Here is a 141859-nt window from a genome sequence, read left to right as displayed (position 1 = left end):
GGGGAGACGCTACAACCCTGTCTCACTCCTTTCCCAACCACTGCTTCCCTTTCATGCCCCTCGACTCTTATAACTGCCACCTGGTTTCTGTACAAATTGTAAATAGCCTTTCGCTCCCTGTATTTTACCCCTGCCACCTTCAGAATTTGAAAGAGAGTATTCTAGTCAACATTGTCAAAAGCTTTCTCTAAGTCTACAAATGCTAGAAACGTAGGTTTGTCTTTTCTTAATCTTTCTTCTAAGATAAGTCGTAGGGTCAGTATTGCCTCACATGTTCCCACATATCTACGGAATCCAAACTGATCGTCCCCGAGGTCAGCTTCTACCAGTTTTTCCATTCGTCTGTAAAGAATTCGCGTTAGTATTTTGCAGCTGTGACTTATTCAAATGATAGTTCGGTAATTTTCCCATCTTTCAACATCTGCTTTCTTTGGGATTGGAATAATTATATTCTTCTTGAAGTCTGAGGGTATTTCGCCTGTCTCGTACATCTTGCTCACCAGATGGTAGAGTTTTGTCAGGGCTGGCTCTCCCAAGGCCATCAGTAGTTCTAATGGAATGTTGTCTACTCCCGGGGCCTTGTTTCGACTCAGGTCTTTCAGTGCTCTGTCAAACTCTTCACACAGTATCGTATCTCCCATTTCATCTTCATCTACATCCTCTTCCATTTCCATAATATTGTCCTCAAGTACATCGCCCTTGTATAGACCCTCTATATACTCCTTCCACCTTTCTGCTTTCCCTTCTTTGCTTAGAACTGAGTTGCCATCTGAGCTCTTGATATTCATACAAGTGGTTCTCTTTTCTCCAAAGGTCTCTTTAATTTTCCTGTAGGCAGTATCTATCTTACCCCTAGTGAGATAAGTCTCTACATCCTTACATTTGTCCTCTAGCCATCCCTGCCTAGCCATTTTGCACTTCCTGTTGATCTCATTATTGAGACGTTTGTATTCCTTTTTGCCTACTTCATTTACTGCATTTTTATATTTTCTCCTTTCATCAATTAAATTTAATATTTCTTCTGTTACCCAAGGGTTTCTACTAGCCCTCGTCTTTTTATCTATTTGATCCTCTGCTGCCTTCACTATTTCATTCCTCAAAGCTACCCATTCTTCTTCTACTGTATTTCTCTCCCCCATGCCTGTCAATTGTTCCCTTATGGTCTCCCTGAAACTCTGTACAACCTCTGGTTCTTTCAGTTTATCCAGGTCCCATCTCCTTAATTTCCCACCTTTTTGCAGTTTCTTCAGTTTTAGTCTACAGTTCATAACGAATAGATTGTGGTCAGAGTGCACATCCGCCCCTGGAAATGTCCTACAATTTAAAACCTGGTTCCTAAATCTCTGTCTTACCATTATATAATCTATCTGATACCTTTCAGTATCTCCAGGGTTCTTCCATGTATACAACCTTCTTTCATGATTCTTGAACCAAGTGTTAGCTATGATTAAGTTATGCTCTGCGTAGAATTCTACCAGGCGGCTTCCTCTTTCATTTCTCTCCCCCAATCCATAATCACCCACTATGTTTCCTTCTCTCCCTTTTCCTACTCTTGAATTCCAGTCACCCATGACTATTAAATAGGCGTGGGCTTCGTGCCTATCTTGGCCACAATAATGCGTTCACTATGCTGTTTGTAGTAGCTTACCCGCACTCCTATTTTTTTTTATTCATTATTAAACCTGCTCCTGCATTACCCTTGTTTGATTTTGTATTTATATCCCTGTATTCACCTGACCAAAAGTCTTGTTCCTCCTGCCACCGAACTTCACCAATTCCCACTATATCTAACTTTAACCTATCCATTTCCCTTTTTAAATTTTCTAATATACCTGCCCGATTAAGGGATCTGACATTCCAGGCTCCGATCCATAGAACGCCAATTTTCTTTCTCCTGATAACAACGTCCTCTTGAGTAGTCCCTGCCCGGAGATCCGAATGGGGGACTATTTTACCTCCGGAATATTTTACCCAAGAGGACGCCATCATCATTTAATCATACAGTAAAGCTGCATGCCCTCGGGAAAAATTACGGCTGTAGTTTCCCCTTGCTTTCAGCCGTTCGCAGTACCAGAACAGCAAGGCCATTTTGGTTAATGTAACAAGGCCAGAGCAGTCACTCATCCAGACTGTTGCCCCTGCAACTACTGAAAAGGCTGCTGCCCCGCTTCAGGAACCACACGTTTGTCTGGCCTCTCAACAGATATCCCTCCATTGTGGTTGCACCTACGGTACGGCTATCTGTATCGTTGAGGCACGCAAGCCTCCCCACCAACGGCAAGGTCCATGGTTCGTAGGGGGAGTTTTATTTTACAGAACTGTTTCTCCATTAAAGCCTTGCGTTGAATGTATCCTCTTAGCATTAAGTCATTACTTCTGAATATGTCCATTGAAACAATATAACTCCTCATCAGACAGTTGACAACTTAAGTTTTTAATACCACTTCTCACTTGATGAGCATACATCGTGGCAAAACAGTGAACATATTATCGCTGTTTTAAGTGAGGTCAAATGGCAGCACTGCAATACAAACATGTTTGTAAGACTCATCCAAATATGGTGGAGTTAGGCTTCACTTTTTCAGCTTAAGTGTATCTTCTTGTGTTCTAACATCCTTGCTTCTTCCAACATCCAACAGAGACAAAGCAAAAACAGTCAGTAACAAGTATGTTTGTCCCAGATAATATTCTTTGTCTGTAATGTGAAAGCAGTTACGGGTGTTCATCGCAAATACTAGCAACATTTACTCTTCTCTGTATATCTCCCAAAATAATTATTAATAAACGTCATATGCGTTATGTAGCATTACAATAATCACTATGTGGCACAATCTTGTTTCTCTGGTCCGTTAGCTTACGTTCAAATGACTCAAAACTTTACTATCCAACATGCTGAACAGTACATATACACTAAATTGGTGCACAACATACGGATCATAAGCAGTTTACAATTTCTATTACCACTGCTAGACATAATACAGGCCATTCACATGAAACTCCCTTGATCTCCATAAACAATTAAAAAAAACTGAAACTGAGACGTAGATATTTGCATTTTGTGGCATATGTGAAATAACTCAAATATTTTTCTGCAAAAAAATTAATACACAATAGAGTGTTGATTATCCAAACACCAGTCAACCAAAAGACCACTTAACTGAACTGTTATTCGCTTGCATCTGCTGCCCCCCCCCCCTTCCCACCAGCGAATCGATTCAGAATTGCCAACAATAGTAACCGTTGGTGCTGTGTTAGGATCACTTGTGTTAACTTTGCTACATAAAATAAACTTGCTATATAAAGAAAAAATGCCTAAACATTAACATGTTGCACTTCCTGTTAGAGATAAATATGAAATTAATTAAAGGTTAAAGGAAGATGCATCTGCTACCAGGTTACCTAATGAGTACAGGGCTAGTAATTCGATATTTATGAGTATAAGAATACAAGAGATGAGCATAACATATTTTATGTCTAAGCTTGATTCTATATATGGGTCGAAAGGTCATAAAACTACGAAGCTTGCCAAGATTATGAATCTAGATGATACTATTTACACATGATTTACACAGTGGCACACTGACTGAATTCAGCTACAAACTCACGAAGTAGGAAGTAGATTACAGCTGAGTGCAGATGTTATGCCTTGCAAAGTATAACACAGCCATCGTGCATTGTGTAATGAGCCAGCGAGGTGAGGTGATTAAACAGTTGACACAATAGCACCTAAGAGTAATAGCGCAATGGAGGTATCAGAGCATTGTGTTTGTGCAGGTTGTATACATTCAGGAGCAAGCATGCATTTAGGGGCAAATCTGATTGATATATGCCCCTCTCCCCCTCCCCTTAAACTATTGTTATGCTAATTGATTTATGACCCCCTGCAGATAATCTGTCCTGTGCTTCTTCAAAAGCATGAACGTCCAGTAAAAAATGGGAACCTTCTTCATAGGTGGGAGATAGAGGGATACCATACCATGTAACTCCCTTGGTTGTAGCAGGACTCGCTGCCGAGTGTTAGTGGCATGCACACTGTACGCTTACTTTTATAATATATCTAAATTTTTGAGATATGTGGAAATGGTCACAATACCAAACCAACAGGCAACGACAGTGGTGCAAGCACTAGGGACCAATTGGAACTGAAGTCCAGGGTATCTGAAATTATAATAACTGATAAGGGAACCAACTTCATGTCAGATTTGTTCAAGGAATTGTGTAAGCTGTTATTTGTGAAGAAATTGAGGATGAGTCCTCTACATCCTCAAGCTAATGGGAGAGCCAAAAGGGTGCATGTAACTCTAGGGAAGATGCTAGGACACTATGTAGGCGCACACTGTACCAATCGGAATGTGTATTTAAGGTATATTTAATCTCCCTGTACAGCTCAGAGCAGCACAGAAATACAGGACTGTCGCCATATGGGGTGTATATGGTCGTAAAATGCCATCACCCTTCGACATGTTAAAAACCAAGAAAGAGAAGACAACAGAACCATTTAAGGTGTTTGCAGGGGTGGAAAGACAAATCTGGATCAGGGTGCACAGGATGGATACATGGGTGCCAGAAATATAAAAAGAAGCAGTGAGCCGTACAGCAAGAATGTCACAAAACATGGTTGGTCAATGGATGATGCTACTGAATTCATACACTCCAAAATGGAATATAAAGAAATTTTTTACGAAGTATAAAGCGCTGTATCAAGTTGTGGAAAGCACATCACAAGCTAATGTCAAGCATCAGTTGCCAAAGAGAACGACAATTGTGTATATGAGACATTTGAAACATTTTTGAGGGAGTCCAGAGGCTATTCCAGGAATTGTAGGGGTGGACCGGAAAAAGAAAATGGTGAAAGAAGGTCCAGAGGAGAAAATGAGAGATTGTGGATGACGCAGTGATAGGAAGACTGTATGGGTTAAGACCTTGGAGATAAGAATAAGTGAACGTTTTTTTCTAGTTAAATATACACTGAAGAGGCAAAGAAACTGCTACACCTGCCTAATATCATGTAGGGTCCCATAACATGCCACGACATGGCATGAACTCGACTAATGTCTGAACTAGTGCTGGAGGGAACTGACACCATGAATCCTGCAGAGCTGTCCATAAATCCGTAAGCGTAAGAGGGGGTGGAGATCTCTAGATCTCTTCTGAACAGCAGGTTGCAAGGCATCCCAGATATGCTCAAAATGTTCATATCTGGTGGCCAGCGGAAGTGTTTAAACTCAGAAGAGTGTACTGGAGCCTCTCTGTAGCAATTCTGGACGTGTGGGGTGTCGCATTGTTCTGCTGGAATTTCTCAAGTCCGTCGGAATGTACAATGGATGTGAATGGATGCAGGTGATCAGACAGGATGCTTACATACGTGTCACGTGTTAAAGTCGTATCTAGATGTATCAGAGATCCCAGATCACTCCAATTGCACATACTCCACACCATTACAAAGCCTTCACCAGCTTGAACAGCACCTGCTGACATGCAGGATCCATGGATTCATGAGATTGTCTTCATACCTGTACATTTCCATCCACTCGATACAATTTGAAACGAGACTCAGCCGACCAGGCAACGTGTTTCGTCATCAGCAGTCCAATGTCAGTGTTAACGGACCCAGGCGAGGTGTAATGCTTCGTGTCGTGCAGTTATCAAGGGTACATCCCATATCGATAATGTTTCGTTGAATGAAACACACACTGACACTTGTTGATAGCCCATCATTCAAATCTGCATCAATTTGAGAGGGGTTGTACTTCAGTCATATTGAACAATTCTCTTCAGGTGTCATTGGTCCCATTCTTGCAGGATCTTTTCCTGGCCACAACAGTGTTGGAGATTTGATGTTTTACCTGATTCCTGATATTCATGATATACTCATAAGATGATCCTACGGGAAAATCCCCACTTCATTTCCACCTCAGAAATGCTGTGTCCCATCGCTTATATGCCGACAATAACACCACGTGCAATAAAAAATGGTTCAAATGGCTCTGAGCACTATGGGACGTAACGTCTGAGGTCATCAATCCCCTAGAACTTAGAACTACTTAAACCTAACTAACCTAAGGACATCACACACTTCCATGCCCAAAGCAGGATTCGAACCAGCGACCGTAGCAGTCGCGCGGCTCCAGACTGAAGCGCCTAGAACCGCTCAGCCACACCTGCCAGCTAGGACACGTGCAATACTCTCTTAAATCTTGATAACTTGCCATTGTAGCAGCAGTAAGCAATCTAACAACTGCACCAGACAGTTAGTCTCATATAGGCATTGCTGACCATAGTGTCCTATTCTGCCCATTTACAAATCTCTGTAATTGAACACGCATGCCTATGCCAGTTTCTTTGCTGCTTCAGTGTAAGTGTAGCATAATGTTTAGTATAAGCAATATGAGCTTCTATGGGCAGCAATGGACTTTTTGGGGAGGAAAGAGTAATAGGTTTCTCTGTCACCAGGTGAGAAATGCTATGAGACAAGGTAATGTTGGTCATAACTGGTCTACTGGTCGTCATTGCGGAGGAAGCGTTGAGGAACCAGCACATGGAAGAGGGAGTGCTGTTCACGAAGCAAGATATGATGATCACTGGTCACCACTGGGTGGTAAAGTTGGTATTTAATGCACGGGAGATTCAAAACGAGGTGAGACAACCACAAGAAGCATTCGATAACTTTCGACAGGAGGCAGAGGATCACGGAATGTTTAAAAGAGTTGCCAAAATTTGTAGGAGTGTACATGGGACTTACAAGAAGCTCGGGGATGAGGCGACACAGGTTCTGTGGATTATACGATATACAAGGTGGAGGAGAGGTTAGGTTAGTGTGAGAGGCTGACTTAAGAAAACTGTGTTTGGGATGGCTGCGGAGGAGGACATTAGGAGATAAATGACGCAGAAGAAATAATAAAACAGGGTGTGAAAGGAAGCGAGACAGAAAGTGAGGGGCACACCACGGAAATCGCGGATTCGGATAAAACTGTGTTGAACAATTCTTGGTTGCTATGCCAACTGACTGGCGCCTAAACCTATGTAGGTAAATCCTAGTTATAAATTCCAGCCGCTCCATGATTCATATGTAAATTATTTTTGCAGTTGTAAGCACTGAAACGTAATACCATTTCTATATTGTGTAATTGCTCTCTAAAACTACTGCAGTGTATAGCAGAAATTGGAATCGGCAACTAGAACTGGCCTTCTATATAAGTCAATTCTAGTTACCAATTCCAATATTAGTAACTTTTTTGGAGTAGTTTAAAGAGCAATTACAAATGGAGAAATCCTATTGTCCTACATTTTAGTGTACGCAAGTGCTGAAAAAACGATCTAATTAATTAATCATCCAATGGCTGGAATCCGTAGCTAGAATTGACCTATATAGGAGGTCAATTCTAGTTGCGGATTCCAACTTTTCGATGGTTCATAATCGAGAACACGACGAAGAGAAAACCAGCTTCTGCATTATTTCAGAAGGTAATCACGACATTACTTACAACATTTCTCGTGATGGTGCACCCCAGCAACGAAAAATTAACCTTAATTTTTGATTAAGATTTCTCAAATATAATACTTCGCAAGGTTACAAAAATATTTCAGTTTCCAGGCATGCACTTCACTGTTAGAGTATGACGCCTACCCATTATGAATAAATAAAAAATACTGTCAACTAAATTTCGTATTTCGAATTAAAAATACAGAACATTAAGATGATGTAAACTGAAGTAAAAATATTGGACAAGGAAACGGTGGAAGCAAAAGTGTTAGAGTCCTTGGAGGAAGCACAAGGGAAGCCCTAAGAGATGTAGCAGAGTTACGGGAAGCTACACAGCAAGCTGTGCGAGGTCAGCTAGGAAAGAACTCGTTGTCACCAGAACGGTACCTGGAGAGGCTAAGCAAAGTGCAAAAAGAGCTACCACCATAGCTAGTGTTGGTCTTCGAATCTAATCATAGAAATTTACCCTTTCTATTTTTAGCTATCCACAGTAGAAGAAAGGACTGATGGGGCAAACTTGTACATTCAGTTTCCAGTAGCAGGGAAGCAGGCATGACACCAGTGCTGTGTAGTCCATGAGTATCCTGTTAGGTGGAGGATGCTGAAGAATTTTGTCAGGGTAAAGGTACAACAGTTGTTATTGGTTGTGGAAGACGAGAGTAAACACTTAAGTGGAAGACGTGGAGTTACAGAAGTGTTACAGGGGAGTGATTATGGTTTGTCCAAACAGTGTATCAGAAAGCAGAGAAGGAAAGCAGGAAGTAGCTGATTTGGCCTGAGTTGTCATTCCATCAGATTGTAACACATTTGTTGTTTTCAACATTTGAAGTACGAGTAGTAGTAGTAGCCAATTGTTTCGGGTAGGAGAACCTCATGACAGCAAAAAGGCTAGAATTATTTTGGAGTGGGTTATTAATAAATGGGACATCATGTGAAATATTAGGGCCTACTTTCCATCTACCTGCCGTAATTTCGGGTGTAACCGACCAAAGCATTTCACAGCCTCGATTATACTGGCCAGAGAAACCCGTGGAAGTGCTATCAGCAACGCATCTGATTATGTTAAAACCAGAATTTGAGACCTGAGCTAATGAAGCCCATAGACAAACTCATTAGCGAGCAGGAGGGCTGAATCTCCATGGAGACATTGACGAAGCATGTGAGTACCTGGAGAGTCAGTACCAGAGGAAAACAATTTTGAGCATTGTCATGCCAACTACCACAGCAAACTTACTCTGCCAAATGTAGTCCTTGTTTACATGTATGAAAATTAAACACAACATAAAGTCTGGACCCAGTCATTGTCCAAAATCCGGTGGATTGAATTCTCATAGCCTATGAGGCAGCAAAGGGGGAACTATAGCAATAAACTGAATTGAGCAGGAAACTCAGGGACCTAGAATAAGTAGTGTTCAAGGGAACGTATTGGTAAAAGTAAACTAGCAAGAGCAGAACAGAGGCAGTTGGGCCAGCAACCAAGATCTGTGAGCCTAGTGACCTGAAGGATCGGATCTTGTCAAGATGGAGGGCAATGTAGTACGCTGACCATATTGGGTCAGAAACGTGCAAACTAGGAAGTAGACTACAGCCAAGACAGCTGCAGACAAGCGCAGGTGCCATGCCTCTCAAAACACAACACAGCAATAGTGTGTGGAGAGGTGAGCCAGCCAGGTGAGGTGTGAAATAGTTGAGACCGTGGCACCTAAGCAGAAGAAGACAGAAGCCTTTCCACACCAGCAACTGCGGAAGTGTTTAGTACATGTGCTGCAAGGCATAGTAAAGCTCAAGCAAACACAGCCTGTGACCACATACATACCTCTGTATGTCCATCTTTTTAGAGATGGTTGCGGGACTCGGCTGTTCGATTCAGGATGTCAAATTAAACACCTTGCAGCCATCTAGTTTCCAACCTTATTTTATTTGGCAACTGGTGTCATCATTTTACTACGCGCCATCGTCAGACCCCTGACCGACGTGTAGAAAGATTCTACTTCAGTTGTAATCAAAACAAAGGCCAGCAATATTGGTATTGGTAGACTTTTGCTATATCGATCACTTCAACCATCAGCTGCCAACTAATCTTCCTAATCCTATATAAATATCCAGCCACTTTTGCACTTAAATATTCTTGTGTTACTATTAGAGCACCACCACTGCAGGGCTGCGACACTTGGGGCACCATCCGGAATGCTGTACGGGGTCCGCAGCTCGACTTATCAGGGCAGCCTGCCCTATGACACAAGACACAGAACCACCTCCGTCTCAGGGGTCGCCGAGCCCTGGGGCATAGGACACTGGCCACAGCACTCCTACAGTGGCTCACAGTCTTGTAACATTCAAGATGTCAACCGTGCCTCGAGCATTGCTGCCTTAGCTGCCGAGCTAGAAGGATCTCGTCATTGGAAGCGATGGGGTTATGCTACAGCTCGGCCACACCATGCTGTGTCAGCATTATGTGACGTCTCACACACACACACACACACACACACACATGAGGGAGGCAGCTGGATCTCTCAGCCACACTGCTGCTATTTGAAATTATCCCAGCGGAGAGCCACAATAATGAAATCAGAAAGCACAAAATTAGTCTACTGACTCCAGTCCTATTTCAACACAAAAAGGTCAGAAGAAAATCCGACCTCTTGTCCCACTCTGTGTGTAAAGGAAATTCTATTTAATAAGAATCTCGGACAGCCAACCAATTTTAAGGCAGGCACGAGCTGAATACAGGGCTTTAAGTCAAGATAGGGCATTCGTGAGCTTCAAATACAAGGAGAAAAACTGTCTGCTGTTTCTTTAGCAGCTGAGTATTTCAAAATCAAATTAAGGGACGTACTGATGGAAGAAGACTGTGCTCTCGAAAATGTTTATAATGTTGGAAAGTTTTACCAAGAGAAACCCTTACTTTATATCATAAATTACCAGCACCTAGTTCTAAATTAAGAAAGAATCATATTAGTGCTTTCGCTTGTGCTAACGCTATTAGTAGCCACCAGTTGTCCATGCTTGTCACTGGTAAAAATTGTTTCAAACATGTTAATATGTCTGCAGTGTCTATTGTTCACACCTCACAGAAGAGTGCCTGGATGGATAAACGATATACACAGCATATTTTATGGAAGTTTTTGTACCCTCAGTTGAAGCTCATCAGTTAAAAGATGACAAAAGGTAGAAAACATAACTGCTTCTTGACAATGAGTCAGTTCATCTACATGAAAACGGAAAAGGACGAGTTCATAAACCTGACGTTTCTTCCACCTAACTTAACCTCCTTATTACAGTCCATTGAGACTTTCAAACAGTATTCCAGAAAAGAACTGAAGGGTATGGAGGAAAAACAATAGAGTCCAAAAATTTAAAAGTGAGATACTGATGGGACTGCTTGCTTCTCAGTCAGCTGTTGTATCACATTACATAGTAGAAAGGAAAGCATAATGCTGTCCAAGTTACAGACGATTAAAGAATTTGTATACAATGGAAAAAGCAACAGAGTCTTCCTGCAACACATTAATAAACAACACAGTCTTTTAAGGTAGAATCGGTTAATGTGCACTGTGTGGTTTGATTCATGATCTGTTGCAACCGTGTTTGAGATTATGGCTTCGGATTCATTTCATTGTATGTATGTGTTCCTTTGTTAATATATTTTCTTACATTATTGCTTCAATTTTTGTTGTGTTATTCTTGGATGATGAACTTCAACTGATCTACATGAACAAAGGGATTGATTGTTTATACATCCGTACGACAATACAAATTGTATGGATGTCGTCAATTGTGTCTTATGAACTAAAATGTACATGGGTTCTTACGATGTTTACAATTCAATTCTTACAATTTTTACAGATCAGTTCTTACAATATGTATAATTATGTCATATACTGTCGTTTTTATAGGCCTATGTGGCATCTGTGTCTACTAAATAGCTATCTACAATTCTTCTAAATACTCATTTACCTTGTAACAACTTTTACTTAATAAATTTGTTTTTAGCTTTTGACTAAAGATATGAAGTTTGTTTATACCCTTTTTTCCTGTGGCAGGCTGTTGTACAGTTTTAGGCCATTATGTAGCATACCATTCTGTGTTTTGGACTTGTTTTGTTGTATAGATATAAGTTGTATAGATATAAGTTGTATAGATATAAGTAATGGCTGGATCTAGTTTCATGGTCATGTATTGAGCAGTTTGTAGCATACAGATGTATATTTTTCCTTACATACATTACAGTCTGGAAGATGTATTCACATGGGACAGTCAGAATTTCTAATTTTTTAAATAAATCAGTTCAATGGGTCCTATTGCTGCTATTTGTTACCTTCCATATAGCTATTTTATGTACTACATATAAGGGGTTTGGGAATCATTTATTTGCCCCTGACAAACAGGCTGCCATGCAAGGCAGGGCAATAAAGCAAGCCAATACTGTTTCCACACAACCCATCTATCGTGCAGGGCAAAATATACGCCAGAGGCAGGAAAAAGACGCGATTTTGCTCATATATCCTCTCCTATAGGAACTATAAGAAAAAGCCAACATGTTTGCGGTGTGTGGAGAGTGTAGGAAAAATGCAATTAATTCTTGCATAATGTGTGCAGCAAGATATCCCAATAGACATCAACTATCTTGGCAGTTATTTAGCAACCTATTTAACAAGTTACATGAAAGAGGTAGTGTATCACTTGAACAACATAATGAAAGGAAACAAGTGATAACAGAAAAGGGAGAAATTAATCTCCTTGCTCCTGTTGCAGATGATCTGCACATTAGCCCCCGCACAACTGCATGATGAAGTGACATGAGTCAGGCAAGTATACCATGCGTTGTCCATCAATATAGGTTCCACCTCTATAGCATTTCTCTCTATCAAGAGCTGCATAAAAACGATTGTGATAATTGTGTTAACTTCTGTAGCTGGGCGTTAAGACAGGATACTCCAGATGCATTATGTAGCTAGTTTAGATACGAAGCCACATTTACCAATCATGGCCAGGTATACCAACAAAACATACACTGTTAATCTGTTGACAATCCCCGTTGGATTCGTCGGGTGAAACGTCAGTGTCCATGGAGTGTAAACGGGTGGTGTGGGGTAATGAGCTGGCCACTCATAGGTCCGTTTTTCATAGATGGAACACTGAATGTGCACAAGTATCATAGCCTTCTAACAACGATCTTTCACAGATGTTAGAAGACGTTCCTCTGCGGACTGGGAGGAACCTGTGCTACCAACACGATGGCTTCCACCCCACAGTGCACGAAGTACTACAGTATGTCTTCACAAATTGTTTCCAGATCACTGGACTGGGTTCTGAGGACCTGTACCTTGGCAAGCCCATTCCCCAGATTTGATGTCTGCGGGCTTTTTTCTGTGGGGAAAGTTCAAAGGTTCTGTCTATGAGGTTATAACAACTGCAGCTGATGATATGCAACGATATATTACTTAGCCTGCTTGTACATCTCTATTCAAATTCTAGCACATCTGCAGTAGTCATTCCATAGCAGACTGGAAGTGTGTATTGTCACTGCCAGTGGCTATTTTGAACACAACCTGTAATGATCAATTGTATCATTACTGGTCAGTATTCAGGTAACTAGTGTATGCATTTGTGTTGTTCTTTAGTGTGTGATACCAGAAGTGTTTTACGTGCCAGTGTGGAAACTTTTCAAAATATGGTATCTCGTAAACGACTCACACTAGAAACCTGCAGCAAACACCACCGACTTTCTAACTTTCCCTACCTTCATTTTGTTAATTCAATAGGCATCATTCCATTTAAAAAAGTATATGTTTGCACAAAAAAACACTTTCTAAGTATTATTACCATCTATTGATTGGCTAACTATATGAGCCCCTAGCTACCAATACATTCTGTGAAAACCACACATCAATAGCAGTTTCCATTTCTTCAATATTTGTGGTGCAAGTTTTTGGTGATCCACCGTGTATATACAGGGTGTAAATTTTAAGTTGACAAACCAGAATAACTCGAAAAGTAAGCTTCACACAAAAAAATGTGTTGAATCCAAAGATGATTATTTTCGAGGGAGGCATCTGCTGGCGATAAAATTAGCCCACTACCCCAGCCCTCTGGGGGTGGGGTAGGGCGGGAGACAAGTTTAAAATTTCAAATGGGAACCCCCATTTTTTATTGCAGAATCAGATTCTACATAAAAAACTACGTCTATTTTGCCTTAAACATTTCTTTTGATTCTCGGTAACTGGCGTTATAATTCAAGAAAATCCATGTTCTCATTTCTGTGTGGTAGATGGTTACGGACAAATAAAAAATACTTATTTACTTCGTAAATTTTGATTCGTTGAAACTAAAAAACTCCCTCTCTCCCTATAGGGTGGAGTTTTAGAGACAGGAATTAGAGTTTTACAAATGTTGACTTATCTGACTCTGCGGAAAACATTAATATTTGGGTCAGCATTTGTAAAACTCTAATTCCTCTCTCTCAAACTCCACCCTATGGGGAGAGAGGGAGAGTTTTAGTTTTAGTGAATCACAATTTATGAAGTAATTAAGTATTTTTTATTTATCCATAACCATTTTCCATGCAAAAATGGGAACATGGATATTCTTTAATTACAGCACCAACTACCAAGAGGCAAAACAAATGTTTAAGACAAAATGTATGTAGTTTGTTATTTAGAATCTGATTCTGCAATAAAAAATGGAGGTTCCATTTGAAATAATAAATTGCTTCCCGCCCCACCTACAGAGGGATGGGGTAGCGGGCTAATTTTAGCACCAGCAGATGCCTCCCTCGAAAATAATCTACTTCGGATTCTACACATTTTTTCGTCTGAAGCTTATTTTTCGCGTTATTCTGGTTTGTCAACTTAAAATTTACACCCTGTATAACAGATGAAGTAGCGCTACACTGAAGTGCCACGAACTAATAGACTTGGGAATGGAGTGGAAATTTAGAAGTCTGTGCAAGCAAAACAGGTCAATACATAACTTTAGGATGATATGCACACAAGGAAGGACCGCTGATGTTAACTGTAATGTGGCCACAAGAAGGAGGTAACTACATACCATAAGATTTGGGTGTCCAAAACGCCAGTATAGCGGAATGATATCAAAGACAATGGAGGAGTCCTTCACTGTGTTGTCCACATGAACTGAAGAAACGATCCATAAGTTGGACGTAAAACGATTATTCAAAGTTCCATCACTGCAGTATACGTCCACCACTGTTTCTGAAAGGTGAAGATAAGACATCTTTCAGTTACAGACGAAGTGTCCATAAAAGCTGACTAGTCAAGAAAAGTAGGCCGGGAGAAGTCACTGTTGTCTCACAATAGTGATGCATGCAAGATTGTTCCCATATAAATATTACTCCTGTCCAATGGCTCAGTTCGCAGCCAAGCAACCTGGGGCCTGTGTCGGTCTATCATCGTTCTATGGAGACTGTCTTGAAACTCTGATTAGCGATTCCTGCCAAAAGGACTTTGTCACTGCAAGCCGCAGTGCAGCTGTTTGAGTCGAGACTGATGGGAAGCTGTGGATGACAGTCACCTGACTTGGGGCTCTCAGAGCCCTAAATAGTGGTGCTAGAGAGGAGTCAAAAATCGTCATCGTGGTGGGGGGGGGGGGGAGGGGCGTGCCTTCCGTTCCTGTAGAGGTGCTACGGCACTAATATTCAGTCAGACACAGATAAAATGTAGAATTGCTTTAAATAGTCAAAGATGTAAAATAGTTTACTAAACACAGAAAAGTAGTATATTGCGTCGAATGTATTAGATCTTTTAAGGAAAAAGAAAGATTCTGTATGGAATAAATATGCCAATTAGAGGCAAAGAATTAATTTATATACATGTAACAGGTGCAAGGGATAATATCTCAGATAATTTTTATTTCTAAAACAAAAGACAAAAACTTTCAATTATTATTATTCTGATTTGTCTGCTAGAGTTTTGAGAGGAACGTCTTAGGGACAAATTCGGATAAATTCTAGTGTCAGATTCCTCTCGTTGGCCTTGAGCAATGACGTCATACCGAAGGCAAAGCCGCTACTATAGGCAATCTATGAAAGCAACGGATCATACTCGCAAACAAAGAGTACGTAGCATACTATAAAATTACGATCACACTCACGCAGTTATTTATTTAGTCATGAATTATATCTAAACGAACTGAAGATAACTGAAATAATTAAGAACAAGAATTAAAAAATTTTCATGTCTGGTAAGAAGCATTCTCGTAATTTATGCGACTAGAAAAGCATACAGAACGTTTAAATTGCATTACAGTAGAGCACATGGTGAAGTCATACTGTTATAAAATGTGTTAATTTTATATTAGTTATTGAATGTAACGGGAGAAGCGCTGGAAAGTGGGAGTTTTGGGCTGTCAGAAACTAAAATATATCAGAAAAATGGGAAAATTAAATGAATGACAACAAATACGAAACAGCAGCATAAAATGTGGAGAAATCAACACACTAAATACTAAAAGAAAAGCCAGTGCATGACAACTGGATATCTACAAAATATAAAGAATATTGGAATCGATATCTAGAATTAACCTATGTAGGTAAATCCTAGTTACAAATTTCAGCCGCTCCATGATTCATATGTAAATTATTTTTGCAGTTGTAAGCACTGAAACGTAATAACATTTCTACATTGTGTAATTGCTCTCTAAAACTACTGCAGTGTATAGCAAAAATTGGAATCGGTAACTAGAACTGATCTTCTATATAAGTCAATTCTAGTTACCAATTCCAATATTAGTAACTTTTTTGGAGTAGTTTAAAGAGCAATTACAAATGCAGAAATCCTATTGGCCTACATTTTAGTGTACACACGTGCTGAAAAACCGATCTAATTAATGAATCATCCAATGGCTGGAATCCAAAGCTAGAATTGACTTGTATAGGAGGTCAATTCTAGTTACGGATTCCAACTTTTCGCTGGTTCATAATTTTCGACATTTTTGCAGTAAATCTGTGGACTACGTTTTCGTAGAATTTCTAGATTTCTTATTGATCTCAGAACTACCATGAAAAGTTAGTGAATATTGTAGGTACAACTTCCAAATTTTTTCTCTTTTTCGTGGTCATGAGGACAATAATACGATATGTAGAAATCCTGTGACACTTCAGTTCACACACTTGTTAAAACGATCTAAATAACGAACCGTGGAATCGTTGGAATAGATGATTAGGATTAACCTATTTAGGTCAGTTCCAGTTACCGATTAAAGTATTTGTTAGATCCTATTTTTGTCAATTTTCGTTACTTGTGCACTCGTCCCGTTAGATTCAATAATTAGTATCAAAAGTTAAGACTGATTCATAATGTTATGACTTCACCATGCGCTATACTGTACTGCACATGGTACTGCATTTAAAGGTTCCCTGTGCTTTTCTTACTCCAATAAATTAAGATAATAATTTATTTCGGACATGTATACTTCTCTTTTCCTGTTCTTATTTATTTTCGTTACCTTTAATTCTTGTCGGTGTAATTTCTGAATATGATCAGTTGCTTTCCAATATTGCCTCTACGTAGCGTCTCTGCATTAGGTATGACGTCATTGCTCAAAGCCGCAGAGTGGAATCGGACACTAGAACTGACCGCTTATCTACAAGACGCTGTACAGTTATTTAATTGATAAACAAAGTCATCAAAAGTATCGGTGTTTTATTTAAAATCAGAGTAGGCCGAACCTAATTGCTTCTGTCATAAACAATTTGTACTTGTGCAGCGATCAGCACAAAGATAATTGACGAAGGATAATGGCCGTTAACTAACATTTCATTAGCGGTCTCGTATTATAATATGTCCTTTCAGACCAGCAACCTGTATCTTTGTATCTTTTAAATATTGAAGTCTGATCTTTCCTTGCCTGGCTGTAGCGTCGCAACTATTACGCGACTGCAGATTTTTGCGGTAAGTTTGTTACGTTATGGCAAGCTGTTTTGGAAGCCTGCAGTATAATAGCGTTCAGTGGCGGCCGGCATGTGGCCCATTTGTCGCTAAAGAATGCTCACTGTGGCACATACTAAAATCGCTTATTCATCTCGCCTAAGAAACTAAATGACTACGTTAAAAATCTGTTTGATTCCAAATTTGGTACATGACCTTTTATTATTCAGACGAACTTTGTGTCAAAATTTGATATCGCTACCTATAATAGTTTTGGAGATATAAAAAACCTATTAAAAAGTACTTAACTGACACTTAAGAAAGTAAATTCAGATAGTAACGATAACAGTTTATATTTCTTTTGTTATTTGAAAACAGTAATAGCCCTCTTACTGTGCCGATTTATTTTATAAAGATTTTCAATTCTAAACTTTCGATAATTTTTCATTCGTAATGGAAAAAAACAGTTTAAAAGTTAATATTTATATTTTGTGTTAGGATGAGAGTAAATGAAAGTGAATGTGAGTGTGTATGTGGGACTTACGTCAAATTTAAATTCTATATTGTATTACATCTTACTTAACTAGCAAGTGTTACGACACCAGGATGTCATGAAAAACTGTACATCCCCCTAACTGGCGGATGACGTATGTCTATGAGAGTTTGCTTTTGTAATAAGGCAGTCAGAAAGGTAGTAAGAGGATAATCAGTTCTAAAGTATATTTCAAGTATAGTTTTCTCTTAGTTTTAGTTTCGTTTGTTTCGGTGAAACAAATGTTGATTGGAGTAAAGCAGTTTGAACGCGAATATGATCATGAAAGATTAATCTGATTGGCTTTTCGTTTTGATCAACCAATGAGAGTAAAGTATTTCCCGCGCAGTGGAATGAATCCGGAAAGCAACTGTATTCAGTCAGTCGTGGACTAGTTGCCGGACGAGAAGGTTATGTTAGATGTGTCTGGAAAAATTGTTTGTAAATTGAAGAAAAGACTGTTATATCGCGTCCCGTTTGTATCGCCGTGCAAACAGATGCAGTTACAGACAGTTCTGTGAAGTTTGGGAGATTCTGGAGTGTTTGTTGTAGAGAAAACCGCGTTGAAACTATTGGCCTTTGTAAACAATTCTGCGTAATCTCGTAATATTTCGGGTTGGAATTGCACATTTCTGGCTGTCTTGTGTCTGACATCCCCTTATGCCCGTTATTACTAGAGATTTGCAGGTTTATTATATTACCTGAGTTAACGCGGATTATTCAATCGTAAGTATGGACGATGGTTTTCTTCAACGCTGCTCTTATCATCGACTGCATAGTACCTACGAATGCAGAGATACGGACGATGAACGAATGCTACACTGAGGTAGGTGGACATTAATTTTGCAGCTTGCTTCACTCAGTGCTAGAGAACAAAAGCCAAGAGTAAACCCGCCCCGCGGCACGGCGACCGTAAGTTACAAAATAACATCTTAATTGTTTTAATTACGAGACCCATTATCCCCTCGAGGCTTTGCAAAAATCACTAAGAAGAAAGTCACCATAAAAGTCAAGCTAAGGTACGTTGATATTGAAAAGAAACTCTATTTGAGAGACCGCAACTCAAACCTGTAATATGAATATTTATTTCATTTCACGAATAAGCCAACCTTTACTAAACAATCAGTCAGTCACAAGCGGAATCCGTCGACTCAAACGAATACCTAAGTGTATCAGTTTGCGGGGTCTACGGAATGGAGCAATCGCATAGACTCAGTCTCAAGTAAAAAGCACATTGCAGGCTTCGTATCATTGGTAGGTTACTGGGAAAATGCAGTCAGGTTAGAACTAAGACTGCTTGCAGAACACAAGTGTGTCCCATCTTAGAACATTTCTGAAGTGTATCGCCTCCACTTCAAACAGGACTAACAGAGGATATTGAACACATTCGAAAAAGGAGAGCACAGTTAACACAGATTTCTTTAACTCGAGCGGGACCCCTACGGAAATGCTGAAAACGTGATTAGGCAGACGCTTAAAGATGAACTCCAACTATCCAACGATAGCCTACTTACAATGTACACGCGAATGGAATCGGTAGATAATCCACTACCCGGTGCAATGATGGGTACCCACTGCCATAAACATCAGTGATTTGCAGAGTATGAATGCAGATTACGAGTCCAAATTTCTGTAAATAGAGACTCCTCACAAGAGTAAACTGATCTGGAGATAACGTTCAGTTAGGCCTACACTGCAGATCCTCACAAAAGGGAGCCAAAATTATCAAAAATAGAGATAAGAAAAGCTTTTAGTTTTAACCAGAGTCGTGAGGTTTATATTCAGCTGCGAAACTTTGTATTTATATTGTAAATATGTATAGTTTTTTATTTGTTTACGAGTAGTCGGGTAATGTTTTCACATTCTTTGAGCTTCTTTAACTTGAGAATCCACACTTAACGATAGTAATCTAGATTATTTTACTACGTGCTCCAGTGGTTTTCTACCAGTAAAACCAGATTCTTCAAAGAATTAAACTCCCATATATAAGGCATTATCAAACATTCGATTACTTGAGAATTGTGATAAACTGTTAAACATTTGATTTTAATCGTGTGAGCGGGAGGAAGTTTAGAAAATAGAGTGCAGTGCCTGTGTTTTCTGATTACTATACTAAGTTCCTTTGGACATGCATGTATGTCGAAAGAAACGGGCACTGCGGCGACTAAAGCCGTTATGGAATACATTAACAGTAAAAAGGACAATAATCAGCTGTAGAATGGAATGACGATGCATGGTTGACAACATGTGGGAGTTCGGGTGTGGCTCTGCGTCGTGCTCGGATAGCCAAATTGTAAGGCAACCACTCGCGGTAAGCGGGAAATCTCGGTTCGTGTACGCGTCTGTCACAAATTTTCATTGTCGTCATTCCGTTTATAGCTGACAGTTGATCTTATTCGCAATTGCGAATGCTGTTAATGTGATTTTAGGAAAGGTTTGAAACTACGCTTGAAGATTGACGTTAATCGCTCAAGTGCTCCTATTACGAAACATTGTGTGGATATAGTCTCAGTAGCTTGCGCTCAATTTTAAGCAAAACCTAGTTGCTCAATCACCTCAATGTTTATGTCACATCTCCTGAACTATATGTCGTACAATTATATAAGGTTGGAAGAAGCATTCAGTGGTGTATGTTTATACTGTCTGCAAAGTGTTCTGCGAATAAACTTTTAATATAAGATTATACCTCTAAATGAGCAGATTGCGTATGACAACATTTTGAATTTTCGAATTTGATCAATAATTATTCGAAATTTTGATTTTTTTTTTCCGCCCCTAGAACTAAGTTATCGATACCTCACGTTGGATATTTTCTGTCGATAGATTCTGTTATCGATAGCTGACAATAGCACAAGTAAACATTCCGCGAATTTGAAATGTTAGTTTATGCTGCAGTTTAATATAAACGGGGGAAAATGAGCTCCAATTGTACAAAGAAAGTTGTGTATATTGACAGTAAGCATCTGAGAAAGGAATGTGATAGAATTCCCCAAGTCAACGGAAGGGTGAGTTTTTTTTCCTAATTCAAAGGTAGATGATATAAAGTGATTGGCGCTAACAGTTATACTTGCGTTTTTACCAACAGAAGCATTATGTTTTTCCAACGTACTTATTCACACGCATTTCAGACTTTTCACTAAATCTACTGCGCCCCGTATTTGTTCCTTCTTTCGTATTTGTAGAGCTGCAGTTCCTTTATTTATAGCATTGTCTGTTTGCAAATTGAGCGTATTGCAATGAGAAGCTCATTTGCAATTAGCGATATAGGTAGCCACGTAATTGCGGAAAAGTGTAGATGATGAGGTACTACTGCTCATTGTATGCAGTACCTTTTGTGTTTTTCTCACAATCAGTCAATCTGTAAGCATAATTCAGAAATCTGTTAAGCTGGTCAACTCAACTTGTTTCTCTCATGTCAAAGAACGGATAAATAATTCATAACTCTCCCTTTATTCAGACTGCTGGTTTTACTGTTGAGAATATTTAAACACATTTGTAAATACAGATTCGTTATTTGTCAAAGAGAATTATCATCCATTTATGAAGTGTGTTTATTTTTTCTTTATTTCATCATATTTTGGCATACAAGGAACAGTACTAATGGAAACGAAATCTTTTCTAGGCAACATTAGTCCATGAACTGATTGTAGCCTGTGGTTTATTAAATCATCTCACCCCAGTTCCAAGCCGGCTGGCAACAGAAGAAGAGATAAGTTCATTTCACTCTAGATTGTATATTGATTTCTTACAACAAGTTAATGAAAGTGATGACCTGGAGGCCCATGAAGATGAGCAGGAAGAATTTGGTCTAGGCAAGTTATATTAAGACACACAATTGCTGTTCTGTATTGTGATATGTACTAGACACAGTTTAAAATAAATTGGATGTGGATTTTTGGTTAATTACACTTACCTTTTCAGGATTTTTTTATTTTGCTGTAATTGTTAGAGGCGATATCAACATCATATTCTGTAATTCCTGCTTGTCTCTTACTATTCCCCATTCTTTCACTCATTCATGTTAATTTCGGCTTTGATAGGAGCAAGCTAAACATCATAAAGGTCCTCAAGCTGTATTTAACAGTGGTTGCTATGGCAGCCTAAAGATATACTTAGGTTAACATACGATAGGTGAGTTTACAACTCTAGAGAACAATCTCTTTATGTAGGTTAGATATGGCCCACACAAGGACCGGTTCGAAAACATTTTTCCGCACAAGTGACTTATCATTTGCCTCCCCCAACAGTCTCCTCCACCCACCCCCTTTCACCTTTCTCTGTGGGCACTTTCACTCATATTAGTTTTTGCTGCTAATTGTAATACACAGTGTATGCAAACCTTCCATATGGGTGCCCCTGACACTCCTGTGTGCTCAGTACCCCAAGTAGCCTCTACTAATTGTGATATGTTCTTTACAGAAATGTTACAGTTGTTGCACTGGTTTCAGCGTCACACCCCAAGCGGTGGCTTGTGCCTCTTGGGCCTTAGCTGGCTCTGACATCGTGAACTGTGAACTGGTGATTAGACTGAAATGACTCACAGTTTTCTGTATGCAAACTATTGAGAGCATGACAGTGGGTGTGGCTCTGTTGTTCATGCTGTCGTAAGGACACTGGCATTGTGGTGGTGTATAATTAAATAGAAAGTACCTGAGGTTCCTAGTAAATTCCCGAACCTTGTTTTTCTCCTGAAACATAATTAGAAGAGGCTTTACCTTTGATTCAGCACCTGTTATACCAAGCACCGTCATTTTGTTTGCTGACTTGTAGGCTCTTGTCTCGTGTAAAATACTGTTAACAGTTTCTGTTGGATCCACTTTGAAACACTAAGTGACTGTGAAATGTGACAAGGTACTGCAGCATAAACTGAAGGCAGTTATGTTTGCCCAGCCTCAACTTGAAGAGTGCAGATATGTCTACCTTGTAGTTCAGCTTGATAGTGGTGAGTGACCACAGCTGACATTCATGTTGATTCTGGTACCGAGCACCACGGGTTTTGAATCCGCACCAGACGGCACGGAACTTGATGACCACTAAAGGTCTCTGCAGCAGTTGTGCTGTAAGCCTTGGCTGTGTGCGCTCCTGGCCCGAGTCGAACATGAGGTTGCGACTGTGGAGCATGTGGTCCCAGAGGCCAATAGCGACATGTCCTGTCGTGTATTTGGGCGGCTGCTTCTCACTCAGTGAGGTAGTCTGGTAGTCACGTTGAGTCGGTTTATATCTCGCTTACAGACATGTTTATGTTGTGTGTGGTTACTTCCCGTTTACAAGTGGACATTGTTTTGAATTTGTGAGGTTATCTCTTGTGACCCCATTGCTTAATACTTTGTTGTTGGTCTTGGTGTCTTGCTCTGTTGTCTGTCGTCGTGCTTGTCCTTCCATTCCCGTTCGTCCGTCTTGTTTGTTTGCAGCCCCTCCCATTCGGTCCTGCCACATTTTCATTTGCGGCAACCCTGCGACCGTTCCTGTCGCTGTTACAACATTAATAATAAATGAAAATCACCTCAGCTGTATTTTTTACACATTTATTGTGTTATGGCCTGATTAATTTCTTTGAACATCTTCAGCTTTCCAAGTTGCACTGAAGTAGAGATGTAGATGGTCTGCTCGTCATATGTAATGTTAAAAACCACATCCAAGAACACTGATCGCAAATGCTCTTAGATGTTGTCTTTAACATTACATATGACAGCTGGACCATCTATGCATTGACTTCATTCATCCACTTGCAACGTTTATCAAAATTTATGTTCTCGTGGGTTCTGCTATCTTGTACTATCTGAGTCACTCTTTTTCAGGTTTACTTCCCATTACTCACCAAGCGCACAATTACAAACTGCAACATGCATAAGACAAGCCACGGACACCATAAGTACGCTTTCACTCATGGGTTGAGCTATATAGGTGAGCTGGAGATTGGGATACAAGATTTTGTAATTGTGGAGGGAGGATGGTGTTATTGATATCCTGGTCTAGGGTTGAGCTATAAAGGTTAACTGGAAATGGGGACAATGTGATCTTATGGTTTTGTCTGCTTTTATTTTATGGCAGTTTGAAATTGTTTCCCTCCGCCCCCTCCCTCCCCCTGTGCTTGTCCGGCTAGTTTCACTGGGTTTAGTCAATGCATTGGTTCACATGGTATTTGTATTTTTGGTCACCATGTTTGACATGCTGGAAATAGGGGTTTTCGGCATGGTGATTTTGTTGGCCAATTAGACAGGTGATATCCCAGTCTCCAGTAATCCCGTCTGGTGTCTGAAATGGTGCACAGTTCTATCTGATGCCCAAGTGGAGAGAGACATTTTTGGAAATGGTCGAATATTTCTTGGTGTTAAGTGCTGATATGAAAATGGCTGTAGTTTAATTCTCCTGTGTTGATTCCAATTAAAAGTGTGATTTCAAATCTGCTTATTTGGCGGTCTGAAATGGGTCATATACTGATAATGAAGATGAGTGCATTAACATTATGTTCACTTCTTCTGTATGTTAAGTTAGTGAACTGAAAATAAACTGCAAAGTGTAAAATGGTTGTGATTCTACAGACCTGTTGCACAGACCTTAAATACTGGTTTCAAACAAATGCTGAATTGCCACTGAGTTTATCTGTGTGGACTTAGGTAAACGCCATAAGGAGATTTCCAGTGCAGAGAATATTAATCTAAGCTAATTGCAAAGTAGCTTGTAGTTGGAACATTTGCACTTTTGTTGTTTGGTAATTAGTTATTGTAAGAGTGATATGATGAAAATAATGCCATTCCCACTTAGGAGGCATGTACAAGTATCTTCTGTCTAAGTCAGTCAGTGGTGGACTAATGTGTGTGAGGTTGTTTTTTAATGTTATTTTCTGCTGAATGTTGAAAGAATCAGGTACTTGGTAACCCCCCCCCCCCCTACGGGTTCGGGGGTTAGAATAGGCCCGCGGTATTCCTGCCTGTCGTAAGAGGCGACTAAAAGGAGTCTCAAACGTTTCGGCCTTAATGTGTTGGTCCCCATTAGGGTTTGACCTCCATTTTTCCAAATTATTCCGAAGAGCGAGCCAATTGGGGAAGGGCGCCTTACATGGTGCACTGTATCCGTCGTGCAATTAGACCTTTAGCCGGCTTTCTCGTCGTTGCAATGGTGTCCCGCTCGTTTTCGATCTCTTGGGCGCGCTGCACTCTGCAGTGTTTCATTTAACTGCGACGACGACCTTGGACAGTTTGGCACCTCAGATCCAGCACGGTAGCCAGCCCGTTGTGGTGGGGCCGCCATGTACCCTCTTGGTTGTAGCCCCCTGACAACACAGGGATCGCTCTACTGATGCCTGCGCCGTTAACTCCCCACGTATGCCAAGGAGTAGATGCCCATCTCCTTGGGGCATCAGGACTCCCGGCAATGGCCGTCCTGCCAGGTGGCTATTGCTGCGGCTGGGTGGCGCCCGTGGGGAGGGCCCTTGGTCGGAGTAGGTGGCATCAGGGCGGATGACCCGCAATGAAGCGTGGTACATCATCTCTCGCTGGTGGGCCTCCACCAGCAGTCTCTAAGCGATCGAGGTCTAACCTCAACGGCAGGAAATACGAACCACGATCATTTCCCTCCCTGGCCACTCCATGGGAGGAACGTATGGCAAAAGAAGGCAGTGGAGACTATTCACCCCGGTTCCTTGTGTGTACGCGAGTTGATGGGGAATCGTTTATGTCAACCAAGCCCCAGTTTTTTGTGGAGCATTTAGAGGACAAGTTCGGGGAGGTGGAGGGCTTGTCCAAGATGCGCTCTGGTTCTGTGCTCATCCAAACGGCATCCTCTGCCCAGTCACGGAGGTTGCTCAATTGTGACAAGTTGGGGGATGTTTCAGTTAGCATCACGCCGCATAAGAGTCTCAACATGGTCCAGGGTATTATATTCCACAGGGATCTTCTTCTGCAGTCCGACGATGAATTACGCGCCAACCTCGAACGACGAGGTGTTCACTTCATCCGGCGCGTCCATCGGGGTCCGAGGGATAATCAGGTAGCCACCGGTGCCTTCATCTTGGCCTTTGAGGGTGATGTATTACCCGAAAAGGTTAAGGTGATGGTTTACCGTTGTGATGTGAAGCCATATATCCCTCCTCCGATGCGGTGTTTTAAATGCTGGAAGTTAGGGCATATGTCATCTCGCTGTACTTCCAGCATCACGTGTCGGGATTGTGGACGTCCTTCGCATCCTGATACTCCATGTGCCCCACCTCCTATCTGTGTTAACTGCGGAGAACACCATTCCCCCTGCTCGCCGGACTGTAGGATCTTCCAGAAAGAAAGGAAGGTAATGGAATATAAGACTCTGGACCGCCTGAGCTACACCGAGGCAAGGCGGAAATATGAGCGGCTACATCCCGTGCCCATGACATCCTCCTATGCCGCTGCTGCAACAGCGATCCGATCCTCTCCCGTGTCGTCACGTACTGTTGCCTCTCAGCTATGTCACAATCAACCGGCCCCCTTGGTTGTGGGGGGCACTTCCCCCTCTGTTGCTCCATCTACTTCAGGAGCAACACCACCCCAACCATCGGGGACATTCGTCCCCCCTTCCCAGCCGGAGAAGCGTGGGGCTTCTTCGGCTACTCTAGCCAGGAAGGGGTCCCTTGGGGCCCTCCCTTCCCAGGCTTCGCCCAGTGTCAAAGCGGAAACCCGCAAAGGTTTGAAACAACAACCGCTCGCTGGTCATAGGGCTTCACGGTCGTCGTCCGTCCCTGAGACTGACCCAGTGGGGCCCTCCCAGCCAGACCCTCCAAAGGCACAGCGTGCGAAGCAGTTGAAGAAAAAGGCTCCCAAGCATCCTGACATTGCGGTGGCACCTGTCCCACCGCAACCTTCAAACTCTGCGTCTGAGGACGAGGTGGAGATCCTGGCGTCTGCTGAGGACCTCGATCTCGCCAGTCCCTCCGACGCCATGGAAAGCACTGGCACAGGTGCTTACTTGGAGGCAGCAGGTGACCCGGCGGCGTAATCTGCCTTCCCCGTCCCGTCACGCCTTTCCCAGCCATGGCCAATACCATCCTCCAGTGGAACTGCAGCGGTTTCTTCCACCATCTAGCTGAGCTCCGCCACCTTCTCAGCCTTCACCCTTTCTTCTGCATTGCTCTCCAGGAAACTTGGTTTCCAGCAATGCGAACCCCCGCCCTCCGGGACTATAGGGGTTATTATAAGAACCGAGCAGCTTATGAAAGGGTGTCTGGTGGCGTCTGCATATATGTCCTTCACACTCTGCACAGCGAGTCTGTCTCTCTCCAGACGCCTTTAGAGGCTGTCGCTGTACACGTGTGGACGCCACAGGCTGTTACCGTCTGCAGTCTTTACATTCCACCGGATGGTGATGTCTCGCAGCATGTCCTGGCTGCACTGGTCGCCCAATTGCCGCCACCTTTCTTGCTATTGGGCGACTTCAACGCCCATAACCCTCTGTGGGGTGGGTCAGTGGCAACAGGTCGAGGCGCCATCGTTGAGCATTTATTGTCGCAGCTCGATCTCTCGCTGTTAAATGATGGTGCCTTCACACACTTCAGTGTGGCGCATGGCACCTACTCCGCCATTGACCTTTCAATCTGTAGCCATAGCCTCTTACCGTCTGTCCAATGGAGTGTGCATGACGACCTGTGTGGTAGTGACCACTTTCCGCTCTTTTTGTCACTACCACAGCGTCACTCTTCTGGGCGCCCTAGCAGATGGGCTATGAATAAGGCTGACTGGGACTTGTTCTCCTCCACTGCTGCTTTTGAGCCTCTCTCTACTGATGACATTGATGCGGTGGTTCAATCAGTCACCACCGGAATCGTTACTGCCGCCGAATCTGCCATTCCCCGTTCTTCTGGGTCCCCTCGGCGGAAGGCTGTGCCTTGGTGGTCGCCTGAGATCGCTGAAGCGATTAAAGATCGCCGGCGGGCGCTCCAGCGTCACAAGCGACATCCCTCCATAGACCACCTTATCGCCTTCAAACGGCTGCGTGCGCGGGCCCGCCTCCTTATCCGCCAAGGCAAGAAGGATTGCTGGGAGCGATATGTGTCCACCATTGGCCTCCATGTCACTCCATCGCAGGTCTGGGCCAAGATTCGACGCGTCTACGGCTATCGGCCGCCTGTCAGCGTCCCTGCGCTCTCACTGAATGGAGCAGTTTGTACTGACTCCAACATCATTGCAAATCGCTTAGCAGAGCATTTTGCTATGAGTTCCGCTTCTGCGAATTACCCCCAGGCCTTCCGCTCCATTAAAGAGCGGATGGAACGTCGGAGCCTTTCGTTTCGCACCAACCACCTAGAATCTTACAATGCTCCATTTAGTGAGTGGGAATTTCGCAGTGCCCTAGCTGCTTGCCCTGATACCGCTCCTGGGCCAGATGGCATCCACTGTCAGATGCTGAAACACCTTGCAGTGGACTGCCAGCGGCGCCTTCTTGATCTTTACAACCGTCTTTGGGTCGAGGGGGAGTTTCCGTCGCAATGGCGGGAAGGCATTGTCATCCCCGTTTTGAAACCTGGAAAGAACCCTCTGGAGGTGGACAGCTACCGTCCCATTGGCCTCACCAACGTTCTTTGCAAGTTGCTTGAACGGATGGTGAGCCGGTGCTTGAATTGGGTACTGGAGTCTCGGGGCCTTCTGGCTCCGTCTCAGGGTGGGTTCCGTAAAGGCCGCTCCGCCACCGACAATCTGGTGAGCCTGGAGTCGGCCATCCGTACTGCCTTTGCCCGCCGTCAGCACCTGGTCGCTGTCTTTTTCGACATGCGGAAGGCGTACGATACGACATGGCATCATCACATCCTTTCTACGCTTCATGGATGGGGTCTTCGGGGTCCTCTGCCGATTTTTATCCGCAATTTTCTGTCGTGTCGTACCTTCCGCGTGCAAGTCGCGGCCTCGTATAGTTCCTCCCACGTCCAGGAGAACGGTGTGCCACAGGGTTCTGTTTTAAGTGTCTGTCTGTTTTTAATAGCCATTAACGGGTTTGCTGCGGCCGTGGGAAATTCTGTCTCCGCTTCCCTGTATGCTGACGACTTCTGCCTTTACTACAGCTCTACTGGCATTGCAGCTGTTGAACGTCAGCTACAGGGCGCTATCCGTAAGGCGCAGTCTTGGGCTGTAGCTCATGGGTTTCAGTTTTCGGCAGCCAAGACCCGCGTTATGCATTTCTGCCGGCGCCGAACAGTCCATCCTGAGCCGCGGCTTTATCTTGCCGACGAACTCCTTGCTGTGGTGGAGACCCACAGGTTTTTGGGGGTGGTTTTCGATGCCTGGTTGACTTGGCTGCCTCATATCCGGCAGCTTAAACAGACGTGTTGGCGGCATCTAAACGCTCTGCGATGCCTGAGCCACACCCGCTGGGGCGCCGACCGCTCTACCCTGTTGCGGCTCTACCAGGCGTTAATCCAGTCCCGTCTGGATTATGGGAGCCTGGCTTATGGCTCAGCATCCCCATGGCTCAGCATCCCCATCTGCGTTACGGGTGTTGGACCCAATCCTCCACAGCGGGATACGCCTTGCCACTGGTGCCTTCCGCACCAGCCCTGTGGACCGCATCCTTGTTGAGGCAGGTGTCCCTCCACTGCGGTTACGACACCAACAATTACTGGCTGCTTATGCTGCCCATGTTTTTAGCTTGCCCGGGCATCCAAATTACCATGTCCTATTCCCGCAGTCAGTCGTCCATCTGCCAGGCCGTCGGCCCCAGTCGGGTTGTCCGATCGCCGTACGCGTCAAGGAGCTTCTCTGCGGGCTTGGGTTTTTCCCTGTTCCACCTCCTTTCCGGGCGCCTCTGCGTACACCCCCGTGGTGTGTTCCTCGCCCTTGCCTTCGGCTCGACTTGGCACAGGGCTCGAAGGACTCGGTCCCTCCAGAGGCCTTCCGCCGCCGCTTTTATTCCATCCTGGCCACGTATCAGGGCTCTGGAATTGTTTACACCGACGGTTCGATGGTTGCTGGTCGTGTTGGGTATGCGCTAACTCTAGGGGACCATTCCGAACAACGTTCCTTGCCGGATGGCTGCAGCGTTTACACTGCTGAGCTGGTCGCCATCTTTCGTGCCCTAGAGTACATCCGCTCCTGCTCAGGTGAGTCCTTCGTTATCTGTAGCGATTCCCTAAGCGGTTTACGAGCTCTCGACCAGTGTTTTCCTCGTTCTCGTCTGGTGATGGCTATCCATGAGTCCCTGCATACTCTTGCGCGTTGCGGCCGCTCTGTGGTCTTCGTGTGGACCCCCAGTCACGTCGGTATCCCGGGCAATGAGAATGTTGACCGCCTGGCCAAACAGGCCACCACTGAACCCACCCTGGACATTGGCCTCCCGGAGACTGATTTGCGGGCAGTCTTCCGCCGCGAAGTTCTCTCGCTTTGGGACACTGAATGGCGCAATCTGCCCACGCCAAACAAACTCCGTTCTCTCAAGGCGACGACGCGTGTGTGGCAGTCATCCATGCGAGCCACTCGCAGAGATTCAGTTGTTCTTTGTCGGCTCCGCATTGGCCACACCCGACTGTCTCACAGTTATTTATTGCGTCGTGAGGACCCGCCTCTCTGTCGCTGTGGGGCGGTTTTGACGGTGGTGCACATTTTATTAACTTGTCCGCTTTTAACTGTGCTCAGGCAGACATTTGCGCTGCCTGATACGCTCCCTGCCCTTTTACTAGATGACTCCGCCATGGTGGACTTAGTTTTGCGTTTTATTCGGGCAGGGGGTTTTTACAGTTTAATCTGAGTGTTTGTTTTTTAGTGTTGATTCTGGCTTTTAGCCTCTGATTTCAAACTGAGTTTTTTAATGTGTTCTTGGTGGTTGGCTTTTCCTCTTTTTTTCTCTATGGTCGGCCAACCACCGTCACACTTTGTGTGTTTTACTTTGTTTTGTCTGCTCTCTGTCGGAGTCTTTCTCGTCCTGTGTCGTCTGACGTCTTTCCTGCTGTTCGTTTTTTTTTAATGCTCTTTGGGCGGTTTTAATTTTTTGGAAAAAGGGACCGATGACCATTGCAGTCTGGTCCCTTTAATCCCACAAACCAACCAACTTGGTAACCATGTGATTTGATGCCAGAGATGCTATCTTTTCTCTTTTCACCTCTGGTCTTCAACAATCACAGTGCCTGAGACTCCTGGTGGGTCGATTTCTACCTCTTGCCAATTTTATGTTGGAGTACACAGTAGAAAACAGAAACACATGCTTCACCTCTAGCTCCCAACTACATCTGATGCAATTTTCATTGTTGTTGCATTCACCAATCCACAGTAATACCAATCTGTGCATTATTTATAAAACCTCCCTCGTATGTTTCCTAAGTACTCTTCCCTTGCATTGTGTCCATCGTGCATTGAGACCTTTGGCCAGCTTTCTCGTCGTCGCATTGTCGTCCCGCTCATTCTCCATCTCTTGGGCGAGGATACATTCCTGGGTGCGATTTCCACCATGCACTGCGCAGTGTTGCTTTTTGCAGAGACTACAAAGATCATGGACTTCCTTGCACCTAATATCTAGCATGGTAGCCAGTCCGTTGTGGTGGGGGTGCCATGTAAGCTGTTGGTTGTAGCCCCTGACAACACAGGGTTCGCTCTGCAGATGCCAAGGAGTAGATGCCTATCTACCTGGGGCATCGGTACTCCCGGCACTGGCCATTCAGCTAGGTGGCCCTTGCTGAGGCTGTGTGGTGCTCGTGGGGAGGGTCCTTGGTCGGAGTGGGTGGCATCAGGACGGATGACCCGCAATGAAGTGTGGTACATCATCTCTTGCTGGTGGCCAGCTGCCAGCAGTCTTTAAGCGTTCTTGGGCTCAATTCAATGCTCAGAAATACAATCCCAATTCGTTCCCCTCCCTGGCCACACTGTGGGAGGAGCGTAAGGGTCAGGATGGCAGTGACACTTAATAGTTTGTACAAGAGCTGATGGGGAGTCTTTCATGTCAACAAAGCCTCAACTCTTCATAGAACTTTTGGAGGACAAGTTTGAGGAGGTGGAGGGCTTGTCCAAAATGCGCTCTGGGTCAGTATTGATAAAAACGGCATCCTCTGCCCAGCCACGAAGGTTACTTTCTTGTGACAAGTTGGGGGATGTTTTAGTTACCATCACACCCCAGAAGAGTTTAAATATGGTCCAGGGTATTATTTTCCATGGGGACCTTCTTTTGCAGTCTGATGATGAGCTGCACTCCAACTTAGAGTGTTGAGGTGTTCATTTCATCAAGCGCATCCATCGGGCATTTCATCCAGCGCGTCCATCGCGGTCCAAAGGATAATCAGATTGCTGCCAGTGCCTTCATCTTGGCCTTCAGGGTGATAAATTACCGGAGAAGGTCAAGGTGATGCTCTACCGATGTGATGTCAAGCCCTATATCCCTCCCCCAATGCGGTGCTTTAAGTGCTGGAAGTTCAGCCATATGTCTTCCCGTTCTACTTCCAGCCTCACGTGTCGAGATTGTGGACGCCAATCACATCCCAATACTCCATGTGCCCCACCTCTCACCTGTGTCAACTGCAGAGAGCTTCATTCATCTTGCTCGCCAGATTACAGAAAGAGCGAAAAATCATGGAATATAAGACCATGGACCGACTGACCTATACTGAGGCTAAGAGGAAATATGAACAACTCCATCCTGTGTGAATGATTCCTCATATGCCGCCGCTACAACCGTGATAGCCCCATCAGTTCAGCGAATTCTGGTCGGTTCACCGAGCCATACAACTCCACACGCCCCCTTGCCCATGGGGGCCACTACCCACCCTGTTCCTCCTGTACCACCTACCTCAGGAGCAACACCCCCCCCCCTCTCCCACTCATCAGGGATGTCTGTCCCCGCTTCTAAGCCAGAGAAGTGTCCAACTTCTTCGGCTCCTCTCGCTCGCAAGGGGTCTGTTGGGTCCCTCCCTTCCCAGGTTTCCACAAGTGGGAAGGATGACGCCCAGCAGTGGCATAAGTGCCCACAAGCAGCTGGTCGTAGGGCTTCGCGGTCCTTCATCTCGGAGACTGAATCAGTGAAGCCCTCCCAGCCAGTAAAACCCAAGGAGCAGGAGAAAAGTCCAGGAAGAAGAACTCTAAGACGAAGGAACGTGCGGTGGCACTCACCCCACCGCAACATACAAGCTCTGTGTGTGAGGGCAAGGTAGAGATTCTGCCATCCGCTGAGGACCTACATCTCGCCGGACTCTCATACACAATGGATGTCGCTCGCACAGGTACTCAGTTGGTGGCAGCAGGTGACCCAGCGGCATAATCTGCCTCCTTGGTCCCTTCACGCCCTTCTCAGCCATGGACAGTCATCCTCCAGTGGAACTGCAGCGGTTTTTTCCACCATCTTGCTGAGCTCCGACAACTTCTCAGCCTTCACCCTTTCCTCTGCATTGCTCTTCAGGAAACTTGGTTTCCGGCGATGTGAACCCCCGCCCTCCGTGGCTATCGGGGTTATTATAGGAACCGGGCAGCGTATGAGAAGGTATCTGGTGGCGTCTACATCTACGTCCTTCACTCCGTTTACAGCTAATCTGGCCCTGTACAAACACCTTTAGACACTGTTGCTGTTCGGGTGTGGATGCCTCAGGCTGTTACCGTCTGCAGTCTCTGTCTTCCACCGGATGGTGATGTCCCGCGGCATGTCCTGGCTGCACTGATAGCCTAATTGCCGCCACCTTTTCTGTTACTGGGCGACTTCAACACCCATAACCCTCTTCGGGCCGAGACAGCATTGTTGGGCAAGTATTGGCACAGCTAGACCTTTCTCTTTTAAATAATGGTGCCTTCACACATTTCAGTGTGGCGCATGGCATGTACTCAGTCATCGAACTTTCGATCTGCATCCCTAGCCCATTACCATCTGTCCAATGGAGTGTACATGACGACTTGCGTGGTAGTGACCACTTTCCGATCTTTCTGTCACTGTCACAGCGTCACTCTTTTGGGCGCCCCTGCGGATGGCCAATGAATAAGGCTGACTGGGACTTGTTCACCTCCATTGCCACTATTGAGCCTCTTCCCAATGACGATACTATTGCGGTGGTTCACTCGGTCACCACCGGCGTCGTTACTGCTGCAGAATCTGCCATTCCCTGTTCTTCTGGGTCCCCTCGGCAGAGGACTGTGCCTTGGTGGTCACCCAAGATTGCTGAGGTGATTAAAGATCACAGGCAGGCACTAATGTCACAAGTGGCTCACCTCATTGGAACACCTCATCGCCTTTAAACGGCTCCATTCGCGAGCCTGCCGCCTCATTCGCCAACACAGGCAGGAGTGCTGGGAAAGGTATGTGTCAATCATTGGCCTCTGTACCTCTCCATCACAGGTTTGGGCGAAGATCAGGCGACCCTCTATGCCTATCAAACCCCCGTCAGTGTACCTGCACTTTCACTGAATGGAGCAGTCTGTACTGACTCCGACACAATTGCAATCCACTTAGTGGAGCATTTTGCTCAGAGTTCCGCTTCTACGAATTACCCACTGGCCTTCCGCTCCCTGAAAGAGCGGTTGGAACGTCAGAGCTTTTCATTCCAGATGCGCCACCCTGAATCGTATGATACTCTTTTCAGTGAGTGGGAATTCCAAAGTGCCCTAATCGCTTGCCCTGATACGGCTCCTGGGCCAGATGGCATCCACTGTCAGATGATCAAACACCTCTCGGTGGACTGCCAGCGATGCCTCCTAGACCTTTTCAACCATATCTGGGTCGAGGGTGAGTTGCCATCGCAATGGCGAGAAAGCGTCGTAATCGCCATGTTGAAACCTGGCAAAAACCCACTGGAGATGCACAGCTACCACCCCATTAGCCTCACCAACGTTCTTTGCAAGTTGCTCGAATGCATGGTGAACCGGAGGTTGAGTTGGCTACTTGAGTCTCAGGACCTTCTGGCTCCATCCCAGGGTGTGTTCCATAAGGGCTGCTCTGCCGCCGATAATCTGGTGTGTCTGGAGTCTGCCATCCGTACGGCCTTTGCCCGCCATCAGCATCTTGTTGCCGTCTTTTTTGACATTTGGCAGGCATACAATGCGACATGGCGGCATCACATCCTCTCTACGCTTCATGGTTGAGGTCTTCGGGGTCCGCTCCCAATTTTCATACAAAATTTTCTGTCGCTTCATTCCTTCTGCGTGCAAGTTGCGGCCTCCCATAGTTCCTCCCGAGTTCAGGAGAATGGGGTACCGCAAGGATCTGTCTTACGTGTCTGCCTCTTTTTGATTGCAATTAATGGGCTCGCTGCGGCAGTGGGAACGTGTCTCATCTTCCTTGTATGCTGACGACTTCTGCCTATACTATAACTCCACTGGCATTGCAGCTGCTGAACGGCAGCTACAGGGTGCTATCTGAAAGGCGCAGTCTTGGGCTGTAGTGCATGGCTTCCAGTTTTCGGCTGCCAAGACCTGCGTTATGCATTTCTGCCAGCGATGCACTGTTCACCCTGAGCCATGGCTTTATCTTGACGGCAAACCTCTTGCTATGGTGGAGACAGATCGGTTTTTGGGATTGGTTTTCGATTGACTTGGCTGTCTCATATTTGGCAGCTTAAACAAACGTGCTGGTGGCATCTTAACGCTTTTTCGTTGCTTGAGTCACACCAGCTGGGGTGCCGATCAGTCTACCCTTCTACGGCTGTACCAGACATTAATTCAGTCCCGTCTAGATTATGGGAGCCTGGCGTATGGTTCAGCATCCCCTTCTGCATTGCTGTTGCTGAACCACCATCCTTCACAGCAGGATCCAACTCGCCACTGGATCTTTCCGAACAAGCCTTGTCAACAGCGTGCTTGTGGAGGCAGGTGTCCCTCCATTACAGATCCGGCACCAATGATTACTGGCAGCTTATGCTACACACGTTTGTAGCTTGCCTGGACATCCCAATTATCGTCTCCTGTTCCCTCAGTTGGTTGTCCATCTTCCGGAATGGCGGCCCCGGTCAGGGTGAACGATCGCGGTTCAGGTCATAGCTCTTCTCTCTGGGCTTGAGGTTTTCCATCTTTTCCGGTCCCCTCTACGTATACCCCCGTGGTATGTGCCCCGCCCATGCCTTCAGCTCGATTTGGCACAGGTCCCAAAGGACTCAGTCCCTCCTGAGGCCCTCTACCGCTACTTTCTTTCAATCCTTGCCACATTTCAAGGCTCTGACATTGTCTGTACTGACAGTTTGATGGTAGCTGGTCATGTCGGTTATGCTCTTACTCTAGGGGATCATTATGAACAACACTCATTGCTGGCTGGCTGCAGTGTTTTCACTGCCGAGCTGGTTGCCATCTCTCGCGCCCTAGAGTATATCCGCTCCTGCTCAGGTGAGTCCTTCGTTATCTGTAGTGACTTCCTGAGCAGTTTACGAGCTATCGACCAGTGTTTCCCTTACTCTCATCTGGTGATGGCTATCCAGGAGTCCCTCCATACTCATGCCCGTTGCGGCCCCCCCCCCCCCCCCCCCCGGGGGTCCACAACTCTTTTGTGGATACGTGCGTGGCGAGCACGGGGCTCCGAGCCATTGCAGCCTCTCTCTCCCGGGCTGCATTTCCTTTCCTTTCCTTTCCCTTCCCCTCCTTTCCCCTCCATGCTCCTTTCCCCTCGCCCTCTCCTCTCCCACTATTGGTGTCCTTGCTTATGTTGGCCCCGCTATCCTCCTGGTTCTGTTGGTTTTACCCTCCGGCTTTGTTGCGTAATCGTCTCCTCCTTTTGGCATTCCAAAATTTCTCCTCCGTAGTGTGAGCCATTTGGGGAAGAGCACCTTACCTAGTGTCTCCGACGTGCGCCCTCCTAGTACATTCCACCTTTTCTTTCACGTCGTTGTTTGATGCTAGGGTGCATAGCCAGCACGGTAGCCAGCCCGTGTAGTGGGGTCGCTATGTACCCTTTTGGTTGAGCCCCCTGAACACACAGGGATCACACTTCTGATACCTGAGCTGTGACCTCCTCATGCATGCCTTGGAGTGGTTGCTCGTCATCCTGGAGCATCGGAACTCCCGGCAATGGCCGCCGTGCCAGACGGCCCTTGCTGTGGCTGGGTGGCGCCCGTGAGGAGAGCCCCTGATCGGAGTGGGTGGTATCAGGGCGGACGCTATGCAGATGAAACGCATACGGGTCCAAAACTCTGGCCGTTCTTCTGCGGCCGTCTCTCTGCGTGGTACTGATTCCTCAAGTGCTGCTTCTCTTGCCCCTTCAGCCTTCCCTTCCATGGCTACCCCCTGGGAAGAGGGTCAGGCCCGTCGTCTAGGGGCAAAACCTTTCCCCCGTTATCTAGTTTGCACCAGGACTGATGGGGATACTTTCACCAGTGTCAAACCTTTATTCTTTGTGGAACACATTGAAGACAAGTTCGGCGAAGTGGACTCCCTGAGCAAGATGCGGTCGGGTTCGTTACTGATAAAAACCGCTTCAGCTGCCCAATCTGCGGCCCTTCGTGCCTGTACCCATCTTGGCACAATTCCTGTGTCCATTACTCCTCACCAGTCTCTAAATATGGTACAAGGTGTGATTTTTCACAGGGACCTCATCCTTCAAACTGATGAGGAACTTCGGGAAAATCTCGGACGGCGGGGTGTTCACTTCGTTCGGCGTGTTCAGAAGGGTCCTAAAGATAATCGTATTGATACTGGTGCCTTTATCCTGGCCTGTGAAGGGGATACCCTTCCTGAGAAAGTTAAGATTATGGTCTATCGCTGTGATGTGAAGCCGTACATCCCACCTCCTATGCGGTGTTTTAAGTGCTTGCGTTTTGGCCACATGTCTTCTCGCTGTTCCCAGGACCCTCTCTGTGGTGACTGTGGACGTCCACTCCATGAGGGGAGTCCCTGTGTTCCCCCTCCTGTATGTGTAAATTGTCATGGTAGTCATTCTCCACGTTCACCAGATCGCCCAGTCTATAAGAAAGAAAAAAAGATACAGGAGTATAAGTCCCTCGATCGTTTAAGCTACACAGAGGCCCGTAAGAAATATGCACGACTGCACCCTGTGTCCATGACATCTAGTTATGCCTTGGTTACATCTTCACCCCTTCCTCCCCCTTCCTTACCCCCATCCTGGACCCCACTCCTCCCCCCCTCCCCTGCAGCTCCCACACCTTCTTCTCTGGGCGCTGCTCCCCCTCCCCAGCCGGAGAAGTGTCCCACTCCTTCGGCGTCTGCCGGTCAAGGGCGCCTCTCCCGGGATGCCCCTTCCCGGCACCTTCCAGGTCAAAGGTCTGCTGCCGCGCGGCGACCACGAGAGCCGCGGTCTGTCGGCCCCCAGGTCGCCCGGTCTCTTTCTGTTCCTGATCTTGCTGCAGCTGGCTCCTTTATGCCACACAGCCCTCCTCGATCTCAGCCTGAAAAGAAGAAGAAACATAAGTCCCGGGACAAAGAGCCTCTGGTGTCACTGGAGGTCCCTTCCCCGACTTCACAACCGGATTCTGACCTGTCATTCATGGATGTCGCCCCCTCCTTGTCGGTGACGGGTGGGGACCCGGCGGTATGACTGGATTTAGCGTGTTCAGCCCTCATTTAAACCATCGTTCTGTGGTTCTCCAATGGAATTGTAATGGCTACTATCGTCACCTTCCGGAATTGAAATCCCTTCTTTCGTCCTACTCTGCAGCTTGTGTGGTTCTCCAGGAATCTCATTTTACTGATGCTCACTCACCGACCCTCCGTGGGTTCCGTGTTTTCTGCCGAAATCGGGTCGGACCCTTGCGGGCTTCTGGTGGCGTTTGTACGTTGGTCCGTACAGACATTGCTAGCACGTGGATTCCTCTCCAAACTACATTGGAAGCGGTTGCTGTTAGGGTCCACTTAGACTCTGCAGTCACGGTTTGCAATCTTTATCTCCCTCCTGACAGGACTCTTACACCTGCTGCCTTAACCACCCTTCTTCAGCAACTTCCTCCTCCCTTCCTCCTCCTTGGGGATTTTAATGCTCATCATCCTTTGTGGGGCAGTGCCTTTCCATCTAGACGAGGTCTTCTTATAGACCAATTTATTGCAGACCACGACCTGTGCCTTCTTAATGATGGCTCCCCTACTCATTTCAGTGCCGGTCATGGTACCTTTTCTGCCATTGATCTTTCTCTTTCTTCTCCCTCTCTCCTCCCTTCATTACACTGGTCGCCACACGACGACCTTTGTGATAGTGACCATTTCCCGTTGATTATCACACTCCCTTCCCGCTCCCCGATGGACAGGTTACCTCGTCGGTCTTTCCACCGGGCCGATTGGCCTCTATACACTGCACAGGTCGAGTTTTCTCCCTCTTTGTCGGGTTGTATTGATGACGTCCTACGTGACGTGTCTGACTCGATTGTTCGCGCTGCTAACCTTGCTGTCCCGCGCTCATCTGGACCATTTCGTCGCCGGCAAGTCCCGTGGTGGAGTACGGCCATTGCCATTGCCATCCGTGAACGCCGTTGAGCTTTGCAACACTTTAAGAGGCACCCATCTGTAGCCAGCCTTACTACCTTTAAACGCCTTCGCGCTAAAGCCCGTTATTTAATCAAACAGAGCAAGCGGATATGTTGGGAACGATTCGTTTCTTCCCTTGGTTCCTCTGTCCCTCTGTCACGGGTATGGGCTACACTTCGCTCTCTCCAAGGTTGCCATCGGCAGTCCACCCTACCAGGCCTTCACCTCCCAGATGGCATTTGTACGGACCCATTAGTTATCGCAGAACATCTTGCGACCCATTTTGCAGTGGCATCAGCGTCAGCTTCCTATCCAGCTGCTTTCCTTCATCAAAAACAGCAGGCTGAAGCTCTCACGTTTCACCACTTGTGAGTCAGAATCTTATAACGAACCTTTTATTGAATGGGAATTTCTTTCTGCTCTATCTTCTTCTCATGATACGGCCCCTGGCCCAGATTCCATTCATAACCAACTGCTTCAACATCTCAGTGCTCCACAACGGCAACATCTTCTTCGGGTGTTTAACCGTATCTGGCTCCAGGGTGACTTCCCTTCTCAGTGGAGGGATAGCATTGTGGTTCCAGTCCTTAAGCCTGGTAAGAACCCCCTATCTGTTGACAGCTATATCGGCCAATTAGTTTGACCAATGTTGTTTGTAAGTTACTTGAACGAATGGTCGCCCGTCGGCTCACTTGGGTCCTTGAATCTCGGGATCTATTGTCCCCTTACCAGTGTGGCTTTCGAGAGGGACGATCTCCAATCGATCATTTACTTCGCTTGGAATCCGCAGTTCGGCAGGCTTTTTCCCAGCGCCGCCATTTGGTTGCAGTGTTTTTTGACCTTCGCAAGGCCTATGACACGGCCTGGCGCCATCACATCTTACTAACCCTTCACCAGTGGGGTCTTCGGGGCCCACTCCCGATTTTTATCCGCCAGTTCCTGATCCATCGGTCATTCAGAGTTCGAGTTGGTACTGCTTTTAGTTCTCCACGGACCCAGGAGACGGGCATCCCACAGGGTTCTGTCTTGAGTGTCCTTCTTTTCCTCATTGCTATCGATGGACTTGTGGCCTCTGTCGGTCCCTTGGTCGCCCCTGCCCTGTATGTGGATGATTTCTGCATTTGGGTTAGTTCCTCCTCAATGGCATCTGCAGAACGGCAGCTCCAGGTGGCTATACGGCGTGCCTCTGCATGGACCCTCTCACACGGGTTTCAATTCTCTCCTTTAAAATCGCGGGTGGTCCACTTCTGTCGCCGTACTACGGTCCACCCTGATCCAAAGCTCTATCTCGCTGCACAACGATTGCCTGTGGTTCCACAGTTTCGTTTCATGGGTCTTCTTTTCGACAACAAGCTCACTTGGCTGCCCCATATCAGACTCCTGAAGGTAGGATGTTTCCGTAAACTTAATGTCCTTCGCTTCCTTGCCCACTCCTCTTGGGGTGCGGACCGTTCCCTCCTCTCCGTCTTTATCGTGCTCTAGTTCTGTCTCGTTTGGACTATGGTTGTCAAGTTTATGGTTCAGCTGCTCCTTCCACACTGCACGTGCTGGATCCAGTCCACCATCGTGGTATCCGTATGGCCACCGGTGCCTTCCCTACTAGCCCTGTTGATAGCCTCCTGGTTGAAGCTGGGATCCCCCCCCCCCCCTTTCTGTTCGGCGGTCCCAGCTTCTTGTGTCTTATGCCCTCACTATCCGTTCTTCTCCCACTCATCCTTCCTATTCTATCCTGTTCCCAGACCATGGCCGTCGCCCACCCGACTCCCGCCCTCGGGCGGGTTTACCGGTTGGGCTGCGCCCCGCGTCTCTTTACCGTGATTTTCAGCTTCCTTCTTTGTCCTGTCTTCCTCGCTCCCTCCCCTCCACCCCTCCTTGGTTAGTTCCTCTGCCTCGAATTCGGATGGATCTCCGCCGCGGTCCGAAAGATTCCATCCCCCCCGGTGGTGTTCCGTTCCTTTTTCCGCCAAATTTTATGGGAGTTTCGGGATGCTGTTGTTTTTTACACTGATGGCTCTAAATCTGCTGATCATGTTGGGTATGCCTTCACGTCCTCTGTTGGAACGGAAAATCATCTGCTGCCACCTACATGTGGGGTGTTTACTGCGGAATTGATGGCAATTTCCCGGGCCCTTACCTTTATTAAACAATCCCAACACAACCGCGTTTTGTTATGTACGGACTCGATGAGTGGCCTTCTTGCTATTGACCGGTGTTTTTCGCGCCATCCCTTGGTCTCTGCCATCCATGACCATCTCGCTGATATTCACCGTGCTGCTTGTTCCATTGACTTCCTATGGGTCCCTGGCCATGTGGGTATCCCGGGAAATGAGCTCGCTGATCGTTTGGCTGGGGGAGCAGTTACTTACCCCCCGTTTCCTGTAACCCCTCCTGCAGCGGATTTACGGCTTCACATCAAATCCCACTTCGCGCAGTCATGGGCCAATTCTTGGGAGGCTACTCCACTGTCTAATAAACTTCGTGCAATTAAGGTGACACCAGGCCCATGGCGTTCTTCCTTTCGCCTCTCCCGAAAGGACTCGACCACACTGTGTCGTCTCCGCATTGGTCATACCAGGCTGACCCATGGTTTTTCTTTTGCGTGATGAGCCACCCCCGCTATGTGGTTGTGGAGCCTTCCAGTCAGTGGCCCACATTTTGGTTGAATGCCCCCTTCTTTTGGCTCTGCGTACTAAGTACAGACTCCCCCACACTTTACCTTTGATGTTGGCTGACGATTCCCGGATGGTCTCTCTGGTTCTCGGTTTCCTCCGGGAGAGTGGTTTTTATTCTCAGTTTTAAGGTTTTTAATCTCTCTGGTGTTGGGGCAGGGCGGTGAGTGTTTGGGTGTCTCCCACTGTAGGCAGTGTTTAGAGATTCCCGATTCACCTCCCTGACCGGAATCCTCTTTTCTTCCCCTTTTACTCTTTTTACCCTTTTTTAAGGCTTGGTTAGTCTTTTTATTCCCATACGTATTTTCTGCATTATAGCAGTTGTACCTTTTAAGTCACAGGTGGTCTTGCCTATGCTGCTTCAGCATAGTGTTGGGTTCGTTCTCTTGCCGACTTCCCTCATTTGTTTTTACCAATGACAACGTGACTGCCCTTTACGTTTTTTCCCTTTTTCCGTTTTATTGTTCTGACTTTTCTGAGATGTCCCGTTAGCAGAATGGAGTATATTTGAAACAAGGGACTGATGACCTCGCTGTTTGGTCCCTTAAACCTCAAACAACCAACCAACCAACACTTTACCTTTGATGTTGGCTGACGATTCCCGGGTGGTCTCTCTGGTTCTCGGTTTCCTCCGGGAAAGTGGTATTTATTCTCAGTTTTAAGGTTTTTAATCTCTCTCTGGTGTTGGGGCAGGGTGGTGAGTTTTGGGTGTCTCCCACTGTAGGCAGTGTTCAGAGATTCCCGATTCAGCTCCCTGACCGGAATCCTCTTTTCTTCCCCTTTTAATCTTTTTTAACCCTTTTTTTTAAGGCTTGGTTAGTCTTTCTATTCCCATACGTACTTTCTGCATTATAGCAGTTGTACCTTTTAAGTCACAAGTGGTCTTGCCTATGCTGCTTCAGCATAGTGTTGGGTTCGTTCTCTTGCCGACTTCCCTCATTTGTTTTTTACCAATGACAATGTGACTGCCCTTTTACGTTTTTCCCTTTTTCCGTTTTATTGTTCTGACTTTTCTGAGATGTCCCGTTAGCAGAATGGAGTATCTTTGAAACAAGGGACTGATGACCTTGCTGTTTGGTCCCTTAAACCTCACACAACCAACCAACCAACCCGTTGCGGCCGCTCTGTGGTCTTTGTGTGGACCCCAGGTCATATCAGCATCCTGGGAAATGAATGTGTTGACAGGCTGGCCAAACAGGCTGTTGGTGCCCCAGCCTTGGAGATAGACCTTTCGGAGAGTGATCTCGGGTCAGTTTTGTGGCAGAAGGTACTTCGCGCCTGGGGTGAAGAATGGCGCACCCTTCCTTCAGCCAACAAACTTCGGGCCATCAATGAGGATACAGGCGTGTGGTGCTCCTCCTTGCGTGTCTCTCGCAAGGACTCTGTTGTCCTCTGCTGGCTATGCATTGGCCACACCTGGATAACACACAGCTATTTATTGCGCTGCAAGGACCCACCTTTATGTCGCTGCGGTTCAGGTTTGACAGTGGTCCACATCTTGTTGGACTGCCCACTTTTAACTCCGCTCAGGCAGATGTTTGCGCTGCCTGATACACTTCCTGCACTTTTATCAGATCACGTTGGGATGGCAGATTTAGTTTTGAGTTTTATTCATTCAGGGGGTTTTTATCGCTTGGTCTAAGTGTTTGCCCCTTTTTTTTGTTGAGTCTGGCCTTTGACCTACGATTTTAGACTGGGGTTTTTAATGCGTTTCTTGGTGGTTGGCTTTTCCTTTTTTGTTTCTATGGTTGGCCAACCACTGTCACACTTGGTGTGATTTTAATTCCTTTTGTCTGGTCTCTGTCTGTGTCTTTCTTGTCCTGTGTTGTCTCTTGTCATCTCTATTGTTTGTTTTTATTCCTTGTGTGGGGGGGGGGGGGGGGTTTCAAGTTCATGGAAACAGGGACCGATGGCCCTAGTAGTCTGGTCCCTTCAATCCCACAAACCAATCGACTGTGAAGGTCAAGGATTCTTGTGTCAAATTGTCACTATTGATGAAATGTGGATTAGATACTTTAAAACAGAGTTGAAATCGCAGTCCGATTGCTGGAGAGCTTCAGATTTACTGCGTCTAAAAAAATTTTGATGCACTCAGTTAAAGCTCAAGCAAATGATGATTAAGGAATCATCATGACAGATGGTCCTATGTGGAGCAAGTGTCACAGCAGTGTATTGTCATAAATCCACAAAATAATAATAATAATAATAATAATAATGTGCAGGAAAATGCACAAAATCAGATCTCAGTTATTTGAGGCTGGGCCAGTAATTCTCCATGACAATACTTGCCCACATATCGGCAATGTTGTGGTCCAAAAACTGCATGAATACGGATGGGAAGTGTTGCCACATCCTCCCTACAGTTCGGACGTGAGACCACCAGACTTCAACTTGCTCCCAGAGTTGAAAAAACTTATGTGCGGACATTATTACCTTTCTCTGGAAGAGCTTTCTACCACTGTTACCCAAACCATTCGGCAGATAAACAGAAGTTGTCTCGTGTAGAATAATAGAGCTTCTGAGTTGTTGGTATTCAGTCATAGAGAAGCAGGGAAACTATATGGAAGGATTGTTAAGAGATATTGGGGAAAAAAATAAATGTGTAAGTAAAAACAATGTTAGCATTATTTATGAAATGACATGTCCCTCATAAATTGAAGCATGTGTTTCACTTTCCATCCGAGGCGAAAGCCTTGGTGGGATCAGTTGATGATGACCTCGGACTCCAAAAACTGGGCGTCTATAGCATCCATTGCCAGTGTGGGAAAATGGATGTAGGCCAGCCTGCCTAAACTTTACAGGAGAGAGGCACTGAGCATGAACGCTGTACAGACAAGGAACAGCCGACAAAGACCACTTTGGCAGAAAACCATCACTCTTGGTTAAATTGTGAATTATCAAGTCACAAATGTGTGGCAACAGTACAATACCTTCTGTGCCTGTAGAATCTGACTACATGGTGGACCTAAAAAATAAAAACAGTGGCTTTCAATTAAGCAAGGCAATGGACTCCAGCCTTGACCGTGATCAAAGCACAACAGCTTTCTATGTGGAAATCCACTCCTGTTATGACGGTTGAAGAGGGTGATGAGGCATTGTCACCACTGTGCATCTGAGGACATTGGGTCAAGCCGTGAAGTCACTCACTCTTCTCCAGTCACCATGCCAGCTCCTCGTCCAGAGCTGGCCAGCTGGAACCAGTGCCATTCAACTGAAGACTAGAGAAATATTAACAAAATTGAACATCATTCTATATTAAATTAAGCAAGACCAGATTGTCCACAATCTTGATCATTTTCCCATTGCTCTCTTTTGTTGCAACCATTTATGAAAATTACAGTACTTAATGACTTGTCACTTGACAGTGCTGAATAATGTGTTAATTTTGATTCGTTTTGACTTCTTATGAACCTCTTCTTTCATTGATTTATTGGCTTTCCTTTGCACTATTTAAAGCTTGCTGAAGGGGGGGAACAAGAATTGCAAGAAGTTGTATGGATAAGAGATTCACTGGGATGCCAATAACATTATTATGTACAGGAAACTGATAACGTTACAGGAACTCAATATTTAAATCAAAGGAGTTTCTTGTTTCGGTGGAAGACCTCAGTAGCTAGGGGGCCTCTTCAACCTCTTCTGCTTGCCTGGAACAGTTACAAAATAATGATTACCAGTTCCTTCATGCCATTGTCTTCCATTATAAAATGTATTGATCTTGTGTAACCTATTAGGTGATGCTATCCATGAACATTTTATAACTTGGAATTTCACTATTGACTCGCTAAGCTACCTCAGGCGATCGGAAACTTTGGCTAGTAAAATTTTCTGACAGAATTCGTCAGCATTTTCCACCGCAAAATTTATGGCACTTCCTGACTAAAAGAAAGGATTGGTTGATATTACACATCTTGAGGCATCAAAGAATCATAGGTTTGGTAATGTAGGGAAGAGAAAGAGAGAGAGAGTGTGAGAGTGAGAGTGGAGGGGGAGGGGGTTGATTAAAACCTGTAGGAGGAGACAAACGCTTGAATACAGTAAGAAGACACAAATTGATTTATAGGGTTCAGTGGTTATGCATAGATGAATAGGCTTGCACTGGATGGTCTGGGGTGGATAGCTGCATCTAACCAGTCTTTGGGCAGAAGGCAACAAAATAATGTAACATAGCTGTGAAGATGCTGCTGTAATTACTGTGAGAAGCATTTACAAATGCCTGTGAATCTACAAAAGTTATTTCACAAGTGATTCCTTGGCCAATGTCCACCAAAATTCTAATTCCTGGAATAGTTGTTAGTTCTTTGATTTTGCTATAAAGCCACAAGTAGTCAGGCACAGAAGAACTGAGAGCTACTGAACAGCTGTGTAACTTCCCATGGATTGTGCTGGTGGTGTATCTTTTACTTGACAAATATCTTGGTGTAAAACAATTAATTGTATTTGGTAGGTACCAACAATGCCATGCATAACGCAACAGTTTTGCAATCTGCATTGTCGTATACATATCGAGGGAAGTGTTGCCCGTGAACTTCCAGATAGAGGGAGAATCGTGATGGCTGATGCGAATAATGTAAAGCTACACAGTAAGTTGAAATCACAATATTTCAAGGAACATCCAAGACAGTTCTTTCTTGTAAATATATAAGGACAATTCTTCGAACATTGAAAGAAAGTATGCTGGTCGTGCGTCTCTTGTAATGCTGTTTAAAAATGGACCAACCTTTTCTCCCATTTGCCAGTGTTCCCACATTTTCTCAGCACAGTGGTATCAGTGAAAGTGCAAGGAACAAGCTCCCTGCAGTCTTCGAGAAATGGTTTGGTGGTGCTCATGATGTTTCAGTGAAAGCCGAGAAATGTGTGTCTTTGACAATAACTGCAGCTGCCCCATCTGAACAATTTGAAGATGAAGATGCTCCTGTTGCTCAAAAGATTATTTCTGCTGCTGCCAGGAAACTAATACAATGTGATAGCTTAATATTTTGAAGAATACTATTGGCTCTTTATTTTGATATGTGGTTATCAGTATGCCACTTCCATGGCTTATAGAAAGCTGTGCTTTCTTAATTTTTATGGCTGGACAAAAGACAACTTCAGTGCTTCATCCAGGGCACATTGACAATCCTTGTCATTTCAGCTCTGATAAGCAATTACTTTAATATACAAAGAAAAACCTATGCAAGTACAAGAAGGAAAGAGTGTCTGTGTCTGTCTCGTATATATATTTCGGGAGTGGGGAAAATTCAATCATGATGGACTTGTCAAAGACCTTCTCCTGGTCCTTACAGTGAAAACTCTTTTTTACCGCCAACCCTATCAATCAGACGCAAGCCAATACCAATATTGAAACCAGCCTAACTCAGTTCACTTTTCTATCAAACTGTGATCCACCCCTCACTGCACACAAATCACCCTCTGTTAACTTTACAGAATTTCCTGATCTTGAACTTTGCATCGCCATAAATCCCAAATCCATTAAAATGCAAACCATCCTAATGTCCACTGAAAGAACCATGATACACCACCTAAAAGCTGATCCTTGCCCTACAAGCTGACCTGCCGATAAAGGCTCCACTACTGTGGTTAAAATCCACAGAGATTAATTGACTGAAGGAATCGGCCAGCTGTAAAATATATCCACCTACAAACTATTCCACAGTGACCCCATTCCAGAAATTGAACAGGATCTCCAATATATCTGGAAATTCTTAGGTTTATTACAGTACCCCCCCCTCTCTCCCCCCCCTCTCTCTCCCCCCTCTCTCTCCCCCTCTCTCTCCCCCTCTCTCTCCCCCTCCCCCTCCCCCCCCTCCCCCTCCCCCTCTCTCTCTCCTCACCCTGACCACTCTCTGCACTTCTAGCTCCTACATGCTTCTTAGTGGCCATAAGCCCAACCACCCAGGCACCCTATTGTGGACGATTACTGTGCACATACAGAGAGAATCTCTGCTCTCATGGACCGACACCTTCAGCCTATTACTAATAACCTACCATCCTACATAAGACACGAACCATCTCTTCCACTGCCTCTCCACAGTTTCTGTTCCTTTACTGCGTGGCACCCTGCTCTTCATTGTTGGTAGAGATGGGGGATCCGCTCTTGAACTAATTCATAGAGTTGAATCTTTCAAAGAAGTGAACAATCAGTGATTCAGAAAAAAAGAACGGTAGCTCCAAACGTTTCCCACGGCAGTGAGAGAGAGAGAGAGAGAGAGAGAGAGAGAGAGAGAGAGAGAGAGAGAGAGAGACGGAGCATATCAGCAGCGCCTCTGCTGGTCAGAGCACAGTGCACGCCACACAACACAGCCAGCGCCGGCCTCTGCCCTGCTTCTACCTTGGCTGCCTGCATTGTGCAGTGCCCCATTGGATTTTGTGTTTCACATATGCCGTGCCGTCTCTGTGCGTCGTCTGCCGTGTGCAGTGTCTGGCGCAGCTTAACTTCGCATCGCACTCTGTCGGCGATCGTTTCAGTCGCACGTCCTGCCCTCTGGGCAGTTGATGCGAGCAACAGGACAGAGAGCCACCTAGCGGATAACATAGGAACTACTTGCAAAAACCTGCTCGCAAGGGAACCGACGATTTGGCTCGGAGCGGGTGAGCTCCCCCCACCCTCGGAACTCGCCCGCTCAACGCTCACCCCACCGTCTCGACTCTAGCCAGAGCGTTGAGCAAAGCGACTCAGGTGTCACTCTGGTCTCTGCGGTCTCAGCTCATGCAGTAATACAGCTCGCGGCTCGACCTGCTCGACTCAGCGCCTCTGCATCGGAGTTCCTCTCTACTGGATATTGTTCTTCGTAGTAATACCGCTATGTATATTACATTATTATGTTATGGATACATCAATCGTTTTTATTTTATTTTTATTTGTTTAAACTGATTAGATTAGGTTCCTGATGACTCCTCTTACCATAGGATTTTTATTATGGATACTCGAATTTACGCCTTAATTACGAGCGAACCGATAAACGTATCGCAAAATGTGATACACCAATATTTTCCTTGTTTTATTCTGCGTAAGGCTATATGCAGCACTTTCGTTTTACAGTCAAATTTATATTTTTTTTTTCTTATTCTGGTACGGATTTTGCGATTTTAGGCGTCTTCGGAAGGAAACGTTCACTTTAAAAATATATGGCTTGCGATGTATTTGTATGAGGTTAATGAAATTTTAATACATTATAGCCAAATATATTGTTAATGTAAATCTCAAGTTACAACATTTTCCGATCACCCAAAAAACCACGATAGTGCAAAATAAATCAATAATCAAAAACTTTGTTATATCGTGGAAATTTCAATAAACAATACAAAATTCTTACTCATTATCTGTGTTACTTCAAAATAGGATCAAATAAGATCAAAATACAGGTATAGTACTGGAATAAACCAAGTTTAAAGGGCAATGTGCCTTCCATTTATTTTCTATTGTGAGTGGTGAGTCATGAAAAAGAGCTAATTCATTTCAGGGAGCGAACAGTTCTGATCCAATCTCTGAAAAGAACAGTTTTGCCCATCTCTAATTGTTGGTGCCACCTCCCTCTACACTAGAATTCATAATGCCAATGAGCTTGCCACTATTGAACACTGCCTTCCCCACCACCCAGCTGACTCCAGACTGACAATTTCCTTTCTGGTCCCCATGAGTAACTACATTCTCGCCTGCAGTTACTTCTCCTTTGAAGGCACCACCTACAATCAAATCCATGGAACAGCAGTGGCCACCCACATCGGGATCATTCTGCACCAAGCTATTCATGGGTTATGTAAAGGAATCCTTCCTAACTACACAGAAACCCAAACTCCTCACATGGTTCAGAGTCATGGACGACATCTTCATGATCTGGGCTGAGGGTGGGAGCAACCTATCCACATTCTTCCAGAGCCTCAACACATTCTCCCCCATTTGCTTCAACTGGTCCTCCTCAACTTAACAGGCACTTTCCTGTGTGATGACCTTATTTCAAGAATGTCTACATCAGTAACCCTTTCCACTTCAGACTTGCCACCTTTTAACAGTACCTTAACTTTGACAGCTGCCACCTGTTCCATACAAAGATTTTCCTCCCATTCATCCTAGCCACTTCTGATTGTCACACCTGCTGTGACGAGCAGTCTCTCCCCCAATTATGCCGAGGATCTTGTTGAGGCCGTCACAGACCATACCGACCCTGTCCAGAAACAGATCTCCCATGCCTTATTTCTCCATTCACCTACTACCTCCCACATACCCACCGGCCAGCCACAAAAGAGCACATCCCTTGTGATGCAGTACCACCCGGGACTGGAGCAACTGAATAACATTCTCTGCCAGAGTTTTGACTTATCTCTCGTCATGCCCTGAAATGAGGAATGTCCTAACCACTATCCTTCCCACACCTCCCAGTGATGTTCCACCACCCACAAAAGCTACACAATATTCTTTTCCATCCCTGCTCCATTCGTGGTCCCAACCCCTTTGCCTCATGGCTCATCCCTATAATTACCCATCAAAGGCAGGGTCACCTGTAAAAGCAGCCATGTGATCTACAAAGTAAGCTGCAACCACTGTGCTGCATTCTACGTGGACATGACACCAACAGTCTGTCTGTCCATATGAATGGCCACTGACAAACTGTTGCCAAGAGACAGCAGGACCACCCAGTTGCTGAAAATGCTGCCAGATGCAATGTGCTTCACTATAATGACTGCTTCATAGCTTGTGGCATCTGGTTTCTTCCTACCAACACAAGCATTTTCTGAACTGCACACATGGGAACTCTCTCGAAACATATCCTTTCTAGTATTTCTGGGTTCACCTTGCAGATGTAGATACCCGTCAGTGGTTTACCCATTATGTAATCAAGCGTTTCTGAGTGCACCTTGTAGATGTAGATGTATGTAAAAAAAGAAAGTAAATTACATATTGAGCAAATGGTACAAAAAGAAACATTGACCTTGGCTATGCTACGTATCTTTTATTTCACATTTGTTGGTTTCGCCAACTCTTAATCAGACTGTCACGTTTCAACCTAACCTAGGCTGTGGATTGTGCTACAGATCAGTCTTATCACTGCAGCAGAGAGATGGGATGGCCATTCTCACCTGAACTGACTCTTGCCTTTGTATCGGACTTCATAACTCCACCCCATCCGCATGAAAATTAGATTTTTGCATTGGCTTGTAATTTTTTAAAGCACTAGGCATGTTAAATTCATTTTTGTTATGAGATACAAATACATTTAAGGAATAAACTAGAAAATGAGTGTAAAAATTAGAAGATATGTGCAAAGTGGCCTCTGCTAGCTGTGTGTAAACCATTATTTTTAAACTAAATTCAGCAATAACATTAAGTATAAAATACTGTTACCGAGACTCTAATATCGCATTGGTGAGATGTGAAAGGCTGATTAATCAAGTTTCTGACATTTATCTTTCAGCAAATCTCGAGTATACATCTGGGTTTGTCGACAGGTTACGATACTCCCCTGCTGTCGAGGATGTACGACCATGTCCGGGTGATCGGAGGTGGGTCGGTGGTGGCAGCTGAGGCGTTAACGAGTTCTGGTGCGGAAGTAGCCATCAACTGGTGTGGAGGGTGGCACCACGCCCAGAGGTGAGCTCGAGTTCAGAATTTTCATTGATAACTTCAGTCAGGGAATGTTCGAATGAGGCTCACCTCCACTGTTGGGTGTGGTGCCCACTACTGTATTGTCACTACAGCTCCTGGAGACAGGTCGAGGCACAGTGTAGGCACCTCACAACACCACCTCAGATTTTCAGAGTAGGGCTAGCCTGACACTTGCAAGTTACCACATAGCGCACCTCGTCACAAGCATTGAATAGTGTTGTGAGTGACAGGATAGAGCATTTTGTGCACCAGATGTTGCTTGTGTCATCCGTTGAGGTCTGTGCCCCTGATCCCACGTAAACATTACTGAGTGGTCAAGTCACGGGAAAGCACTGGAAATGATGTTGGTCGTCATCTACTGCAGTCCATTGTGACGTACCGTCTACTAAATGAGAATGAATGTTTATGCTTTAAATACTTTGTGGCAATATGTGTATGTAAAATATACAGAGATGAGACATTTGGAACTAGGTTGTTTACTAATATATGGCGCTGTAATATTCAGTTGATCTATCCAGTTTGTCCAATTATACACACCCTGCAACAACTCTTGCTTGGAACAGATGTATGAGGTGCGACCAGCAAGCGATGGAACCAAAAAGAAAAAAGTGGGCATGTACACATATACAGTAATGAGAAAAGTTATCACAATAAATTGTACCAAATTATGTTTAATACTAAAGTTAAACTTGGTATCTCTTAAATTCTAAGCTACTGTGTTACGAAAAAACTTTACTAATGAGAATATATAAGTATTACTAATAATTGTTACTTAACTATGAATTGAAAATTGATGACAAAAATGATCTTCTCAAATAGAATGTAATTTTGTGGAAAATAGCCACAATATACTTTTCAGGTTTGTCCTTTATGTAACTACTTGTAGCAGAGTAAGTGTACATTGAATGTCCATGATAGCATTATAATTTAAATTGATCGGATTGTCTTTTTCACAAAGCATTAAGTAATAGTGTTCAAATGAAACAACCATTGTTCCAAATGTAAGATTTGACATTATCGGTTCTCGCATTCCTCATTGTCTGTGTTACTGCATTAAGTGCTAGAAAATTAGGTAGTCAAAGTATCTTAGTTTCATCTCAAGTTTCCAGCATTCTCGGTGAGTTTCATATGTCTGGCAGTCATGAACATCTCAGGCTCCTGGTTGTCCATATTGTGTCTGTCAGATCTTCCGCCATGAGTATTTGCACAGCAATGGTGCGGGCTGCAATCAATCAAAAAACTATGTTGAATTAGGATGATAGATACAGAAAACACTCAATGCCCAGGGGTTACATATATGGTAAGCTAACACTGTTTCACATATATGTACATAAATGTATTAGGGGCATGTACTTTTGTACAATAAATCAAGAAGAATGTAATAGATATATTCTTATCCTAAATATTCATCACAAGGTGTTTACAAAAAGTGTTTATATTCAAAGTATCATGAACAGCAGCAGTGGGGAAAAAATAGAAATTTATGTGTGCAGATTGGCACATCTCTCTTAATCATGTATTATCAGTAAAGAATATGTCAAGCACTCGTGCAAAATAAAGCATACATACAAGCAAGGGCTATGCCATTACAGTACCATCTTTCAACAAGGAGTATTGAAAAGAATAATAAATTCATTCCTTTCTTAATTCTGTTTTGACTTCAAACTGTACTATTTTGGTACATATGTCTTAAATTTGTGTATTTGCAATTTATCATTAGTCTTTCATGTGACTAGCAAGTTCTGTACAATTAAAAATTTCATGTACTCTAGTGCTTATCTTCCTTTACAAATGACCCAAGTAAATATGAACTCAAAATAATACTATATACAATGTGTCTATGTACAGGCAACAAAACTGTAGTGTTAGTTTCTTGCTATTGCATAACTTTTCATTAACTACAAGATGTGATCCATTTTCTGTGGTACATAATGTAAAATAATGTGTCTGTTTCACTTTTTTATGTCCTACAAAATTACCACAGAGTAACTGTTAGATGTCACAATAACACATTATCCTTTGCTTGCAAGGATAATCATTAATGTGTATTACGTAACACATTTACCTTCATAATAGTGGTAAAACTGGTGTAGTATATAGTACTAAGTGTGATTTCTCTGTATTTTCAACTCTTTGTAACTGGTTTTCTGCATGTTACTGGTTTACTTGTAAAGAAAAATTTGAGACAGATAGCAAAGTCCATAGTGTCTCAAATTTAATAACTGAATAGATAAGCCACAGAGAATTCACATCACAAAATATACATATGTAGAAACCAGAATCAGATGTCACACTGTGTGGTATGGTTTTTCTCGTAAATGAAGTCTCTTTGCTTTGTGAACATTATTATGGTCGCAGCACAAAATTTACCACTTTGTTGAAGTCATATAGTTTGGTCTCTCATAAAACTGTATAGTTATTTTATTCTGCAACATACGTGAAACTGATAAGTAGGTTTAAAATTGTCAAATGTTGAATGCTTAACCAAGTATACTCTGCTACTTACTACACCTGGGGAGATTGGTTGGTCATTATAGTAAGAGGTAATTTTGATAGGTGGACAGGATTAGAAGATGCAGCATTTGAAAATGAAAATTGAAGAATAGTGCTACATATCTTGGAAATCTAATGCTCACCACAAACTTACCAATACGGATCTCAAAAATTTCTGTAGTTATCCACTAATACACTTAGATTTTTCATGAGTCTTAACTAATACTAGGTCTTCAGTTTTGAGCTGGCTTGCTTTCGATTTCCTTTCATTTGTTCTCTGATTTTCCCGTGTTCTTCCATCGTTTCTATAGCAATTTCCTCTCTTTCTTGTGGACTCATACTTTAGCACACTGGGAATTCAGTCAGCTCACTTATTAAATTAGATTGTTTCCTATCATACAGCATTTCATATGGGCAAAATCCGGTAGAAGTGTTCTGCAGACTATTAATGATATCTTCAAAATTACCAAAATTATTTCCAGCTTTCATATTCTTTTTGCTGTAGGTTCTTAATAATCTGCCTATCTCCACATATGTCATTTGGCAGGATTGCTCAATGGATGGTATGCTGATATGTTTTCATAATTAACAAAAAAGTTTCAAGATTTGGATGTAAATTGTATACCATTATCAGAAAGAATCGATTTGGGCATTCTTGTTGTTGTTGTGGGCTTCAGTCCTGAGACTGGTTTGATGCAGCCCTCCATGCTACTCTATCCTGTGCAAGCCTCTTCATCTCCCAGTACCTACTGCAACCTACATCCTTCTGAATCTGCTTAGTGTATTCCTCTCTTGGTCTCCCTCTACGATTTTTACCCTCCACGCTGCTCTCCAAAACTAAATTGGTTATCCCTTGATGCCTCAGAACATGTCCTACCAACCAATCCCTTCTTCTAGTCAAGTTGTGTCACAAACATCTCTTCTCCCCAATCCTATTCAGTATTATCAGTATCATTCTTATCTTTGTAAAATAATCTCTCCTAATTTTTGGAGTGATGTTTTTACTGGAAGCCTATTTGAGTGGATATAGTGTCATAAATTTGGAAAACAGCGCAACCATTAAAAATATACAGGGTTTTCAGAAATTCCCGTCGCAATCTTCTAGAGCTTGTAGAAGGGAGTAAGTGTATAATATTTTGAATAGGAACCATGGATTGAAACATATTGTCTCCATTCTACAACAGCTTCAGTGCAGGTGTTTAACTCGTCCATTTCTGCTTGAGGAATTGAATTAGGTGTGACTATACAATTATTAGATAACAATTCAAAAGGAAACATAACTGAACATCCATTTGTCACATACGTACACTTGTTTGTGTTAACACTTTAACATTGTGTGTTTAAATCATTCCAAAACAAAAAAGACCCGAGCGGATTATATGTACAGAATAGTTCTGAAGTATTACAACAGTGGTTCGATGTGGCGAACACCAACTACAGACATTACAAGCATGCTATGGTACACTCTCTCCCAATCCTACCTGGTGTCATTTTCCAGTGTAACATCCAGAACTTGGACCAGCAGATCTTTCTCTGTCTCTACAGGAGTCCCGTAAATCTTGTAGCAAGGCCGACATTAAGTGACATGAGGTGATCGTCTGATATAGTACGTGTCATCCTGTCTACCCTATTGCATACCAGGACAAGCAACTTTGAGACTTTTCTCTTTCCCTCAGCAGTCATGGACGCATTGCACATCTGAATTGAAACCATTGTAGAACAGAAATGATTTGATTTTCTGCTCAAAATGTTATTTACTTACTCCCCTCTAAAAGTCCTAGAAGTTTGTAATGGGAATTTCCAAATGCCCTGTATGACGCCCCCCCCCCCCCCCCCCCCTCCAGTTTGACTTGAGTAGATCTCCATATATATCCACAGCGATGAGTTGTAGCTGTTCTTTTGATCAGATGTTTCGCGTGAATCCCCGCATGTCTGGTTGGTAACTTTTACCCTCTGGTGCCCGTCACAGGTTGCTGGTTGTTCCCTTACTCTCCTTATTGTGTTATAAAAGTAAGCATTTTGTGGATTTTATGAAAGCACTTTTGTGTCCCACAGAGTCTGGAACTTTCATGAATGTACATTATTATATTAATATTTTGATATATAGTCCTCTTGAATAATATTCCATTTTAGTAATATTCCATTTTTTCATACCCCCTTTCTTCCCTCATAACTTTTCACTAACCCAATTTGGCTTGCAGTTTTGGTTCCTTTGAATCTCTTTACAAATTTTTCTGTGAATTTTGTAATTTACGGTGCAAAATAATCTTCTTTATCTGATCCAGTAATCCAGATTTTAAATATTGATTTTCTTCTTAATTACAAATTGGCTTTTGTGGATTACATTTTGACTAATTCCAGACATATTACTTGATATCGCCATTAAGCTGGTTTTATATGAAGGGAACAGATTTTGGCAAAATATGAAAATATTCTGTCAAACAGTGGAAAATCCAGGATGGAACTACATAAGTTTCTATTACTGTGGTTTTACATGGAATAAAATACTAAATTAACACACAATAGTGATTAGCTTGGATTTCATGATTTTCTGCACAAAATATTATTTTATGTAGGATGCAGTAATGCAATACTTATAGTGTCAATTTTCTTCTTAATTACAATTCATATTGTAGCTAATGTTTCCTTAAGTTCCACATATGCACTTAGTATGCCATACGTAGCTGGGACATCTGGGCGTCTTACATAGCTCATCTATAAATGGGACTACGCTTCCTGTGCCTTTTGACTACTCAGTTTACATAGCCTGTAGAATGGCTGGTCCATGTATTTTTATCGTACCATCAACATGTGTCAGTAGGAATGGAGGTACTCTTTTGGGGGTTGAAGGGAAGTAGATATGATGTCATAATGAAAGTTCTCAACGTAGTAGAGGGGGTAGCACTGATATCGGCTAAATTCTGTTCTTGTTAAATCAGTACATGATGCACATTAATGCAGGTCTCAATGCAGCCTGTTGAATAATTTTATTTGTATGACTATTTTTAAAAAATAGTAGTGTTCTGTGTAGTGGAAGACTGCTATACTATACCCTGCATAGTTCATCACTGAGAGAAATTTGTCCAAAAGTTAGTTAGGGTTCAAAAATGTATGTTCCTTCAATATTAAGAAGTGTACATCCAAATTCAAATGTTCTGTGCTTGTTTTTGAGACTTTTTTTCCCAATGCGTTCCAAAACTGCTACCACTTATGAAGACACTGGGAAAATGCGTAATGTGATTCTGGACAAGCAGTAATAACAGGGACGTAATTGATGGAATATGCATGTTAGAAGAGTAGATTTTGCGTGAAAGATCTTTTTACCACATTTTGTAGAATTAGGATGAAAAGGAAATTCAAAGCAATTTCTAAACAATGTTTCGACCAATGTGACAACTTTTCTGTTCTTAGCATTTGTGTGTCAACCAGATACAATCTTTGACCTGTGAATTTGTCACTTCACATCAAATATGAAATTACAGTCAAAGTGGGGAGGGACAAGGAGGGGGGGGGGGGGGAGTTGGTCCTGTCCTTAAAAAGCGGTTTCATCTGCCACGAAGGTTACAGCCAGCTGTTTCTCAGCTGCAAAAGAGATTATTTCAGGAGGGGGGAAGGGGGGGGGGGGTGGGAGAGAGAAACTCTTCTCTTCATTCACCGTGCTGGCACGTACATACTTAAGAGTTTTTCTTAACGGTAACCTGCCTCAACAACGTTGGCTGTAAGGGGTGTACAGATCTCGCACTGCACTATTAATGTCCAGGATCGCCTGATCTCACTGGATGTGGGGCTTATAACACTCCGTGTACCTCCCCCACCAACTGCTTTAGTTTATCTGTGATTCTTCATAGTAACAGCAGTGAATTCACGAACTTCTGACACCATCACAAAAGTAAGGAACAAGTTTGAATATTGTCTGTATGTTTCCTTTGTGACTGACACACACACACACACACACACACACACACACACACACACACAAAGCAAGCAAGCATACCTCACGCACACAAGACTGCTACTGCCAGCAGCTCTGACCGGAATTTGACAGTCTGGAATGATGTAAGGGAAAGGATAACAGGGTATATGGGTGGGGGGAGAGAAGAGCACTGTCTGGCGATGCGTGCAGGGCCTAGAGACTTCTTGGTGCAGCATTAGACGGTGCAGTGAGGGGCCAAGGAAGAGGAAAGAATGGACAGGTTGCTGAAGGCGGCACACAAAGAGAGTGAGGGAATGTGTAAAGGGAGGAGGTGATAGGTTGGCAGGGTGGAAACTGTTGTGTGCTTTATGTGCTGGCCTCTGCCACCTGCCCATCCTTCCCTCTTCCCTGTTCCTCTCCTTTTCTGCCTCCCGCCCCCTCCCGATGCTGCAACTGGCAGTCTCTAACTCCTGCGTAACCCCCCCCCCCCCCCCCCCCCAACAGTGCACTTCTCTCTCCCCACCCATAACCTGCTATCCCCTACCCCTTTCCCCACCACTCCAGATTGCTATTCACATGACAGTCAAATTCTGGTCGGAGCTGCCGGTGATAGCGGTCATATGTACGTGAGGTGTGCTTGCTTGTGTGAATGTGGGTGTTTTCTTTCCTGAAGAAGGCTTTGGCCAAAATCTGTAATGTGTTACATGCTTTTCATTGTGCCTGTCTCCAGCTCAGCTGGTCATCTTTATGGTGGATATCAAATTATCTCTTTCCTAATATATTCCAACCTGGAGTTTGCATTGTTTAAACATTTATGAAGGTAAATAAAAATATTTGATGCTAAGTATAATTGTAAGAAGCACACCAATGTTGGATATGTATGTATGCAAAAGATATACCCTGGTAAGTCAGATCTTTTGAAAATAAAAGCTTTGTAGTCCTACGTCCGCAGCTCGTGGTCGTGCGGTAGCGTTCTCGCTTCCCGCGCCCGGGTTCGATTCCCGGCGGGGTCAGGGATTTTCTCTGCCTCGTGATGACTGGGTGTTGTGTGATGTCCTTAGATTAGTTAGGTTTAAGTAGTTCTAAGTTCTAGGGGACTGATGACCATAGATGTTAAGTCCCATAGTGCTCAGAGCCATTTGAACCTTTTTTTTTTTTTTTTTTTTTTTGTAGTCCTACGTGTAAGCTAAAATTTTCCCCAGTTTTGTTTCTTCATTCTAAAAGCTGTAGCCTTAAATTGGCTGAAACTTTGTGGCCACCTTGAATTTGCTGCAGTGGCAGTTACAGTATGAGCACCTCCTTATTCTAGTTAATTGCCATTGTATCTACTGCTGTAAAATTTAAAGCACGATGTTGGAATACTAGAATAAAAGTTGCCTGAATGTATTAAAGGAATCGTGCATCTGCAGGTATGTATTTAACCTCATCTAAAACTGACACCAATGTGATTGAGTAGTTGTCTTATGGTAGCTTTGTCACAGCTCCAAAAGCCCTGTGTTGCTGAAATTGTGACTGTATATATTTGCACTCAGGAAACTCGTCCACACTCAAGAGTGTGTTCTCGTTGTGCAGACTGATCACTCTCTATATTCAAACTCACCTTTGTGCACATTGCTGTTGACAAGATTTACTGTCAATTGCTGCCATGTTTTCATTTCATTTGATGCAAGTTCTGTGAATAACATATGTGTAACACATCTGCATGAAGGAGGATGTTTTTACAAAGTATGTCTAGTAATTACTGTGACTGAAGATAATCCTGTTCTAGAAGTCTTCAGCATGATTTCAGTATCTGGCAACAGATATAAGTCCTCCTTCGAGTGTTCTTTATTAATGTGTGATGTAAGTTTATTATTGTTGGACCTGGTTGGAAGTGCACAGCGTAGAACAACAACAATTTTGTTTGAAGAGAACCTGTTTACTTTAAAGAAATCAATAAAAATTGAACTAATTTGTATTTAACTTGGACTATTCTACAATATATATATGGAGCTGGGTACAAAAACTGGTGTCAGTAGAGTCTTTGCACCAGACTGAGACCAATTCTGCACTTTAAAAACCTATTGTTGGTTTGTAGGCTGTAAACACCTCCCCTCCCCCCTGCCCCCCAAAAAAGTTAGTCTTCTGACTGGTTTGATGAAACCCACCAAGAATTCCTGTCCTGTACCAAGCTCTTCATCTAATCATAGCACTTACACCCTACATCCTCAGTTATTTGTTGAATGTATTCGAATCTCTGTCTTCCTCTACTGTTTCCTCATGTAGCATGGAAATTATTCCTTTATGTTTCAGCACATGCCATGTCATCCAGTCCCCTTTTCTTGCCAGGGCTTTCCATATGCTCCTCTCCTTGCTGATTCTGTGAAGAATCTTCTTATTTCTTGTTATCAGCTTACCTAATTTTTAACATACTTTTACCACACCACGTCTCAAGGACTTAAGTCTTCTTCTCTTCTGATTTTGACACAGTCCATGGATCACTTCTGTAGAAGAAATACATTCACAGGAATCTCTTCCCTAAGTTAAGACTGCTTTTTGATATAATAGGTTTCTTGCGGCCAGGAATGCCCTCTTCACCTAGGTGCAAGTCTACTTCTTATACCCTCCTTGCTTTGTCAATCACGTATTTGTTTGCTCCCAAGGTAGCAGAGTTCCTTCACGTCATCTGCTACATACCCATGTTTACTGTTAAATTTGCCACTACTCTCATTCCTGCTACTTGTCATTACTTTCATCTTGCATCAGTCCATGTTCTGTGTTTATTAGACTGTTCATTGCACTCTACAAGGGCTGTAATTCGCAGAGGATGGCAATGTTGTCAAATTAATATTGCCACTGTTACCCTTTCAACTTGAATTTTAATTCCAGTTCTGAACTTTCCTTTTATTTCCTTCAGTGCTTCTTACACAGAGACCTTACATTAATTTCCTGGAGCAGTGTGACACACTTCTCGGAACTGCTTGGTGGGGTGGGGGGGATGACTTTAAAAATATTTGGAGCACTTTAGCACATAAAGTTTCCAACTTTTTGAATATTTGACTCTTGCTCGAATAAATATATGTGAGACAAGAAGCAAAAAGGGACCTCGTGTTGAAAATATTGGATTCTGAGCTCTTATAATTTTTAATTATAACTCTATATGAGAGTCGGTTTGTCTTGTTTGGCATTATTGTATTTGCTAAATGTTCTTTTTGCAAAGCTATTCTGAGCTACTTAAAATGCCTAAAAATTTAGGAGATCCTATTTGTTGAGGCAATGCATACGCAGCTGCGAGATTTAGAAAATGGGCCTCTTGTCAGTCCAAAATTATTTCTCAATAACAAGTAGTAGTCCCTTTTCAGAAGACTGAGATTGATTGCTTTTTATGATATTATTGCCTCCCGTTGGATTCAAACAACTTCCAAATTGATATAAGCGTGTACAGACTGAAGTAGCTTACTCTATTATACAAAAAAATGAAAACAGATATTTTAGACATTATTGAATGTTTATACTTCTACAAAATTTTACATCTCCGACAAAAGGTCCCTTTTTGCTTTCTGTCTCAAAATATATTTTTTACTTTTATTTGGATTCTATATTTATTTTCAAATCGAAATGTTAAATAATAACACATAGGAGAACACACACACACACACACACACACACACACACACACACACACAAAGGGGAGTATCCTCTTGATCATTGTGTAGGGACAGTTTATTGTTAGTACAGCATGCAGATTAAGTTTGTATGATGTCTTTGTCTATAGTTAATGAATAGCTTGACTTCCACATCCCTCGTGGTTCTCCTTTGTCACAGAATCTACAGAACTTGGTGAATGATCCAAGAAAGGTGCACATTTATATTACCAGTCTCTCCCTTTAGCTTATATCTGTTTTTTTTTTTTATTGGGTTTTTGAACACCTTGCACCACTTTGTTGTCAGGTGCTTCTTCTACACTGACAAATCCTATGAACATGGCTTGACTTCCCTGAATTCTTGTTTCCACCATCAAAACCAGCATCAGAATTACGCCCATACATCCTGTACCTTCCATAAATGGAAACTGATCATTATCTAACAAATACTCAATTTTTGTTTCCATTCTTTTGTTAGTTATTCTTATTAGCATTTTGTTTGCTGGATCTGAGAGGCAACAGAAGACCTTATGGGAGGTTGTTGGACAACACGAGGAAACATCCAGAGCTATGTGAAAAATTGTACGGCTGGAGGATGTAATCCACAAAGCTGTGGCAGTCAACATGAGTGCTTTATCCACCAAAGGATGTGGAATTGCTGATCGTGATGATAACGATTGTGGTCCCATTGCGTAAATGGTACACTGTGACACATATCTACTTGTTTTATTAGTTGACAGTTGTCCTTGACATACATGCTGTGTTGCAGATTCTCCGTAACAACTCTGCCAATAAGTTGTTCTCCTTTTAGTTTCCTCTCATTTTAATATATGAGATAGAATTGTGTATGTAGATTTATATGTGTCTCTTGATAGTTTTGACATTCTGCTGAAATAAATGTGGCCAGTAATCCTCCCTCATAATTTTTCTAGTTTCATCAAGAAAATTTTCCATTTAGTATGTTATTCTGTGTTTGATATTGTAGTTATATGGGTGCAGGGCACTTGTATGTCTCTAAACAGTTGTTCAATTTTTAAATTGCAGAGATGGAGCAGAAGGGTTCTGTTATGTGAATGACATTGCCATGGCTATCCTGAAGATGTGCAAAAAATTTCAAAGGATCCTATATGTTGACATGGATCTTCATCATGGTAAACCTATAATTTGTATCATCTAAATCTTCTTACTGTGTATACATACATACAATTGTGGTAGCTGGTAATACCTGTTAATTAGTGCCAGTCATGGAGTGATTTACCTGGCAGTAGAACTTTTGCACCGTTTCAGCTGGAACCTCTCGTGTTCTCTCGTCAAACAGTCAGCGAGGATATTTCAAACTGCCATCCAGCACAGTCTGGGCCAGTGTCTTTTGATTCCACATACACTGAGGCGACAAAAGTTATGGGGTACCTGCTAATATCATGTCAGACTTCCTTTTGCCCAGGGTAGTGCAGCAACTCGACGTGGCATGGACTCAACAAGTTGTTGGAAGTCCCCTGCAGAAATGAGCCGTGCTGCCACTGCTTCTGCCGCAGTTGTGAAAGTGTTGCCAGTGCAGAATTTGATGCACGATCTGCCTTCTTGATTATATCCCGTAAATGTTCGATGGGACTCAGGTCAGGTGTTTTGGGTGGCCAAACCGTTCACTAGAAGTGTCCAGAATGTTCTCCAAACCAATTGCGATCAAATGTGGACGGGTGACATGGTGCATTGTCACCCATAAAAATTCCATCATTGTTTGGGCACATGAAGTCCATGAATGGCTACAAGTGGTCTCCAAGTAGCTGGAGATAACACATGACCCAGTCCATTCTACGTAAAAACAGCCCACACCATTATGGTGCCATCATCAAATTGCATAGTGCCTTGTTGACAACTTGGGGTCCATGGCTTCGTGAGGTCTGTGCCACACTTGAACCCTACCATAAGCTCTTACCACCTGAAATGGGGATTCATTTGACCAGGCCATAGTTTTCAAATTTGTCTAGTGTCCAACTGATATGGTCATGAGCCTGGGAAAGATGGTCATGCTCTTGGCAAAGGCAGTTGTGTCGGTCATCTGCTACCATAGTTCATTAACACCAAATTTTGCTGCACTGTTCTAACGGATACATTTGTCGTACATCCCACATTGATTTCTGCAGCTATTTCACACAGTGTTGCTTGTCTGTTAGCATTGAGAACTCTTCACAAATGCTGCTGCTCTCGTTCGTTAAGTGAAGGCTGTAGTGAGAGGTAATTCCTGAAATTTGGTATTCTCAGCACTCTCTTGACACTGTGGATCTTGAAGTATTGAATTCCCGAATAGATTTCCAAAATAGACTGAACCATGTGTCTAGTCTGACTTCCCTTTTCCATTCAAAGTCTGTTAATTCCCATCATGGGATCACAATAGTGTCACAAACATTTTTCATGTCAATCACCTGGGTGCAGATGACAGCTCCACCAAAGCTCTGCCCTTTTATTCCTTGTGTATGTGATGCTACAGTCATCTGTATTTGTGAATTTCGTTAGTCCAGGACTTCTGTCACCTCAGTGTAATGTAAGAGGCTCTGTAAGTACCTCCTAGGTGTCAAGAGATGACTATGCAGAAACTACAATGCAAACAGAAATATGACACATATCAGTAGACAAGTTTCAATTTGTAATATGCACTGTAGTGTAATTGCAGATCACACCACTAGGGGGCAGGCATGTCAGAATGTAGTATGCTATGGAGTGATGCATACATTTTGTGTCCTAGAATTTTCTACATGTGAGGCAATTCTGACAGTTTCATAGAAGTTATCACACAACAGCTCCTGCTGTAACTACCAGTGTTGTGTGTTCACTGCTTCATAGTTTGTGAGTGAAATTTGTACTTGATTTGTACATTAGAGGCCACCTGGCCTTCTAATACAACAGCAGTTGTGTGCACAACTTGCCAGCGCAAGCTGTGCCTCCTGTTGGAACAAACGGTTGTATAGGCTGGACCGCAAGGCTCCGCAGGCCACTTGTGTATTGCTGATTGTATTGTACCTTGTTCTGCACATGTATGTGTACTTTTTGAGCAATAAATTACTGCATTCTTGGCTTAGAACAGCTCCAATAGACAAAACATTCCACGGGTGGTACAACATATTCTGTGAGACTGGCTGCTTATGTGGTGTAAAGAAAAGAGACCAAGTGGGATCAGCAGCAGATAAGGTGCGGTATGTGTGGAAATTGTTCATCAAGAGCTCAAAGAAATCAAAAAGGCACGTACCAGCAGGGAACTGCATGTACTGCAGTCAACTGTCTGGCACATTCAACACAAACTTCTGCATGTAAAACCATTGTTACATGCACTGACTGCTTGGGAAAATGAACTTCGTTCTGTCTTTGGCAATGACTTGCAGTGGCTACTGAAAGAAGACAATTTTTTTTTTACGGAATTTGTTTTTCAATGACAAAACCAAGTTTCATGTTTCTGGACAGCTGAATTGTGACAGTGTTCCTTTTTGAGACAGAACATCCACAGAAGATTGTAGAACACATTTGTAATTCACCTAAAGCTAATATCTTTTGCAGCACACGCTCTTCAAAATTTTACAGACCCTGTGTCTCTGTGGAGCAAACTGTGACTGGTTTCATGTACTTGAATGTGCTGTAGCAATGGCTTGTGCCACAGTTACAGCAAGATGCTGGAGACTCCATTTTGCAACAAGACAGTGCTCCACCACACTTTCTTTCAGACATTTGTGATTAGCTCAGTGCTGAACTGCCTTAGCGTGAAATTGGCTTGCTTCCCAATGTAACAGTCCTGTTCTTCAGTGGCCCCCGTGGTCACCTTGTAAACCACCAAACTGGTTTCATCTAATTTTTGTCACAGCCTTTGTATCACATCCATTTGTTGTGTTGAAGCTGAAAATCTTACTCAGTACTTGATGGTGCTTGTTAAAAAGAAATCTACACACCACCACAATTTTCTGCACATTTTATTAGCCTCACAGTGTTTCTACTTGGACTTTGCCCAGTTTTCCAACTTCATGAAAATATTAGCATGTACAATCATGTTGGCACACTCAAATGAATGAGAGATCAGTGGCAGAACTGCTCATATCAACCACAAAAGTATCAAAACAAATATTAATGAACACTGTCCTGTAATTAATGGTAGTCATTAAATGAAGTACTCAAATGTGGCACAAAATGTCCCAGTTCACATACAGTATTGTCTTGTAGTAATCTTTTAGAATAAGGTACACTACCATAACTCTCTTAGTTCACTCTACCATATTGACGCTTGACTTGTCACAAACAGTGCCTGTACTGAGCAATCATAATGTGAGTTCAGAAATGTGGAGAAATGTAGTATCCAGTAATGTGTGTGTATTTTCTGAGAGTCTCATAGCTTTTGCGCAGTCCTCTTTGTGTAAGATACTTTTTGATATGCTAAAAAGTACAGTAGTAAGAAGGCCGGAGCTACTTGCAGGTCGACCTGCAATCCATCGAGCGGCTCTGCTTCTGAATACGGGAAAGATGTCGCGTACTACTGCTAGGCAGTATATTGCCTGTGGTCTTTACTTAGGCCAGTAGTTTTTAGAATCGAATCTCATAGCCCAGAGTGACTGCGATTGAATACTTACATGCTCAGATAAATTAACCCTGCTTCCAGTTGACATTCTAGTATAGGCTGCTGTAGCTTGAGCATGGGCAAACAGCTGACGCCCAGCCAGCTTGGCAGTAATGTATGCGACTGTACACCCCTGCCCCACTCCCATGAGCAGGATGGCTAAGTGATTCGTGTACAGGAATGACAGGCTACCTGGCGGGTAGCCCGTACATCCACACCTGCCTGCGAGCAGGCTGACGAGTGCTGCCAGCAGCAATGGAACAGACTACTCTAGTGCCAACAGTTTGATATTTAAACTTTTTTTCCGGGGTGGGGGGGCTGAATATGTGCGTAGCAAGAGATCACATCTCGCTGAATAAGAGATTTCGATGGTAAACTGGAGCTAATTATCAAGTTGTTTGCTCTTTTATGTATCAAAATGTACAACTCGCACCAGTTCCATTCTGAAGCATATTTCATTAATACAAATCCTTAAATTTTCACACTGAAAGTAAGTACTGTCCATAGGAATCCAATAGAGCAACATTCACAAAATAAATAACATTCTCATCAACTTTCTGATATGACACCCATTTGACTGCAGCCTCATAACTTTAATTCTTAGGTCATGCTCTGTGCACTATTGGTATAAGTGACAACTCTGTCATTGCCTTAGACATTGTACTCTAGCCACAAATGTTGTTAACAACCTGTGTGCAACCCCCCCCCCCCCTCCTCCCTTTGTGCGCGCACACACTTAAAAAAAGTTAGTCCTGTCTGTAAGATATAAATGTGAAGGTAGCCCCATTGTGCAGTAGTGGTGTAGCTCAGTTTAGGAACTAAATAATTAAACTCAAAGCAATTTATGTAGATCAACATATCTGTATTGTAATTGAATGTGTTCCATGAGTTGAGATGAATTTTGATGGGAACTAAAGTCAGTTGTAACGATAACCAAAGGCATTCAGTTTCTTTAAAGCCCACAGTGAGTATCGGATATTAATCATACATTTCATCTCCCAGTGCCATGGCAAGTACTTATTCTAGCTGTCACTGAAGTACTCAAAAAATCCCGAGTTCTCATGGATCAGGACCAGGAATTTCTGGAGATCATATATTGAAAGTATTTGGCAGATATAGTGTCCAAATGTACGTATTTCTACCTTCACTTCTCTTAAATCAAATATACAACAATAAATTGTACCACCATCTGCAGTATGAATTTTTATACGGGAATAAAATTTTCCTGTTGTATTGCCAGTAATCTCAGTTTGAATCTTGAAGATAGATGGATGGATGGATAGATAGATGATTGATTTTCTCAGAAACAGTGCTGACTTAAACCCTTCCTCTACTATTAGCTGCTATAGAGTCACTCATTTTGTTACACCTAACATTCATCACAGTTTTCCATATCATTTATGTACTGTTCTCCTGTAAACCAGTAACCTTCCAGAATGTTTAGACGTGTGGCCATCTTAATATTTACTGGTGTACCACATGACAAACTAATGCTCACCACTCCCCTTCAACTTCAGCCACTGTTCGTGTATTGATTAATCAAATTTTCATTTTGGCCAGGCAGATCCACAGCTTATTATACATAGATGATAATGTGACTGAGACACACACACACACACACACACACACACACACACACACACAATCTCATCTATGTTGTAGCGACCTGTCTTTGGCAGTGAGACAACAGTGTTTTCTCTGAAATGTGAGCAGTTCATCATCTTTTATTGGTGCTTATTTGCTGCTCAACAACTCCTCTCCTTTTCAAAGTGTATTTGTTTCTGTACAAATTGTTTTGTTTCCCAAAATATTCCCTTTTAAAACTCATATTCGCATTACTTGTGCCAAAACAAATTCCAGAGACTTTTTTCTACTCTGATGTGAGTGTCTCAAGACACAGTTTTGGAAACATTTGGCAGTTTCTTGAAATGATGAAAAATGCTGTCTGTACTTTTTGCTATTTATATGAGGAAGTAAAAAGAAGTTATTAGATGATAAATCACATGGATACAGGCAACAATACATTAATTCCATATTTTTCTCTCACCAAACAATATTTTTTTTTTTTTTTTTTACATACTGAGCAATTCTTGCTTAGCTTTCCCATAGAATAAATGATTTTATGTTTTATATCTAAAAACACAGATGATGTGACTTACCGAACGAAAGTGCTGGCAGGTCGATAGACACACAAACAAACACAAACATACACACGAAATTCAAGCTTTCGCAACAAAGTGTTGCCTCACCAGGAAAGAGGGAAGGAGAGGGAAAGACGAAAGGATGTGGGTTTTATGGGAGAGGTAAAGAGTCATTCCAATCCCGGGAGCGGAAAGACTTACCTTAGGGGGAAAAAAGGACAGGTATACACTCGCGCGCGCGTACACACACACACACACACACACACACACACACACACACACACACACACACACACACACACACACACATCCATCCGCACATACACAGACACAAAGTGCGGATGGATATGTGTGTGTGTGCGCGCGAGTATATACCTGTCCTTTTTTCCCCCTAAGGTAAGTCTTTCCACTCCCGGGATTGGAATGACTCCTTACCCTCTTCCTTAAAACCCACATCCTTTCGTCTTTCCCTCTCCTTCCCTCTTTCCTGATGAGGCAACACTTTGTTGCGAAAGCTTGAATTTCGTGTGTATGTTTGTGTTTGTTTGTGTGTCTATCGACCTGCCAGCACTTTCGTTCGGTAAGTCACATCATCTGTGTTTTTAGATATATTTTTCCCACGTGGAATGTTTCCCTCTATTATATTCATATCATTGATTTTATGTTTTGGTTGTTTCCTGATTTTATGGATGACCTGTACCAAACAAATTGTTGTATACCATTCATCATTAATCATTCTTAGATTTTGTAAAGCAACAGCTGTGACACGATCATTGTAACTGAAAAAACCACTGGTCATTTCTGCAGAAGTGCTTTGCAAATGAACCCTGTTTTCAGTTCTGGTTTATCTCGAAGCACCAAACAGGTTACTGCTTAGTTCCTGGCTTGCAAAAATGAGCCCAAGTTTCATCTCCTGTTTTTAATGTTGTACATAGGATTTGTAATGTCTTTGGTTCAATTTTTTGGCCATTTCCTTATACAAGTTTACACAAGTCTGTTTTTGAAATTCCATTGAGAACAAATATTTCTCACTGCTGAATATTCATGTAAAATGGAATGTTTGGCAGTCTTGTGTAGTCCTAAGTATACCTCTGTCTCACAGCAAGACTCATGCTGTTCAGACTGTTCGTGTTGCACACGGATCAAATGTTTTTGGGAACACCACAAGCCTGCAGGACGAATTACTGCAAACTGATTGTAAATAGGCATTTTTTAAGGTGATTGGTTACCAAATTTGAACAAATCAGTATGAGACATTGTTCACATAGGCCTTTACAAAATTCTTAAAAACAAAAACTAGTGATAATCATATCCATGTGTTCGCAACACTTGTCTAGGAATGCTTATTGTAAACACACTGCTCTGTCATTTTCTGAGCTATTTTTGTTGTAACAATAACAAACGAGAAACTTTTAAGCACTATTAATGTCTCATTTCAATAGTGCCATCTAGCAGTTGTTTGTGAAACTTTGAAAAGTGACCACCTATATCCCCAGATTGTTTTATGTTTCATCCTGAATTTCCCACCTCTGCATATTGGCTATGGGGGAAAAAATCTCCATACATTAATACCAAGAATGATTTACAGCAGTGTTGAGAGTAATGGCACCATTTGTATGGATGTTGGTCTGTGCAGGTGATGGCGTGCAGAATGCGTTTGCCTCTACATCCAGGGTGATGACGCTCTCGCTGCACCACCACGGGCCTGGCATATACCCTTGCAGTGGGGACGTTACTGATGTTGGCATTTCAAATGGCCGCTACTATGCAGTAAATGTTCCTCTGCACGAAGGTGTATCTGACAGCACTTACTGTGATGTTTTTCAGAAGTAAGTGCTTTAATACTTGGTCGAAATACTGTGTTGTCCGTTACTTTTGCAGTCAGTACTTCTTTTTACTTAGTTGCATCACAGGTCTAGATTTTACGGTTTTAAAAAGGAAGGATAACAAAATATACTATCTTTTAGATCAATGACATTAAAATAAATGAAATTGTGTTGGTAGTCAATGAAATGAAAGTAATTTCTATTTCATGTACTGTACAGCATTAGATGGACTCTATGCGGTAAAACAATAAAAGCAGTATTTGGGAAGGTGACACAGATAGTCATTTGAGGGGGGAGGGGAAGGAATGTCAAACAGGCATATGTTTCATTTTGATTGCTTCCATGTACTGTAGGTGCTTTGTTGTTTTTGTTAATGGAAGTTGGAGGGGAGAAGAATTATTTTCTTAACCCCCCTCTTTTTCCAAAAAAATACTTCAGTTAAAGATATGCCGTAGACCACATAGGTTACAATGCAGCTCCAGTATGCTGGAAAACCTCAACATTGTATCACATATGTGAGGCAGCATCTCAGTTGTACTTTCCCTAATTGGTAGATTGTTACCAGTAGTGGCACCACAGTCACCAGCCAGTCGTTACATTTCCCTCTGGAGCTGTGGTTTGGCAAAAGTTCCAAACACACACAAATTTCACTTTGAGGTTGATCACACAGATGTAAAGATCACCAGCAGTGTTCATTTTTGGACACTATGAAAATTTTGTAAGAGCTATCATTGAGCTGGCGAGAAATTTGGATTGAGTCAACACTTCAGATCTTTGCACAGGTCATCGAGGTATGGACTTGTATTTATTTTTGGAGGAAGTTCTCGGCAAATTTCAGCTAACAAGGTACGTAGAGAATGAGCCCCTTCGAAGAAACAATCACAACATTTGCCTTAAGGGTTTTATATAAACCACTGTGGACAGATGGGTGGATGATTTGAAGGCGCCCCCCCTTCCCACTTGCCACTGTGAATCCAATGTTGCCTCTTTGTGCTGCCTTGCCTCATCTTGCCCAGTGGTAGTTAAGTGAGTAAGCTTTTTACGACATATTGAAATTGTACTCTCTGGTGTCCAGCCAAGTCGTCAATTCCATTTTTCTCCATGTTGTCTTCTTCAGATGCAATTGTGTATACTCGCTGTCCAGACTCTGACCAAACTGTGAGGCATTGTTGGTGTCACATTTCTATAGTCCTGATTGATTATTGGCACCCAAGACAGCCTTTGATAGTAATTTGTCTTTCAGAACCCACACTGTTTAGCAGTGAAACACATATGTCTCAGGGTATTAATTTTGGGGAGATTTCAATAACTTGTTGGATCCCTGACCCTGATCAAATTGAACCCCACCTTCCCGAGTTTATTAAGTTTCCGAAATTTACAGCCTGATCATTCTGCCTGAGAAACTTGGCATTTTCAATGCAATAGTCATCTCATCATATTGAGTTTCAAAATTATACTCGAGACTGTGCACAGAGGCAAACAAACATGATTTGCCATGTTGCTTCGTCGGCCGTCGAACATCATACGGACGAGTGGGATGGACAATTCAGCTGAAGGTACACCATTAATCAAGAGCACTTGATTCAAAGTTTTGTGTTCATTCCCCAATTGATTAAAGGATTTTTTTCTGTTAGTAATTGCTTTGTCAGCTCTGGGTCAAGCTGTAGGTCTCCCTATAACTGGCCAGATAAGTGAGTACAGAGGTCAGAGGAAGGCGACGGCAGACCATGTCCAGTAAGGCATTAAGATATTCAAACTGACCTATGCTCCATTAATGATTTAAGTTATTAGCAAAATATTTGGCAGAAAAGTGTAAAATGTAGCAAGTAGGCACTCTTTCTAAGTGCTGCTATTGGAATAATGCAGGACCTCTCTCTAGTATTTATTAATTGTATTTTTATTTACAATGCTCAAAGATGAGGTTTGGATGAAATGTTAGCGCCGGCTGCTTCCCACCTTCTGCAGGGTGACAGAGAAGGTGTTTGACACCTACCGGCCGGATGCGCTGGTCGTCCAGTGTGGTGCAGACGGCCTGCACGGTGACCCTGTGGGCTGTGCCTTCAACCTCACATCTGAGACCTACACTACCTGCGCGAGCCTGCTGCTCTCCCGAGGGCTGCCGACACTCTTCCTCGGTGGAGGTGGGTGCCCTTCGATCTGAGGCGGTGTTGATGGGAGGCCTCACAGAGAGGACTGCCCGCCCTGTTCAATTTTCTCCATGCTTGTAGGATCTGAAGGTCAGTGCCCAGACATCAATTTCCTAAAGCAGTACACTACATTTCTCAAAGTAAAAAACTTGAAAAAATTGGCTTTGAAGAGTAGACGAGTTCCACATGCTGTTAAGTACAAAATTTACATATTGTGCTAACATATCGTCATTAGTTAAGAGCGTAACATTGAACTCTTGTAATTGTGAAGCCGCTGGATCGAATCTCATGAGTTACACCATTTTTATTTTATTTAAACTCCATACTTATTAACAAAAAATTGACATTCCAGGATGGAACAACAACAGGGTGAAAAGGATGGATTGCTACTCACCATGTAGAGGTGCTGAATTGCAGACAGACACAGTGAAAAGACTGATAAACTTTTAACTTTAGGACAGAAAAGTCCTCCTTTAGAAGCAGAAAAAAACACACACACACACACACAGCTCGGGACTGAGCAGGTGTAGGCCTACTAGTCTTTGTCAGTTGTGTCTATCTATGACTCAACGCTTCCTCTGTGCAGTCTGTATCAACCTATCCTTTTCATATCCATATTCATTACCAAGTAGAAATGTTAATTAACAGACATTCAGTCAAATTTGTTAAATAAAAATAGTCTTTATATTTTCAGTATAAAAATAAATTAAAATTAGGTGCAGGTACACAAAACGTCCTTGTTGTTAAATGAGGAACAATATATGTCATATCTGAGAGTTGTTGAATACTTATGCCCCATAGGTTTCTTTCTCAAACCCCCCCCCCCCCCCCCCCCCCCCCCCCACTCACAGCACATTGATTCTTAAGAGTTAAAATTTGCTGGTTATGTCAGCCAACATTTTTTTTTTTACTTTTACAATTTTTTACATAGTTTCCGTGGGTTTACCGATTGGACTCTGCTTTGCTTCTCTCTTCTGCAGTTTCCATCTTGAGTGTGTTTGGAGCTTATGAGCACCCAACCATGAGGTTATCAGGGCCCAATTTCCATCTTCCCTCTTTGTGCTGTTCCCCACATTCTCTCTCTAACCCCCCCCCCCCCCCCCCCCCCCCCCCCCACCCCACCACCACCACCACCACCACCACCACCCTCATCCCCTCTGCTAGTTCCCTGACCCCAGATCGGATGGATCTCATCTGGGGCTCACCACTCCTGTGGTGTTGTGCTGTTACTTCCACCCACTCTTATGGGAGTTTTGAGATTCCGTTGATTTTACAGCAATGGCTCTAAATCTGCTGATCACAAGGGATGTGCCTTCACATCTCTTGTTAGCATGCCACGTGCGGGTTGTTGACAATAGAACTGGTGTTCATTTACCGCATAGAGGAAGCGTTGAGTCATAGACACAATGACAAGACTAGTGGGATGCTCAGTCCCGACCAGTACGCGCGCGCTTGTGTGTGTTTTTCCTGCTTCTGAAGGAGGACTTCTCTGTCCGAAAGTTAAAAGTTTATCAGTCTTTTCGCTGTGTCTATCTGCAATTCAACACCTCCTCTATGTAGTGAGTAGCAATCCATCCTTTTCACCCTGTTCTTGTTTACTGCCATTACAGTCCTCGCTTATTCAAGTTTTATTATGAGTGGCCTTAAGGCTATCGCCACCCTCTGTCTATGCCATCCGCAACCCTCATGCCAATCTTGACTGTGCTGGTTGTTTGGTTTATTTCCATTGGGTTCCTGGCCACATGGGTATCCTGGATAACACGCTTACCAATTGTCTGGCTGGGGGAAGCCACCTACTTCCAGTTCTGTGACCATTCTGGTAGTGGATTTAAAGCTTAAAGTCAAAGACCTTTTCACTCAGTCAGGGGCCGACTCTTGGGTGGCCACTCTCTGTCTAATAAACTTTTAGTGGTCTTTTCTGCCATTTTTTTCCCCTTTTATCGTCCTTCTTCCCCTGGTGCTGTCCCCATTGTGTCATGATAATGATATTATGTGGGGATTGGGATGGATCAGGCACAGTGCCTGTGCCCTGTCACATGTAGTGCATCAATAACATCCCTGTGTTCCTCCCCCCCCCCATCCACCTCCCTCTCCCCCCTCTACCCTCCCTGTTCTATACTGATCCTGCTGCCCCGACACTCCTACCACTGTGTTTGCCAGTGGGACTGATAACATCACTGTGTGGTCCCCTCTGCCCCCACCCCCACCTCCAAATCCAACCAACCAACCATAGTAATAACTAAAATCCAACTGCTAAAAACTGATCCCAATTATATACTCCTACCTGCCGACAAATCTCCAGCACTGTAGTTATGAACCATAGGGATTACCTGGTGAAGGGGCTCCCCAGCTGTGAGATACATCCACCTATAATCTTGCCACAGTGACCTCACCCAGAAATCCAGCAGTATCTTCAGACCTCCTTAAATACTGCTGTCACGGACCAACACCTTCAGCTTATTATCTGTAATCTACTTCCCAGTGTAAAAGCCACCAACCATTCCCTCCAAAAGCTCTCCACAGTTTCTGTTGCTTACCAACCAATGCCCTGCACAGTACTACCAGTTCCACATCCTTGTGCACTAACATTCCTAGTGCATGTGGTCTTGACGCTATTAAACGCTATTTTTCCCAGTACCTGACTGACTCCACACCTACAAACTCCTTGCTGGTCACCATGACTGTTTCCTCACACATAATTGTGTCTCCTTTAAAGGCATCACCTACAAACAAACTTGTGGTAAAGCAATGAGCGCTTGCATCCCACCAACCCGTTGCCAGCCTATTAATGGGCCGCCTTGAGGAATCATTCGTAACCAATCAGAATCCCAAACCCCTCAGTGGGTTGAGATTCATTGATGACATCTTCGTGAACTGGACTGAGGGTGAGGAACACTATTCAAATTCCTCCAGAATCTCAACATATCTCCCCTGTTCACTTCCTCTCCAACCCAACAAGGAAGGCACTTTTCCCAATGATGATCTCTACGTCAAGGATGTCTTTATCAGTATGTTCTGTCCATTTCAGACCTATCACCCACTAACAGTACCTTTATTTTGACATCTGTCACCCATCCCATACTGCCTAGCCACCCATGATCATTGCATCTGTAGTGACTAGCAGTCCCTTTCGAAATATACTGAGGTTCTCACTGAAACCTTCACAGACAAATCACCCTCCCAGCCATGTCCAGAAACAGATCTGCCATGCCTTGCTTCTCCAGTCACTTACCACCTACCACACACCCACTGTCCGGCCATGAAGGAGCTCTTGTGACTCGGTGCCACCTGGAACTGGAGCAGCTGAATCACATTCTCCATCAGGGTTTCAACTACCTCTTCTTGTCCCTGAAAGAGGAATGTCCTACCTAATATGCTGCCCACACTGGTATTCCACCGCACACTGAATTTGCACAATATCCTCGTCCACCTGTACTCCACCCCTGGTCCCAACCCCTTGTCTCATGGCTCATATCCCTGCAGTAGACCTAAATGTAAGACCTGTCCCATGTATCCTCCCATTACCACCTACCATGATCCTACATAACAGGCACCCCCTACCCCAACAAAGGCAGAGCTACCTGTGAAAGCAGAAATGTGATTTACAAACTAGCTGCAATCACTTTGGCACTTTCTATGTGACATGACAATTAACAAGTAATCTCTTTGCATGAATGACCACTGCCAAACTGTGACAGAGAGATGAACCACCCAGGCTGGACATGTTGCCCACTGTGATGGTTTTCACTTTAGTGATTACTGTACAGACCATGCCATTAGGATTCTTTCTACTGACGCCTGCTTTTCTGAACTGCATAGGCAAGAACTTGCACTACAACATACCCTTCATTCTCGTAACACCTTTCCTGTCCCAACCACATCCCTGCACACTTCTTCAGGCAGCACAAACATTGCTGCCAACTCTATTAGAAAATGTTCCATTAGCTGTATGTCATAACACGTGGTTCCTCCACACGATGGCGCTCCACCTCACATTGGTCACAAAGTATGAAGGTTTTTTTAATATGGTGGGGAGGGGGGGGGTGTGGAGTCCGTCTCAGGACAATGTTTTTTGGAAAAATAGACACTGGACAATGTACACGGATTAGATGTGACTTCTGGAAACATTGTGCTCAGTAGATTAGGACAATGCATTAAACAGGATCAAAACACCCACCCAAAACACAGGTTCACTTACGGAAGCAATTGGTTAGTGCTATTTACTGCTGCACATATTGAAATTGTGAGCGTGAGTTGTAAACACGTAGACAACAGCAGCCTGAGTGGCTGCGTCACTGTAATATGCCAGTCGTCGGCAGTCTTTGTGTTACCTGTGCAAATGTTATTGCAACTCAGTAAAACAATAGGATGGAAGCAAAATTTACAATCGCTGAACTGTGTGATATTGATTTAGTTTATGATGAAGCAAAACGGTGTTGCGAGGGCAGCTGTACAAATTTATTGAGAATGCTTACCACAGCAAAGACTACCTGCACGATTGACGTTTGTTGCTATTCACAAAAGGTTTGTATCATCATAATTTTCTACTTTTACTCGACTACAAAAGTACAGTTGCCATTTTTACCTTTTTACTTGTAGTTCTGTATGCGAAACATATTGTCTGTTCTGATATGATTTCATTTTGTTGTTCCTAGTACACATTTAATTTGCATGGACTGAGAGATACTGGCTCTTTACTACCCCACACAGAAGGCAGGGGCTCACAATGCGAAGAATGTACACTGGAAGCTAAGGAGCAAATTCTGGACCACATCCCCAAAAATCCCCGCCTAGTGGGTGTATTGCACAGTCATACATTGCACTTTGCCTCTGTGATCTTACCCCATTCATTACATACAAGAGTTGGAAGAGCAAGATTTCCCTCTGGAATGAGAATTCTCAGAGTGGTTTTTTTTTCTTACAAAATACACAGCATGATTTTGTAAAGAAAATACTCGTCCCAGATGAAGCGTGTTTCACTCACAATAGAATAACTAATTTACATAACATGCACACATGGAGTGTTCACAATTCGCGCCAAGTAGTAGCAACATATTTTTGAGTGACACTTTCCGGTAAATTTATGGGCAGGTATAATCGGAGGTCACGTTATTGAGCCTTACACTTTACCTGCACAATTGACTGATAGCAATTTCTGAACCTTTTTAGAAGAGACATTGCTACCAACTTTATTAGAAAATGGTCACAAAGTATGAAGGTTTTTGAATAGATGATTTCCAGGATGATGGATAGGATGTTTTGGTCATCATTGATGCCCAGCATGCAGTCCTGATTTAAATCCACTGGATTTGTACTGTTGGGGCTATATGAAGGAACTTATTTATGCTCAGCAAGTAAATAATGTGAACAAGTTTACACAGAGGATTTTCAGTGTTGTCGGTACAGTAATGGCAAATGTGCATTTGTGTGAATGACTACAACAAAACTGCATTTTCCATAATGAAGCATATGTTAAATCAAATGATGGTGGGCATTTTGAACACTTATTGTTGTATTGATATAAGAGGAAACAAAATAATGTGGGTTTCATTTTCATTACAGTACTGTTGTAGAAAAGGAAAATTATCGTTATGGTATTGTTGTAAACAGAGGAGAAACAGTTGATTGTAGTTAATGCACAACAAATTATGTGGTAATTGGTTGATTTTGTAGTAAGGGAAAAACATTTTATTTGATGGTAGATTTTCTTTACTACTGTGACCTTCATTGTGATAATGCTGTAAAATAGAAAAGTCTGGTTGAACTTAATTCACTGTTTATGTAAAACAAATTACACATTCTTGACATGCCAAAGACATTAAATTGTTTGTTTCAGTAGTACCTGTGTGCCGCATTGTTGTACACATCCAATGTTTAAATTGCTCTTGTTCATCCATGTGCTGTCAGTTGCCAGTGTAAACAGAAATGCTTCTGCTGCCAAATCTACAAATATCTGTCTTTTAGGGAAGGAATAGTTATGAGAGAAACAATTTGCGTAATGTTTCTATGCCATGCTATTGTTAAAATTGACTGTGGAAAGGAAAACGAAACTGCAAATCTCACAGCACAACATAGCTCATTTTCATTCTTGCAGTTGATTTTAACAGAAGACTTGTACATTGTTATTTAAGAAAATATGCAGTATATGTCTGTCTGAATATTTTTTTGAGTATCGTGTGAAAATTATGATATGTATAAAAGAACATTTAGCCTATGTCTGTCCAAATGTTTATTAGAGTATTGTGTAAAAATCTGAAGTAAATTGGGTAAGGCTGCGTTCACACTGCCGGCCGGGCCGGGCCGGGATGACGCGTACTGGCTCGGCTCGTGCCTAGCCAGCTCAGGCTGACGTGTAGTGCATTCACATTGCGCGCCGCGCCGAGCCGGGACGGCGAAGTGGGAGAAAATCCACTTCTCCGATTTTCAAGTTTTAAAAATTCTTAGCGGTATATAAGACTTTGCCACATAGTTTTATGAACTTATTTTTTCCTTAAAAGCGTTACTTACGTCGTGAAAAAAAGAAAAAGTCTACTTTTAGTTTCGCGTGATTTCTTAGTTTCGTAACGCTTCCCAGCCGATTTTGAAGAAAGTATGTGGCTAAAAAATCTGATTTTTGTACACTTGATAGTGTAACATCTTAGCTTCGTATTGAATCATTTATCTTTCCATATTTCTTAACAGTCATTGTGAAATGATGCTATTTGTCAACGTTGTGCACTTGATTTACAAATCTTGAAATGAAAAAGTTATGTAGCGGGTAGCTTACTGTTAGATCCGTTTTAGACCATACATTGTTAGGAATGAAATGTAGCTAAAAGTACCAAAAAGTTTTTGTAATGATAATGATACTGATATCTGTCTCTGGTCACAAGTAATGCGAGCTATTCAGTGGCGTCAGTGCCACGTCCACAAGCCACGGAGTTCGCGCGTTTACAGCTTGGTTTAGTGTAGTCATATAATGCAGAACAGAAAAAAACTAATTACTAGTGATCAGCGCAGACCTAGTGTCGGTCCCTCGTATTATTTTAATGGTTTCATTGTCTAGATAAATCCAAATGTATAAGAATTTTTCCCTCGGCTACTGGACAATCATATGCTATGCTTTTATAATTGGCCAAAATGTATGTTCTGTATGTGTGCGCGATTGCGCACATGTACAGGTAGAAGTGTCAATGACATAGGTCTGATAAAATTTGGTGTAAACCTAATCACAACAACAAACTGGAGATTTGTGATACATTTACTGCAGAAACTGAAGCGCAATTCTGTAGTCTCGTTGTCGACTTTGACAGTAAAAATAATGGAGAGTTAATGAAACTACTGTAGATCGACACAGATGTGCGTTTCATTCTTCTTCTTCTTCTTCTTCTTCTTTTTTTTTTTTTTTTTTTTCCTTGGCGGGCTGCGCTTCACTGTCAAGGTAATCCCCACTCTTTGGCTAAATGGCTGTTAGCTGCCGGAGGCCAAATAAATAAATTTAAAAAAATCCCCACCCTTCGACAACTGACAAGCAAGTCAGTAGAAAACGCAGCTGCAGTCAACAGTTGCTCACCTTTAGGTAGTCAGTGCTGTCGTGTAGAACAATGTCTTCACTCTTTTATTGGTATTGTTTTGACTCTCCTGTAACTCGTCGAGTTTTGAAGTACAGAAGAACAAGGAGGTTATGGATTCATCCCATAAATAGTGACAGACATTTAGGAGAGTTTTTTTTCTTTACATGAAGAACTTAAAAACTATCCTGAAAATCTTTATTCATATTACAGAATGAATCATAATACATTTCAGTACGTGCTGCAGAACATTCAAGACAAAATTTTGAAACGGAACACAAATTTTCGCAGACGTATAACAGCAGAAGAAAAATTGTGTATAATGATAAGGTAAGATTCGTTAGTACACACTTTTTGGTTTGCTGTAGAACTTTGTACAGCATTCACTACCTCCAATTAATTGTAGTCATGCTTTTGTATTTTAAATTTCACAAACGCTTACCTCTGAGGCAAAGAGAGTTAATAGGACTCCTGAGAATCATTAGGAAGTAATTAGCTTCGTGATTTTGGGTAATGTCTTGCTGTGCCTTCAACAAAGAATCGCAGAAATAGTCCTTCAGAATTTTCCAACATTTTTCTTCTTTTTTCTTCATGATGCAGCATTTGGAAGTGGTGATGGTTCATCATGTGGAGCCACTGATGACCTCACAGAATTCTTTTCATGACCTTGTAAGATAGACAGATTGATAGGCGAAGAGTTTTGAGATGATGCCCTTTGACTCAGTGGTTCTATTTCCACTGATAAGGAACTGTGCATAGCTCTTGGAACTTAGGAAAATCATATGACAGAACAAAGCCCGAGTGGAATTGCATTTTTATATACTATTCCCTGGATCACATGATCTTATTTTGCCAAGTTATTCTCTGTAACTGTCTCTCAGGTCTTTGCATTTCGATTTCATTATTTTAATTGAAAGAATATAAAAGGGTGCAAGAAAATGTCTCTTTAATTATTTATTGTTGTATAACTGTGAAATGACATGGACTAAGTAAATATCTACTGTGCGAACAAAACTGCAAAAACTTCGCCCAACACCACACTTGAGTAGCACATTTTAAGATTTTTTTTTCTCAGGTATTGATGCACTGGCATCTCCTTTCATGCACTAGCATCGTCATTTCGATTAGGAGTGTCCACCGTATCAGTGGTGGTGAAAGACGTTTCTATGGCCATATGGGAGTCACGTGCTCCCATTCATTTACCAACGCCAACTGTTTCTCGATTTAAAGAAATTGCCAGTGAAATGGAGATTTCCAAACTGTGTTGGATGTATAGACGGGATACGTGTCCAATGTCATAAACTTTCTGGCAGCATGTTTTACAATTACAAACAGTATTATTCGATTGTACTCCAAGCAGTTGCAGATGCAGATTACAAATTTATAGCTGTAGATGTTGGTGCCTACGGTAAACAGTCTGATGCAGGCGTGTTTAAAGAAAGTATGTTATATAAGAAACTTACAAATGGGGAGCTGTTATTACCGCCACCAACAAGAGTTGAAGGAATGTGTCAGGAACTACCGTACGTCATTTTGGGAGATGAAGCTTACCCCTTATTAGAGAATTTGATGAGACCTTTTCCTCGCAGAAATTTGGACGAGAAGATTCTATGCAATGATATGCATTCCAGAGCAAGAAAAGTTGTTGAATGTGCATTTGGTATAATGACCAATAAATGGAGACTGCTGAGGAAGGAAATTAAAACGTCAATTGACGTAGCTGATCACATAGTCAAGTGCATTTGTCTACTTCATAATATTGTCATTGACAGAGAAGGATGCAATGTTGAAGCTGAAAAGTTTTGTAACAATGCTGATATGCAGACAGCTGGTGCCACAATCAACAGAAATTCCACATTACGTTCAAAAACTGTCAGGAACACTTTTGTTGAATATTTCGTTAAAAATGCAACTTAAAATAATTAAAAAACCTTCCAAAAATAAATTTTGGGATTGAAAGTACTTAGCTGTTTACTGTATTTTTTTGTATCTCATTTCATTGTAAATAAAACAAATAAAATTATAAAGGAAAATAATTTATATTTGTGCGTACTATCTGAAACACACTCCTTGGTTACTTCGTTCCATAATCTGGAAACTGCATCATTACTGTCATACTAGTTGAATTTCTGATACCAAATTGATGGACACAAGTTAATGTCATGCATATGTTGTTCTGAATTCATTAAAGTAAGAATCTCGCAAAAAGATGTCACAGACAACAGCTTATAGTAACGTGCCACAGCATGACTTTACAATGCATTGTCATCTGGTAGGGACACATTTCCGTCCCTCGGTGACACTCATATCTGTCTCCGTTTACAAGTAAATGCGAACTATTCAGTGGCGGCAATGCCGCGATCGCTTGCAAGCTATTGTTGCAAATGCATGTAAATATGGTAGATTAAATAAATGAAATAAAAGTAATTTTGCATGTATCATTATAATAAACGTAATTTTTGCTCACTGATTGTGAAATGTGAGGTAACATCTTAAAATAAAAGACATGTGCAGTCACACTTGTGATGAAAGCAGAAGGGAGACGTGTGATGCATGTACTGCAGAAGCTGTAGTGCTGCTCCACAGGCTGGCGCCGGCAATATTAAACACTCGGGATGTCGCCGGCTCGGCCCCGGGAGGCTCACGCCGTGTTGGCGCGGCCCGGCCGCCAGTGTGAACACCGCAATTCAAAACCATGTGTTTGATATCAAAGCGGGCGGTGGCCTGGCCAGGCTCGGCTCGGCTCGGCTGGCAGTGTGAACGCAGCCTAAGAACTTATCGATACATCTGCTTACAGCCTTTTCTATACCACACATGTTACAGAAGTGTGTACCCTATGTCTGTCCAGTCATTCATTAAAGTATCATGCAAATTTTGAAGTAAATCTGTCAGGAACTTCTAAAAATTTTTTAAAAACAGTTCCAATTTGTTGGCAGATGTATATTTATACACCATATATATTAATGATGTATGTAGTGTATGCCTGTCTATGCATTTATTAGAATACCGTGTAAAAATTTGAAGTAAATTGGTTTAGAGCTATTCGAGATTTTGCTGTGAATTTGGCCGTTACATTTCCTTCATTGAGGCTTCCGTACAAAAATATCATGCAAATTTCTATCTTTTCCGGTGGATTTTCCAAAAATTTTGTTTCACACAAACCTTGTCTTGACATAAAAGGGGGGGGGGGGGGCCTGGTCAGCAGGCCAAATCGGTAGAGCCATTCTCAAGTGATCATCTTCCATACATGCAACAAATGGTTTTTATTTATGTAGATTTGCAGTTGCAAGTTGCAATTGCATCACATTGCTGAGCCTCGTTTAACAGTGGATGCCACTCACTTGTGATGTTCCAGGTGGTTACAACCTACCGAACACAGCTCGCTGCTGGGTGGCACTGACAGCTGCCATTGCTGGCTGCAAACTACCAGCTGAAGTCCCGGAGCACGACGTAAGTGGGTGCACAAATGGCTCACAAAATATGGATGGAGCTCTTTTATTTATTTATTTATTTATTTATTTTTTTAACACTGTTGACAGAAATTGTACAGCTTCCTCGTGTGGAAGCAATACAATATTACCCCCCCCCCTCTCTCTCTCTCTCTCTCTCTCTCTCTCTCTCTCTCTCTCTCTCTCTCTCTCTTTTAGGTCTTAAATATTTTTCTTTCTATGTGTGTGAAAAATGAAATTGTCTCCAGTGTTCTGACTGACACTGTATTCCTAATTTGTAGTTACAAAAGAAACAAATGGCAGGCCCAAGGCATCCTCTATATCAAGAGTTCTCAACCTTTTTAACTTGAGATCTGCTACATGCAATTTAGTCCAGTTAGAGATCAACTAGCATAAAGAAATTCATAAAGGTTTAAGCACAAAACAACATTGTAGCTAACATTAAAAATTTTAATCATATGTTTATCATAGAAAATTCTGTCTCCTATGAACCAGTTGATTCAAGAAAATGATAAAACATATGGTGCCACTTTTAATTGTATTCCGACTTTAAGGAAATTGCATTTTGAAATCAAATTATTTCCTCTTCAGGTTTGACCTCACTGGAAGAGCTAAAAGTAGTCATTTTACTTGAAATATCTTCCACATCCATTTTCTGACAAGGTTGAGCTGTGAAAGCTAGAACAGGTTCTGCTGCTTGAAATCTGAAAATTGTTTTCAAACAGTGTCTTCAGTACTGTCGGGTTGACCGTATATATCTTTACAGCTTGTGTTTTACATTTAATTACAGTTCACGAGTAGTAATATCACCATGTGTGAGAGAAGACTGCTGCTTGGTGCGAGCATTAAAGGCGGTGAAATGCAGATGGAGAGGAACGAGGCAGAGACAGTATTGCCAGATTAAGTGCCACCAAATACCATGCAAAAACACTTATTGTCAACAAACTGGTATTTCACAAAACTAGCTTATTTAAACAGATTTTGGACAATGGTTTCAAAAGATCGGCCCACAAAGCCATGGTGATTGAGTGGTTGATTGCAATTGATGGATTGAGCACCCCTGCTCTATATGGTCATTGTTAAGATAGACGCAGACTTTGTCCATGCTACAGGTTGCATCTATTTCTTTTGTTCTTTTTTTCTGCTTCAAAAGTAGTACACCAGCTGGGAAAGCAAACAGTTAGAACTGCAGGCAAAGCGCTTCATCTTTAATTTCTCCACTAAAGCAAGAACTGCCTCTCAGTGACCACCTGTCTTTTCCTGGACCAGACTGTCAAAGTGCAAGGGGACTCAAGAATGACAGGAAATTCTATCTGAAGTTCAAAACAAAGGCAGGGTACGCTGCTCTGTGGAGGACAACATAGCACTTGACACCTGCCATTGAGTGTGGAAATGGGACAGTTATGGACAAAGGTGGATTTCCTGCTAGCATATGGTGAAGCGTTTAATGCTGCAGAGTGTTGTCTTGACATTGTGTATAATACGGGAATGGAAAAATGTCCTATGAATATAGAAAATAAGTAAAAGAGGAAAGACAAATATAATTTTTAATTATGCCCAATTACTGACATTGAAAGATCCTGCAGTCATTAATAGTAGACATTTTGATCTGTGCACAAGGTGTCTTAATAATCCATTCTGTGCAGCCCTTTGATAAGTACATACACTGAAATTTCTGAAAATTGTGACAGTGTAAAAGATTCAAATTACTGAATCACAGCACCATAGCATGGCCTGTGACCTCTCTTCTAAGTTGTGTAACCCTGTGGGCTGCAGCTGCAGCCTCAGAATACCTATCCAGAGACCAGTCATTCTGCCCATCCTGAACTCGCTTATGCATCCACTGACATCGACGAGGGATTTCAGAACTGTCTTTTATGTCTCTATTTCATTTGAGGGATTGCTGTGTTCCCACTGTTCACCGGAAGAATGCGCTTTTGGGGATCAAAAGTTGCTCCACGAGTGCCAAACACTGTTGGTGTGGCTGTTGACTTTCACTGGTGCACTGTGGCATGTTGCCCACACCCCATTCCAGTAACTACTGGCTAAGATAGGGCCACCAGATATCCACAGAATGGTCGCACTATGAAAGTTAGCCACACTTCTAACCAGTCACCCTACATCCACTTATGTGCAATGCACACTTAAGTGTTTGGCAGATGGCTCACAGAACAGCACCCAAACACTGCCTTGACCATTCCTCTCTGGAATACGTAGTGAGGAAAAATTAACTCCAAAATTCTTCCATGTGGGCTCTGATTTCTCTTATTTTACAACAGTCATTTTCCCTCTGTAAGTGGGAGTTAACAAACTATTTTCACATTCAGAGGAGAAAGTATGTGATTGAAATTGAACTTTCATGAAAATATCTCACTAAAATAAAAAAAAACTATTTCAATGATTGCATTCATGACTTGCTTATCCTATTTGACACACTCTCTCTCCATTTATTTCCTGATAATACAAAATAAGCTGCCCTCCTCCATTTGCATGTACATTTACGTACATACTCCACAAGCCACTGTATGATGCACAGCAGAGGGTACGTTCTACCACTACTAGTATTTTCCCTTCCTGTTCCAAGCTCAAATAGAGTGTGGGAAAAACAACTATCAGTTTCAAGTACTTGTTCTCTGAATTTTCTCAATAGCATTCTTTGAAAAGAACATCACCTTCCTCTCAGAGATTCCAATGTGACTCCCTCAAGCATCTCCGTAATATCTGCATGTTGATTGAACCTACCAGTAATAGGTCTAGCAGATTGCCTCTGAATTGCTTCGCTGTCTACCTTTAATCTGACTACTTTTGGTGTCTCATTTTCTAATCTAATTCTCTCAGCATCATCTGATATAATTTGTCTACATTTCATTACTCTTATTTTGCTTATGTTATGTCATTATTACATTCCACTCAACTGGTCTTTCTTTCTGTTTCTTTTCCACAGAACCTTAATTAGTTTCCAAATGTCTCTTTGTTTTCCTTTGCTACTTGTTTAGTGCACAGATTAAATAACATGGGAGCTGGGCCACAATTTTGTATTACCGTATTTACTTGAATCTAAGCCGCACTTTTTTTTCCGGTTTTTGTAATCCAAAAAACCGCCTGCGGCTTAGAATCGAGTGCAGAGTAAGCGAAAGTTCCGTAAAATGTTGGTAGGTGACGCCACAATTAACTTCTGCCATCGAATATATGTAGCGCTACAGAGGCAGGCTTTGCAGGCACAAAGATAAATACTGGCGCCAAAACCTCTGAGTCAGTAAATAAATTTAAAAAAAAGGTGGAAGACGAGATTTTTTTCTCCGCCCCGAGTTTTGACCACTGCATTTTCATACATTATCCAATGAAGTAAATACAAATTCCGTATTGTTCATCTTTGAATGTAGCAGCCTTTCAATGTACTACGATTATCCGACTGGCAAGACTGTTTGGGATGTTTGTCAATACGGCCAACTCTATGTTCTGAATTTTTTCCTATCTGTGAGAAGAGATGGTTGCTAATAGGAACTTTTATGAATTGTGAATCACATGCAGTATTCTCTTCACCATAAGAATAATGCGAATATAAACATTTTGCCATGTATTCTTTCGTGTTTGCTGCTATCTCATTTAAATCCTGTCTGCCTAATAAACTACGAAACTAAAGTGAGACAACAGCAAACACGGAAGAATATACATATTGTGCCATGTTTATATTCGTATTATTCTTACGCCGAATAGTGATACAATCAGAAATGAAGCACGACAACTGACTAGATGACTCTAATTCCTGTGTAGTATGTAACGTACTAAAGAGGCGTCTGCAAAGATTTTCAAACGAAGAAAAAGCTAAACTCTCCTTCACAACATCTTCTATCACATGCAGTCTATTATTTGGTTCTTGTTGATTATTATCAAAGAAAGCAGCAGTGTAAGTAACAACAAATAGCAGTCTCTTGCCATTGTTTCACTGAGACGATTCTCCCCCCCCCCCTCTCTCTCTCTCTCCCTCTTTTTAAAAAAAATTGGAAGTGGTGGTAGTGCGCACAAAAGCAAGCCATGCCGCGAGCAGCGACAGGTCGTAAACACTCATTATCAAAATGCGACAAACAATGCATGACAGTACAATAGTGCATTTTCAGCTTAGAGTGACATAAACACCTATAACAAAGAGAACGGCACTTATCAGATCAAAGAAAAATAAGCAATCAATTCAAACCAGACGAAGCACGTGAAAAAGGAAGGGTACCCGTATAAATACGGACGGAGCGCCTGACGCATAGCAATGGCTACCTGGTAAAGCATAACTGCTAAGCTTACGACTCAAACCTAACTACTGTAGCTGTATTGTCATTCATTCGATCTAAATTATGTCTCATATTACAATGGACCAACTTTGTTTCGATTTGGAGGTGCGGCCTAAAACTTTTCTCTCCCCTTGAATTTAGAGTCTCAAGTTTCAGGTGCGGCTTAGATTCAGGAATTTTTTTTTTTTCCCTTGATTTCGAGTCTCATTTTTCAGGTGCGGCTTAGATTCGAGTAAATACGGTACTTCCGTCTGTAATATTGTCTCCCTTTCATGCCCTTCAACACTTGTAATTGTACTCTGGTTTCTGTACAAGCTGTTAATAAGCTTTTGTTCCCTGTGTTTTATCCTTGCTACCTTCATAGTTTCTAAGAGTTTAGTCAAGCCAACATTGTCAAAAGCTTTATCTAAATCTACATGTGCTATAAATATAGGCTTGCCTTTCTTTAACCTAACTTCTAAGCTAAGTTTTTAGGCTCAGTAGTAGAGATAGGTCGTTCACAAACTAACGGGTACAAAGGAATGGTTCGCCAAAATGAACGGAACGAGCGATGAATGAATTATAAGGAATGGCCTTTCATAGTTCACTTTGGTCGTGGCTTCCTACTTATATTTCCTGGGAACGGGATACGGTCGGTCTTGTTCCCGCAACAGCATGTCGGTTGGTCTCGTTCCAGCCTTGGTCCCATTCCTGTCAGTCTCGGTCTCACTCGGCCGGACTCATCCTTCATTGCGTGGCCACTCGTCGCAGTTCCACTGCCGACTGCTCATAGTTAGTTCAGTATCAAGTTGTTGTTCATTTCGTTCGCTTCGCATGCCTGTTCTAGATCTGTTTCAAACCTTTTTTGAACACTGTACTTCTGGTTCTTTTTGTATTCTATTTAGTGTCCGCGGCCAGTAATTAAAATGTGTTTTATAATTACGTAAGTTACATGAATATTACGTGGTATGTAATAGATACATCTTTTCAGGCAACAAAACTGCGTATCAGCTTACTTCATTATTATGATAAACAGCAGCAGAAATATTTGTAAAGAGGCAAGATTATTTGTTATTAGACATGCAAAAGATGTGGGCATGACACAGACGAGTGGCCATTTTCCATCTTTTTTTGATCAAGGTAAAAGAGCATGTTCATTGTTATGTAAGGCAGACCGAATGAGCCCCACACTTCATAATCGAGTGTATGGTGTCACATTTTGTAAAGAGAATATGATAACTCCTACAATATTATTTCAGTGGTAAGAGTAGCACACGAAAAATCGGCCGCGAGTACTAGGCTGCTCATTGTCGCTTACCAATCGTCATCTATTGTTTCGAAGTTATTTGCATTAGCTTATTTGTTATTTCTTCACTGCCTAACTATCAAATGTTTATCTATTCTGCTCGTAGCAGTCTACAAATTGTGTGTAATTGGTGAGCAGACTGTACTTGGGGCCGGTTTTTTGTGCGCCACCTTATATTATTTCACTGCGATCAGCCACGTAACCCTACAGTTGGCTAAACGAGATGTTTTGCAGAATCACGAAAATTACAAGTGTGTGAGAATTCTGTTATGAATAAAAACTCTGTACTCCACGAGGGAGGCAAGTGCCCCTCTTGGTGCCTTCCATCTTCAGTCACCTGTGCTATTAATTTTCAGTTTTTCATAAGAACCGTATACCAAGCACAATGAATGGTAACGAGTAAAAATGAACGGTTCTGAAAAAAGAGCAATCACCAGTGAACTAGTTATCACATTTAGCATTCAACCGCGATTTTTATATATATTTTAACAACGCGTTTCGAGAGACAATGCTCTCATCATCAGGTTGTAAAATCTATGTCGCGAAATTAAACGTACTAAAAAGACAAAATACCATCACCAATAGTTGGTGGGTCCATAAAGTAAAAAAGAATTAAAAGTATATTGGACTGTGGGTCCTCGTCTTACATTAAAGTTGTTGACGCAGGTCGATGGCCGTCCCATAGCTACCAAATATGCTGTCGACTGCGCCGGCTCGGGTGCAGTCGACAGCATATTTGGTAGCTATGGGACGGCCATCGACCTGCGTCAACAACTTTAATGTAAGACGAGGACCCACAGTCCAATATACTTTTAATTCTTTTTTACTTTATGGACCCACCAACTATTGGTGATGGTATTTTGTCTTTTTAGTACGTTTAATTTCGCGACATAGATTTTACAACCTGATGATGAGAGCATTGTCTATCGAAACGCGTTGTTAAAATATATATAAAAATTGCGGTTGAATGCTAAATGTGATAACCAGTATAACGACAACTGCTACCTCGACTCCATAATGGATTATATCAAACCAGTGAACTAGTTCCCAAGGATGAATGCCTTTGCCCATCTCTACTCAGTACTACCTCACTTGTTCCAACATTTATTTGGAAGCCAAACTGATCTTTCCCGAGATAGGCTTCTACCTGCCATTTCATCAGTCTGTAAATAATTGTGTGATTACATGATTTAAGAATGGTCATTGGAAGCAGTCACATCCATAAAATATCTACACATATGAATTTGGAGCAGTTTAAAGTGGAGTGACCACATGAAACTAATTGCAGGTAAGGCAGATACTAGAACAAGATCAGATGGAAGAATCCTCAGGAAATGTATTCCATCCAAAAGAGTGATAGCGTACAAAACCCTTATTTGTAGAATACTCAAATGTTGCTCGTCAGTCTGGAATCTGTACCAGATACGATCGATAGAGAGACTAGAGAATATCTGAAGAAGAACAGTACATTTCATTACAGGTTCATTTAGTAAGGTGAAAGTGTCACGAATGTGCTCGGCTAACTCCAGTGGCAGATGCTGCGAGAAAGGCATTCTGAATCACAGTGTGGTTTACTTTTAAACCTCGTAGAGTGTACAATCCGAGAAGAAATAGCCAGTATATTGCTTTCTCCTACAAGTACACATTCTATTAGTATTAAAACTTAATTGTCTGTGAAATCTCAATGTTAATTTCATGTTTAATGTAGTTTTTAAATGACATTGTCCTTCTGTTGTGTTTCCAGTTGACATTTTCACTATTCTGTAATTTCAGTGATTATTTGTGTAAATTTAAAGTAGCACTACATTGCCTATATGTTTCTTAGTTCCCCATGTAAATTGTTTGTATTCTCTGTATGTGAAGTTACTATATTCATCAATGAACAATTTTGTGTACATTTTTTTAAATGGCAGTCCATTGCCTATTTTTTTTTTCTCCAAACTACATATTTGTTAAGAAAAATGACTTGTCCTATATCATGTGTACTTTGTACAATATGTCATCCACAGGATGAATAAATAAATAAATAAATAAATATCTTGCAAAAACACCATCAAGGTAAAGATAGAGAGATCTGAGATCACAAGGCTTGATGATAATTGCTCTTCCCGTGAACTGTTTGCATCTGAAACAGGAAAGGGGGGGATTGACATAGGAAAGAAGGTACCCCTGCCACACACCATAGGGTGCTTTTGGAGTGTGGCTGTACATAATTTGTGTTAATGTCAGCCAGCCATCACTTATAAAACTGATGGTCATCTGTCAATACCTGCCTCCATTAAAATTTGAGTTATTACAATCTTCTTGAAGTCTGAGGGTATTTCTTCTGTCTCATATTTCTAGTGCATGAGGTGGAATAGTTTTGTCATGGCTTGCTCTCCCAAGGATTTTGATGATTCTGAAGCAACGTCGTGTAACTCAGGTGTCTTGTTTCAACTTAGATCTTTCAGTATTTGTAAAATTCTTGTCGTACTGTCATGTCTCACCTTTATCTACTTCATCTTCATTATGTATAATATTGTCTTGAAGTCGATTCTTTATATTTCTTCCAACTTTCAGCCTTCTCTTTTTTGCTGAATGCTGGCTTGCCATCTGGGCTGTTTATATTCATACATCTGCTTCTCTTTTCTGCAAAGACTTTTTCATTTTATTTATATAATTTTTTTAATCTTTGGAGTACAACTATACGTGGGAAAGTAGATGGACTCCTGAGCCAGTTTTCACCTGACACTGTCATATAAACATGATTTCCTTTTGTTCTCAATCTGTAGATAGACTGGTTGGAAGCAATTCTCATTCTCCGGTTTTCCCCATCTCCCATAAGTCTCCTCAGTGCAGGTGTGCGTTGATAGTTTCAGATCTCATTGTACCTGCCTTATGTACTGCAGTCTTGGTCTTCCTTGTGCATTCTTCCCGCCAATTGTCATCTATATTAATAACTCTGTTACTCTATATTCCCTTACAATGATCTTTTCTCCCCTGTGTTGTTGAAAACTTCTTCATTGGTCATTCTCTCAGTCCGTGAAATCTTGAGGATTCTCCATCAACACCGTGCCTCAGAAGCCTTTAGTCTTTTCCGTTTTGGCTGCTCTACTGTCCGTGTGTCTGAGCCGTATGGGTCAGTGCTCCAAACAAAAGTTTTTACTTACTGTTTCCTGGCTTTTAACTAAGATTTTTCAGTGTTCTTGTTCTTTTCCTTAGTGTTGAATGCTGTTTTAACTTGTGGACTTCTGGATTTAATTTACAAATGTACAAAAGCTCACTAGAAGTAACGTGTGCTGTCTCCAATGTGTGCCCTGTGGTTGAAGTAGCACCTGCCTCTCTGACACTGTCTTACCACACTGGGACTCGAACCCAGAATCTTGCATTTCATGACCTGTCCAACATGCCTGATATCCAAACTTGACAGAACCTGTCTTTGGCAGACTACTATTCCTGGAAGTTTTGAGGAGTCTCTGTCTGACGAAATACAGAGGAGGGCTTCTGCCCAGTGCAGAAATTAGGGCAGAAGTACTGGCGAAATTAGAGCTGTGCGGGCGAGTCGTGAGCCGTGCTTTGATAGTTAGGTCAGTAAGTGCATTTCCTGCAAGTAACTGAGCTTGCAGGTTTGTGTACCAGTTTGGCGGACAATTGTAATTGGTTGGTAAGTTTCAGAAATGGCACACACTCTGCGGTAGAATGAAAGAGTCAGTATGCTTCTGTCTCTTTCTCTGAACATTTTTGTTATAGTCTGCGAAATCCAGTGCAGTATTAGTCCTAACCCAGAACACTTGCATAATTATTGTAAGGTAAACGGTTCTTTCTTTTATTCATGTATTTTTTACTCTACTTCCATGTTCATTGGAGTTGATTTTCAAAATATTTATGTTGCAGTTCCTAGGGGAGTATGGACCGTATTTTGAATTCGGTGTACAGCCTTCTTTACGGAAGGACTATAATACAAAGGAGTACATTGACAGCATCGTACAGCAGATAACAGGTGAGTTTGTGTACCGATCATACTTCGGCCTGTTGCCAAATCTGTCTGTTCTCCAAGGTGGGAGCACAGGTTGCATGCTCATACTCATTGTAATTTGAACATTTCATGAAAACAGTTGTAACTAACAACTTGATTACAGCAAAACAATTTTTTAAAAAGTGAGATTAACTCACAGTTATAAAATATAGAACCATGCTAAACCTTGTATAGAAAGGATAAAAAGTAAAATTATGCATATTGAGGTGATGAAAATTGGCGTGGAGTGACATTTTATTTATGTTCCCAAGAGTTGTGGGACAATACAAACTCCCTCACAAAAATAAGATGTATCTGACACTACTTGCCTGAATGATTGGCAAGCTCTTGACCAAAACACTTGCTGCTGTCTGAGAAGCACATGAACCATCTCCTGCCCCCGTTATAGTGGTAATATGTGCTAATCTCTCTGGTCAGCCTAGAAGGAAGCTTCAGCTTAAAAGTAGTACTATGTACACAATTGACCTAGCGTTACCTCGGGCAAATCTTTCCCTTTCAACTAGCTGCATTAAATTTGTATAAAATCCCAAGCTTTCAGTGGTAACTTTTAGTGCCACCATTGCGGAGTAAGTCTGACTGCTTGACAGCCCCTGATACTGACAATGGAGGCACTGACTGCCTACTGAGGTGCCCAAGGCAGTGGTGACAGACACTGGACTCACATTATGGAGGGAGGTGGTTCAAATCCCCCCAATTGTCCACATTTAGGTTTTCCATGATTTATCTTAATTTAAGCTGAATGCCGCTATGGTTCCTTTGAAATGAGTGGTGAGCCAGTTGTAGCAACAGTGATTACTGTAGTACAAAAGACAACTAAACTAAGTAGAAAGAATTACATTTCAAGTAAAGTAGATGAAGAGACAGTAGCATTGCATCTCAAAGAGTGGCTTAGCATTTGCCTCAGGAAAGGGATATGTAGAAGAATCATGGCTTAGATCTGAAAGAATGTGTGTGTGTGTGTGTGTGTGTGTGTGTGTGTGTGTGTGTGTGTTTCTTTCAGAAGGCGGCCTTTTGGCCAAAAGCTGTAATGTACCTTTGTTCCTGTCTGCAATTAAATGTTTCCTCTGTACGACGAGTAGCGATCTATCCTTTTCATAATATTGTCAGTAGAAAAGTCTGTGATACGCTGGACACACTGTAGTACTGACACTGTAAAGAAAACTTTTGCATGGTAGGTCATGAAGTCTTTGACAACTACCACATCAGAATCATGTTGGAAGATCTCGCTCAAAATCCAAATAAATTCATTTCATATTTCAAAGCAGCAAGTGTCACCAAATAAGTGACAAGACAGTCGAGGATGATGTAGGAACTGAAATTGAGGGGTACCTAACCTAAAGCAGAAATACCAAATTTTGATTTCAACTGAAGAGTGGAATGTCAAATGTTGTTAGTGTCATTTTTCACAAAATGAATTTTCTGTGTTCTCTGTATTTCTCGAAGTGTAAATCATTGAGAAAAAGTTTTCAAACATTCATCACTAGATGGTGCACAGTCTTTGTGCAGAGCAGTGCTTAATTCTGGAGTTCCAAGTACCATGTGCCACGTGTCATGGTCTCCTCGATTTAGTCTGGGATGTTTTGAAGAGACATCACAAAAGCTTTTCTTTATTGTACACTTCATTTTGAAATGTGACAGAGATTTTGCAGTTATAGAGAAACAAAGAATGGTAGGCAAGATCTTTGTTCTGAAAAATTACATGAGATTGTTAAGTCAGCTAAAGCCATGATTGAATTCTGTGTTCTCCATGCCAGCACATACGGACCTGCTCCACACAAGTTATTCCTACTGTCACCAAAGAATGTAGATCTGATGATCACTTTAGAAGATTGAAACTGGTCATCTAAAAATAAAAATCAACAACTTACATGTGACCAAGACTGTTTTTGCCAAATAAGTTATAGTTTTAATAGATCACTGTTTTTTTGGAACAGTGTTCCAAAAACTTTTAATTGTCCATTGTCCTCGGTGCAGGTGTGGAAAATCTCCAATTGCAGTACAATCAAAATGTCTCGTACTCATCCATCTCAAATAGCTATTAAAAATTCTTATACTGAAAAAGAAGAATGAAAAAAGTCATTGTATTCAAAAGAGGAAAGACCGTGGTTGAAAGACCAGCTATGTTTATCAGTTACAAAACAGAAAGACCAAACAGTGGGAAATCCATGATGGAATAATGTCAATATTATGGAAAGAATTGATTGCTGCTCACGATATAGAGGAGTAATATCGTACTCACTGTCTTTCCCACGCTTCCCATGGTGGTATTCCGCTGCGCACCAAACCTACCCATCATACTCTTCCATTCCTACTCCACACCTGCTCCCAATCCTTTGCTTCATGGCTCATATCCCTGCAATAGACCTAGATGCAAGACCTGTCCCATAGATTTTCTCACCACCACACAACTACCACTTACTCCAGTCCGGTCACAGGCATCACCCATCCCAACAAAGGCAGGGCTACCTTTAAAAGCAGTCATGTGATTTACAAGCTAAACTGCAACCACTGCACTGTATTCTATGTGGCCATGACAACCAACAAGCTGGCTGTCCACATGAATGGCCTCCAACAAACTGTGCCCAAGAGACTACTGGACACCCATCCCCCAGTTGCTGACCAAGACAATGTGCTTCACTTCAGTGACTTGATTCAGAACCTGTGCCATCTGTTATCCTTCCTACCAACACCATTGTTTCCAAATTGGGCAGGTGAGAACCGTCACTGCAATATATCCTTGTTTCTGCAACCCCTTGGCCCCAGTCTTCGTAAGTCCTTGTCCTTCACCACCTATCTATCCCCTCCCCCTCCAGCACTACACAGCCTTCTATTTCACCAACACATGCACTAGTCCCTTTTGTTCCCCTCCTCTACTTCTCTCCTTTTACACTCCGCGTTATGCCCCAGCCCCCTTCAAACCTCTCAACTGCACCTAGCAACCCTATCCCGTCCCACCAGGCCTCTGAGTGCTCCCACAAGCAGCACTACTCCTCCCCCACCCCACTCCTGCCCTGCTGTCCCTGCTGTGCTGACAGTGGCCACATGTGTGTAAGTTGTGCTTGCATGAACGTGTGTGTGTTTTCTACATTAGAAAAAGACCTTTTGGCCAAAAGCTCACATGTATGGCAGTCTTTTTGTTGTGCCTGTCTACAACTCAATATCTCCTCTATATGGTAAGAAGCACTCTATTTTTTTCATAGGACAGAAATACCTATTGGCAATGTTATCATTTCTTCCTCAACAGCAGAGGGAATTCTATAATCAACATTCCAAAATGTAATCATAAGACTTGAGTTGTGTAAGTAATAGAAGTCAGTAATGCGAGATATTTTTTCTGTAGTAGGGTTTGGTTCTTCTCTTGCAAAAAGTTTAAAAGATATGAGAAACTGTTTTCATTAAATATAGTTTTACTAATTAAAACAATACTGCTATATTTCCGTACTTCATTTCATGGACTATAAGATGCTACTGACTATAAGACGATAGCCAGACTAGAAAAAAATTCTTAGTTTATAAAACTGAACTGACTTTAAAATCCCTGAAAATTGTCATCTGAACTTTCCTCCTCCTCCTCCTCCTCCTCCTCGTTGTCATCATTGTGCTCTTCATATACAAGATGGTCTTCACTGCCATCGAGAGCATTAATTATGCTGTGCTTCTTGAAAGATTTAACAATGTCTTCTCTCACTCTAGACTACAACTATTTTATCCACTGACAGACCCACTTTTTGTAGCAATATTATGAAAAGGAGAGTTGCTACTCACCATATGGCGGAGATGCCGAGTTGCAGATAGGCACAACAAAAAAGATTCCTCTCATGGCCCGTGAATGGTGCCATGCGGGTGCCCATATCCATACTCTGGATTTGTTTGAAGGTAATGCCTTCTAAGGAGAAGCAATTGTGGGTGAAGATACAGTTGGGCATGGCGAATAGGTTGTTGGTTTGGAATCCGTCGGGCATTACAAAAGATAGTGTTCAATAGTGGTAAGGTGTTAGGCATTAGGGATGTTAGTGTAAAAGGAGGTGGCATCAATTATGACCAGCAGGGCACTATGTGGTAAAGGGACAGGAAATGTGAGAGTTGACGGAGGAAATGGTTGGCATCTTTTATACAGAAGTGTAGGTTCCAGGTAATAGGTTGAAGGTGTTGATCTATGAGAGCAGAGATTCTCTGTGGAGGCACATTAACTGACCACAATGGGGTGTCTTGGGTGGTTGGGTTATGGACTTTAGGTAGCATGTAGAAGGTAGGAGTGTGGGGAGTGGTAGGAGGGAGTAGGGAGATGGGCTCTGGGGAGAGGTTCTGGGATGGGCCTGAGGATTTGAGGGGTGACTGGAGATCCTGCTGGATTTCTGGAATGGGGTCATTTGGCAAGATTTGTAGGTCGACGTATCTGACAGCTGGCGGAGTCCTGCCAAGTAATCCTTGCAGCTCAAAACAACAGTGGTGGAGCCTTTGCCCACAGATCGGGATCAGTTTTTAGATGGTGGACTGCAGTTCTTTCTGTGGACGTAAGGTTTGTTTGCATGTTGAGGGATTTGGGGAATGATTGTGAGGCAAGGTTCGAGGTTAAGAAATTCTGTGAAGTTAACAGGGGGCAATTTGGGGGCAAGGGGAGTGGATCAGGATTGGATGGGGGAATGAACTGAGTTAGACAGGGTTCAAAATTGGTTTTTGCTCAAGTCTGATTCATAGGATTGGTGTTGAAAAAGTGTTTCCACTGTAGGAACTGGGAGAAGGAGAGAAGGTCTTTAACAAGTCCTGCATGATCGAATTTGGGAGTGAGGCAAAAGATGAGGTCGGGTTCTGGATTCTTTGTGGTGGTGGGAGGCAGTTTTGGAGGTTGGGTAAATGTAATAGGTCTGCAAGACAGGGTTTGTCAGCTATGAGGGGACGTGGGGGAAGTCTGGAGGTTGTTGTAGAGGTGGTGTACAGTGGTACTCCAAGGTGGGAATAGGAAGTGAGCAGGGTGGAGAGCTTCTTGAGGTGGCATTGTGCAGTTTGCTCTAGTTCGTGGAGGGCAAGAGTTTGTGTGTGTTAAGAGTTCCAGGAATTTGGGATTGCTGATGTGATATTGCAGGACTGCATTGGTGAGGGCTAGAGGAAGCCCTACTAAACACCCACCTAGTTCAGATTCATTGATGACATGTTTGCGATCTGGATCGAGAGTGAGGACACCCTATCCACATTCCTCCAGAACCTCGATGACCTCTTCCCCATTTGCTTCACCTGGTCCTAAATGGCCCAACAAGCCACCTTCCTAGATGTTCAGCAATGCCTCCACTTCGACAGCTGCCACCTATTCCGTACCGAGAAGTCGCTTTCACACAGCCTAGCCACCTGCAATCATTGCATCTGCAGTGATCCCCCTCGAAATATACTTAGGCTTCCAGAGAAGCCTTCACAGACCGTAATTATCTTCCTAACCTTATACAAAAATAAATCTCCTGTGCTTTATCTTTCCAGTCTCCCACCAGCTCCCAAAGTCCCACCATCCAGCCACAGAGGAGCATTTCTTTTGTAACTCAGTACCACCCAGGACTGGAGCAACTGAATTTCATACTCCGCCAGGATTTCGGCTACCTCTTGTCGTGCCCTGAAATGAGAAATGACCTGCCCACTATCCTTTCCATCCCTCCCACAGTGGTATTCTGCCATCCACCAAACCTACACAGTATACTCGTCCCCCTCAACAACAGGCGCTGAGGACCACGCAGTTGAGTGTCCCACAAACCAATCATCATACCTACACAATCCCTTCTCCCAATCCCTTACACCATGACTCATAACCCTGTAATAGACCTAGATGCAAGACCTGTCCCATACATCCTCCCACGACCACCACCACCACCACCACCTACTCCAGTCCAGTCATATACATCACCTATTCCACCAAAGGTATGGCTACCTGTGGAACCAGTCATGTGATATACAACCTAAGCTGCAACCACTGTGCTGCATTTTATGTGGGCATGACAACCAACAAGCTGTCTGTCCTCATGAATGGCCACTGACAAATTGTGGTCAAGAAACAAGTAGACCACCCTGTTGCCGAGCACACTGCCAGACATGACAGCCTTCACTTCAGTGATTGCTTCACAGTCTGTGCCATATGGATCCCTCCCACCAACACCAGCTTTTTTGAATTGCGCAGGTGGGAACTTCCCCTGCAATATATCCTACGTCCCGTAAACCTCCTGGCCTCAACCTTCATTAGTCATTGTCCTCACCCAAGCAGCACCTTCCCTGTTCCCATTGCAGCACTACACAGCCCTCATTCCACCAGTCTTTTTACTTCTCTCCTTTTCTGCTACACTCTGCCCCTCCCCACCTCTCCCCTGCCCCTCCATCCAACCCCCCTACTGCACATAGCTACTCTGCCCTCTCTCCACTTCATCCCTGTGCTCTCCCCAGCAGCAGTTCACTGTCCACCACCCCCTACCCTACTATCCCTCTTCCTCCCAGCCCCAGCTTCCTCCTTACCTCCATCCAGTCGCCACTCCATCAGGCACTGGTGCTGCTGCTCGCATTGTGGCTTCAGTCACCTGAGACTGCCGTCATGTTTGTGTGAGTTGTGGGAGAGAGAGAGAGAGAGAGAGAGAGAGAGAGAGAGAGAGAGAGAGAGAGTGTGTGTGTGTGTGTGTGTGTGTGTGTACGTGTACTTTTTTCCCCCTCCCAAAGATCTTACTGGCCAAAAGTCTCTTTTGTGACAGTCTTTTTGTTGTGCCTGTCAGTGACTTCGCATCTCCGCTATATGGTGAGTAGCAACTTTCCTTTTCATAATATTGTTACATTCCATCCTGGATTTTCGATTTTTTTTATTGTAGGTCATTTTAAAGCTCCCTTTGACATGAATTCATGTTGGGTTTCATCCATTGTCCGTTTGTTCCATTTTCTCTCTCATGTAGACTTTAAATGGTTTATATATCAAAACATAGAGACATTGCAGTTGTGCAGTAAGTCCTCACAGAAAAACAACAAACTCTGTATTTCCCTGTCTCAATTTCTCTTTCACAGAATTTTTCAAATGATTACTAAACTGATCAAGCATAATAAGAGAACTCTTCTTCAACAAAGCACCTTTTCTGCTTTCCCACACTTAATTCATAATTTCATAAAAGCCTTGTCCCACCAACCTTTGTCACGTACATGAACACCACCACCTGGCGGTATTTCAGAAGGTTTTGGCATTGTTTTGCACTTAAAAATGATTGTTGAGTTAAGTTTAGTAAAGTCAGCACAACATGAAAGGACTACAGTGGAGGGCAGTTTTTTCATGGTCACTTGTTTTTATAGTTACAGTTTCAGCACCTCTCATGGTAACAGTCCTATTACTTGACAGAAGAGTTTTGTCCATATTCGCTATCTGGCTTAGTTCCACATTGGTTTTCTTTCGATGTTCGATGTTGGAAACTTAATATTTTCTCTTCATGCTCTTCTGAGATATTTTGGTTTTGGTTAACATGCTAAGCCCATGATGTTTCATAAATCTGTAGCACCAACTAACTCCACCCATAAAGTCTGTTAAGTTCGATTGTAGCATTAGCTTATGAGCTTGTATTTAAGTCATTTGTATATTAATTTCCATGCCATTTTGATGGTGTCCTTGAATCCATTTCAATACTTTGCACATTTCCTCATTTTTTCAGTTCTTCTTTAGTAGTCCACCAATCATGAATGGCTTTTTCTGTTGGTGGAGAGCTGAAATGCCACTCAGCTGCTCTGTTTCCATGTTCTTCTGCATATGCTATTACTTTCAATTAATAGCATGCATCATATGAAAGCTTTTGTTTTTTCTTTATGAAACTAGCTACTAACAAGAATATTGGACGGTTACCGATAACATAAATCACTTTCGATTCAAGTTCACTGGCACTGTTAGACCGCAATGATGCATCATAGGCAAGACAATGTTCTGAGTTTGTGATGGTAGGGTGGGAGAGAGACAATGTTAGCAAACTTGTGAATCGAAAGAACTCATGTTTGTCGCACTGCTGCTGCCAGTTGATTCGAATACCACCATATAGAGATAGGTTTCCCATGGGATCGAATATATGGCCAGTTTTTAAGACTGGCAGGAATTTTAAATCAAACGCTGGACCTTTTTAATAATTTCGAATACAAGATGCACCTTAATTTTGGAGGCAATTTTTCTAAGAAAAAAGTGTCTTATAGTCCATAAAATACGCTACTTGAAACAAAAATTTTTTTATTGGCACTTAGAACCAATCGGTATATCCTTGGTATCTATATTACTAAAATGCTTATACTGCAAAAAAACCGATTTTTGATATCTCGTGCAATTTTTAACCATATTTAAAAACTTAAAATGTTGTCATAATCTACGAGGGTTGCCCAGTAAATAATGCCCCATATTTTTTTTCTCCGAAATAAAAAATATTAGAAATGTGAAACTTTAGGTGCGAGTTATTTGAAGTTTCCCGCGTGTGTACGCAAAGTTTCAATTTCCTCCGACAGAGAGCGGTGGTGTAGGAATGTTCTAAAATGGCGTCTGCAAGTGACATCCGTCAGAAACAACGTGCAGTGATTGAATTTCTCGTAGCAGAGGAAGAAACCGTGGGCAATATCCATAAACGCTTGTGCAACGTCTACGGAACATCTGCAGTCGATAGGAGTACTGTTGGTCGCTGGGCACAGAGGGTGAAAGCATCAGAGGGCGGTGCTGCGGAGCTCCGAGATTTGCCGCGGTCGGGAAGGCCTCCCACGGCTGTCACGCCTGACATGTTGCAGCGGGCTGATGTTCTCATTCGACGGGATCGACGCATTACGACTCGACAATTGGCACTGGAGTTGTCAGTAAGCAAAGGAAGTGTGGATGTGATTATCAGCTTGGATACTCAAAAGTGTGTGCAAGATGGGTTCCTCGGTGTCTTACTGTCGATCACAAATCCCAAAGAAAAGACATTTCTTTCGATTTGTTGCGACGCTTTCACGTTGACGGGGAGGCCTTTTTGTCACGGATTGTGACAGGTGATGAAACTTGGGTGCATCATTTTGAGCCCGAAACAAAAAGACAATCGATGGAATGGCGTCATGCTTATTCTCCACAGAAGAAAAAATTCAAAACAGGTCCTTCAGCCGGAAAAGTCATGATGACTGTGTTTTGGGATTGCGAGGGCGTAATTCTCATTGATGTGGTGCCAAAAGGCAGTACCATTAATTCAGAGGCTTATGTCAAAACATTAGACAAACTTAAGCAGCGCTTCCGGCGCCTTGGGCGTCATGTTAACCCACAGGATGTTTTGATTCAGCATGATAACGCTCGTCCTCACACAAGTTTGAGGACTTGTGAACACATCGCGAAACTGGGTTGGATAGTGTTACCCCATCCACCCTACAGCCCCGATTTGGCTCCTTCAGACTTTCACTTGTTTGGGCCAATGAAGAATTTCATTTGTGGAAGACGTTTTGCCGATGACGAAGAAGCGATTCACGAAGTGACAACCTGGCTCCGTAGGCAGAGTAAAGATTTTTACCGGCAGGGAATACACGCTCTTGTGTCTCGCTGGAAAAAGGCCGTCGAACTTGAAGGAGATTATGTGGAAAAATAAAGCAAGTAGACAAAACATCAGTCTTTCACATATGTAAATTTGATTGTTGTGGAATAAATACTTCTGGAGAAAAAAAATATGGGGCATTATTTACTGGGCAACCCTCGTAGTTATTGAGATGTATAATCTTCTGTTGAAAGTTTAATGCAAGATGACAAGTATTACAGTTAGAAACTGTGTTATGAGGATAGATCGCTGCTCACCACATCGACGAGTCTTTGTCACAGATGGACACAATGAAATGACTACTAAACATTTAAGCTTTTGGCCAGAAGGCCTCCTTCAGGAACAGAAAATGCACATGGCCACTGTCTCCCAACTCTACACCTATCAGCCCTATCCTGTCCCCACCACGTCCCTGCATGCCCTCAAAGGCAGCACAGCACCTTCTCCCCCTGCAGGTTCAGGGGTTAGAATAGGCCCAAGCTATTCCTGCCTGTCATAAGAGGTGACTAAAAGGAGTCTCCCACTTTTTGGCCTGATCAGTTATGGTCCCCTTTTAGGGTTTGACCTACACAACTTTCAAAATTATCCGAAATGCAGGCCGTTTGGGGAAGGATGCCATATGTGGTGCACCTTGTATTCAGTGTGTAGTTAGACCTTCTGCACCTCATATTGTCCTGGATCTGCAATCCAGTTGTCTAGGCAAGGACGCCTTACAGGGTGCATCATCTATTTTCATAGTCCGCTGCCCTCTTTCACTCACATGATAATATTGGATTGTCGGCACCGAACATCCAGCATGATAGCCAGTCCATCGTCGTCGTGGTGGAGCTGTCATCTATTCATTTGATGGTAGCCCCCTGACAACACAAGGATCACTGATGTCTGAGCTACAAACTCCCTGTGTATGCCGAGGAGTAGATGCCCATCTTGGGGGCAATGGCCATCTCACCAGGTGGCCTTTGCTGTGGCTGGGTGGTGCCCACGGGGAGAGCCCATGATCAGAGTGCGTGGCAGCAGGGTGGATGATCCCCAGTGAAATGGATCAAGCAATCTTTTGCTGGGGACCAAATGGCCCCAGCAGTCTCTAAAAAAAGGAAAAGTCGAATTTAATTCTGAGAAATATGACCCTAAATTGTTTCCCTCCGTATCTGCACCATTGGACAAACGTAGAACTATGGAAAAGAGAGAGCCTTATTTGCCAAGGTAATTAGTCCGCAGCAGATCGGATGGGGACTCCTTTCTGGCTACAAAGCCTCAAATTTTTGTCGAACATCTGGAGGACAAGTTTGGGGAAGTGGCTGCACTGTCGAAAATGAGAAATGGGGCAGTCCTCAGTCAGACAGCATCCACAGCCGAGTCTCTGGTGTTTCTCGCTTGTGACCAGCTGGGTGATATTCCCATTTCCGTCACTCTCCCTACAAAAGCCTCAACATGGTCCATGGGATTATTTTCCATTGTGACCCTCCTCTTGCAGTCTGATGATGAGTTCTGCACCAATTTAGAATGGTGGGGTGTTCACTTCATCTGGAGCGTTTATAGGGGACCCAAAGACAATAGGGTTGCTACTGGTGCCCTCATCTTAGCCTGTGAGGGTGATTCATTGCCTGAAATGGTCAAGGTGGTGATATCCCGCTGTGACATGAAACCATACGTCTCTCCCCATATGTGGTGCTGGAAATTCAGGCACATGTGTTCCCACTGATATTCCAGCACCACATGTTGAGACTGTGGACATCCACTACATCCTAATACTCCATGTGTGCCTCCTACCACTTGTGTCAACTGTGGAGAGCACCTCTCCCCGTGCTCACCAGACTGCAGAGTACTCCAAAAGGAGTGGGAAATTATGGGGTACAAGACCCTGGACTTGGCTGGCTTATCAAGGGGCTAGACGTAAATTTGGACATTTGCACACCATTCGCTTGACATCTATGTACGCTGCAGCTACATTGACATCACGCTCACTTGCAATGGTAGTTCTGACATCTCTGCCTCATACATCGGGCGCTCCGGACTGCCCAAATACATCCGTGCCTTGGTGGTTAGGGACACCTCTTCTTCCGTTGCTCCGTAAGCACCTACTTTGAGAGGAATACCCCTCCCAAATACTTTCCCACAGCTAGAGGGACCATAGCCGTCTCCGGCTCCTCTCATCCGAAGGGTCCTTCAGACTCTCCCTTCAAAGGCCTCCACTAATGCCAAAGCTGACACTCACCAGTGACTGAAGGAGTCAAAAGTTGCCAGACAAAAGGCTTCATGGGCTTCCTCCGTGCCTGAAGCAACTTCAGAGAAGTTCTCCCAACAAGCCCTCTACTGAGAAACAAGAGAGAAAGCAGACAAAGAAGTAGTCCGCCAAGAAAAAGGACACTCCAGTGGCCCCAACACCACCACTCCCTACCAGTTCTGCATATGAGGATGAGGTGGAGATTTTAACATCCCCCAAGGATGTGGATCTCACCACCACATCACCCGCAATGGAAATTGATACAAATACTCAACCGGTGGGAGCAGGTGATGTTGAGGCGTAAACTGCCTCCTTGGTCACGTGATGCCTTCTCCAGCTGCAGAAAGTGTCACCCTCCAGTGGAACTATGATTGTTTTTTCTCTCACCTGGGTGAGTTATGATGACTTTTTAAGCATCACGCCTGCTTTTTGTGTTGCCCTTCAGGAAAACTGGCTTCACACAATGAGGACCCCTGCCCTTCATGGCTATCAGGGTACTACAAAAACTGTACTGCTTGTGACAGACTGTCAGGTTGAGTTTGTATCTATGTCCTTACATCTGTCTGTAGCAAACCTATGCTCCCTTCAAACAACTTTAAAAGCTATGGCTGCCAGGGTGAGAACACAGCAGGAAATTACCGTCTATAATATCTACCTCCCTCCAGATGGTGCGCCACATGTATTGGCTGCACTAATTTCCCAACTCCCCTCTTTTCTACTTCTGGATGATTTTAACGCCCATAGTGCTTTGTGAGGTGGCACCAAGGTTACTGGCTATGGCAAAAATGTTGAAGACCTACTAACTCAACTAGACCTTTGCCTTCTAAGTACAGATCCCCCCCCCCCCCCCCCTTCTCATTTCAGTGCGACACATACTCAGCCATTGATCTCTCAGTTTGCAGTCCTGTCCTCCTATCTGTCCGCTAGAGAACTCTCAACGAATCATGTGGTAGTGACTACTTTCCACTCTTCCTACCCCTATCCAGTGTCGCTCATCCTTATGCTTGCCCAGATGGGCTCTTACTAAGGCTGATTGGAATGCTTTCACTTCCACTACCACATCAATGGCAACATTGATAAGGTGATCCACACCATCACTACTTTTTGTTGCCACAGCTGAATCGGCAGTCCCTTGTTCTTCAGGTTGCCCCCGGCGGAAGTGAGTACCTTGGTGGTCGCTGGAAATCGCTGTGGCCATTAGAGACCGTAGGTGGGCACTCCAATGTCATAAGTGCCACCTGTCTCTGGAGGACCTCATGCCCTTAAACAGCTCCATGCCCAGGTCCACCTACTCATCAAATGAGGAGTGTTGGGAACGATATATCTTCGTCATTGGAACACAAATCTCTCCTTGCCAGGTTTCGACCAAGCTCTGACAACTTTATGGCTATCAGACCCCTGCTGGTGTACCGGAATTTCCACACATGGAGCTGTATCTGCCGATCCAGGCATAATCGCAATGTTTCTTGCCGAGGATTATGCTCGCACCTCTGCGTCTAAGAATTGCCACCTGCCTTTTGTCTCCTCAAACAGCGAATGGAGCAACACCACCTATTTTTGCTCCATGTCACCCTGAGCCATATATTGCTTCCTTCAGTGAGTGGAAATTTCTTCGTGTCCTTGCCAACTGTCCTGACACATCCACTGCCCCCACACCGCATCCATTCCAAAATAATTAAATGTCTGTCAGTGGATTACCAGCACCACCACCTTGTGGTCTTCAACCTCATCTAGGGCAGTGGCAAATTCCTGCCGCAATGGCAGGAAAGTATCATTGTTCCAGTACTAAAGCCTGGGTAAGAATCTGGTAGATTCCTATCAGCCTCACCAGTGTTCTGTGCAAGCTTCTCGATCGTGTGGGAGTTGGCAGTTATGCTGACTCTTTGAGTCTCGGGGCCTTCTGGCTGTGTCCTAGGGGGCTTTTCGCCAAGGGAGATGCATCATCGACAACTTCGTCCACCTGGAGTCAGCCATTCAATCGGCCTTTTCCCAATGACAACACCTTATTGCTGTCTTTTTTGACATGATGAAGGCCTGGGATACCACTTGAGGATACCATATCCTTGCCACTCTGTCCGAGTGGGGTCTCCGGGGCTCGCTCCCAATATTTATACACAACTTCTTGTTGCTCCGTACCTTCAGAGTTTGCATCGGTGCTTCCCTCAGTGTGCCCATGGGGCTCTATATGGAGTGTCCGACTCTTTTTTAATTGCCATTAATGGTCTCACACTAGCAGTAGGGTCCTCAGTATCTCCCTCCTATATGCTGATGATTTTTGCATATCCTTCTGCTCTTCTTCTATTGGTGTGGCTGAACGCTGGCGGCAGGTAATCATACAGAAGGTGCAGTCACTCACAACTTTCCATTTTCGGCCACCAAGATGCACTTCTGTCGTTGTCATACTGTCCACACCCATCCACAACTTCATCTCGATGACCGGCTACTTTATGCGATGAAGGCTTACCGCTTTTTGGGACTGGTCTTCGATGCCAGCTTAAGGAAAGGTGCTGATGGCATCTTAACATTATTCAATGCCTGAGCCACATCGACTGGGGGTGCTGTTCGCCTACACTGCTACAGCTGTACAAAGCCCTCGTACAGTCCTTTATTGACTATGGGAGCCTGGTGTGTGGTTCAACATCACCCTCTGTGCTGCATTTTCTGGACTCCATCCACCACTGTGTAGTTTGGCTCATGTCAGGAGCCTTCTGAATGAACCCAGTGAACAGCTTTCTCATGGAAGCTGGCATTTCTTCATTGCAGCTCCGGCGGCAACTACTGGTTGCAAATTATACTGCCCATATTCAGAATTCACCTTGCCATCCAAATTACTGTCTCCCTTTCCCTAACACAGGGATCAATCTCCCGCAACGGTAGCCTGGAACTGGGAACACCCTTGCAGTCTGTGTCCAGTTGCTTCTTACTGAACTTGATGCTTTCCCTCTACCACCTTTCCTGCGGGTCCACTTACGTATACCTCCATGGCACATGCCTCGGCCACAACTTTGTCTGGACCTATCGCAAGGCCCAAAAGGCTCAGTGCCACCTGAAACCCTCTGCTGGCAATTTTACTCTATTTTCAGTGAGTTCCAGCACTCAAAATAGTCTACACTAATGAATCAATGGTTCAACGGTCTTGTTGGCTTTGCTTACGCTCACATTGGACATGCTGAACAGCGCTTCTTGCTGCAGTGTCTTCATTGCAGAGTTGGTAGCCATCTGTCGCACTCTCGAGCATATCAATTCCTGTGCAGGTCAGTCCTTTGTCATGTGTAGCGACTCCTTAAGCAGCCTACAAACTCTCAACCGGTGCTTCCCTCGCCATTCTTTGGTAATGACTATCAGGAGTTTGTTTATGCCATTGGCAACAGTGGACGTTCAGTGACCTTCGTTTGGACCCCAGGACATGTCGGGATCCCGAGCAATGAACTTACTGACAACCTGGTCAAACAGACTACCCGTAAACAAAACCTGGGGATTGAACTTCCGGAGACTGATCTCCGATTGGTCTTCCACCGTAAAGTTTTCATGACCTGGGATACTGAATGGTGCACCCTCAGTACACCAAATAAACTACGTGTATCCAGGAGACAACGAATTTGTGGCAGTCATCCATGCGAGCCACTCGCAGGGACTCTGTTTTGCTTTGCTGGCTCCGCATAGCCCATATGTGGCCAACGTAAAGTCATCCATCCATTGCGAGGACCCACCTCAGTGTCGCTGTGGCTCCTATATGACTGTCGTCCACATCTCATTGGACTGCCCAATTTTAGCCGCTCTGCGGCAGACTTTTTGTTTTATGCTTTATTCGTGTGGGGGGTTTTTATCGCACAATCTAAGGGTGGGCGTCTGGCCTTCTCTCCCAGACACCCCCCCCCTCCCCCCCCTCTCCCTCCGTTGTAACTCTTCCTCATTCTTTCTGTGCTGTTTTTCAGCTTGATGTTCTTCTTTTCCCCATCTGTGTTCCTGTAGTCTTGTCTTTCAAGCTTGAGATTTTAGTGTGTTGCAGTGTGGCTGGCTCATCCTTTTTTATTTTTGCGATCTGTCAGCTCAAACCATCTGCTATATTATTTCAGTACCTTCTACTATTTTTTCCTTGTAGTGTACATTTCTCTCTCTCTGTTAGCATCTGTAGTTTTGTCTTCGTGTGATTCGATGTTAGTTTTACACCTTTTACTCTCTCCTATTCCTTTTTGGGTTGTTTTTAACTCAAGACCTGTTTGAATGAAGGAGGAGAGTTCCTTTACTCCACAAACAACTACAACACCTTCCTCCATACGTGTGTGCCCTCTCTCCCCACCCCATGTCATCTCCTGAACCCCGCCACCATCCACCCCATATTGCCGCTCATGTCACACAAAGTTTGTCTGCAGTTGGGCCTTTGCGCCAGGAGGCATTGTGTGTGTGTGTGTGTGTGTGTGTGTGTGTGTGTGTGTGTGTGAGAGAGAGAGAGAGAGAGAGAGAGAGAGAGGAGAGAGATTTTTTTTTTCTCAGCCAAAAATAATTCTATGAAAACGAAACGTTACTTATGTATTATTTCAAGTCTCTTGAGTGAGCGCGCCAAGTTTGACAGATAGCATTGCTGCAGGACAGTTACAAAATGGCGTCTGTATGTGATGTACATTACAAGCAATGTGCCATCATTGAATTTCTCTCTGCAGAGAAAGAAACTCTGGGGAATATTCACAAACACTTGTGCAAAGTCTATAGAGCATCTGCTGTTGATAGAAGTACGGTTAGTCTCTGGGCACGAAGGGTGAGCTCATCAGAAGGCAGTTCGGCAGAGCTCCATGATTTGCAGTGGTCGGGGAGACCAGCCATGGCTGTCACACCTGACATGATGCAGCGAGCTGACGTCATTCGCGAGGTCAGAAACATTACAACTCGGCAATTAGTGCTGCACCTGTCAATCAGCAAAGGAAGTGATTCACACAGAGAAGCACTGGCTCTGCCACCAGGACAAAGATTGGTACCAACACCCTTGTTTTACGCTGGAGGAGTGCCATAGAACAGGATGGAGATTACGTGGAAAAATGGGGTGTGTATCACCATTCTTTCATGTGCGTAACTCTCATTATGTTGATAACAGAATTGTTGAAGAAAAAAATGTGGTGTATTTGATCGTAAATCTTGCAAAGCTTTGTTAAACATTCTCTCTCGCACTCGATCACCTTTGTCTTCAATATCGACTCCCATTTTTCTTTAATCACGTCGTCATAATATTCTTCCTCCTTGAAAGGCCTCTAGTGTACTCTTTCCACCTGTCCACTCTCTCCTCTGGACTTAACAGAGGAACTGCATTTGCATTCTCTAATGTTGACACTGTTGCATTTAATTTCACTGAAGGTTGTTTTCTTTTTTCTGTATGCTGAACCAGTCATTTCGACAACCATTTCTTTTTTTGATTTCTTCAAATTTTTCCTCCAGCCATTTCACCATAGGTTTCCAGTACATCCTGATTATTTCATTGCTAAGTGACTTGTATTTCTGTATTCCTGTCTTTCCATGACCTTCTTGTATTTCCTTCATTTGTCAATCATTTGAAGAATGGAAATGGAAAATGTTCTAAGTATCTTTCTTTTCACAAGACATGTTTTCAGTGTTACTGTGTTCTCAGTACTTTGATGCATGTCCATAGACATGATTCAGGTGCCAAATCGTGGAGAAAGTCTTTCCAAACATGTATTGATAGATGGTGCGTTATCTTTGTACCAATCTGCGCTTCCCACTGGAGTTCCAAAATTTAAAAGATATGAGAAATGATTTTTATTGACTACAGTTCTGCCTATTAAAAAATCCAATCCCATATTAATGTACTTGTATTATCATAAATAAAATGTAGTGCCTCAGTATTAATGGCATTTAGAACAAAAACTTTCTTCGTGCTGTAATGTCGAAAACACAGTTTGAGGTCATGGCTGTGTACAAAACACAAGATGATTTTTGCGAAGAAGGAATCAGCAACCAGCCACTGTTAATAATGCTATTTATTTACAGAAATAGCGCTGTTACCAGTTTCATTACTGACAGGTTCATCTTCAAATGGCTGTTCGCATTTATATCACAACTGTTGTTGTTTGCATTACTTGTTGGAAAAAGAGTAGCCAACAACTAATGTAAACGACAACAAATGTAATAGAAATGTGAACAGCCATCTGAAGGTAAACCTGTCAGTTTGAAACTTTGCAACAGCACTATTTGTTTAAAGAAATAGAATTACCAGCTTGTTGCTGTATTTAGCAAGAACAACTTGTAAAAATGTAATTAGCAACACTTAGAACCAGCTTCTTGGTATGGCACATAGAATATTATTAATATCTCATTTATTTTACAAATGTGAGCTTTGGCACTTGCAATGTTTTCCATTCCCATTCCTCACCAGTAATATTTCTTCTGCCACCCAAGGTTTCTTCACTGTTAACTTCATTGTACCAATGTTTGTCTATCCCAGTACACAATCATAATTTTATTAGTAGCTTCTGGCTTGGTAGAGACTCCAATTCTTTTCTGAAGTCAACAAATACTGCTTCCACCTTATTATCTCGATCCACAACTTTCAGGATATCATGTGAGAAAAGTGCCAGCCAGTTTCAATTGATCAATGTTTTTAAAATCTGTGATGGTTGGTATTTAGGTCATTCTGTTCAAGATACGTCTGTGTTCAAGCTCAGATTATGTAGCAATATTCTACCAACTGATGGACTTGGAAGAGATTGGGCTGTAGTTTTGTGTACCACTTCTGCTAACCTTCTTGTAGAAGGGTGCATCATGTGGTTTCTTCCAACCACTAGGCACACATTTTTGTCTGAAACGTGCAGTATATTGTGGTCAAAATGGAAGCTAACTTGGCTGCAAATTCTGCACAGAATCCAACAGGGATGGCATCGGCCCCTTGGGGTCTTTTTCAATTTAAGTGTTTTTAGCTGTTTTTGAAACTACTAACACTGATATTTCGATGAAAATAATCAGTTTTTGAAAATGTTATGTAGTTAGACAGATACGAAATCTACTCACCAAGATACAGCAGCAGAAAACACGTAGAAAGGTGCTGAGATTCGCAAGCTTTTGGTTCCACTGGCTCCTCCTCCTGGCAGAAATGTTGATGATGAGCAGTTTATCTTTGGAAAATTAAAGGCACAAGATAGGTGATCTGATGTTGTGCTTCATAATGGAAGCAAGACTTAAGAAACATAAAGATATGTTCAAAGGCTTTATTGACTTAGAACAAGCGTTCGGCAATATAGAATAGTGCAATATGTTCACTCGGCCGCGGTCGCTGAGTGGTTCTAGGCGGTTCAGTCCTGAACCGCGCGACTGCTACGGTCGCAGGTTCGAATCCTGCCTCGGGCATGGATGTGTGTGATGTCCTTAAATTAGTTAGGTTTAAGTAGTTCTAAGTTCTAGGGGACTGATGACCTCAGATGTTAAAAAGTCCCATAGTGCTTAGAGCCATTTGAACCATTTTTGCAATATGTTCAAAATTCTGAGAAAAGTAGGAGTAAGTTGTAGGGAAAAATGGGTAATATAAAATATCTACAAAAACCAAGAGGAAACATTAAAAAGAAGTGCTCGGATTAAAAATGATTTATGGCAGGGATGCAATCTTTTGCCCCTTCTGTTTACTCTGTACATCAAAGACACTATGACAGAAATCTACATCTACATCACTACTCTGCAATTGACACTTTAGTCCTTGGCAGGGGATCATCAAGCCACTTTCAGACTATTTCTCTACTGTTCCATTCCCAAATAGCACACAGAAAAAATGAATACTTAAGTCTTTCTGTGTGAGCTGTGATTTCTCTTATTTTATTATGATGATCATTTTTCCCTATATAGGCAGGAGTCAAAATATTTTTGCATTTGGAGAAGAAATCTGTTGATTGAAATTTTGTGAAAAGATCTCACCACAATGAGAAAGGACTTTGTTTTAATAATTACTACTCTCCCTTGTGTATATTATGCACTCTCCCTCTTTGTATCCTGTGTCAATCCTGTCTCGTAAGGATATCACACCATACAGCAGTACTCCAGAAGAGCATGGGACAAGTGTAATGAAGCCAGTCTCTGTAACAGGTTTGTAGCATTTTCAAAGTTTCCTGCCATCTTCGGTTTGCCTTCCCCACAACATTTTGTGATAGTTCCAATTTAAGTTGTTTGATCGTCTAGTGACTTTACTAAATGGCAAATCACAGCGTCATGTGCAAATAATCTAAGAACACTGTTCACATTGTCTGGGAGACATTTATGTAGAATAGCGTCAGCAGAGGCACTATAACACTTCCTTGGCGAATGACAGATATCGCACCTGTTCTACTCGATGACTTTCCCTCAGTTATTATGAACGGTGACCTTTGTGATAGGAAATCACAAATCCAGCCACACAACTGAGACGATACTCCATGAGCTCGCAATTTAATTAGAAGTCTTTCGTGAGCAGCAGAGTCAGAAGCCTTTTGGAAATCTAAAAATATAGAATCAGTCGGAGACCCCCTTTCAATATCACTCATCAGTTCGTATGAATAAAGAGCCAGTTGTGTTCCACAGGAATAGTGTTTTCTGAATCACTGCTGGCTGTGCATCAATAGATCATTTTCTTCAACACAATTCATAATGTTTGAGCACAGTATATGTTTCATAATACTACTGAAAATCGTTGTCAGCGATAAAGGTCTGTAATTCAGCAGGTTATTTCTGTTTTTATTCTTGTGTATTGATGTGACCAATCCGTGGGTGGTTGCATAGGATTGTTAAATAAAGAGCTATTCCATTGGCATACTCTGAAAGGAACCTAATTGCTGTGTATTCTGGACCGGAAGACTTGACTTTATTAAGTGACTTCAGTTGCTTTGCTACACTTCTAAGTTGCTAATGTTGGCGGCAGCTGTTCTTGATTCAGATCCGGGAATATTTACTACGTCTTCTGTGTTGTGGGAATTTGAGAAAACCTTATTAAACAACTCCACATTTGTGGGACTTGTGGGTAACATTGTCATTGCTGTCAGCCAGTGGAATTTATTGACTGTGTCTAGTCACTGGTGTACTTTGTATACAACTGAAATCTCATAGGATTTCCTTCCAAATTTCGAGACAGAGGTTAATTTCGGATTCTGGGAAACATTGCCAGTCTTGGAAATTTCTTATTCTTTTAACCCTTTCCATTTGGGACCATTGCAGGTTTCAGATATTTCTGCAGTATCCACAAAAGCCCACTGGTTCCCGAGGCACCATTGCATTCTAGTGTGTAAACTAAATCACTAGATGGCAGCACAACAAGATAAAAGATAATGTGTATTGGGTCCACATGGACCCATTAAGAGATAACTGCAATAATTTAAAAAATTTCAAATGATGTTTATTGTGTTGCTAGAAGAATTTACAAGTCAGAAATATTTTAAAATTTTTCCTAATGCAGCATAAAATTTGGGCTGGACAGGGTTAAATTTGTCAAGGTCCAAAATTCAGGGTGAAAGGACATCAACGATAAGATTCTTTGATGACATTACTATGTTCTCGGTGAAAGTGAATAAGAATTACAGGACCTGTTGAATGGAAGGAACAATCTAATGAATGCAGAATAGGCATTGACAGTAAAATAAAAAAGATGACAGTAATGATGAATAGCAGAAATAAAATTAGTGAAAAACTTAACACAAAAACTGGTGACGACAGAGTAAAGAAGTGTTGCTACCTAGGAAGCGAAGTAACACATGACGGACAAAGCAAAAATGTCATAAAAAGCAGACTAGCACAGGCAAAGAGGGCAATCCTGATCAAAAGAAATCTACTAGTACTAACATAGGCCTTAGTTTGATGAAGAAATTTCTGGAAATGCAAGTTTGGAGCAGAGCATTGTATGGTAGTGAAAAGTGGACTGTGGAAAAACCTGAGCAGAAGAGAGTTGAATCATTTGAGATGTGGTACTGTAGAAGGATGTTGAAAATTAGGTAAATTGGTAGGATAATGAATGAAGAGGTTCTCTGCGGAATAAACATGTGGAAAATACTTACAAGAAGAATGTGCAGTATGAAACTGTGTGTTAAGACATTGGAAAATAACTTCAATGGAACCGGAGGGAGGTATACAGGATAAAATTGTAGGGAAAGACAGATAGGAATACATCCAACAAATAATTGAGAACATTGGGTGATAGTGCTGCTCTGAGATGACATTGGCACAAGAGAGCAATTCATGGTGGGCTGCAATAAACCAGTCAGAAGGAAGTGATTATATGGGATATTAGCCAAGACCTATGACTGGATTTGAAATTGCTTGGAATGAAGGCCACAACATATTATATTGGGTAGTGTGTCATCAACAGATGTCAATGAAACTTCAGGTGTGCCCAGGAAAATGTGTTGAGACCTTGCTGTTCATGTAGTATATTAATGACCTTGCAGACGATGTTAATAGTAAACTCAGACTTAATGTTCAAAAGTTTAAAATTGTGCACTTGTATCCAATGACTACAATATCACTGAAACACAATTGACATCATTTACCTGAGTGTAACAATTTGTAATGATATGAAATGGAATGGTCACATAGGCTTACTCATAGGTAATACAGCTTTATTGGCTTAGGAATAATTACGTTAGATATTTTTCAGTGGAATGAAATTATTACCTGTATTTTCAGAAAATCTGAAGCACGTGGAACTGAAAGAGAAGAGTCAGAGCAGTGAGAAAAGATAAGTCTCTCCAAATTGCTGGGGGTGTGGCGAAAAGTAATGCAGAATGCTGTTTTGGCCAGTTTTGTGAAGGGGCAGCAGAAGACAAAGTTATTATCTAGAGTACTTGGTGATGAAAATGTGCATAAAGATTGTGATTTTGTAAAGTAGTTACTTCTGATGCTTATAGCAAATGTATCATTGTACAAGGCTTTTGTAAAAGTTATCTTGTTATTATACCTTTTTGTTAGTTACCGCAACACAACTTTTAATCTCATTGGTGTAACATTTCAATAACAGTCTTGTAGTATTTAACAATATGCTTTATGTATGTTAAATACATCTGCTGTGGTAATGTGTTGTACTGTGAAAGCTGTAAATCTGAGGCCCTTCCTGTTACATGGAACACAGTGCATCCACGTGTGTTAGTGTCATTGTATCAGAAGTTATGCATGATGTAGAATTGGATGATCCATCTAAATTTCCATTCCTAGCTTGAACCCCACCTTTCAGTAATTTCCATTGTTACTCGTGTCACAAAGCAAAACAGTGAGGATTATGAATGAATGGTAGCAGAATACATGGTATTAATAAAATACAAAAGGGGGAATGAAATGGTGTTGGTTTAAAGGAAGCTAATGCGAAAGAAAAAGTATTTTGTAGCAGATTTGTGACAGTGTTTGAGAAACATATCGATCATAATGTTTCAGGAGTTGTTTTTTCATTTTTTTTTAATCCCTCCAACCTTCCCTTAAAGTAAGGTCATTGAAAGGGATTGCACCTGTACCTTTCAGTTAGTTGTAACTCTATTGGTACCAGCCCTGCAGAGGTTAAAGTGGCCTACAAATTCAGTCTACGAAATACTGATATGAGACACAAGTAAATTAAATAATGAAACAGGGAGTTAAGGTAGTGAACCTTTGTGATATTAATGTACGTTTAGCACACATTTGAATTACACTGTTGCTATATATACAGAAGATTACTTTGCTGTGATGATGGTCCTACACGTACTGCGAACAATGGTACAGACAGAATGTAAAATAATTCTAGCAGAGCAGTTGCAAGCAAATAAACAGTTCGTTATATCACAGTCACTGTAAGTTGCACTAAATTCACAGTTCAGATTCTCAGCTCGCAAACTGAAAACTATACACAGTGGTAGAGGCTATCTGAAATAGTTCTAGTAGTGCAGTTGCAGACAAACAGTTCATTATATCACAGTTGCGCTCCATTCACAGTTCAAATTCTCAACTCACAAACCGATACATGCAAGACTAACTTGCAAATAATACTATAAGCTACAGTAATGTCCCTCCCTCAGAAGTCAAACACGTGCAGCATACAGGCCGTTCGGTCCAGCTTACCTGAATGGCTCACACCATCAAAAGACCAAGATTTATGCGCTGTGCGCTCTGTGCCGGGTTTTGTCACATCACATGCTACTCTAGTCAAATTAATAATTTAATTGTATGAATATAATAGAAATAAACATTCCACATCGGAAAAATATATTAAAAAAACAAAGATGTTGTGACTTACCAAACGAAAAAGCGCTGGTAGATAGACACAATAAAACACACACACACACACACAAATTTCAAGCTTTCGCAACCCACGGTTGCTTCATCAGGGAAGAGGGAAGGAGAGGGAAAGACGAAAGGATGTGGGTTGTAAGGGAGAGGGTAAGGAGTCATTCCAATCCCGGCAGCGGAAAGACTTACCTTAGGGGGAAAAAAGGGACAGGTATGCGCGCGCGCGCACACACACACACACACACACACACACACACACACACACACACACACACACACACAGGCTTGTGTCTGTATACAGGGTGTTACAAAAAGGTCCGGCCAAACTTTCAGGAAACATTCCTCACACACAAATGAAGAAAAGATGTTATGTGGACATGTGTCCGGAAACGCTTAATTTCCATGTTAGAGCTCATTTTAGTTTCATCAGTATGTACTGTACTTCCTTGATTCACCGCCAGTTGGCCCAATTGAAGGAAGGTAATGTTGACTTCGGTGCTTGTGTTGACATGCGACTCATTGCTCTACAGTACTAGCTTCAGGCACATCAGTACTTAGCATCAACAGTTTAGTGTTCATCACGAACGTGGTTTTGCAGTCAGTGCAGTGTTTACAAATGCGGAGTTGGCAGATGCCCATTTGATGTATGGATTAGCACGGGGCAATAGCCATGGTGCGGTACGTTTGTATCGAGACAGATTTCCAGAACGAAGGTGTCCCGACAGGAAGATGTTCGAAGCAATTGATCGGCGTATTAGGGAGCACGGAACATTCCAGCCTATGACTCGCGACTGGGGAAGACCTAGAACGACGAGGACACCTGCAATGGACGAGGCAATTCTTCGTGCAGTTGACGATAACCCTAATGTCAGTCTCAGAGAAGTTGTTGCTGTACAAGGTAACGTTGACCATGTCACTGTATGGAGAGTGCTACAGGAGAACCAGTTGTTTCCGTACCATGTACAGTGTGTGCAGGCACTATCAGCAGCTGATTGGCCTCCACGGGTACACTTCTGCGAATGGTTCATCCAACAATGTGTCAATCCTCATTTCAGTGCAAATTTTCTCTTTACAGATGAGGCTTCATTCCAACGTGATCAAATTGTAAATTTTCACAATCAACATGTGTGGGCTGACGAGAATCCTCACGCAAATGTGCAATCACGTCATCAACACAGATTTTCTGTGAACATTTGGGCAGGCATTGTTGGTGATGTCTTGATTGGGCCCCATGTTCTTCCACCTACGCTCAATGGAGCACGTTATCATGATTTCATACGGGATACTCTACCTGTGCTGCTAGAACATGTGCCTTTACAAGTACGACACAACATGTGGTTCATGCACGATGGAGCTCCTGCACATTTCAGTCGAAGTGTTCGTACGCTTCTCAACAACAGATTCGGTGACCGATGGACTGGTAGAGGCGGACCAATTCCATGGCCTCCACGCTCTCCTGACCTCAACCCTCTTGACTTTCATTTATGGGGGCATTTGAATGCTCTTGTCTACGCAACCCCGGTACCAAATGTAGAGATTCTTCACGCTTGTATTGTTGGCGGCTGTGATACAATACGCCTTCTCCAGGGCTGCATCAGGGATTCCATGCTAACGGAGGATGTTTTGAACATTTCCTGTAACAAAGTGTTTGAAGTCACGCTGGTATGTTCTGTTGCTGTGTGTTTCCATTCCATGATTAATGTGATTTGAAGAGAAGTAATAAAATGAGCTCTAACATGGCAAGTAAGCATTTCCGGACACATGTCCACATAACATATTTTCTTTCTTTGTGTGTGAGGAATGTTTCCTGAAAGTTTGGCCGTACCTTTTTGTAACACCCTGTATGTGCAGATGGATGTGTGGGTGGGTGGGGGGGGGGTGTGTAAGTCTTTCCACTCCTGGGATTGGAATGACTCCTTACCCTCTCCCTTAAAACCCACATCCTTTTGTCTTTCCCCCTCGTTCCCTCTTTCTTGATGAAGCAACCGTGCGTTGCGAAAGCTTGAAATTTGTTTGTGTGTTTTTTATTGTGTCTATCTACCAGCGCTTTCTCGTTTGGTAAGTCACAGCATCTTTGTTTTTTAATAATTTAATTGTACTGATAAAAAATCTACTCACCAACTGGCAGCAGAACACACTCATAAAAGAGGGTTGTAATTGGGCAAGTTTTTGGAGCCAGTGGCTCTTTCATCAGGCAGTAGGGTTGTAGGGGAAGGAAGAGGGGTGAAAGAAAAGGACTGGAGAGGTCTAGGAAAAAGGGTAAATTTCGGGAAAGTCGACCAGAACTGCGGCTCGGGAGAGACTTACCACATGGGATGAGAAGGAAAGACTGCACCAGACGAGATTTGAAAACCTGTGAGCTTAAAGGTGGAAGACAGGATAATATGCAAGACACAGATTACTGCTTAAACATCATGCACTAGTTAATAAGAGTGAAAAGCTAAGTGCATTCTACATAACAGAGGCAGGAGTGGGGGTGGTGAAAAATAGATAGGGAAGACAATGAAAGATGTAGAAAACTAAAGTGAAGTGAAGTTACTGTAAGTTGACTAGTCAAATTAATATCAATACATCTGACCATAATTTGTTTATAAACCTTTTTAAAATATTTAAATACTTCAACCAAATACATTACTCATTATCATCATTTACTATTATATTTTTTGTCACAAATATTTTTTTTGTAACACGTTACACGAGCCATAAAAACAGACATTCGTCATTTTATTTTATTTTTTGTCTGTTTCGCTTATGTTATTCAAATTCCTGTAGAGTTGTTAATAAGTAAGTTTATTATAAAATAAACATAGAAAATTACATATCACTACAAGTTATCCACACAGAGGTTAATAATTTCACGTATTTGTGGATAATTCTGCTTTAGGGATACAGGTTCTCCTGTTACAAGATTAAAGTATCTTCTAAATGGGAAATTGAAATTTGTTTAACTACAAATACACACAATGATCCTGTATTAGGTGCATACATCTCCCTTTTATCTGTTCCAAAAGTCATTTTGTACCATATTTTAAATTTATACGCAAAAAGGCTCACTTTTCGAACAGAGCACTTATTAGCAAATATATTCCTCCCACAATTGTATACTAAATAGATCTTGTGCATCTTTTCATTTGTACAAATGGTATTTGAGGTACAAGAATTGGAATAGAATTCTGTTAACAAATAGTTTGCAGTTTTTGTTACTTAGCAAAGTATTTAAATGAAAAGCGTAAGTGTATGGAAATATTTCATAGCCTATATAGTCTACTTGATGATATTTCTTGTGCGATTAGTATTGTTGAAATCAGGACAGTGCCAACAATGAAAATGCCATGTTCCTCTTCCCATTCACTCAGCACTCCCCTACCACTATTGTCGCTGCCATTTATTCCTATCCAGTGTCCAGTTCAATTCAGTTTAGTTAATTTTGTGGCCTGTCAAAGTAATACCAGAGAGTTCTTTTTTTGTAACAGTATTTATCAGTTTGTGGTGTTATGAAGTGCTTCTTCTTAGTCTCATTTCTTTTGTCTGGTCTGAGAAAACAATGATGCTGGATCCTACTACCTGTTTTATCTGTGGCAAATCTGTTTCGGAAGGAGAGACATCACTAGTGACGAAGGGCTTGGAAACTCTGGTATGTGTCTGCAAGAAACAAAAGGATGAGGCTTATAATCTTCTACAGAATGCGGGACTGATTGAAGTGCATAAGGTATGTCGACGTCAATATATTTAGGAAAGTAATACAAGGAAACTAATTAATCAAATTGTTGCACAAGCAGATGATAAAAGTTTGAGAGCCTCTTCCTCTTATCCATTCCATTTCTAAAAAGAATGTTTCATATGTGCTGAAAAGTGTGACATAGAGGCGGAAACAAAAAAAAACCCACTCCACAAACACCTTGGAGTGTTTGAAGTTCGCTCTTTAACTGTGAAACATATGCTGCTTGAGAAAGCAGAGGAATGTGAGGATGATTTCGGTAAAAAGGTTGCTGAACGCACCAACAGTGTTGTGTGTTTAGTAGCAGCAGAAGCTCGTTATCATCAAGACTGCTATGCTAAATTAGTGTCGAACCCCTCGTGTTCGAAGAAGAAGCCGCCCTCAACATACCAACTTTGATGCTGTTTTTCAAGAAAACTGGCAGAATATTTCAGCTATGGTTGCAACAACACACTCCTTTTGTTTGTAAGGAGCAATTGTATTGATTATGATCTGTACTAGTAGCTTCTCAGGAAGTAAACTGCTACAAAGCTGTGTCTGTTGCTGAAGAAGCTCTTTGAACAATGGTTACTGTCTCGCCAAAATTTGGTTCTCTGAAGCTTAAGTGATCGAGCATGGTTAGGTCAATGTGCATGTCAACTGCTAGGCTTGAAAAAAAATATAACTGCAGTAGATACAACGCAGTTATTTCAGAGAATAGTCTGCATGTTTTATTCACCTGATGATTTAAAGGATTGCTTCATGTACACTATGAGATCAAAAGTATCTGGACACCTGGCTGAAAATGACTTAAAAGTGCATTATGTCCTCCATCGGTAATGCTGGAATTCAATATGGTGATGGCCCACCCTTAGCCTTGATACAGCGTCCACTCTCACAGGCATATGTTCAATCAGGTGCTGGAAGGTTTCTTGGGGAATGGCAGCTCATTCTTCAGGGCAAGTGCTGCTCTGAGGAGAGGTTTCGATCTCAGTCAGTGAGGCCTGGCGAGAAGTCGGCGTTCCAAAACATCCCAAAGGTGTTCTACAGGATTCATGTTAGGACTCTGCGCAGGCCAGTCCATTATAGGGATGTTATTGTCATGTAACCACTTTGCCACAGGCCATCCATTATGAACAGGTGCTTGATCTTGTTGAAAGATGCAATCACCATCCCCGAATTGCTCTTCAACAGTGGAAAGCAAGAAGGTGCTTAAAACATCAATGTAGGCCTGTGCTATGATAGTGCCACACAAAACAACATGGGGTCCAAGCTCCCTACATGAAAAACATGACCACACCATAACACCACTGCCTCCGAATTTTACTGTTGGCATTACACATGCTGGCAGATGACGTTCACCAGGCATTCGCCATACCCACACCCTGCCATTGGATTGCCACATTGTGTACCATGATTCATCACTCCACATAACATTTTTCCACAATTCAGTTGTCCAATGTTTACGCTCCTTACACCAAGTGAGGCGTCATTTGGCATTTACCGGTGGGATGTGTGGCTTATGAGCAGCTGTTCGACTGTGAAATCCAAGTTTTCTCACCTCCCGCCTAACTGTCATAGTACTTGCAGTGGATCCTGATGCAGTTTGGAATTCCTGTGTGATGGTCTGTATAGATGTCTGCCTATTACGTATTACAACTCTCTTCAACTGTCGGCAGTCAACAGATGAGGTCGGCCTGTACACTTTTGTGCTGTACGTGTCTCTTCACGTTTCCACTTCGCTGTCACATCGGAAACAGTGGACCTGGGAATGTTTAGGAGTGTGGCGATCTTGCTTACAGAAGTATGATACAAGTGACACCCAATCACCTGACCACTTTCGAAGCCCGTGAGTTCTGCAGAGCACCCCATTCTGCTCTCTCACAAAGTCTAATGAGTACTGAGGTTGGCGATATAGAGTACCTGATAGTAGGTGGCAGCACAATGCACCTAATATGAAAAATGTATGTTTTTAGGGGTGTCCATATACTTCTGATCACATAGTGTACGAATTATCGGTGTAGCAATGTGTCTGTTTGACAGCAATGGATTGATGAGGAAAACGAAAAAGTTGTCACTGTACAATCTTTTCAATCAAGTACCTGAAAGGAATATTGACAAGGACGAATCCAAGTTCTTTGTTATATATGGAGGATTTCTTATCCACCATGTCGTGTGGCCTGAGAGTGGAACTTTTTGGTGACATTTATAAAACCTTAATAGCCTATATTCAGATATATTATAAAGATAATGATGCTGTTCTATTTGACAAATATTCGGAAAGTTCTCTGAACATGGAAATTTTATTACACAGCTTTTGCAAAAGCTAGGCAGTTTTGGTATTGAAAACAGGATTGTGGATGATGATGCAGATGTTGAAATTGTTGCAAAAGCAGTAGATGCCTCAAAATTGTATCAGCAAGTGATTATAGTCAGTCAAGATGTAGATCTTTTTGTGCTACTTATTGCTCTTGGTCCAGATGACAGAGGCATAATCCTGATGAAGGAATGAAAAGGTAGCATCAGAACAAGGTGTTACAGTTCTAAAGATATATGTAACTCCTCACTCATTCATGAATGCAAGAATTCAGTACTGTTTCTACATATAGTAAGTGTTTGTGACAGCATTTCAGCATTGTTTGAGAAAGGAAAGCTGCAAGCTTTCCAACTATTCAACCGGTATCCTTAACTTCATAATATTCCACAGATATTCAACGATCCTGCTTCCTCTCCTGATACCATTGCAAAAGCAGCAAAGGAAATTTATACTCACTCTCTCTACACAAAAACAGTAGAGCGTCCTGACGATGACAACTTAAATGCCATTCAATTTAATGTTTTAATGTACTTGTGGGTTAGGCAAAAAATGCTGCCATACTCTCTCCTTTGTCACCCACTACTGATGCAGGACGCCTCCACTCTTACCAAGTTTACCTCAAAGTCCAGCTATGGCCGGAGAACAACTTGGATCCCAGAAACTGGACGGGAGAGTATCAAACTCATCCCTCTCCCCAATTCACATGAAAAGACCACCTGCTCCAGAGAAAGTGCTGCTACTGATTTCATGTGGCTGCACTCAAGGCTGCAGAAGAAAGTGTGGATGTGTGAAGGCTACCCTACATTGCACAACAATGTGCAAAAACTGTCACGAACAAAGCTGCACTAATGTGCCTCACAGTGATTTGACAGATGATTTGGATGATTGTTCTATGAGGAAAATAAAAGGCAGGAATTTGTTTGATAGATATTGTGGTATTTTCATTGTCTGCATGCTGTACAGATGATTGTAAATATATCACAACAAAAGTAATTGTTGATTAGTTTTACAGTAATTCTCAACTTTCGTGAAAAATGATTTTCATTCCAATAATTCAAGTTGCATAAATCTAAAGTGAAATATAATAAAGCAAAATTGTTCTGTGTAAATAAAAGTCTGTTTTACAAGAAATTTCACTTTTTTTACCTTCAAATTTTAGCACTCATAAACTAATTACCTTGCTTTTTTGTTTTTTATTTCTACATCACCTAAGAGTGTTTTCCCAAAGTTTCAAAACTTTATAAATTTTTTCCCTAATTTGCCTGGACTAGGAGGTTCATCTTCATATATCAACACAGAAAACAGGAAAATTCACAGACTGATTTTTCTTGTCTTTGCAAGATGTTAGCACGGTATTGCAAGTCTTTTGTTTTGTTTACAGTGACTGCAAATTACAACCATGTAAGTGTTGTAAATAAATACACTTTAATTTAAAGAAAACCAGTCAATTTCACAATATTTCTTTTCAATAGAACCATTCTGTATCACAATGTATTAAATTCAGGATACATATATTGACTATTCTCTACCGTTTAGCATTAATTTGATATATAACTGAGTGTACGCTGTTACTGGCAACACAGTATTTTCTTTCAACAGTCAGATGAGAACTGCTTCATTGATCATCAGATAGTAACTTGGTTTTTTGTAACACAATTTACATGCTACAGTTAAAATGCTTTTCAGTTTAAGAAAATATAATAAAGCACAATAAGTGACCTGACAGTGTAGCTTCCACCTTTCTATGACTGCTGGAGTTTGCAGTGACAGGCACTTCTCATGTGAAATGTTGGACAGTGCCATTAATTATATATGATTAGTCTAGCACATAATTTAATGGCAAGAATAGTACATAGGACTTGAAAATATTAATCTTGTTGACGTTGGCTCATCAAGATATTCTTTGATTCTCTGGTAGAAATAGGTCCGGGTAAGTTTTCCAAATGGACAATGAAACATCACCTTTCATGTCACATAAACGCGTATTGTCACATTATCAGATACACTGTCGAAATTGCAGACAAACCGGAAAAAAATCTGCTACAAAACTGTGACTGACAACTGACCTGGCATTGGCTGTTTTCTAAACAAATAACAATCAGAAACACATTCATGCAAACACAGCTCATACACACGGTCACTGCTTCTGGACTCAAGCGGACTTCTACATGGAAAAGAAAATCCAAGTGACATTTATTCACCTCACAGCAGCGTATGACATTGTGTGGCTGAATGGATTAAATTACAAGCTATATCAAACCATTACAAGTTAAAAGGTCACAACGCTAATGGAAAACTTGTTTAAAGTTATCATTGGAGATACTACAGGTAAATCCTTTACCATTTAGAACTGTCTCCCACATCGCTTGGTTCTGGACCCACTTTATTTAACTTATACACTTGTGACATAGTCACCGATTCTGTAAAGTTTAGCTATGGTGACAACCTAGCGATAGTAACACATTCGAAGTAGGAGAACAAAACACTTACTAACAATCTAGAAAAGCTCAAACAATATTACGAAAAGTGGAAACTTTGCCCGAACCACAATAGTTTATTATGCCAAACCACCAGAATGGCAGACAGAGAATCGAATGTAATCTCCCACAACAAAAAATTATGATCGACACACCAAATATTTTGGTGTGATTCTCAATAGATCCCTAACATATAGGAAACACCTAAAACTAACTGGACAGAAGCTACAATCTAGAAATAATATATTAAGGAAACTAGCTGGGGATCTAAAGCAAATACCTTAAGAACTACAGCACAAGTACTTGTGTATCCTATGTATCTGATTGTACTAATTCATATCACTGTATCTTATCTTGTAGCGACCTAATTGTATGTACTTGTAAAATATAATTCTGTAAGCCATATGCTAAATAAATACACTCCTGGAAATTGAAATAAGAACACCGTGAATTCATTGTCCCAGGAAGGGGAAACTTTATTGACACATTCCTGGGGTCAGATACATCACATGATCACACTGACAGAACCACAGGCACATAGACACAGGCAACAGAGCATGCACAATGTCGGCACTAGTACAGTGTATATCCACCTTTCGCAGCAATGCAGGCTGCTATTCTCCCATGGAGACGATCGTAGAGATGCTGGATGTAGTCCTGTGGAATGGCTTGCCATGCAATTTCCACCTGGCGCCTCAGTTGGACCAGCGTTCGTGCTGGACGTGCAGACCGCGTGAGACGACGCTTCATCCAGTCCCAAACATGCTCAATGGGGGACAGATCCGGAGATCTTGCTGGCCAGGGTAGTTGACTTACACCTTCTAGAGCACGTTGGGTGGCACGGGATACATGCGGACGTGCATTGTCCTGTTGGAACAGCAAGTTCCCTTGCCGGTCTAGGAATGGTAGAACGATGGGTTCGATGACGGTTTGGATGTACCGTGCACTATTCAGTGTCCCCTCGACGATCACCAGTGGTGTACGGCCAGTGTAGGAGATCGCTCCACACACCATGATGCCGGGTGTTGGCCCTGTGTGCCTCGGTCGTATGCAGTCCTGATTGTGGCGCTCACCTGCACGGCGCCAAACACGCATACGACCATCATTGGCACCAAGGCAGAAGCGACTCTCATCGCTGAAGACGACACGTCTCCATTCGTCCCTCCATTCACGCCTGTCGCGACACCACTGGAGGCGGGCTGCACGATGTTGGGGCGTGAGCGGAAGACGGCCTAACGGTGTGCGGGACCGTAGCCCAGCTTCATGGAGACGGTTGCGAATGGTCCTCGCCGATACCCCAGGAGCAACAGTGTCCCTAATTTGCTGGGAAGTGGCGGTGCGGTCCCCTACGGCACTGCGTAGGATCCTACGGTCTTGGCGTGCATCCGTGCGTCGCTGCGGTCCGGTCCCAGGTCGACGGGCACGTGCACCTTCCGCCGACCACTGGCGACAACATCGATGTACTATGGAGACCTCACGCCCCACGTGTTGAGCAATTCGGCGGTACGTCCACCCGGCCTCCCGCATGCCCACTATACGCCCTCGCTCAAAGTCCGTCAACTGCACATACGGTTCACGTCCACGCTGTCGCGGCATGCTACCAGTGTTAAAGACTGCGATGGAGCTCCGTATGCCACGGCAAACTGGCTGACACTGACGGCGGCGGTGCACAAATGCTGCGCAGCTAGCGCCATTCGACGGCCAACACCGCGGTTCCTGGTGTGTCCGCTGTGCCGTGCGTGTGATCATTGCTTGTACAGCCCTCTCGCAGTGTCCGGAGCAAGTATGGTGGGTCTGACACACTGGTGTCAATGTGTTCTTTTTTCCATTTCCAGGAGTGTAAATGAAGTATTAAATATTCATATAATTTAATGTGTGTCAGTAACTTCTACATTGGCAAAGAAGATATTTGAAATAATTTAGTTTATTACATATTGATTCCTCCTACACAAAAATTTTATATCAAAACAGTGACATAAGAAATGTCCAAATTACTGAACAAACAGTGAAGCATTTTTGTTGCTATCACTGACAAACACTCCACTGCTGAAGTATTATTAATTCATACATAAAGATATCTTTAAAATAGTGCCAGACGTTATGAAAGGAATGTTTACATTTTGAATGATCAACAATGTTCTATTCAACTTTCTACATGTTTCTGAATTCTAATTATTTGTGTTTTATTTAAAATTTGTTTATGTAAATGATTGTCTGTTTTTTCTAATTTGAAATTACAGAATTGACTGAACTGATATATCTATACACCAAATTTTGATCTGTGTAATTTTGCATACTAAAATAGATTGACTGCTGTATGCATAGTGATTTACCTTTCACTGCCATGCTATGGTGACAGGCTCTGCTGTGGCCACCAGTGGCCTTGCGGCAGTCAACATGTTGAATAATATTAAACAATGATTAATATGTATCAAAGAAAGAAACATAATCACGAATATCTACATGCAATACATAATTAAAATACATTGCATCACCTACTCGTATACAAATCTTGTACTGTTTCATTATACAGATACCCCCACAAACCAGTTACTCTTCACACTACGAAGCTCCGAGTCAATTAAGGAAGGTGATACTGTGTTGTCAGGACCTTGAACACTCCACATTTGTGTGAATTCGCTGTGTAGTACGAGCAGGTGTCATTGTTGTCTGACTGTAAGAGGATACTAGATGACAGACAAAATTTCTAGATGGCAGCTTGCTCTAACTGCAGAAAAATGTAAGTTGATACGAATGAACAGGCAGAACAATCCCATAACATTTGAATACAGCATTAGTAGTGTGCTGCTTGACACAGTCACCTCAAGTAAATATCTAGGCATAATGTTGCAAAGCAATACGAAATGGAAAAAGCACCTAAGGATGACAGTAGGGAAGGCAAACAGTTAACTTCGGTTTATTGAAAGAATTTTATGAAAGTTCTTGTGGACTGTGGGTGTCCACTCTGATGAAAATCTTGCTGCCTCTGAAAAGACTAATAAAGTTTCGTGATACGGTGGATGCACAAGCTCTAGGGCAGACACACTCACAACCTGCATTTTTCGTGTTTGATTCCGTATTTATAACCCTGTGTTGAACTGACCAGAACTCCTGTTCATCCTGTCACTAAATTTCACTAATTCCCACTATATCTAACTTTGAATACTCATTTCTGTTTCTAAATTTTCTGATGCACCACCTGATTAAGGGATCTGATACGCCACATTCTGACTAGTAGAATGTGTAACTTTTAACGAGTTCTAGCAGTTTCCTACCCCAAGGACAAGAGGGGCACTCAACCTCTGTTGACTATTCTGTCCTCTTTTGACAAGGCCGTTGGCAGATATCTCTGGTCGCCATTCTTGTTGAGTTTTTTATTTAAAATTTATGCCGTGGCTGGTTTCAAATGCAGGACATTTTGATTAGTATGGTGCGCAGCAAGAGGGGGTAGCTTAACTTTATACAGTTCCACCCATCAAATATTTTTTTTTCTTTCCTCGTTATGCACTTAAGGCATGTACCATGGAAATGCCAGGTTGGCATATCACCAACAAAAGGCAGCTCAGATTTAAATGCCATTCTGGTCTGAGCTGCCAGAGATGGCAGTCTCGTGTGCATGAGGTGTGTGTGCGCTTGTTTGTGTGCATGATTTGTGTGTGTGTGTGTGTGAGAGAGAGAGAGAGAGAGAGAGAACACTAATGCAACCATTACATCAACCTGCACCCCCTGCCAGTTTTATCAATATCTGCGATTAAACTTGACCTGGTGTTTGGTTCACTTGACGACTGGTGTTGCTGTTGTTGAGTCATCAGTGGGTGAGTCAGACGTGTCCATAGGTGGTGGGGTTGGTGACTTGTGTGCCAGTATCAGCAGCACTAAAAGCGTGTTTTAGGCAGTTAATGGAAACTGTTGTTCTGTTCCCATGATTGTTGTTGTTGTTGTTGTGGTCTTCAGTCCTGAGACTGGTTTGATGCAGCTCTCCATGCTACTCTATCCTGTGCAAGCTTCTTCATCTCCCAATATGTACTGCAGCCTACATCCTTCTGAATCTGTTTAGTGTATTCATCTCTTGGTCTCCCTCTATGAGTTTTACCCTCCACGCTGCCTTCCAATACTAAATTGGTGATCCCTTTATGCCTCAGAACATGTCCTACCAACCGATCACTTCTTCTTGTCAAGTTGTGCCACAAACTCCTCTTCTCCCCAATCCTATTCAATACTTCCTCATTAGTTATGTGATCTATCCATCTAATCTTCAGCATTCTTCTGTAGCACCACATTTCAAAGGCTTCTATTCTCTTCTTGTCCAAACTATGTATCATCCATGTTTCACTTCCATACATGGCTACACTCCATACAAATACTTTCAGAAACAACTTCCTGACATTTAAATCTATACTCGATGTTAACAAAGTTCTCTTCTTCAGAAATGTTTTCCTTGCCATTGCCAGTCTACATTTTACATCCTCTCTACTTCGACCATCATCAGTTATTTTACTCCCTAAATAGCAAAACTCCTTTACTACTTTAAGTGTCTCATTTCCTAATCTAATACCCTCAGCATCGCCCGACCTAATTTGACTACATTCCACTATCCTCGTTTTGCTTTTGTTGATGTTCATCTTATATCCTCCCTTCAAGACACTGTCCATTCCGTTCAACTGCTCTTCCAAGTCCTTTGCTGTCTCTGACAGAATTACAATCTCATCGGCGAACCTTAAAGTTTTTATTTCTTCTCCATGGATTTTAATTCCTACTCCGAATTTTTCTTTTGTTTCCTTTACTGCTTGCTCAATATACAGGTTGAATAACATCGGGGAGAGGCTACAACCCTGTCTCGCTCCCTTCCCAACCACTGCTTCCCTTTCATGTCCCTCGACTCTTATAACTGCCATCTGGTTTCTGTACAAGTTGTAAATAGCCTTTCGCTGCCTATATTTTACCCCTGCCACCTTCACAATTTGAAAGAGAGTATTCCAGTCAACATTGTCAAAAGCTTTCTCTAAGTCTACAAATGTTAGAAACGTAGGTTTGCCTTTTCTTAATCTAGCTTCTAAGATAAGTCGTAGGGTCAGTATTGCCTCACGTGTTCCCATATTTCTACGGAATCCAAACTGATCTTCCCCGAGGTCGGCTTCTACCAGTTTTTCCATTTGTCTGTACAGAATTCGCATTAGTATTTTGCAGCTGTGACTTATTAAACTGACAGTTCGGTAATTTTCACATCTGTAAATGCCTGCTTTCTTTGGGATTGGAATTATTATATTCTTCTTGAAGTCTGAGGGTATTTCGCCTGTCTCATACATTTTGCTCACCAGATGGTAGAGTTTTGTCAGGACTGGCTCTCCCAAGGCTGTCAGTAGTTCTAATGGAATGTTGTCTACTCCGGGGGCCTTGTTTCGACTTAGGTCTTTCAGTGCTCTATCAAATTCTTCACGCAGTATCATATCTCCCATTTCATCTTCATCTACATCCTCTTCCATTTCCATAATATTGTCCTCAAGAACATCGCCCTTGTATAGTCCCTCTATATACCCCTTCCACCTTCCTGCTTTCCCTTCTTTGCTTAGAACTGGGTTTCCATCTGAGCCCGTGATATTCATACAAGTGGTTCTCTTTTCTCCAAAGGTCTCCTTAATTTTCCTGTAGGCAGTATCTATCTTACCCCTAGTGAGGTAAGCCTCTACATTCTTACATTTGTCCTCTAGCCATGCCTGCTTAGCCATTTTGCACTTCCTGTCGATCTCATTTTTGAGACGTTTGTATTCCCATGATGTTGACTCTAAATGTTTTATCCTCCCTGCTGAGCACAGTATACGGCCCATCATCGTAAGGTGGTTGCATTGGTTTACGTACAGTGTCAAGCTGAATGAACCCTCAATGGAGCTCAGCTAATCGGCAAAGATGAAAGGGCAATGAGTCTCTTGCTGCAACAGGCCAGAGTTTCTCGCATATATGCACATAACTTGCTGACGAAGTCTGATGCATCGATGATACTGCCAGCACGCTGCACCAGAACTTACCAGGTAGTCTTATTAGTTGTCCATGGACCAGCTCAGCCGCAGTTGTGTTCAGATCATCTTTGATGGCTGTGCAGAGGCCCAGCAACACGATTGGTAATGTCCCAGTCCAATGCTGTAAATCGTGAGACCAAAGAGATGTCTTGAGCTGACAGTATGAGTGTTCTATTAAATCATTCACTGTCCGGTGATAAGCAGTTGTCCAAATGCATTTCGTACTTAACTTGGTGGTGAGTGCCTCAAATAGAAAAGATGTGAATTGCCTGCCCTGGTCCATAGTGATGCATAACAGTACGCCAAAATGGGCGATCCGTCCCCGGAGAAATATATGGCAGCAGTCTCGGCGGTGATATTGGACACGTTGAATACGTCCAGGGAGCAGATGAGTAGGTCTGTGACAATCAGACAGTAAGTACAGCCTTCTGATGGTGGCAACAGCCCAACAATGTCAGTGTGGAAATGTTAAAAACACTGATTAGATGGAACGAACATGATGCCGTGGGGTGCACTAACATGATGAGTGATCTTGTAATGCTGACAGACCGTGCACTGTGGACAAAGGTCTTACAGTCCCTGTTAGTGTTAGGTCACACAAAAATGCTTTTCACCAACTGCACTGTAACACAAAACACCGAGCTCAGACAGGTTGTATAGTGACACAATTGCTTGCTCTCAAAAATCTTGTCATGAAGGGTCATGGCTTCAATGCAGAGACGTCACAATACAAAAGCACGTTTGCTCCAGGCACTTGAATGTGAAGTCCAGATGACGAAGCTGTCAGAGTGCTGCTTTGTCCGGGTACTGAAGAAATTCATGTCGGGGGTTTGTGCTCGGTGATGAGAGTGAGAGGGAAGTGTCTCCACTCGAACATGGGTCTGAATTGTTTTATTGAACCGTATCCCACGTACAGTTCGTGGTTGTATGTAAACCAGTTCTGCTGTGAAGGAGATAGCTTTTCGCTACAGAGTGCCAAAGGTTGCCACTGATCATTCACCTGCTGTTGCAGTGTGGCTCCTATCACTGCCACTGAGCATCGACTGTTAAGACGAGTGGCGCTTGTGGGACAGTGTGTGCCAACAGAGCGACTTTGGCGATAGCAGACTTTACATTGCTGAAAGCTGTCTTGGCTTCACTATTCACACCAGTTTGTCACCTGGTCTATGGGAACCACGTAGAAGAATCTTCACCGGGTTGGATAACAGTGCACAGTTCTGCACATGACAATGATAAAAGTTGATGACATACAGAAAGCAGTTCACGAACAGTAACTAACTCCTGTGTCTACCCTGTGCATTGAATGTGTAGCCCAGAAAGCTAACTTCTGAAATTCCAAAGACACACTTACAGGAGTTGACAAGAAGTCCCTGTGAACGAAGGCATGCGAATACCTGACGTAGATGTTCCAGATGCTCTTGTTCAGAATTAGACATAACTAATACATCATCAATGTATACATAACAGAAGTCTGGGTCTCTGATCGTTTCGACCATGAGACATTGGAGTGTTTGTGTGACATTACACAGCTCACATGGCATTCTGTAAACTGGAAGAGGCCGAAAGGGTGGTGACAGTGGTCTCGGCTGTATCTTCTGGGGCCGCTGGAACTTGAGAATATGCATGCACCAAATTCAAAGTGTAAAAGGCATGCTTAACACAGAAGTTAAATGTGAAGTCCTCAATGTGCAGTACCCAGTATCGATCCGGGATTATCTTGCATTTAGCTAACGATGATTACCCCAGATACCACCGACATCTAGGCATACCGTGCAGCTGCTACTAGAAGGTATGCAGATGCCCTGTGCAAGCATGGAAGAGAATTCTTGCTTGGCTACTCTCAGCTTATCAGGTGTCAAGTGGCATGGTCAGGTATGGATCAGTGATGCAGGAGTTGTGAGGATGTAGTGTACTGTCGAATCGTGCACGGGTGCTAAGGTTGGTAGCTGTCTGGTGATCTCTTGGAAGTACTATGTAGGGCAAATCAACTGTGATTATCCAAAAAGCTGTACCATCTACACAATGTCCACTACCTTGACTGGCCAGGTTAGTGGTAGTATCGAGTAGTTGATGATGTCTGAGCTGAGGTTGGGTAGTAGACCATAAAATGACAGAAACCTGGGATGCATCATATTCACTATGACAAATTGCTATTCGTTCTTTCACTGTTGGCCTAGGTTTAGCGTGCATGTCACAAGACCATATATCTTTATCGTGAATCCATTAGCAGCCAAGAGGTGACAACCGTCAGAGCTAAGACAAGTGGATCAGTAGGCACACACATCAGCACCAGTCTCTACCAGGAACTGGAGTTTGATGTAGTGATCTGTGATGAACAATTGATGGCTGCTGTTCGGAAAGCCTGATGTTGTCATCACTGAGCTACTGTCACATTTCCCATCTCACATGGCAGTATGCATTTCTGTGTCCGGTCTGAACTTTCTGTAGTAACAGCGGATCTTCTTAGATACGGATGATCGGCTTCATTTTCCTGGTAAGTGATGCCACTGGACTGCCATGTTCACAGTGCAGTGACTTGCATGGTAAACTCCGTAATCTGCAACTGGAATGATGCAATAACAAAATCTGGTGGTGGGCTGACAGGTGCTACCATTGCAGGCAGGTACATTTCTGCGCTTCGGTCTGCACTAACATGGCCAGGTCTCTGGTGCAGACTGTAAAACCTAGTTTACATGACGACACTAGGTTGCAGGCAACTGCGCAACCAGCCACTGCGCATGCGCGCCACGCGTTTGCACAACTCGTCGGTGAAACTAAACACTTTCGACGTGTTCCAACTTTGGCGACACTAGTTGCATGAGTTTTGAGGTTATGTGTGTTCGTAGAGTGTAGACAAACTGAAATATGAAGTGGGGAACAGAGAATAATGTTCGCTTTTTGGATATCTATGCTTTGCATAGGTGTTTGTGGGATTTCAGTGATGCTGATTACAAAAATAAGCTGCTCCTGAGACTGTCACGTGTGATCAGAACAGATAGCTTGACAATATCTGAGCTGCAGGGCAAAATTTATTGAATTAGGAGCACATATACAACTGAATTAAGAAAAATACAAGCAAATGTAATCCTAGGTGTAGAAATGCTCTTGTCTACAAATCTAAAATCCCATCGTTCGAGTTGGCCGACTCTTTTGTTAATGTTAATAATTATTACTGTTAATAATTATTGGTGTTAATGAAAACACGTCATCACCAACTAAAACCGAATCTTATATCATGTCGAATCTTCTCGATTGTAATGCATGGAATGTGATATGTAATTTCAGTTCTGGCAACAGTGCTTCATGCATTACAATATCTTTATTCCTTATTGCATAATCATCTCTAACAGTTCAGGTGACATTCGAAGATAATTGAAAGAACTTCTTGGGTCTTCCATTACAAATTATTTCAGCAAGGATTCTGAACAACCGAACTGACGTCTTTTCTTCATCCAGTCACGAATCGAAACATGTTTCTTTTTTTTTTTTCTCATGCAGCAATTCCACGCAACAAGCTTTAACTCCATCACAACTCGTACGACGTGCAGCTGCCAAAACTTTCATTTCAGACACAACTCAGGAACCCACAAACAACTAAACTGAAGAGTATACTGGTTTTGCCATGTCAACAGTCAAATATGAAACCATCTGCGTGCAACTCATTCCACACAATGTGTGGTGAAACCCAATGTTGTCGTGTAAACTAGGCCTAAGAATCTTCTGTGCATCTGGAGGGAGATGCAACAGCCAGATATTCCTCAGTATATCTTCATTGACGGCATTCCTTGCCAGCAACTGCAAGGGAGTGCGGTCTCCTAACTCCTCGGTTCCCAGCCCGGCCGAAGTGGCCGTGCGCTTCTAGGCACTGCAGTCTGGAACCGAGCGACCGCAGGTTCGAATCCTGCCTCAGGCATGGATGTGTGTGATGTCCTTAGGTTAGTTAGGTTAAATTAGTTCTAAGTTCTAGGCGACTGATGACCCCAGAATTTAAGTCGCATAGTGCTCAGAGCCATTTGAACCATTTCCCAGCAATTTTTTGAGTAGTTTTGTTTCAGACTGCGATAGCCACATGATCAGAGCATTCTTCAGAGCTGTATATCGGTCAGCATTTGGCAGTAAGGTCAAAATATCCAGTATCTCGACAGTGGCTACGACGTAGCTGTACTTGGTTTTGTCCGCTGTGACACAGGCAAGCACGAATTAACTTTTGAGTTGTGTGAACCATAAAATGGGGTCTGCTGCCAGAAAGGTGGTGGTTTGACAGCAACTCAATTGACTGAAGTGCTTGGGGACATGTTAACCGGTGGTGTTGGGTCCGACATTGCTCTCCATGCACAGCGTAATGCGTCGTTGATGCAGATTAGCTCTTTACATTTGAAGGACATTGGCAATGAAGATGTGGGCGATGTGTGGTGCGGTTGGTTTGTGCTTTATGTTTGGTATGACGCGACACGGTTACAATGTTAGTTTCCATCGGGGTAACCAAAAATGTTGCACACTGTGTGAAATTAACTCTGAAGCAACATTTAATGACTGGAGTGTTTACACTGAGAATCCTCTACAAACAATAAAATTAAACAATGGCATAAATATATAAACAAAGAACAGACACAAAGTCGTAGATGTAATCACTGTACAACTTGCGCACTTCTACACCTTGATGCACTACACTACACAAACACTATGCAACCACTACAGTGTGACAGACTTTTCAGTGTGCCAGTCAGCAGTTCAATGTATCACCTTTATGGTGAGAAGCAATCTATCTATTTCCTTTTTTTGTGAGCATCTACCATGTGTACACAAAATTGCTGAATTCTTATTTATGCAGTGTTTCACTACATTTTATTATTCACAATATAATACAGTCTGCTGATGCCAAAGATATATTTAGAACATATTATTTAAAGAAATATTCATAATTTATGATACCTAGAAAGTACAGGCATGTCGAAATTCAGTGAGATAGGAAGTCCCCATCCTTCTCTTTCAAGCAAACATTTTACTTTTTCTGAAAAGTTAATATTACAATAGCTACTTGCATACAACATTTTTGTATTCCAGAATGTTCCAGTCTTTTTTTCATTTCTGGTAGTGTATAATATTACTAAAATAACATGTTAGCTTATTATTCTAATTAGAAATTTTAATTCTCTATGAAATTGGGGTAAATTTGAGAACCCTTATTAAAACATGCATCCCATAAAATAGTATATACTATTTTGCAAATTTTTAATGAAATGAATTTACTTCACCACCTATTGTATCTTTGCATCAACCACTTTTTCCGTCTTTCATGTTGATATCTAAAATGTAACAGCTTACCTCTTTACCATTTTGTCATTTCTATATGATGTGTGTCTTCATACAGGTGTTGCTCACAAAATAGCAGTAAGTCAATGCTTGATAGTTAAAGTGTAAAAGTAATCGAAATGTGTGGTGTGTCTGTAACTGGTGATCAACAACTGCATATCTCATGTTCAGTATTTGGCTTTCATTATTGTGGTTGTCCATCACTTGTTATGCAAATATGTACAAAAGTTCTGGTGGACCACTCCCCACCTCTTGCCACAGGGATCCTATGCCTGTGGAAGACTCGGATAACCCATTCATCCAGCATTTCCTACTCCAGTCCTGTCACAGGCTTTTCCTACTCCAACAGAGGTAGGGTCACCTTTGAAAGCAGCTGTGTCATACTCCAGTCGTGCTGCACTCCCTGCACAGCATTTTACGTGAGCATGAGCACCAACTAACTGTCTACCAGGACAAATGACCACTGCCAAACAGTGCCTATGATCAAAGTCGATCGCCCAGAGGCAGAACACGCTACTGGGTACAATGTGCTCAAACTTGATGACTGCTTCACAATCTGTGCTGTCTGCAGCTTTTCTGAATTAAACACATGGGAGATATCCTCTGCAGTGTTTCCCTTTTGCACATGTGTACATGGAAACTTGATTTTAACACCATGAGGGGAACACTGTGTGGTGGATCTGTCAGTTTGATGTGGTCTAATTTACCTTTTACAATTCTTCTTCAAATACAGTCACCTTTTTGTTTTGTTCTCTTGGTCCATCCACTCCATACCACAGCCATGTGTGAACTTATTCTTCTAAATGTCATCTCTGGGTGGAGTGATGCTGTAAGTATGGGTCTCAATATTTCCAGCTATGGAACGACGAACACGTCTTCAGCGATAATCTGCTGCATTGTGTCGATTATTTACATCAGTTGTGAAGGCAGATCCAATTGTCAATTACTCATAACTTCAAATACATAATTCAGTACATTTGACCACACCGAACTCAACTAAGATCTATGATTTACAGTCTTCATTTGTTTTGAGCGTTTAAATTGAGTATGTCTGTTTTCAGTAGGGTGTTCATGATACCTTCAAGGGGCATCACCAAGGCATAAATATCCACGTCCAGCAAATGCTACTGTGCTCACCATGTCGAACCTTGCCTCTGTTGTGTTACGCCACTGCCCAGGCAGTAAGTGCACACATCACAGTCTGGGGTATGCACAGTGGATTTTTTCCTAGTGCATAAAATATTTGTAAGAGACATGACCATCTTTCACCAGCGTGAGCATTTTCAGTGGAACATAGGTAATTCTCACCAATAACCCACACGTTACATGACACCTCGCAACATATCCTTTGCTCCTGTAATCCCCCCCCCCCCCTCCTCCTCCTCTCAATCTGCACTAACCCACTGTCTCCACAAGATCTACCCATCAGTTTCACTTTCCCCTGTCCTGTTACCACCCCCACCCCCTCCCTCCCCAATCCACACCTCCATATCATCTCTCTCGTGCGCTGCACCTTACCGGCTTCGATACCCATGTATCACTTGCCGAGCCTGTGCACCTGCCACCTCTGTCTTTCACATTCTCATCTCAAACATGTGGTGCCACCCTCTGAGCCATCAGAGACCTGTTGCCATCCCCTTCTCTTGCTTCCTGCTTCTTTCTCCCTCTACCCTCTCCACCCAACACAACCTCCACCCCCAGTCCACCTGCCGATCTGCAATCACGGCACTGTGTGTCCACCTGGTATGATAATGGCGCACAGGTGTGTTGTCCCCATACAAAGGGACGTCAAATTTTGTAAAAAATCAATGGGAATAATAATGATGTGTATATAATGTACGGTGTATTCTGTGTAATGTAACTTATGTGACATTTATAATATTAGAGATGATTTTGTACAGTAATAATAATAATAACTATATGATGTACCAGAGACTAAAATACGTACGCTACATTAATTGCAGAAAGAACAATTAGTTATCATCTAAGATCTTCACGCTATTCATTATTATTAAGAGCACCAGTAAAGATGTTGTCTCCCTCTGTTAGTAGCTGCCTCTGTGATCGGTCAAATGAATAATCAAGAAAGACTTCTGTAGAACAGAAGGTATGTAAAAGTTACAAATATTTTAATGCAGATATTAAACATACACTTTGAAATTATTTAATATGTATTGGTAGCATTCGATGTCAAATAGTCCAGCCCTTTTCAGAATTTAGCTCCATCTACAGCAACAGAAGGAACATTGCTGGCTAATTGCAGCCACCGTAATTATGTGGTACATCTGAAATTATTTCAGCTGCATGAAGGACGTACAACTTACAGTGAAGTAAATTAAACATTTTCTCTTCCAACTCTGCAGCAGACAAGAATATTATCTTCTCAAATTAGTTTTTTTCAGCCGATTGATTAAAAATAGCACAGATAGGCTTCGGCCTGAACTTATGTAGGAATACAGAATCTCGTTTGGATTATTTGAACATTTTCATCAGTTAAAAACATTTACATAACGAAATCAGATCTGTAACATCAGAATTTCTAGTATTTTCAGCTTATTTAACCACGTTAACACCCCTTCTTTATATTTCTTTCTAATGTAAGTATATTATTCACCATGTGAAAGAAAATCTCTCTCTATAAAAGAAAGATATTTTCATTTCAAGAATTAACCTAATACAGAAGAGATAATAAAAATATTTATTTTAACTCAGTTTAGAGATTATTTTTCAAACATTAAATTAAAAATTAAATTATATCCAGGAACAGGAGACAGTACAGCGTGTGTATTTTTGCTCTAGCTGTACAAAGGATATCTACCAAAAGCTAACAAAGTTTTCATTCTCCACCGTGTGTGCTACTTGACAACTCAACCAACACCTCTGCTGCTCGGTTAGTGGTCTCTTCTGCTTATTGTGCAAACATCTATGTTAATCACTGCCACTTGTAAACTTTGTGAAAGTTCTCCTAGTCAGTGTAGCTTACTGATTTGTTTTATGGTACTGATGTTCATACATACGACAAAGTTAATCATAAAAAGTGAATTTAGAGTTAATAAAAGCAAAGAGAATAAAAAGTAATTTATACAGTGTGGTGCGCACTTAATCAGTAACTGCTTGCTTCATCTAATAACCACAGGATGTCGATTAAAGAAGTAATTCCTCGAGACTTATGCACCAAGTAGTCACAGATGCAAACCCCTAGACCACAGTGGCCTCACCACTTCGACAGCGAGTCAAAAACTTTTCGGTAGTTGAGAAATACTGCATCCACCTATTTGCCTCAATTAGTCAGTTTGTGTGTCACATGGGAAAAGCACGATTAGGGTTTCACCCTAACCAGATTTTTGAATCCACACTGGCTGGCACGTAGGAGATCATTCTGTTCGTTCCAGATACCTCATTGTATTCGAGCTAAGAACTTATATCATGCTAATGTAATGTAGTAACCAAATACTGAAACATTCTTATAGAAATTTGGTTTGCATACGATTTGCTGGAAGAAAAGTAAAGTGATCTTTAAATAGTCTACTGTGAAGAATGACTGACAAAATTTATTGAGGGATACTTTTACTGAATAATTGTGACAGTCAGGGAAGTCCACTTCACAAATAGTACAGAGATGGAAGAGTCTCTTGAGAGTTATTTCAAACAAAAGGAATAATAATTTAAGAAACCTAAAATTCCAAAGAGATAACATGTTTGCCCAGTGCTTACTCTCAAAAGGCAAAATTTTAACAAGGAGAGGTCCGCAGCAGTGGGACTGGCTTTTTGAAACGATCTATATGGTGACGTAGCTTAAGGTCCAAGGGGTGACACCATGCAGCTATCCAAACTGGTGGGCCCTCATTTGCGAGTAACCAACGAAAAAAGTTTAGGAATTTTGCATGATGCTCTACAGCTTTAAAAATATCTACAGATTGGTTGTGTGTTAGGCATATGCAGAAGGCTGGCTGTTCAAAACTCATTCAGTACACTAAATTTTTTTATTATTAAATCTTTATCGAATTGACGATCACTATTTTTTATTCAGCTAATTGATTTACATGCATTTTTTCATTTGTATTCCTTTGTCACATCATTTTAATCAATGTATTAACTTAATTATATCTGAAAACAAAGATGATGTGACTTACCGAATGAAAGTGCTGGCAGGTCGACAGACACACAAACAAACACAAACATACACACAAAATTCAAGCTTTCGCAACAAACTGTTGCCTCATCAGGAAAGAGGGAACGAGAGGGAAAGACGAAAGGATGTGGGTTTTAAGGGAGAGGGTAAGGAGTCATTCCAATCCCGGGAGCGGAAAGACGTACCTTATGGGGAAAAAAGGGACAGGTATACATTCGCGCACACACACACACATATACAGACACAAGCAGACATCATCTTTGTTTTTAGATATATTTTTCCTACGTGGAATGTTTCCCTCTATTATAACCATATTATTAACTTAATTAGTTTTATTTATTCATCATAAAACTGTATCTAACAACAAGAAAGAGTAATGACCCAGAAACAGCCAAATATTATAAAAAAACTACTGTGCTACATTAAGAAAGGTTATTAAAAAGTCCAGAAGCATGTGCATCATATCTGAGATTAATACATCTTGATAACAAAATCAAAACAATTTGGAATATTATTACAAGGGAGACAGGACAACCAAACGTACAGGATGATGGTATCACCATCAAAGCGAATGGAAACTTGATAAACAACCATTTTGAATAATCATTTTTAAATGTTGTAGAGAAAATATGATCTAAATGTTCATTAGAAGAAGCAAGGCAGTTAATGAAAGAGGCCTTACCCACACCATTTGATACAATTGATATTCCACCCACCTCTCCTCCTGAAATTAGGAAGATAATAAACTCTCTCAAGAATAAAAGCTCACATGGAATTGATGGCATTTCCAGCAGGATAATAAAAAGCTTGTTCCCAAGAGATAAGTGGGATTCTTAGCCACATATGTAATAGCTCTCTGAAGCAGGGCATTTTCCCAGATAGACTGAAGTATGCCGTTGTTAAACCACTGCATAAAAAAGGGGATACGACTGATGTCAACAACTACCGCCCAATCTCTCTTCTGACTGCCTTATCCAAAATTCTTGAAAAAGTAATGTATTGTAGAGTAGCTTCACACCTTTGTAGAAATAAAGTTTTAACAAAATGTCAGTTTGGTTTACAGAAGGGTTTCTCAACGGAAAATGCTACATATACATTCACTAACGAAATATTAAATGCTCTGAGTAACCGGAAGTCACCCGTTGGAATTTTTTG

At 42.4% G+C, this 141859-nt stretch overlaps 1 protein-coding gene across 2 annotated transcripts; it reads left to right on the top strand.

Annotated features, from left to right (window-relative positions):
- The first annotated feature begins 20745 nt into the window (after positions 1-20745).
- On the top strand, positions 20746-115798 carry LOC126210235 (histone deacetylase 8-like). Of its 2 annotated transcripts, none has more exons than XM_049939423.1 (9): positions 20746-20907; positions 21525-21714; positions 51330-51471; positions 62560-62666; positions 69887-70079; positions 72042-72217; positions 83129-83223; positions 92664-92769; positions 115189-115798. In XM_049939423.1, the coding sequence occupies exons 1-9, from the start codon at positions 20818-20820 to the stop codon at positions 115242-115244; spliced, it is 1155 nt and encodes a 384-aa protein (XP_049795380.1). In that variant the 5' UTR covers positions 20746-20817; the 3' UTR covers positions 115245-115798. The 2 variants fall into 2 exon arrangements, with proteins under 2 accessions (XP_049795380.1, XP_049795379.1); XM_049939422.1 differs by lacking the exon at positions 115189-115798 and adding an exon at positions 111544-111681.
- The last annotated feature ends 26061 nt before the right edge of the window (positions 115799-141859 follow it).

Source organism: Schistocerca nitens, chromosome 10 (assembly GCF_023898315.1).
Source record: "Schistocerca nitens isolate TAMUIC-IGC-003100 chromosome 10, iqSchNite1.1, whole genome shotgun sequence".
In the NCBI taxonomy this organism is placed as follows: Eukaryota; Metazoa; Arthropoda; class Insecta; order Orthoptera; family Acrididae; genus Schistocerca; species Schistocerca nitens.
Note: the sequence above shows the minus strand (reverse complement) of the source record. Positions and strands in the feature narration are given on the sequence as shown.

Coding starts and splice junctions, on each gene's coding strand:
- LOC126210235 (XM_049939422.1), top strand. CDS start 20,818: ATGAGCTCCAATTGTACAAAGAAAGTTGTGTATATTGACAGTAAGCAT. Junction 21,715..51,329: donor GCAGGAAGAATTTGGTCTAG/GCAAGTTATATT, acceptor GTTTGTCGACAG/GTTACGATACTCCCCTGCTG. Junction 92,770..111,543: donor CATCGTACAGCAGATAACAG/GTGAGTTTGTGT, acceptor TTATGTAGTTAG/ACAGATACGAAATCTACTCA.